At 43.6% G+C, this 144179-nt stretch overlaps 3 protein-coding genes across 3 annotated transcripts in view; 1 reads left to right on the top strand and 2 right to left on the bottom strand.

The window, feature by feature from the left end:
* LOC310795352 (cytochrome P450 2K1-like) overlaps positions 1–19182 on the bottom strand; it is a gene marked incomplete at both ends in the record, with an annotated part of 22855 nt that extends 3673 nt beyond the window's left edge. Inside the window, 3 exons of the mRNA XM_083657391.1 lie at positions 15368–15517; positions 15666–15831; positions 18976–19182. Coding sequence (XP_083513517.1) covers positions 15368–15517; positions 15666–15831; positions 18976–19182 — 523 coding nt within the window. The remainder of the gene's footprint in view (positions 1–15367; positions 15518–15665; positions 15832–18975) is intronic.
* Positions 2504–8174, top strand: LOC310791396 (uncharacterized protein; the record flags this gene model as incomplete). Its single annotated transcript, XM_083653092.1, has 7 exons — positions 2504–2519; positions 3377–3412; positions 4117–4138; positions 5307–5386; positions 5884–5967; positions 6372–6468; positions 7226–8174. 7 exons carry the CDS (start codon positions 2504–2506, stop codon positions 7263–7265), a joined length of 375 nt encoding a protein of 124 aa, XP_083509218.1. The 3' UTR covers positions 7266–8174.
* Positions 19183–23404: 4222 nt separating the features above from the next.
* ift74 (intraflagellar transport 74) lies at positions 23405–138147 on the bottom strand. Its single transcript, XM_083657613.1, has 20 exons — positions 138081–138147; positions 128655–128799; positions 123931–124072; positions 117034–117082; positions 99813–99911; positions 95430–95490; positions 93766–93825; positions 87913–87974; positions 57570–57708; positions 44665–44727; positions 42078–42221; positions 40129–40169; positions 39803–39882; positions 36423–36476; positions 36178–36275; positions 33077–33203; positions 25926–26089; positions 25305–25430; positions 24555–24615; positions 23405–24185 (listed from the first exon to the last, which is right to left on the bottom strand). Exons 2-20 carry the CDS (start codon positions 128784–128786, stop codon positions 24070–24072), a joined length of 1818 nt encoding a protein of 605 aa, XP_083513739.1. The 5' UTR covers positions 128787–128799; positions 138081–138147; the 3' UTR covers positions 23405–24069.
* Between the last annotated feature and the right edge of the window lie 6032 nt (positions 138148–144179).

Below are 144179 nucleotides of genomic sequence, written 5' to 3'. Positions count from 1 at the left end.
GGTTCAGTCTTTACTGAAGTGGCCCATTGAACATTTTCCAGTGTTTTGTCCTCTTCTGAGAGCACCGACCTCCCTATGTGGAGGGGTTGAAGCGCAAGAGACTCCCTCTACTCTGTTACTAGCTGTCATATATCTTACACTAACCTTGTGACTGAGGAAAACATCTACCCTTATGACCTCTTTCCTGCCATCTGCATTCCTCACCCTTACGAAAAAGTCACATGTAATTCACATGTGAAATCTTCCATTTCACATGTGAAAACTCACTTTCACATGTGAAACGTGCAATCTCACATGTGAAATGAAATATTCCACATGTGAAAATATAATGTGTGTCAAAGTCACATGTGAAACCTGCAATCTCACATGTGATTATGCTTTATTCACATGTGAAATAAAAACGTTCACATGTGAAAGTATAATGTGTGTCAAAGTCACATGTGAAACTTGCAATCTCACATGTGATTATGATTTATTCACATGTGAATAACATTTTCCACATGTGATAATTTTACGTGTGTCAAAGTCACATGTGAAACGTGCAATCTCACATGTGATTATGATTTATTCACATGTGAATAACATTTTCCACATGTGAGAATTGAATGTGTGTCAAAGTCACATGTGACACATGCAATCTCACGTGTGATTATGATTTATTTACATGTGAAAGACATTTTCCACATCTGATAATTTTATGTGTGTCAAAGTCACATGTGAAACATGCAATCTCACATGTGATTATGATTTATTCACATGTGAATGACATTTTCCACGTGTGAAAATGTTATGTGTGTCAATGTCACATGTGACACTTGCAATCTCACATGTGATTATGATTTATTCACATGTGAAAGACATTTTCCACATGTGATAATTTTACGTGTGTCAAAGTCACATGTGAAACGTGCAATCTGACATGTGATTATGATTTATTCACATGTGAATAACATTGTCCACATGTGAGAATTTAATGTGTGTCAAAGTCACATGTGAAACATACAATCTCACATGTGATTATGATTTATTCACATGTGAAAGACATTTTCCACATGTGATAATTTTATGTGTGTCAAAGTCACATGTGAAACATGCAATCTCACATGTGATTATGATTTATTCACATGTGAATGACATTTTCCACATGTGAAAATGTTATGTGTGTCAATGTCACATGTGAAACTTGCAATCTCACATGTGATTATGATTTATTCACATGTGAAAGACATTTTCCACATGTGACAATTTTACATGTGTCAAAGTCACATGTGAAACGTGCAATCGCACATGTGATTATGCTTTATTCACATGTGAATAACATTTTCCACATGTGAGAATTTAATGTGTGTCAAAGTCACATGTGAAACATGCAATCTCACATGTGATTATGATTTATTCACATGTGAAAGACATTTTCCACATGTGAAAATGTTATGTGTGTCAAAGTCACATGTGAAACATGCAATCTCACATGTGATTATGATTTATTCACATGTGAATGACATTTTCCACATGTGAAAATGTTATGTGTGTCAATGTCACATGTGAAACTTGCAATCTCACATGTGATTATGATTTATTCACATGTGAAAGACATTTTCCACATGTGATAATTTTACATGTGTCAAAGTCACATGTGAAACGTGCAATCGCACATGTGATTATGCTTTATTCACATGTGAATAACATTTTCCACATGTGAGAATTTAATGTGTGCACTGATAAAACAAAAGCATGCAGCTTTTCATTCAATTTTAATTGTATCCACTCCAATAGCTGAAAATTAATAATTTGATAATCTAATATAAAGTTTTTTATTCATATTTATGGTTGAACCATTTTTTATTGTCGGATACAACGTAAAGTGGCAGCGGGATATCAGTCTTTAATTTGTGGTTTTCATCAAGTCTCTAGTATTAGATCAAACATCCATGCGCATGCGCAGTGTTGACAACGGAGAATAAAAGTATCTGTTAATTTCCCTCCAATTATTTTTAACACACTCCGCAGTTGCACCCATAGATATATGGTTGCACCAGTCGCACGGCACTGCTGTCCCGTGCTGAGTGAAGGCCATTGAGGTCTGAGGTAAGGACAAAACATTTTTACATACTGGTAACGTTTTTCTTCAAAACTGGCCATTCATTTTAGGTTAAAACAACTCGGCCAGACAGACGACAGCTAACGTAATGGGCTCAGTCAGCTCAGAATAGACGACAGCTAACGTTAGCATCTAGCTAGCTAACGTAGTGTGACACCCACACAATGTATTGTCACATTTATGTAGTTGTGTATATATTTTTATTTGTACAATGTTATTTCTGTTAGGGGAAAAATCTAAAATCAGCCATAAGGGTCATCTATAGCCTGTTAGTGAAATGACAGGATTTAATTCACTTTGGAGTTTTCGGTGTTGCCAACAGGGGGCAGTGTGACTTGGTGCGCTTCTCGGACGGACCCTCTTTGTTTTTACAAGCGGACTCTCGTTGGCTTCCTCATTGTGATGAGCGGAGCTGCAAGTAAACATAGCACCTTGTCCGTGTCTCATTCCTTCTCCTGTTTTTACAGGTTGGTAAAGTATTAACACTTGTACAACTGCACATACACGTTGCTTAACATTTAAACTAAGTAGTAGATCGATTTTGCAAGTGTAATGACTGCATTTAGATGGTTTTGTGAACAAGTAGAAAAACGTTTTTGTTTGTACTGTAACGTGATGCAAAATGGCGCCGGCTGTAAACGTTTCTTTCTAAACATGGTAAAAGCCAAACAGGTCTTAGGTTTTAAGCTCCAGCACATTTCGTTTTTGGTAAAGCATTATTGTTTTGGGAACACAACTGTTTTAGTGAATATGTGGTGATGTTAGTTAGAATTTAGAAGCACTGTTAAAAGTTCGTTTTTGTAAGTCAGCTCATATGTTCTCATTGAAATGGCACAGCCATAGTAGCAATGTGTAGTTGCTAGTACTGTTAATTTCGTTTATTTCTTTGCACTATGAGAGGTTAAAACCTAGAGATTCTGCATTTCTTAGTAGCCTAATGTGGGAATGTAGTGGTAAATGAAACATTAGCTAACTTTATAGACTGAATGAGGATTTATTCATGCCTTAGTACACTGATTTAACTCAGGAAATGGAACATGGAAAATGTTTGTTTATTTTGAATGTGAATAAGATTGTGACTATAGCCTGTTTTGATGATATTTTTGGATATGATGAAAATGTGAATTGTTACAGTAACATTGAAATATGGAAACAAAATACAAAGAGAAAGAAAAAAAGATATATTTTGCACAATATAAAATAAATTGTGATGAGCGGAGCTGCAAGTAAACATAGCACCTTGTCCGTGTCTCATTCCTTCTCCTGTTTTTACAGGATGTTACCTGTTTATGGGATCTCAGCCCGAGACCTGTAACAGTAGCATATGTCAGGCCTGTCATGTATTAAAATGCAGTTTTCTTGTCTCAGCGAGCAACAACGCCTGGATGGCGACATGGCGCATGTTATATTGTCTGCATTGCGTGCCAAATGTTAAAAAACAACTGCTATGGTTTGGTTTAGGGCATCTAACGTTTACTGCATGCTAGCCCCAGCTGCACAGAATAACTTGGTTTGAAGTAGCTAGGCTATCACGTTAGCTTAACCTAGCGTTACATGGTTTGGTTGAAGGGCTTTGAAGGAAATAAGACGAGCACTCATGGTTGAGGTCATGGTATTGTTATCACAGTTCGCTAGCGTTAGTTAGCTTAATGTTAGTTGTGTGGGAATTGCTGTTAGCTAGCTGTTAGCTAACGTAAGCTATGCAGCATGTAGTAAGCCTGCCATTCATAGATACAATGCTTTATTCTTCCTCCGTGAGCAACAGTAGTCTATTAGTGCAACGTTAGCTAAGGTCTGCATTGCATGCTGCTAACAGTGCATTGTTTGACACAATTGTGCCATGAAAATGCCTCCAGCACACAGAAAATAAAACGTGAGCTAGCTGGCAGCTTCCCATGCTAAGGAAAATATGTGGAAACATAATCTGGCAAGTGCTGTTTGTTACTTTTATTGTTAAGGCCTGACTTTGTCAAAAGTTAGCTTGCTAAAGATTGAATTTTCCTTTTCTCTTGCAGTGCAACCTCTGGATACATTGTGGTAAGTTCTGTTAATATCATAAGGGTTGTGGTTCTAAATCCCCTCTAATGCAGTGTGCTGCCTATAGTGTAAGTGAATGTGTAGCTATACTTGTTTTATTCACTGTAACAGGGTTCCTTGAAGTGCTTTGATTTTGAGGGGGGGATCAAGTACTGCACCTTGAAAATAGCCTATTTCCAAACCAAGTGCTTGAAAGAGTACTTGAAAGTCTTTAAATGTAATCTTGTAATGTGATGTCTGTATGAACCCTGCTGTAGCTAGCTTTAGCTAAATAATTAGCAGTGGTGCCCATCATATCTATCCCCCTCTGTCTCTATGTGGCCATTTACACCTGGCATTAACATGTGTTTTCTGTGATCAGATGTGATCAGATTGCAATCGGGTAGTGCTTGACCACTTGAAAGTAAGGGTGTAGGCTAAACGTCCCCAAGACAGAGTGAGGATGGATACACACAAGCATCCAGTGTCTGTTCTATCATAGACTGTGCTGTACAGCAACTTTCTTCAAAAATATCTGGATCTCTAATATTTGCCCTATAGTACTTTTGGATACGAATAAGTGTGTGTGTGTGTGTGTGTGTGTGTGTGTGCGCGCATTAACATTGAAACAATCATTTATGTCCAGTGTCCAATCCGATTTGACAAAAGATAAGCATGTGTGTTTTAATTTTACATGAGTTAATTAGATTAAATAAAATAAAATGCATTTGGTTCAACCGCAAAAAAAAATTACGTAGGCTATTTTTTTGTTGCCAGATTTCACAATAACACATAAAGGTCCGCGATACCGTGAAACCGTGGTATTTTTGTCCAAGGTTATCATACCAATATCAAAAACTCATACCGTTGCATCTCTAATTGTGACCACATTGAACACAAGTGTACATGCAATGCATCCTCTCAATCCACATACAACAACAGTCACTGCAGTTTTTCTACTGCTCTATGCTATGGAGCTTACCTGATTTCAATGTGAACACTGGAGATACATTATTACCAGGTGTAAATTAAATCAGGTTAATGTGGTCAAGCACTATCCGATTGCAATCTGATCACAGAAAATACGCCAGGCGTCAATGGCCTCTATCCCTGTCTCTGCCTCTCTCTCTCCTCTGTGTCTCTCTTTCCTCTCTCTCTCTCTGCCTGTGTCTCCCGTCGTCTCCTGAAGCCACTGCCGTCTCCACCAACACCCCACCCACACACGAAGTGCCGGAGCGGACTGGGACCCTGTCCCCTCTCCCAACAACGGTAGGGTCCTTATTTAGTCCTTACAAAATCAGCACATGGTTCTCATTACATTATTTTGAAAGTTCTGCCCGGCCCTCAAATTTAAGAGAATTGGGTCTGGAAATTCCTTGCAAAGTCTTTGAATTTGATTTTTAGGAGGTATGAGAACCCTGCAAATGTGACTAAAAAACAACAACATTCAAATAGGCTCTGCAAATATAGTGCAGATGTTCTCAGCATAGTGGTATACAAAGAAGCAAGGATATTAATTTAAATACACAAATACTATATAATATTATTTAGTCAAAAAAATAGATTTGGAATAAATACATTTATCTATTTATTTTTTATATTTTTTTATATTTATTTTTTGCTACTTTGACTCTGATGCGCTGCAGTCTGATCTCAGAAAAAAAATGCATGTTAGTGTCAGGTGATAATTACCTCTATCCCTGTCTCCTTCTCTGCCTCTCTACTGTCTTTCCCTCTGCCTCTGTCTCTCCTGTCGTCTCCTGAAGCCACTGCTGCCTCCACCAGCACCACCCCACCCCTTCCCCATGAAACGGCGGAGCAGCCTGGGACCCGTGATCTCTGTAACAACGGTATGCTAATGTTTTCAAGCACACTATCGGATTGCAATCTGATCACAGACAATGCATGTTAGTACCATCATTTGATGATATAAGTTGAAAAACTTAAATGGATAGGCCACTTTTTGGGGAGTTTAGCGAATTTTCCATATCGCCCCCAATAAACATCGATATACACGTCTTCACAGCAACTGTCCGTGCAGTTTGGAGGGTCGGGGTGTGCAGTAGTTAAATGGACAGCACTAAAACAGGACCAAGCGGATCGCGGCTCAAAGTCAACAAAACACAGTGCCTAAAATATAGTGTAAAATAAATATTCTGGTCAAGAGGTCTGTCTTTTTGTTTTGTTTGTTAACTTAAGTTATTTAATTTAATTTACCTTGAAGTAAATTTGTATTTTGTTGTTGTTCCAACAGACCAAGTGCAAGCTGTGTTCCCAAACACCAGTGAGGTTCTAATCAGACAGTGCATGGCCCAGAAGTTGAAGGATGTGAGGCAGTGCGACAAAGAACAGTAAGTTTCTCTAGTTTTCTCTATCACTGAAAGTGGGTGTAAAACGTATAGAATGTAACCTGACCTTAATTCATGCTTATATTATATTGATATATCTTAATTAAAATTGGCGGTGTCTGTCACGATTGTGATGTCATCAGTGATGTGATAAACATTTTCCTGCCTGAGGCTAAACTCGTGGGCGTTCTGAGCATGAAGGGGTGGAGGGGATGTGCCACAAGGCATCATCCTCTCTGCCGAAAAGCCATTAGAAGAAGGCTAACCTTGCATCTCCAGGCTCTCTCTGAAAGGAGAAGAGCCGATCTGTGCTCAATTAGTGTTCTGGTCTGATATCTGGTGTATCTCTCTGCCTGTATCGCTCTTTTTTCCCCTGCAGTGTTAGGGTTGTATTCGTTTCATAATAGAGCTGTAATTGTAGTCGGGGCGTAGGGGCACAGATTCTGTTGTAGCATTTTCTGTTGGATTTATTGCATCTCCATCCATTATCCATGGCACATTTTACAGCATCTGTTTTAGGGCATAGGGTGTTGCCCAAAATTCTGAGAATGTTGCTCTATGCATCATAGATTTTGTGTAAGTTATGGGACCATTTGTGAATATAAAGTCCTGAATCAAATGTTTCAGTTCACAGCCGGACTACACTAGGTTTGCCTAGTTTTGGTTGTAATACCCCAGTATGTTTGTGAAATTGCCTTGATTATTCTAATGATATTAAAATTTTCACAGGGCTATTCTAATGATATTTAAATTTTCACAGGGGAACCAACAAGATCAGAAGACTTGTCAGCGGCAGATAAGGTGTTCCTGAAAGGGACATGACACCCCCAAGTTCTGAAGTCTCACAGGAAGCTGTCCCTGAAAGGGACATGACAGCCCCAAGTTCTGAAGGCTCACAAGAAGCTCACATGACACCCTAGCATAGTTATTACAAAGGGATAGGCCACTTTTTGGGGAGTTTAGCTCGATTGCCATATCCCCCCAATATACACTGTCTTTACAGTCACTCTCGATGCAGTATGGAGAGAGGGGTCATATTTAGCGATAGAACGGTACTGCCGTTCAAAGGCAACAAAACAAAGTGCCAAAAAGCTCTATGTACATCTTGTGACTCGGGTACTAATCCAAAATGCAGAAAAACAATTTTTTGAGGTAAATAAATATTTAGTAAACATCGCTGCCGGGTGTACAGCGCATGTGCAAATAACGCATGCGTGGAAGCGCTGTCCACAGACAAACAAGGAAGTGACCCGGTATGGATTTACTATGGAAATAATGTTTCATGCAACTATGGATTATTATTTCATAGCATGGTGAATAAACTAGTCACAACATGTACACATGTGCATAGAGCTTTAGGCGCTGTGTTTTGTTGCCTTTGAACGGTAGTGCCGCCTCCACTGTTGTATCGCTAAATATGACCCCTCTCTCCATACTGCATCGAGAGTGACCGTAAAGACAGTGTATATTTAGGGTAAGTGGGGACAAAATGGCAATCGAGCTAAACTCCCCAAAAAGTGGCTGTTGCCATCTTTATTTTTCATCCATCAGAGCTGCAGCTTCACCTGCAATTGTTCCATGATCACTGTACATGCAATCTGTCAATCACTCCCTTTGATTTTGGTCTCCCGTTTGGAGTTGAAGTGGTGGCTGTTGCCATCTTTATTTTTCATCCATCAGAGCTGCAGCTTCACCTGCAATTGTTCCGTGATCACATGCGATCTGTCAATCACTCCCTTTTCTAGAGATGTATGATAAATGCAGTTATCAAAAGGTGAAGTTTTGTTAATAAATAAGATAATTTTATTCTTGTACATGTGTTGTGTGTTGCAAATAACCTACTGGTATGTGTCAAATTGTATGTACCGGTAATCTGAAATTATGTGGAAAATGTGTCAAAGAAGGGATCATTCACATGTGGTTGTCTACTAATACATGTGAATGTTCCCACATGTGATCTTAGGACATGTGAATTTGTTGTTCATGTTATTCCATCCACATGGGAATATTCCCACATGTAATGTTGAAACCATGTGTGATTCTATGTTTTCCACATGTGGTTTTGGAGAAATGTGTTTTGGTTTTTCACATGTTATTCCAATTGGCATGTAACACATGTCCCAACAATCACATGTGGTTCAAGATCACATGTTGGAAGGTTCATGTGTTTCAACCACATGTGAATATTCCCACATGTGATCTTGAACCACATGTGGTTGTTGGACATGGAAATTAAACATTTCAACCACATGTTGAATCACATGTGAAAAACCAAAACGTGTGCCAAAACCACATGTGGTCCACAACATATTGAATCACATTTGGTTTTAATATCGTGGGAATATTCACATGTGGAGGGAATAACAAAACCACGTGTCCTAAAACCACATGTGGTTCAAGGTCACATGTGGATATCCACATGTGAATATTCCCACATGTGATATTAAAACCACATGTCGATCACATGTGGTCTTAATCACACGAAACATGTGTCCAAAAACCACATATATTCCAGAATCACATGTGATTTCCCACATGTGAATATCCACATGTGATATTAAAACCACATGTCAATCACATGTGGTCTGAATCACACAAAACATGTGTCCAAAAACCACATATATTCCAAAATCACATGTGATTTTCCACATGTGAGTATCCACATGTGATATTAAAACCACATGTCAATCACATGTGGTCTGAATCACACGAAACATGTGTCCAAAAACCACATATATTCCATAATCACATGTGATTTTCCACACAATTCCACACAATTAAAACCACATGTCAATCACATGTGGCATTTCAAAATCACATGTGACTTCCACATGTGGCTTGACATGTGAACATCCACATGTGATATTAAAACATGTGGTTGAGTCACACGAAACGTGTGTCCAAAAACCACATATTTCAAAATCACATGTGATTTCCACATGTGACTTTTTCGTAAGGGCAGTCTCCAGATTTGTGGCTAATGTTAGGCCATGTACACACAGAGACGAGTTTAGGTGTATCCGCTAAAGTTTTTTCTCGTATAGACATTTCGTCCAGACGGAACCAGCATTCTGTGAGTATACGTTCTGGGAGTAGGCTATAGCTAATTTTTGAAACCAGGGCCCCGTTCCAATACCCATACTTGTACTTCTTTCTTGTAGTATGTACTGCCGCTGCCCTCACAAAGTATGGATTGTAGTGTGCAGCATGCATGCAAAATGCATACTATTGGGACACACTACATCTGTCGTCACGTGAGCTTCCTGAACTCCAACCTCTTGCTCACTTCCGCCGACGTCCGCAGCGCCACATTTGAGTTTTTTTTTTTTTTAATAAACAAAGTCTGGCAGTAACAAACAGTACATTATACTAAAAATTCAGACTAAACATTTACAAAATTGGAACAGACAATCAAATAAACAAAATAAAATAAATAAAGCAAAAACATTAAGTCAGAGTTCTAAACAGGAATCAAGATATGCATGTTTTGGTACACACCATGCTTGTTTGGTTTTAACATATTTCAAGGCTTTCTTAAAGTGAATTATCTCATTCATGAACACGCAGCTCTGTCAGTGCGATGTAACTCCAGTAGGTGGCGGTAATGCACAAAAAGTTGTTTGCCAACCACCATAAAACATTAGAAGAAGAAGAAGAAGACATAACTTCCTGCTGCGCAAAGGATTGTGGGGAAGATTGGCTGGTGCAGCATGCATCGATGCATACTCCGAAATAGGAGCTGATGTAGTACAACATCCTGGTACTCTTGGCATACTGCATCTGACATACTATGTATTGGGACATACTAAATCTTTTTTTGCCTACTAAATAGTATGGAAGTATGGGTATTGGAACGGGGCCCGGGTCCCAGAGTGAATAAATCTGAAGACGCCACCCTTGCATTTCCGTGTTTACTACCCATACTTTCCTGAACCGATGACGCCGCCATAGCCCCACCTCTCTCTGCCAGCAACAATAACAATCATGGCGGACATCACTAGCGTTCGTGCTACAGCAGCTACTGAGCCTGTTAGGGCTCTTGCAGCTAAATATAATGCTCCTCGGAAAACAGCGTGTACAACATCCTCAGGGCTCCACAGCTGACTCTTCCCATCCACCCCTCCCCTCCCTTCATCGGATATTTCCCAGAAGGCTTAGCGGCCGCTAAGTTTTTACAATAACACAAACAAAATCAGGCTAAACGTGTTAGATAGAAATAATATTGATTTTTAATACAACATGCAATTCTGGAATATTTTAATATTGGACAAAATGAAATGAAATGAAATGTAAACCCACTCGGGATGGTGTATATATAGCCCTCGCAAATACAACGTGAATAGTGAAGTGAGAGTTTTGACGACCACACGGTTGCACTGTGTCATCACTGGTCGAGGGCTGCCAGTTGGTTTAGAACAGCTTAGGTAGGCGATAGATTAGCTACAGCCTAAGGCTGACCTGTTATAGTGTTCAGGCAAAGATCAGACTAGAGCAGAGTAGGATAGGCCAGATTAGGCTGTAGATTAGCTAGATACTATGTCCCAGTTAGCTCTGGTTAATGCTTAGAGTAGTCAGTTGTCTGATCTTCTCCCCCCCCCTCTCTCTTTCCCCCTTCCCCCGCTTCTTCCCTTCTTCCCCCTTCCTGTTCTCCCCTCTCCCACATTTCCCACTCCCCCCCCCACCTCCTCTCTTTCCATGCTCTTTCCTCCCCCACATCCCACCGCCCGCCCTCCCTTCTCCTGCTCTCTCCTCCTTCTCCCCCCCTCTGCTCCTTCTCCTCTTCTCCCCTATTTTCCTGAATCCCTGCCACTTCCTGCTCTCCCCTCTCTCACATTCCCCCTGCTCTCCTTCCCCTGCACCCTCCCACCTCTCCTTCTCTGCCTCTCTCCTCCTCTCTGTCCTCTCCCCTCTCTCACATTCCCCCTGCTCTCCTTCCCCTGCACCCTCCCACCTCTCCTTCTCTGTTCTCTCCTCCTCCACATTTCCCATTTTCTCCCCACCATCGCCCTAATCCGGGCCCGTATCCTACTCCCTCCCTCCACCCTAGACCCTACCTCTACCCTGGCTCTCCCTCCCCTGCACTCTCCCACCTCTCCTTCTCTGTTCCCTCCTCCTCCACATTTCCCAATTTCTCCCCACCTCCTCCCTCTCACATTCCCCCTGCTCTCCCTCCCCTGCACCCTCCCACCTCTCCTTCTCTGTTCTCTCCTCCTCTCTGTCCTCTCCCCTCTCTTACATTCCCCCTGCTCTCCTTCCCCTGCACCCTCCCACCTCTCCTTCTCTGTTCTCTCCTCCTCTCTGTCCTCTCCCCTCTCTCACATTCCCCCTGCTCTCCTTCCCCTGCACCCTCCCACCTCTCCTTCTCTGTTCTCTCCTCCTCCACATTTCCCATTTTCTCCCCACCCTCGCCCTAATCCGGGCCCGTATCCTACCCCCTCCCCTCCCCCAACCCTAGACCCTACCTCTACCCTGGCTCTCCCTCCCCTGCACCCTCCCATCTCTCCTTCTCTGTTCCCTCCTCCTCCACATTTCCCATTTCCTCCCCACCTCCTCCCTCTCACATTCCCCCTGCTCTGCCTCCCCTGTACCCTTCCACCTCTCCTTCTCTGTTCTCTCCTCCTCTCTGTCCTCTCCCCTCTCTCACATTCCCCCTGCTCTCCTTCCCCTGCACCCTCCCACCTCTCCTTCTCTGTTCTCTCCTCCTCTCTGTCCTCTCCTCCCTCTCACATTCCCCCTGCTCTCCCTCCCCTGCACCCTCCCACCTCTCCTTCTCTGTTCTCTCCTCCTCCACATTTCCCATTTCTCCCCACCCTCGCCCTAATCCGGGCCCGTATCCTACTCCCTCCCCTCCCCCAACCCTAGACCCTACCTCTACCCTGGCTCTCCCTCCCCTGCACCCTCATCTCTCCTCCTCTGTTCTCTCCTCCTCCACATTTCCTATTTTCTCCCCACCTCCCCCCTCTCCTCCCTCACATCCCCCCGCTCTCCCTCCCTCCTCCACTCTCCTGCTTTCTCCTCTTCCCGGTGTTCTTCCTCTTCCCCCCTTCCCCCACTACTCTAAAGCATAGTACACATTTTACTCCAAAGCATGGCACCCACTCTATCCCCTCCAATATTCCGCCACTATTTAAAGCATGGCATAGCATGGCAATATTCCGCCACTATTTAAAGCATGGCACCCATGCTCTTAGTATTTCGCCACTATTCAAATCATGGCACCCACTCTTCCCTAAAGCAAGGCACCCATAAGCTATATATGTGAACATGTGCTTATTTGGCAAAAGGACTCACTACTAAAGGCTTGCAGCCAATTAAATTAGGCATAGTTTGGTTGCTTAGAAATTGACATATGTCCGTTTGCAAGATGTGCGTCTATACTTCTCATTCTCTCCCCACCTCCTCCCTCCCCCTGCTCTCTTCTCCCCACACCCCCCCCCTTCCCCTCTCCTGCTCTCTCCTCTTGCTCCTTCCCCACCTCCTATACCCTCCAACATCTCCCATTCCCTCCCCACCCCATCACTCTCTCACATTCCCCCTGCTCTTCCCCCTTCTCCTGCTCTCTCCTCTGCTCTCTCTTCATTTCTATATTTTCTATATTATCAATTGTTCAAATGTTATCTTTATTCTGTATATTCTTGTTACTGTTGTGTTAGCTAGAATCAGCTAGACATACTTTCTGTGAAGCCCTCTGAGACATGCTTGTGAATTAGGGCTATATAAATAAACTTGACTTGACTTGACTGTGACGTTACAGCGCCATTTACCCCGGCCTGGCATATATACTACAGCGGTTTCAGTGGTATTCAGGGGTTTCATGTGGATACACACATTTCTTGAAACGATTCCGTGTTCATGGAAAACTTTTCTTAAACGGAAAAAAAAGATTGCTTCCGTCTCTGTGTGGACATGGCCTTAGTCTCTTCTGAGACTGTTTCCATATGACATTTCTTGTTATCGATACACACTACCGCACCTCCTCCCCCCGCCCACTGGCAGAGAGAATACGGACCATTTCCAGCTGTTTCTAAACACAGACTCCTCATGTCTAGAAAGGTAAAACCGGAAAATATCCTGCTCTGGCTAGCCGGACATGATCCAGACTTCATGTTTAGAAGAGGCTTATGGTACGCCCTGTTGACCTTGTTGACCATACACAATTGAGTGTGTGCTGGCTGCTCTGTGTGTGACTCCAGATAAAATCCAAATGTCTAACCTTTATGACCCTAGTGTGTAGTCCAACTTGTGTAGATTCTGTCTTCTATGCCTGTGGGCTCCAGGCATCCTCTAACCCTCAACTAACCTATGCTGTCTCAGCAAACTAATTCGTTTTAATAGTGAAATAGCATTTAACAATGCATTAGCAATAGCAATTGATATGACTAAAATATACCTCACCGACATTTTTTTTTGCATTTCTTTGGACGTTTGGATGATTTTTTAGCCATATTTAGAGGAATATCTCATTTTAAATTAACATAAGGATTACACTGTAGTGATGTCATTATTCAGTATTTTCCCCTTTTCTGACTCACTTGGTGACCTGCTCTCCCTTTAGGTCGTTTTACAATTACACTACAACAGATAGCAACACAGGCAGAAACACTGAACTTATTATTATTATTATTATCACTCTGAAACACAGTGCAAAACTTGTCATCTCAACACAAAAATAAAATCAAACTAAGCCTAGCCTATACTATACCATTATAGCAGCAGCGAATGACAACACATTCAAGCCATCCTAAAGTGCATTAGTGGGTGCAGTAAGGGTGTGGCATTGTAACAATGAAAAATAAATACAAAAGTTGTTGTGGAAGACGGGGGTGGTGGTGGTGGTGGTGCTGCTGCTGCTTCTTCTAACTTCCCACTTCACTATCACGCTATATTTGCGAGGGGTATTTATAGCCCCCATCACTGTATGTGTGTTTCTCTTATGGTTTACATTTCATTTCATTTTGTCCAATATTCAAATATTCCAGAATTGCATGTTGTGTTAAAAAATAAATATGATTTCTATCTAACACTTTAGCCTGATAATTTAATTGTAAAACAGAGTGTTAAAAGTTAGGCCCCTCAAAGCTTTCTGGGAAATTGAACCTGTGGAAGAGGAAAGTGGGCAGAGTTCCCAGCATGCCCTGGGGTAGTATGTTTTGTTCGTAGATTTTTTTGTCAATTGTTTGTCAATGTGTTTTGGAGGTTAAAATGACTTCTTGTTCTATATGCATGATGTTAGTTATCTGCAAAGTTATGTGTCGACATGTTAATAAAAAAAAATAATATTGGCACCATGGATAAGTCTGGTGTGCAGTTAAGTGATGTCTAAGTGAAGTCTGAGATGCTGTGTGTGGTCATTGTGTTGAATGCAAATAAACAGCATTTCCTGTAGTAGCCGGGGGACGGGGGATTGAGTTGCTCGCTGCCGATTCTCCTCTTCTTTCCCCCACTCTCTCTCAAATTCAGGGGGGGAAAATGTCCCCTTGCCCCAACCCCCCCCCCCCCCCCCCCCCTCCCGCCTCCGGCGCCCGTGTCTCGAGAACGTTCGTCCGATCAACTTCAAAACCTGGGGATTGCATTGCTGTGAACCTGCCGGAGTGCAGGGGAGGGAGGGGAAGGAGGGGAACGAGCACTGCACTAGTAGGCTAACATATATAAACACATATAAACACCTGGCAAAGTACTCAAAACAGCTTCTGTGGTAGTTGCCGCTACAATAGGTCTCCAGGATCACATTTTGCCATGACACACACACATGTACACACAAGGTGAAAACAACAACACAGCTGGCCTATGTGCTATTTGTTAAATACCATTACATGTCAAACCTCCACATAGCACACATTCGTTTCAGGATTGCTTACGGGGTCTGAAATGGCTTATTGCAAGTTTAAATTAAGAGGGTTACCTTTCAATTTCTCAAACACTTCAATGAGCTTGAGACTTTCCTCAATGATTTTCTCCTCACTTGCCTTCTTGCCCATGCCAAAGTCTCTCAGGTTAGTCAAGGCAAATCTCCTCATTTCTTTCCACGAATCCCCATTGGCAAATAAAATGCCTAAATAAAAGTATTTCAACAACAACAAAATCAATACTGTAAATAAAATGACTAAATAAAAGTATTTCAACAAAACGTGTTTTTCAATGCTGTAGATTGAGAAAATATGCAACTGACACAAAAAGTATCTGTCTTTTTTCTTCCTTACCATGTCCTCCTTTATTGTTTTCATGTATTATTGGGATTATTGCTCTTTCTCCAAACTCTTCAGCACGGTTGACCAGAGCCTCCTTGACTGTCTTGTATCCTGCCAGGACCACCACTTTCTTGGGTCCAAAATAGACTGTGAACACTGAGCCATATTTCTTGGAAAGCTAAAACCAGGGCACATTATAATGATATTATGATATATAACACCAGGGCACATTATAATGATATTATGATATATAACACCAGGGCACATTATAATATATGATCTATAACACCAGGGCACATTATGACCGCAGCGCTACGGCGGACGCTGGGTGATCGACCAATCCGGCATAGTTCGGCGCGCTGACTCAGCATTAGGAAAACCCCACAGCGGCTTACGAAATCACCGACCGGGCGTGGCCGCAGCGCTACAGCGGGCGCTGGGTGATCGACCAATCCGGTGTGTGTTAAGAAAGAAAACCCCCCTTTTAGCCAAAACCCCCCTAGCATTGAGAAAGACAACCCCGGCTTTCAGCCCTTTGCATAAACCCCCCCCAAAACTGCCAACCGGTCTGCAACGCTTGTCACCGACCGGTTGGCTTGGCGGCTGCGACTTACGAAGCCCCCCGGGCGTGGCCGCAGCGCTACAGCGGGCGCTGGGTGATCGACCAATCCGGCGAGCTTCGGCGCGCCGCCACAGCGACTTACGATAATCACCGACCGGGCGTGGCCGCAGCGCTACAGCGGGCGCTGGGTGATCGACCAATCCGGCATAATTCGGCGCGCTGATTTAGCCCGCCTTCGCGACTTACGCTTTGGAGGTGCTGGGATCTGAATTAGTGCTTTAAAATCGCCACTTACTACCGTAGGCACTAATTTAAACTGCCAACCGGTCTGCGACGCTTGTCGCCGACCGGGTGGCTTGGCGGCCGCGACTTACGAAGCCCCCCGGGCGTGGCCGCAGCGCTACAGCGGGCGCTGGGTGATCGACCAATCCGGTGAGCTTCGGCGCGACGCCACAGTGACTTACGACAATCCCCCCTAGCATTAACTCCCCTAGCATTGAGAAAGAAAACCCCCCTTTTTGCCAAAACCCCCCCCCTTTGCATAAACCCCCCGCATAAACCCAGCTTTCAGAGAATGGGATGCGATCAGCTCGGGTACAGCAGCGACCAGAAGATCAGGGAAAGAGAACGATGACCCACAGAGCATGGCTATAAATACTGCTACGTCATAGCCTCGGCACTGACGACATTATCGGCGTCATATAGGCAAGTGCGTCACTGGGATTACACTTGTGCTCGTCACACTAGGATTACATGAGGTGAGGTGAGGTCACTAGGATTGCGCGTGGTGCGAGGCAGCGTGTCTGGTCTTCATCTTGAAACTAGGTCGAGACCACCATTATGATACTGTATATAACATACACTCAAAACAGTTGAGCCTTCAACCCGCTCTCTCACTCCGACGATGTCAAATCCCGCTGCTTTGCCGCGCACCTTGTGTGTGGGATGTTGCCGAGCACAGCACACCCACACGGGTACCATGCTCGTCAACATCCAAAACACAAGGTGCACAACAAAGCAGCGGCATTTGATGCCGTCGGAGTGAGAACGGGCTGGAGCCTCATGGGACAGGGTTTCAGATTGATAATAATCTTGCTCCCAAGAAAGACGTGTTGAGAACAACCACACAACACAAAACTAAGAAGAAAACAGTGTACAGTGTAGCCATACTGTATATTATGTAGCAAGCAAACTGTAGGTGTGGTAGGTCTTACCTCCCAGAGTGTGTAGTAGGTCTTACCTCCCAGAGTGTGTGGTAGGTCTTACCTCCCAGAGTGTGTAGTAGGTCTTACCTCCCAGAGTGTGTGGTAGGTCTTACCTCCCAGAGTGTGTGGTAGTTTTCCCTCCCAGTGTGTGGTAGGTCTTACCTCCCAGAGTATGTGATAGGTCTTACCTCCCAGAGTGTGTGGTAGGTCTTACCTCCCAGAGTGTGTGGTAGGTCTTACCTCCCAGAGTGCGTGGTAGGTCTTACCTCCCAGAGTGTGTGGTAGGTCTTACCTCCCAGAGTGTGTGGTAGTTTTTACCTCCCAGGGTGTGTGGTAGGTCTTACCTCCCAGAGTGTGTAGTAGGTCTTACCTCCCAGTGTGTAGTAGGTCTTACCTCCCAGAGTGTGTGGTAGGTCTTACCTCCAAGAGTGTGTGATAGGTCTTAATTGCCTCCCAGAGTGTGTGGTAGGTCTTACCTCCAAGAGTGTGTGATAGGTCTTACCTCCCAGAGTGTGTGGTAGGTCTTACTGCCAAGAGTGTGTGATAGGTCTTAATTACCTCCCAGAGTGTGTGGTAGGTCTTACCTCCAAGAGTGTGTGATAGGGCTTACCTCCAAGAGTGTGTGATAGGTCTTAATTACCTCCCAGAGTGTGTGGTAGCAGAGTGTGGGATAGGTCTTACCTCCCAGACTGTGCGGTAGGTCTTACCTCCAGAGTGTGTGGTAGGTCTTACCTCCAAGAGTGTGTGATAGGTCTTAATTACCTCCCAGAGTGTGTGGTAGTTTTTCCCTCCCAGTGTGTGGTAGGTCTTACCTCCCAGAGTGTGTGGTAGGTCTTATTTCCCAGAGTGTGTGGTAGCAGAGTGTGTGGTAGGTCTTACCTCCAGAGTGTGTGGTAGGTCTTACTTCCCAGAGTGTGTGGTAGCAGAGTGTGTGGTAGGTCTTACCTCCAGAGTGATAGGTCTTACCTCCCAGAGTGTGTGGTAGCAGAGTGTGTGGTAGGTCTTACCTCCAGAGTGTGTGGTAGGTCTTACTTCCCAGAGTGTGTGGTAGCAGAGTGTGTGGTAGGTCTTACCTCCAGAGTGTGTGGTAGGCCTTGCCTCCCAGAGTGTGTGGTAGGCCTTACCTCCCAGAGTGTGTGGTAGGTCTTACCTCCAGAGTGTGTGGTAGGCTTTACCTCCCAGAGTGTGTGGTAGGTCTTACCTCCCAGAGTGTGTGGTAGGTCTTACCTCCCAGAGTGTGTGGTAGGTCTTACCTTCCAGAGTGTGTGGTAGGCCTTACCTGCCGGAATGTGTGGTAGGTCTTACCTCCCAGTGTGTGGTACTGGTAGGTCTTACCTCCCAGAGTGTGTGGTAGGTCTTACCTCCCAGACTGTGTGGTACTGGTAGGTCTTACCTCCCAGAGTGTGTGGTAGGTCTTACCTTCCAGAGTGTGTGGTAGGCCTTACCTGCCGGAATGTGTGGTAGGTCTTACCTCCCAGTGTGTGGTACTGGTAGGTCTTACCTCCAGAGTGTGTGCTAGGTCTTGCCTCCCAGAGTGTGTGGTAGGGTCTCTTACCTCCCAAAGTGTGTGGTAGGGTCTCTTGAGATCCAGCTGCAGCAGGTTACCAAGCATGGGAAGAGGTTTGGGTCCTGGGGGCTCCTTGCCTCTGTCCTGGGGGCTGAAGCTGGAGGAGAGGAGGTAGAGGGCCAGCAGCAACACCGCAGCACCCAAGAGGCCAGACACTGAACTGCAGGACTGGAGAAGGAGATCCAAAATGTCCATGACTTCAGCAAATCCTGTATCCTTATTTTAGCAGTGAACTGAGAAAATAACAAACCCGACAGCTCACTCGTAGCTGCCAGCAGAGATTAAGGTACAGCCCAGGGGAATGGTCTAAAGTAAACCATCCTGGAAAATTAACTTGTAACTTGTAAATCATTGCCTCTGTAAAATAATTATTGCCTCTGGAAAAGTTCCTTTCCAGCCGTCACACTAGGTCATAGGTTGTCATGATGAACTTTACACTGAACCCTCATCTTAAATGGTACATCGTGTATGTAATACATGAGATACTGTGTGAAATGTGTTCCCATTATAAAAACAAGGAATGTAATTACAAGCCATGCTTCATATGACTGTATTTATGAGTATTTGTGAACATAAATTACAACACATACAAATAGATGTAAGTCCACAGCGCAGTGGTTTGGCCTTTCAGACTTAGGGCACTATAGACAATGCAACTTGCAACTTCTGCAAGAACCGAGGAGCTGGCGATGTCACGAGTCTCTCCCCCGGCCGGAGAACCAGGGGATCTAATGAGGATGTGGCGCTGTAGAGAACTGGGACCCGACGTTATAATAATAATAATAAGTTGCGGCCGGGCCTGTGACGATGAAATAGCTGTATAAAATGTGCATGATGAAATAGCTGTATAAAATGTGTATACACATCATGTGAAATTAGACTTTTGCAGCCTAAATGCACACATTTTGAAAGCACAATACTGTGGTATTTGTATAAAATGGGGTGAGATCAAGTTGATCTATGACCCTAAGCTATGCTTTGGTATATAGGCCTATACCAAGCCTAATCAATGGGTTTAAGAGTTTGAACAAATGCAAACCTTTTAGATCATGGTGCTTTTTTTCCTCACCCCTTCCCCCCAAAACATATCCCCCCTAGGGCCTAGGCCTAGCCACTAATCCTACCCATCCTGACTCTATACCACCTTCCTATCGCGAGCTACAGCCATTTTCCCACTCAACGACCATGAGTGACTGATTGATGAGTGAGTGACTGACTGACTGTTGCATGTTCTGACTTTTCCATCTTATGACCCCTGCAGGACTGCTTGTCCAGCGCTGCAGTAAATAGAAAATTTTCCATCTACTGTACAACTCATGCCAACTCACTGCTTTAGAAATTGTATCCACTAGGGTATCGGCCACTTCGGGGCCGAAACCCTAGGCTCGCCTGCTGCATGGCCTCGCCTGCTCTATTGGCACAATTGCTCAACTTTCCATCACTGTCACTGATGATGTCACAATGCCTATAACATCATCAGTGTCTATGACATCATCAGTAAGGTCATAGATGATTTTGGTCAATAATGTCACTGATGACATCACTGATGTCATAGACATTGTGACATCATCAGTGGGACAAAAATGTAAACAGATATTGCCCATGACACAGAGCCCACTTGCTCCCTTTTATATAATAATAATATATTATTATATTATAATATAAGGATAAAAAAAAAGCATGCAATCATCTGGAGGGTTGTGTGATTAAAAATAATGCAATGTTTATTAATTAATGAATAATAAACAGGTATGTTTAATTAACGAATAAGAAACAGGTATTCATAGGAGCAAAGCAAAGTTAATCTCCAACAGAAGGGGAATGAAAGGAATGAGAAGCATCAGAATGGAGGAAGCTATTGAAATAATTTTAAATGTGAACTAGAAGAGCCCTCAGAGAGCGCAGACCTCTGCCAAGGCCGATACTCCAGTCTGCTGTGATATGCACATTTTGTGATTCGGATCAGAACCCTGAATCCCACCTCCATACCGAAACCTCGAACCCCAACTCTCTATGACCTACCTATAGTTAGGGCCCCTATTCCCTAGCCCTGCCCCCTCCCTTGACCTGAATCTGATTGGATCTGTGCCAAAATGCAATGCTACACCCTTCCACCAAGTTTCATGAAAATTGGCCAATGTAGGTTTTCTGTAATCCTGCTAACAGACAGCACCGAAAATCCTTGGCGGAGGCAATAAGTCTAAATATGACCCATCTGAACAGGAATTGATATAGTATAGTATAGTTACATTACATACATTACATACAGATATAGTATACAGGGATCGCGGAACCGCCCGGGCCACACGGGCCCGGGTACATTTCAGTTCCCCCCCCCCCCCCAAAAAAAATATATATATATATATATATTTTTACAATTAAACCTCATTTACTTATTACACTCGACTGGTTGTTTTTCAGATGTGAACAAGTCAGATCCACTATAAATGTTTTTCAGTAGATGCTGTGATGTAGCCACAAGAAAGGTGCAATATTAATGTTTTTCAGGAGATGGCGATGTTGCTAGCTATAGGTTCTAAACAAGAAATATGGTTCAAATGTTTACAGTAGTTTTCCTTTCTTGCTGCACTACAATGTTACAATGCTGTGAGACAGGCCCGGCGTTGGAGGGGGGCCTGACCGGGCCGGGCCCCCCCATTCCCTAAACTGGCCCCCCCATTCAATTTTTTTTTGTGTGTGTGTGTGCTAAAAACGTTTTTCCGTTTTTCTGTTTTAAAGTTTAAAACGGAATCTGGCTGTCATTAGGCATTGATTAACTGAATGCTATTGCTAACTGTTACTTTGAACCTCCATTTGCAATGATTCTGGCTGGATATTAACTATTGTAAATTTGTCACAATGAATGCAATTTGTGCACAATGTGTAAATACATTTAATATTAATTGTTTAGGCCTAATTATTTGTAAAGTCACTACACATTAGAGATGTGTGTAGTTCTTCATAGATTTAGCCTCTTCATTTTGCTCTCAAATGCACCAGGTTGACGAATTTTACTTTAAAATGTACAAAATCTTCTTCCGGGGGAGAATCCCCCCGGACCCCCCTTGGGTAGCTTGGCCCCCCCAAGCTAGGGGCAGGCCCCCTCTGTAATTTGGTTCTGGAGCCGGGCCTGCTGTGAGACGGAGCTAAACACAAAAGATGCAATATTAATAGTTTTTCATGAGATACTCAGTATTTAATACTAATACTAATACTAATAATAGAAAAGGAGAAGATACTGAATAATGACATCACAACAGTATAATCCTAATGTTAATTTAAAATTAAATATTCTTCTAAATATGGATAAAAGTCCAAAAAACATAAAATTTTCTTCGACGCTGCCGAGATTCCATTCCTTACAGCACCCCCTACTTAATAATAGTTCCAGCGCGGCTGCGAAAATATGGTGGCGCATTGTGTCAAGTGTACTGGCTCGGGGAACGGTCCGGCCCCCGGTCCCTTAGGTTTCTGACAATGTGGCCCCCTGAACAATTTAGTTGAATAGCCCTGCTGTAAAACCCAGTCGCACTCATATTCTGGTTTATTTCAAGAAAAACATTTTGGCTAGTTGAAATTAATTGGCTCGTAACTTTAAAATCTAGCAGCCATATTGGCTGGTGATAAAAAAAAAGTTGAATCTCCTCAAACCCTGCAGTGAGAGCAGGTGGTGACATAGGAGTGAGTGAGAAAAGGAGCAAATATATGATTGTTAAGACTGAATACTGACATCACAACCGTCTAATCCTAATGTTAATTTAAAATTAGATATTCCTATATGAATCTGGCTTCAAACGACCAAAATCTTTATATGATGATAATAATAATAATCAATGATGGTGGTTCACAGACCTGTGTGTGTGTGGGGGGGGGGGAGCCCCCCCGACCCGACACGCCCCCCGGCCCCCCCAAGTTCAGATGCGTTCCGCTATCCCTGATAGTATAGTATATAGTATATCAGTGATTATCAAGTCAAATGACTTAGCATTTACCTTTGCCACAATGAGTGTTTTGATACATTTCAAACACACACATACACAGCACAATTTGTGACTTGCTGTTCAATACTGTATGGAGTCAAAATATGTTCTCATTTACATTTGAGAGAAACTGTCTTAATATTGACACATACAGTATTAAAAGGGACTTTCAGTATCAAAAGCCCAATTGTAAATTCATTTCAGGGGCTCCTTGAAAACAGGTGAAAAGAATAAACTTTTCTTACATTCAATATGTACAGAGGTATACATACTCTGAATAACAAGCGGACTCCTAAATGAACAGCCTCACTCAAGCAGTGCTGGGTGAGAGAATAATCAAACAGCTGTTGAACATAAGCAATAGTAGTATTTCTCTTTCCAGTTATTCCACCATCTTTTTATTATTATTCAAAACATTTTACTTTATTACAGAGGAACTAGGGAGCTACATTCACACTGGCAAAGAAGCTATCTACAACTAACACAATGTAATCTTCTATATGTTTTATAGTTCAGAAATAGTCACAAACCTCTGCTAAATGAAGGTACTCAAGTGTTCAATTGACAGAACAGTGGCACTTGTCTTTCACACACTGTATCCTCTAAATTTCATATATTGAATGCTTACTGTTAACTAATTAACTAACTAACCAACTAAGGAAGGAAGGAAGGAATTTGAAATCCACAAGTAACCTTGCATGGCAGCTGGATGACGCAAGAAGATCATAAGATCACGATCACACGACAAATCGATCTGACCACGCTCCAATCTATTGGTTTGACTCTGAACCACCAGTGCTTTGCACCAATCAGCATCCTATGAGACAGCTACGGGCGGGCTTTGGTGTGACGCCAGCGAGAGCCAACCCGTGATAGACAGATGGTTCATCCAATCACCTGTCAGGTATTTGTTGAAAGTGCCTGCCCTTTGAAACGGTTTCCCGAGTGACTCGTTCCCAGATGGTTATGTGAAACAAACCATCTGGCAGTGTCAGGTTAATCCACAATGCCATGTCAGTTAGTATAAAGTAGTAAATATCATACTATATATATTATAAAAGTATAAAACACATCCGTTGCTCCTTTTTCTGTGTGAGTGCGTTCAGGTCCGGTTGTTGTGCAGGGCGTCTATGAGCATCTTGTTGTAGTCGTCCAGTTGCTGGGTGACTTTCTTGGCGACCAAGGTGTAGTCGCTCTCCTGGGATTTGGAGGCGATGACTAACAGGATGCTGGAGTTAAGGAGAGGTCACTACGATAGCCAATGGGTCGCTTTTATATGGACCACTTTTCACATCCTTGTCCTCCAGGTTTGGAGGTGATGAGTGACGAAACAGTATTGCAGAGCTATTTATTGTCAAGCATATAAATTTGATTCATTTTAATTAATAAATAATCAGAGTGGGACTCGGTATCGGCAGATACTCAATATTAAATGACTTGGATCGGGGGTAAACAAACTTGATGGGGCACAACACTTTGACCATAAATAACTTTGACCATTGTAGTTTTGTTTTTCTAACTCAACGGATGTCTTTAATAAGGCAACGACTAACAAACAGATCAAGACTATTTTATATAGAAGGATACACTCTTTCATGACAAAGTTGTTCTGCTCCAGGTGTTGCCACTTCCTCTCCAGGTTAGCCAACTGGAAAAAGAAGCACAAGCACATGCGCATGCACACACAAACACTCACTCACATGCGCACGCACGCACGCGCGCGCGCACGCACGCGCACACACACACACACACACACACACACACACACAATCAGCATGTGGAGCTGTACAAATTTGCAACTGCTGTAACATCTTAAAGTAAAACATAAAAAAATTGTAGATAAATATATACAGTGGAAGATAAATATATACAGTAGAAGAAAAGAAAAACATGAAATTCTAAAAAGAAAAAAAACATGAAATTATAAAAAATATAAAATTACTTCATTAGTTATTTTAACATTTCATGCAAAATAAGATACAACGCGCTCCACTCATGATAATATAACAACTGGGTACAGGATCCTTAAAATAGTTGATAATAAAGGGCAGCACTCCGAACTGACTTTTTTAATTTGTGTGGCAATTAAATAAGTCAATTTCGGTGTCTTTCTGTTTTATTATTTAACATTTAAAACAATAAAAGTATGTTTCAACCAAATTTAAAAACTACTGTAATATGGAAAATATATTATGAAAATGTTTTAATAATCACTAAAATACCTTTATAACAATAATGTCGGTAATGTCTATAAAATAAATACTTTCTGGAACAACAACATTTCTAAGTGTAAATATTTGTTTGAAGCTGGTCAGTAAATGGAAAGTGTTGGTGAACCTGAGCGTGTGTCTCATTTTCTTGAAGCTTGGTCTTCAGAGCTTGGTGCTTCTGGGTCATTTCCTGTAACAGCTGCCGAAACGAGTCCCGCCGCTGAGTCAGCCAAACACGCTCCGCCTGCAATCTCTGCACCACAACCGCAAACAAACACTTAGCTTAGCTTAGCTGTGTGTAACTACTAAACACAAACATGGTTTATAGTTTTATCTGTATTGAAATAATTTATTCTGAGCTCATCAGATAGCTAGCCAATTTATATACATTAACAGAAAATTGGGTTATAGTTTAATTTGCTAAAACTATGTATTTTGAGTTAATTAGCTAGTTCACTTAATGAGTGATTCATTCCAAGTCAATTACCAAGTCTTTGAGTCACTCAATGAGTGATTCACTCATTGAGTCATGAGGCATGAGTGATTCACTCATTGAGTGTCACATTCGTGTTCGAGCTTCAAGTCGCAAAACCACGGATGCTAGTATCAGCTAACAGACAGCTAACAACTAATAACAACATTAACATTTAATTGTATGGCTTTAACTATTGTATTGGTATTTTCCTAGTAGCAAGTGGCAATTTGTGACCTCCGAGTGCTAATGGAATGCAGCAAGATACTTGCTGACCTGTTTCTTGTGGTCGGCCGTGCGCCTCAGGGTGTCCAGGTCACGGTAGGTGTGGAGCTCTTGGTCCATGGTGGCCACACGCTCCTTTAGGCTGCTGAGCTCCCCGCTGATCTTCCCCTCGAGCTGCTGCACCTTGTCCAGGTCCTGCTGCAGGCGCCCAGACTCTGGAGAGGAGGACAGCACATAAGTTAGCCCTCATTCACACGACATCAGTACGCGGCGCGGCGGCAGCTTCATTTCAGCGTCCTTGTTAACAGGCGAGACCGATAACACCATCCGCAAGCCACGCCGAAGCTACGCTGCAGCGATAGTTTCAGCTTCTGTTCTATTTTCCAAACATGCACCGTGCTGCACCTGAGCAGCCAGGCATGAAGTCAATGCAAGTTGTGAGCGGGGGAAGGGCAGCGCCGAGTGAGGCGCTGAGGAAAAGAGAGTGCTTCTGGTGTGAACGGCAAGGCTCCTGCTCGAAGTTTCCGTGAAGCACTGCTTCTGAGTAGCGCCCCGTGTGAACCGAGTGTTAGCATCTTATCGTTTAGAGTTTAGCATTTTTTTGGTTAGCATCCCAGAACTTGAATGGATACAATGGCCCTTCCAGTACTTCAGACCCTCCGTAGGTATGAATCACAAGTCAGCATTTCTGGGTTTCGCCACAGGAAAAGCGGCAGCAAGCCTCTGATTGGCTGGGCTGTAACAGAAATCCGGCTCTCTGCGTACATTGGTGCATCATTCAAAATGTACCGCCCAACGAGTTGCGTCATAAGGAGGTCTGTGGTTGGCAATTCATACTGTATGTCTGTCAGGCATTTCGTTTTGTATTAGGGGCGGTCCATAAACACTTAGGGCCCTATCTTCCCAAAAGCGCTAATTTAGCATTTGCGCTCATTTAACGCTGTGCGTAATGCAAATTGGGGGCGGGCACAAGCGCATGCCTGTTATAATTGTACTGGGCATAGGCGTGCCACATGCCAAAGCAGGCGTTTCAGCGCTAAAATGTGGGGATAGATGGCATTATCCTATCGTCAGCAGTGCGCAATTACTTTGCACTAAGAGCTTTGAAAAGGACCTCTTATGCGCTAAATACCTTGCTGCGCCGTAATCGCCGTGCAGCGCAGTGCAGTGCAAAGTAAAATTCCTTTTGGATATGTCATTACGCATAGCCTTGCCACGCCAGGACATCAAATTATGCTGCTAAAATTGGGTATTAGCAGATAATTCAGTGAGGCAATCAACTATAATTCACTGAGAAACTTTTATCACATCGCAAAGAGGGAAATGAATTGAGAAAACTTGTTGGACAATGGACATAGGCTATTTACCTTTCGTTGGCACCACAGACGATCTGTCAATAAGCTCTCTCCATCTCTCTCTGTCCTCGCACGAGTACACTCTATTACGCATGGAGAGAATTACAGCATATTGCATGCCTCGCGCAAACAGCCATTGCGAGATGGGAATCTGATTGGTTTTGATTGACGTAATGCCCAGCATTGCCTGGCCACACCCGTGAATAATTCTGGTAGTTAAGACCGCCCAAATCCCGTTTGCGCAGGCATTTTGGGAGCACAGATGATTTTGGCATGGCTCTAATTTGAGCCTGTGACACGTGCCGAGAATGTTTCGGCATCCCCGCCGAGAATTGCATCCCCAACATATTTCGGGGCTGTTTTAACTTAGAAATCAGGGAGGTCACGTCTACCAGGCAATTATATCACTTTTAAACAGTTACATTTCTGTATAAATCATTACAATTAGGCTCCCCTTAGGTGGGGATGCTTTTTTTTGCTGCTGGGCGGGGGTGCAAAACTCGGCATACCACCTGGACAAATGCGCAAGGCGTACTGTTATCTTGCCTGCGTTAAGGCACGCGCAAACGGGTGCGCAATCGCTAATAGGGGATATCGCCTGTATGAAGATAGGTCCTTTAGACATTTATCTATGACGAAACTAGTGTTTGTCATGGTGACTATGGAATTTTTAGGGTTAGTTGCCATGGTGACAACACAAGTCTGGTCATTAAGGCCGTAAAGTGTGTCACCAGGATATATGCAGGGATCCTAAAGTTAAAGGCAATACCTTTTAAGACTTTTTCAATATATTATAAGACAACACCACTTTCGTCACATCAGTGTAAATCACAAGTTTCATCACGATATGATATTATATAGATTATTTTGACAACGATGCAATAATTGTTAATATCACAGTCTGTCACGATACAATAGAGATTCAATTCAGGGATCTACGATCGATATGAGATGATATCATATGCTCATTTAACACAATCTAATAAATGTAATACCAAATGGCAATTAAGACTTTTTAATACTTTTTAACAGCCTTAATTTTCCCTAAATTAGACAAAATGGATAAATGATATCAAGGGTGACCAGGGTCCAGGATACCCTGGTCACACTTGTTTGAGAACTGTACCGCTAACATGTAACCGTGCGACGTAGCTGGATTTGCAAGATCACGATCGTGCGAGAAATCCATCTTTTCGCACTCCAAGCTATTGGTTTAAATCCATCTCAGCAGTGGGCCAGACCAATCAGGAACCAGAAGCAGCTACGGGTGGGATTTTTAGGTGTGACGCCAGCGAGAGGTGTGCCCATAATAGACGGTGATAAGACAGATAGTTCATCCAATCACGTGCCAGGTATTTTTTGAACGCACCTACACTTTTCTAAAAAGTTTCCAAATACAACATCTCAGATGGTTCTGTGTAATAAACCATCTGGCAGTGTCAGGTTAGCTAACGTATGCATCCAGGCTAAAGTAGCGTTATCAAAGATGTGCTTATGTCTCTAGCTCTTTCTGTCAAGACCAGCACATTAGCATAATCAAACAGGTGCCTTTAACTTAATATGTAGCCTGTTAAAGGGATAGTTCAGTTTATTTGATGTGGGGTTGTATGAGGTACTTGCATACAGTCAGTGTACATGCAGTAGAATGCATGTTTAGAGAAATGGAGACCGGCCACGTCAAACATGTAGAGCTGTTTGCTGAGTGTGAGTGGGGGCCATGAGCAAAAATGTAAAAAACAACAGAAAAAATACATAAAATGTTTCTGTACTGCTCACCTTGCGTAATCCAAGTCTCCACATGCCCTGAGATGCCAAGTTGACTTGGAAAGACATCATTTTACACCCTGTTTTAGCTGAAATATAGCCATATGCAGCTGGAAGTTCACTCTCTTGTTTGCCTATCCCTTCTTATAGCTCGAGCACCTGGCTGCATTCTACACTGCATAGTACATGCATACGGAAAATAGTGGGCGTGCACATGGCCACGCACCGATGCATTATGGTTCTAACATGTGATCGAAACTGGAGCGGGACTGAGCGGGTGATCGGTGCCGCTCCAACTTTCGCTCCGGTACCGCTCTGGTCGCCGCTCACCGCTCAAGCCAAAATCCCCTCGCTCGCTCCGCTCACATGCTCTGGTTACTACTATTATGCTTAAGGAACATTGTGTGACTGTTCAGTTTGGTCGTGTCCTGCTCACATTAACGCCAGGCATTAGACGCTACCGGGGGAGCAGGCTCTGACTGCAGTTAGCTGCAGTGAGACTGCCCATTATTATAATGTTAGCTTGATAATAATTGTGGCTAACTAATATTGATTTATAGATTTACATTTATAGAAATTACCACCCAGCTCCACTAATAACATTACCGTCTTGTGTGGATCATGAATGTAACAGTCGTAAATATGCCCAACGTTACTGTTATGCTTTTGGAACATTGTTTGACTGTTCAGTTTGGTCAACACCAGGCATTAGATGTAGTGATGCACCGATATGAAAGTTTTGGCCGATACCGATAACCGATATTAACATTGCTGTTATGGTCGATAACCGATATTTACCGATGTCGATATGATCTCGATATAATGCATTTATTTATTTCCCAAAAATTTGGAAAAGCCCATAAATCATAGATTTACTGCATTGTTTCCTCTCGATGTGAAAATTTTGGCTCATACTTATAACCAATATTAAAATAGCAACATCGGACCGATGCCGATATGTTAAAAAATGACTAACATCTGCCGATACCGATATGATTGCCCTGATGAAGGCCGAGAGGCCAAAACGTTGGCATGTATCGACCTGACATGGCCAAATAAATGGTGAAATAGAGAATCCTTTGTCCTGAAGATCTGTGTGTGCTACCTTGTGCCTTAGGTGCAATTATCTTTATGATTGCCGATATATCGTTCCTGGTTCACGCTAACGTGAATATCCTTATCCATTTCCCCACAGCCAATGCAAGTCAAAACACGACCAAACATGGCACAATAACGTCCGATAATTCATCCAGAATCCTTCATGGGCATCTCGAGGCTGATTTGAGCGATGAATTGTCCAGGTTGCCGTTTTCAAGTTACTTTTATGAGTTAACATTACAAAGCAACCAACACAGTCTGCTGTTGCCTGTAACTTCGTGTCACAAGGCTCTCTCAAAGCTCTCAAAGGAGAGAGCCTGGTTCGCGTGCGAATATGGCGCCAGCTCATTCACACGCTGCCTGCAGTTACTCTAACGGCCACCGGTGTCAGTAATAGTTAGAACTTATGGATAGGACCTTTAATATAAACTAACATACCTACCGTTACTCGACATGAAAAGTTAGGATTCGGACATCGATGCTAACACTTCCGGGTTCTTCACTGTTTTTGCCTATGGGATTTTTGAATGGGTTTTTGGCGCGATGCTTCTAATAAGGTCTCTGGGCAACGCAAGCTTAATCAAATGCGAACCAGTGTTCAGCGGGATAATCTTCACACATGAGGACCATTTTTATGAGTTTTTAAGCTTTTACGTGCCGTTAAAAGTGCGGCTAGTTAGCAAACGGCTAAATGAGACTACACTGTTGAGTCGACGGGGATATTATACGTCAATAACGTCATCACTTCAAAGGACGAACACGGAAATTCTCTTTCCCTCACCTGGTTCAGCCCGGGGTAATCAGTGCACAGCAGCGCACACATCAGCAACACTCCAGGTTGAGTGGTGACGTGACGGGGAAGCCTATGTGACACTGTGTGTAGTTCTGGATTAGCTTAGCACAAGCTTTTTACTTCTAGGGCTCGCATTTACGCTTCAAAACTCATGAAAGTGGTCCTCACGTGTGAAGATTATCCTGCTGAACGCTGGTTCGCGTTTGATTAAGCTTGCGTTGCCCACAGACCTTATTTGAAGCATCACGCCAAAAACCCATTCAAAAATCCCATAGGCAGAAAAAGTGAAGAACCCGGAAGTCCGGGACTTCCGCGTTCCGACTACAAAAATACGTCATCCCTGGGGCTCTCTATTAGGGAAGTGTTTACTGGGGCCATAAATCTAGTGAGAAGTAAGCTCATTTTCCCATTCACTTCCATGCAATGGAAGTCTCCATCCTATAATAATCAATGGAACAGAGGTTGAGATGGTAAAAAGTATTAAATTTCTTGGTGTCACTATTTCGGATGATCTTAGCTGGCACTCAAATACCAAAGCGATTGTTAAAAAGTCTCAGCAACGTCTTTTCTTCTTAAGAAGACTTAAGGAGTTCACCCACAACAGCCAGATCCTTGTTAACTTTTATCGCTGTATTATTGAGAGCATTCTCACTAGTTCCTTCACTGTATGGTTTGGTAATCTTAAGGTGCGTTCACACCGACCTATTAAAGTTTGTCGCTGGCGTCGAGTTTACATACAAAGTCAATGCAAACGAGCGATTGAGCGTATATTCGCCTGGGAGAATAATCGCTGGGCGTCCGAGCGGCAGAGACAGAGCGACAGGGAGAAAATACGCTCGTCGCTCAAGATGAAATATTCCAACTCGAGCGAAAATACGCTGGCATCAGTCGCTCGCTGTTCAACGCTGATTGGCTGCCGTGTGAGAGCGAGTCAAGGATCACTCTGGCTTGGAACAAACCGCTGGTTTATTGTGTGGCAACAAACCGCATTGACAGGCTGACAGCTGACATGAAGTGAAGTCTGTACTACCGGTATGCAGCTCGCATTAGGAGCACGCTGATAGGCTTAGCTTGTAAACAATGACGGTGGCTCGTAGTGGACAAACAGCATGACATTGCGTAACGTTATATCCCCCACATGTCTGTCATTTCGTGTGCCTGTTGATGAGCGATTTAAACAGAGCGACAGAGCGATTCCAAAGGGTTGACTTGAGCGACAGAGCGAAAAATAAATATCTCGGTGTGAACACAGCTTTACTGTCAAGGAGCGAAAATCCTTAAATAGGGTAGTGCGCCTTGCCCGCAAGATAACTGGTGCCAACCTGCCGGCTCTAGAAGAGCTCTATAGCTCCAGACTTTTGTCCCGGGCCTCCAGTATTATCAAGGACCCTGCAGGTCACCCGGCCGCCAGTGTTTTTTAGTTACTCCCTCTGGGTAGACGCTACCGCTCCATTAAATGCTCCACCACTCGCTTTGCGAGAAGCGTTTACCCGAGTGCTGTGCGTAGTTTGAACGATCACAAATCTAAACGGTAGATCTCTGTTTTGTCTAGACCATCTAGACACCTAGACTTTTCTTTTTTTCTGTTATTTTCTTTTGTATAAGATGTCTTATACTGGTTTCTCATGCAATTTGATCCTTGCTTAGGCACTTTACTACTGTGCACTTTATGTGTGATTGTGCACTTTGTTCCTGCACTTTAATAAGTGAGCGGGATGACTCGGGCCTTTATCCACAGATGTACCTGTCTCATTTTATTCTTTTATTCTTTTATTTTATCTTATTTACCTTTTAAACCTTTTTATTGTCTGTCTTTTTATGCTATTTTATGTTGTCATGACCTGTCATATATGTGTCTATGTTTTAAGCTCTTGCACCCCAATTCCAATGTAGTTTCGACTGCAAATGGTAAATAAACTGACTCTGACTCTGACTCTGGAGTAGCCCCCTGCTGGCCAATAGAAAGAATGCAGGTTTAAGGCTCTTCCGCATTGGCTTCATTTTTCAGCTGCAGAGGTTGCCCCTTGGTCTAGAGCAGGGGTTTTCAAAGACTGAGGCTGTGGGCCTACCCTCAGACAAAGCTTGGGGCAAAAGCTTTGCTTCATTCTGTGGTTAGCATGTTAGCTAACCAAGCATAGCTTATGGGGGAGCATTTCCTGGCGGTAGTGTGTGTGTGTGTGTGTGTTACTGACCAGTGGTCAGCCCCCTGGCGGTGCTTTCTGATTGGACCACCTCTGTCTCCTTGCTGACCAGCACCTCCTGCATGCTCCTCAGCTCACTGGCTGTCACCGTGTCCACCTGACGGAGCCGCGCCATGCTCTACACACACACACACACACGCACACGCACATGCACACGCACGCACACACAAACCCACAGTCAAATCCAAACCTCTTTTACTCCCTTCCCCTCTCTATCTCTCCTTTCTTCCATTTATGTCCTATTGTATGTTGACTATCTAATATCTATATCTATATCTATATCTATATATATATATATGGTATGATGATGGTGTGTGTGCGTGCATGTGAGCAGAATTTGTCTGGCCACAGCAGCACGGAGCCGAACCCTATTTCCATCGGGGGTGAGGAGGTGGTGAGTGTGGACAGCTACAAATACCTGGGCGTTCACCTGGACAAAAAACTGGACTGGAGATGCAATACCGAGGCTGTCTACAAGAAGGGGCAGAGTAGACTATTTCCTGAGGAGGCTCAGATCCTTCAACGTGTGCAGCAAGATGTTGCATATCTTTTACCAGTCTGTGGTAGCAAGTGCAATTCTCTTTGCAGCCACCTGCTGGGGCAACTGCATCAGAGCCGGCGACTCTAACAAGCTGAACAAACTTTTTAGGAGAGCAGGCTCTGTGCTGGGGACCACTCTGGAGCCCCTGGAGGTGGTTGTGGAGGGAAGAATGCTACAAAAAATACTCAAAATCATGAATGACACGACACATTCCCTACACGACCTGCTGGCTGGACAACGGAGCGGTTTCAGTCAGAGGCTCCGTCAGCTCCCCTGCAGCAAGGACCGTTACAGGAGGTCTTTCGTGACCACCGCAATAACAATATACAATAACTCCTGGACATGCTGAGAGAGGAGGGCCCTCCTCTCCCTACCCCTCCCTCTCCCCCCCCCCCTCCACTGCCTCCCCTCCCACCCTCCTATAATGACCCTCCTGAATGTTGAATCCATACTGCACATGCACAGTGCACACTCATGCCCACGTTGCACATTGCACACTCACAATGCATAGTCATAGCTATATTACCATGTAATATAATACGCCATACAGGGTACGGCATAGTCATAGCAATTATAATATAAATAATCAAACAGTGTACAGCTTTAGTCATAGAAATAATAGTATTATTTAATATACTTACAGTTTCCGGGAAACGAAAGATGTAACGGCGGTGGAAGTAAAGTTGTAGATTGTATTTTGCATATTTTACGTATTGTATTGTTTCTTGCTTCTTTCTAGCAATATGTTGATACTGCTGTTTTTGCTCTGCACCTTACCTACGGGAATTTGTGTAACTTTTTATTGTTTAATTAGTTGTTGCTGTCATTGATTCTACTGCTGCTGGGTGCTGGTGCTGGGTGACCTGATGGAGCTGGATTTTTTAATTAGGTGATTGCCCTAATTACCTAATGATGTGATGTCATCAGTGATGATGTCATCAGTGATGTAATCTTTCCGTCTACAGTGATGATGTCATCCTTCCTGGCTGAGGCTAATTTAAGTTCAGTGATGATGTCATCAGTGATGATGTCATGTTCCAGACCGGGGGGGGGGGGGGGGGGGGCTAACTCACAGGGGGGTCCCCATGGGTCCGCTAGTATATAAATTTGGCAATGTGGACTCTGTCTCTGTTTCTCTGTTTCAAGAATTTTGGCCGGCTACAGCTATGCCGTTTTACGTGCGATCGGGCTGAAACTTTCAGGGGGTGTAAAGAGCTGACCTGACAGAGACAGATCTTTTAATTAGGGCAGATTAATTGCCCTAATTGCCCTAAGGCTGATTGCCCTAAGGCTGAGGCTATAGTTCAGTGATGATGTCATCAGTGATGATGTCATCAATCTGAGGCTCATGAGAGAGACTGAGGGTGAGGGAGAGAGACTGAGGGGAGGGAGAGAGACTGAGGGAGAGAGAGGAGAGAGAGAGAGGAGAGGGAGAGAGAGAGGAGAGGGAGATAGAGAGGGGGGAGAGACTGAGGGAGAGAGTTAGACATTGCACACGCGCCAATAGGGCAGGCAAGGCCACGCAGCAGCCGAGCTGGGGGCGAGGTCGTGCAGCGGCCGAGCTGCGTATGCAAGCTGCAGGGCGTAGCTTGCAATGTAGCTGCAGGGCCAGCTTGGCGAGCTGCAGGATGGGCGAGGCCGTGCAGCGGGCGAGCCTAGGAATCGAGTGAGCATAGCGCGCAAGATGCCTAGTTTATTAAATTCCTTGTTTTCTGTTTACTGGCAAACTGCTCAATATTAGAAGGATGCAAAACAATCTGACCAAACAGGTTATAAGACGATATAAATGACAAAAAATATGCTTTTGTTGGTGCTATTTTGCCGCAATTTAAGGTTGATAAAACAACAAAACACACGTGGAGCAGGGCTTTTATTGTGAAGTGCTCGCCTCATAGGAAGGGGAGACTGTAGATTGTCATTTAATTTACTGGCAATATTTGAAAATATGCTACAGTACAGTACAATATGCCAGGTTTGGTTGCTGCCATTTTGCCGCTATTTCATCAGCTGTGTTTCATGGCGAGAAAGAAGTATGTTGGATAAGTTTGCTTCTCTCAATTCGCGCCTCTCTCTCTCAGTCCGCCTCTCTCTCTCTCTCACGGCTCGTGCTCACCATGAAACGCTCGGCGGCCTCCTGTGAAAGCCTCTTTGACGCTGCATCTTGATAGGCTGTCTTGCTCTATTTCCGCGTCTGATTGGTCCATTTCAACCTCGCGCCCCCTGCCGCTGGAACCGCCCAGCGTTTCGCTGTCGCAGATTAGAGGCGGCTTGTCTCCGAGCGGCTTCACGCTCGCGGGGCGGGACTAGGGCGGGACCTTTCGTTAAAGCTACCCAATGACAGCTCTTCCTACACATTTCGTCCCCCCACCCTCCTGTGTACCTCAACCTGAAAACGTTTCTACAGGCTACAGCTCCAAGCTGGAAGCTGGTTTCCACGCCCACAAAATGCTGCGACGAGGCGGAAAAGCGATTTTGCCATTGTAGATGTGCACGAGCCGTTAGTCTGTGTGCCCCTCCTCTCTCCATATGTCTCCCTCCACCTCCTCCTCACCCTGCTGCTGTGCTCCAGGAGAGAGACGATGTTCTGCTGGGTCTGCGTCAGCTTCTGTCGCTCCTCAGCACGGGCCTCCTCAAATGAGTCCAGGAACCCTGAGAGAGAGAGGGAATGGAGGAGAGCAGGGAGAAAGAAAGAATAGTTTTAGAATCCCATGGTAAACACTGATATTTCAAATGAAAATTTGATATTGAGATAGATATGACGAGATTGAGATATTGATGAAAACTATCAGAACTCACGGTCGATCTCCTCCTCCCTCCTCTTCAGCTCTTTGTACTTCTGCTGACACTCCCCTTTAAGGAAAGACAAAAATCAAATAAATATTTTCTTACCGGGACATCCATATTATCTATAAAAGGTATATGTTACCTGGTAGTATTGCTACCGTACCATGTGTGTGTGTGTGTGTGTGTGTGTGTGTGTGTGTGTGTGTGTGTGTGTGTGCGTTTGTCTGTCTGTTTGTGTGTGTGTGTCTTAGGTTAGGTAGTGTGTCTGTATGATGTGTGCCAACACATCCATAAGCAGACATTGGACAAAAAGGCAAGCTAAAATCAACAACATTACAGGGTGAAGTACATTGATCACTGATGGAGAATATTTGGTGGAAGTAACTAATTACATTTACTCCCATGACAGTAACATTTGTAACAAATAACGTTTTTGTCTACTTGCACTTTGAGTACACAAAATAAATATTTGGTGTCTTGTAAACCCATGAGGGTTGGGCATACTGTATCACATCTGTAATACCTACAGGGTGACATACAGTACTGTAAGTTAAGTTAGCACATCTGTAATACCTAGAGAGTGACGTACAGTACTGTAACACATCTGTAATACCTACAGGGTGACGTACAGTACTGTAGCACATCTGTAATACCTACAGGGTGACGCACAGTACTGTAGCACATCTGTAATACCTACAGGGTGACGTACAGTCCTGTAACACATCTGTAATACCTACAGGGTGACGTACAGTACTGTAACACATCTGTAATACCTACAGGGTGACGTACAGTACTGTAACACATGTGTAATACCTACAGGGTGACGTACAGTACTGTAGCACATTTGTAATACCTACAGGGTGACGTACAATACTGTAGCACATCTGTAATACCTACAGGGTGACGCACAGTACTGTAGCACATCTGTAATACCTACAGGGTGACGCACAGTACTGTAGCACATCTGTAATACCTACAGGGTGACGTACAGTACTGTAGCACATCTGTAATACCTACAGGGTGACGTACAGTACTGTAGCACATCTGTAATACCTACAGGGTGACGTACAGTACTGTAGCACATCTGTAATACCTACAGGGTGACGCACAGTACTGTAGCACATCTGTAATACCTACAGGGTACGTACAGTACTGTAGCACATCTGTAATACCTACAGGGTGACGTACAGTACTGTAGCACATCTGTAATACAGGGTGACGTACAGTACTGTATAGCACAACACATCTGTAATACTAATGCTATATAGAGATACTGGCTGAAGGAACACTGTTGAAGTACTAATGCAGGGCAGATAGGGAGGGTGAGTGAGTGAGTGAGTGAGTGAGTGAATGAGTGACTGACTGACTGACTGAGTGAGTGAGTGAGTGAGTGGGTGGGTGAGTGGGTGGGTGGGTGGGTGAGTGGGTGGGTGGGTGGGTGGGTGGGTGAGTGAGCGAGGGAGTGAGTGAGGGAGTGACTTTCCAGATTCATGAGTTGCTTTGCATCTAAAAACCAGGTGAACTGGTTCATTAGAATAGTGTAGTTGTTGCTTGTCTTACCGCCTGATTGTTGGAAACAGGAGGGAGGGAAGCAAGAGGAAAACACAAAGAGAAGAGAAGACTTTGAAACAGGCTAGAACAGTGGTTCTCAACTGGTGTAGCCTCAGGACCCACTATTTTCCTTGTCATGAAGTCGCGACCCAAATTTCAGATTTTTTTTTAAACCACTCAAATTTATTGCACAAAAAATAGCGCATTAATTTAATAAACAATGCCTTCATGCACTGTTATAAACCTCAAATGCACAAAAAAGTGCAACAGAAGTGCAACTAGGGCTAAAAACCAATTGAAAGAAGGCAGACTTGAATTACAGGCCTATATGTTTTTAAATTTAAACAAGTCAAACTGGTCATGCTCAGAAAGTCTTTTTTGAACTGTATGAAATATGAAATAAAAGGCTTAAAATTCAAGATTTATCTTGAATTACATGCCTATATGTTTTTAAACAAGTTAATAATAATAATAAAACAAGTTAACCTGGTCATGCTAATCCAGTTTCAATAGTCTGAATTTAACTAATATGACATAAAAAGGAATCACAGGCAGGCTATATGCTTTTTAGTTAAACTGGTCATAACTTTTAATTAAACTGGGGCCATGCTAATCCAGTTTCAATCATCTGAATTGAAGTAAAATTAAATATGAAATGAAAAGGCAGACTTCTTTTGAATTACAGGCAGAGCATATGCTTCAGCTTGTTAAACAAGTAAAACTGGTCAGGCTAATCCAGTTTCAATAATCTGAATTTAACTCAAATGAAATATGTTTTGTTTTTTGTTTTTTTTGGCTAATGTCCGCGACCCAATCAAAACGGCCCCGCGACCCACCTTTGGGTCGCGACCCACCAGTTGAGAAACACTGGGCTAGAGGGTCAGTCAGCTAGTCAGTAACCAGTCAGTGAGTAAATCACATGGTCAAGCAGCAGTAAAGCAGACGGTGAGTAAATCGGATGGTCAAGCTGCAGTAAAGCAGTAAGTGAGTAAATCACATGGTCAAGCTGCAGTAAAGCAGTCAGTGAGTAAATCACATGGTCAAGCTGCAGTAAAGCAGTCAGTGAGTAAAGCACATGGTAAAGCTGCAGTAAAGCAGTCAGTGAGTAAATCACATGGTCAAGCCGCAGTAAACCAGTCAGTGAGTAAATCACATGGTCAAGCCGCTGTAAAGCAGTCAGTGAGTAAATCAGTCAGTGAGTAAATCACATGGTCAAGCTGCAGTAAATCAGTCAGTGAGTAAATCAGTCAGTGAGTAAATCAGTCAGTGAGTAAATCACATGGTCAAGCTGCAGTAAACCAGTCAGTGAGTAAATCACATGGTCAAGCCGCAGTAAAGCAGTGAGTGAGTAAATCACATGGTCAAGCCACAGTAAAGCAGTCAGTGAGTAAATAACATGGTCAAGCCGCAGTAAAGCAGTCAGTGAGTAAATCACATGGTCAAGCTGCAGTAAACCAGTCAGTGAGTAAATCACATGGTCAAGCTGCAGTAAACCAGTCAGTGAGTAAATCACATGGTCAAGCCGCAGTAAAGCAGTCAGTGAGTAAATCACATGGTCAAGCTGCAGTAAATCAGTAAGTGAGTAAATCACATGGTCAAGCCGCAGTAAATCAGTCAGTGAGTAAATCACATGGTCAAGCTGCAGTAAATCAGTCAGTGAGTAAATCACATGGTCAAGCTGCAGTAAACCAGTCAGTGAGTAAATTACATGGTCAAGCTGCAGTAAAGCAGACGGTGAGTAAATCACATGGTCAAGCTGCAGTAAACCAGTCAGTGAGTAAATTACATGGTCAAGCTGCAGTAAAGCAGACGGTGAGTGAACTGCTCATCCAGTGTGTTACCATGGGCCTCCTCTGTGTCATGCTCCATCCGTCGGATCTCCTCAGCCACCTGATGGGTCCTCTCTCTGGTCTCTATCAGCCTACACACACACACACACACACACACACACACACACACACACACACACACACACACACACACACACACACACACACACACACACACACACAGTGACAATACAGCAATACAACAAGCTTCAGTCCGTCTGCCCCCCCCACCCCACCCCCCACCAAAATAAAATTAAAAGATAAAAAACCCGGAGAAGCATCATTGCAGGTGTTGGGGCTTTGGTGGGACAGTGTGTTGTGTTTCGTCTGATACTCACTGTCTCTCCATGCTGGCAATTTCCTGGTTGTCTTCCTTTACCTGGAAAACAAAGCAGGAGCTCAAGTCAAGTGCTTAATAGAAGTTTGGTTTTAGAGCTGTTAGCCGTTAGCCTGCTGGATAGCTAGCTAGCAAACAAAACCAGAAATCTGGGCTGGGCTGACCTCAAGCTACAGCTCGTAGTGCTTTAGACAAGACAGTTGACTGTGTCACAGTACTCTACATTTGGAAACTTTTACCTTTTATCCGGTAAACTTTACGGGATTACAGGATGGCAAAAGGTAAATGTTTCCAACAGTGTGAAGCACGTTGAGTAACTGTCCTTGTACTAAAAATGCATTATCATTATCATAGTGTATTCCAGTGGTTCCCTAATGGCTCATTTCCACCACATATAACAGCACAGTACAGCTCTACTCGACCTGGTCTTACTAGTCTCTACTTGATATAGACTCTGTATCCATAGCGAGTTTACTCGCCTCCGCCCACACCTGGTCGTCATAGCGACCGCATATCTGTCCTCCGCCCACAGCCGAAGTAGGCTATAATGTATAACGTTAAAATTAAATCCATACATGGAACTTTTAAACTGGTTATGAAATACTGGTGCCTCTAAATGACCTACAGTGTACATGGGCAAATGTGACAATCGGCCCGGAGAATGGATATCACTTTGTTGTTACTCAAACTCACATGCATGCACTGCGCGGGGGACGGGAGAGGCGCTACGGGGAGAACCCCGGCGGCAACTCACCAGGCAAGACCGCGGCTTCGCTAAACCCCCGCCTCCGGCCTAGCGGAGCCAACGTTTTTATTTCACCAGAGCCGAAGGCAGCAACACAAAAGACTGATGGAAATAACAGAAGAGAAGGTAAGCCCCACTAAACTGGAATCCAGCATTCACAGTAGATACAGTAAACACGATTCTGACCAATCAGTCGTCTGCAGTGTTTTCACGTCACCGCATGGTACCGGGTCTACAGCGCTGGAACCTCAACAGAGCAGGGACCAAAAGCAGCACGACTCAACCCCGACTCAACCCGGGCTGTCCAGGTTTTTGATCGGTGGAATGAGACAAAAAAGTGAGACGAGCTAGGCGGGGCCGCGCTGATACCAGCTGTGGAAATGGGCCATTAGTGGGGTATGCATACCCCTATAGGGGTACATGGCGGTACTATAGGGGGTACTTGAGAGAAAGGGGGAAATGGAAAAATGGAAAAATAAATCATGAAAATAAATGAAACATTAAAATAAATCTGCTCAGGAAGCACTAATTGCAACTCTTTCACTCCATTTCTTATGTTGTAATGTTACTGTATATTCTTCAGTGGGTGGGTTATCATTCATTCATTGCATCATATGCTATAGTATTCACTTGGTAGTTTTCTAAGCAGAATATTGTAGTTGAGATTCATTTTATGTTCTTCTGTTCTCTGTATGATGAATTTAGACATGTGCTTTTCGAGAAAATGAGCTTGTTATATAATTATTTATTTTATTTGGATGATTACAAAAACTTGAATTATGTTTTAGAAAAGGAGCATTCCATACAGCCAATTTTATTTCTAAAGCCTGGGAAAAGAGAAAAAATATGCTGTATATTTGATTTGAGTTCTATAATGTGTATATGTTAGTGCATATGCTAGTATGTATATGGCATACATACTGTGTCTATATGTATATATATGCATACACACTGTATGTTTTTGTTGAATTGTTTACACACCATGGAAGATTGTTGTTTTTAGTGTCTTATAAGCCCATGCGGGCTGGGCACCCTGTGTGCATGACACTTGAATAAAATATCTATCTATCTATCTGTAGTCGGGTAAAGGGGGTACTTGGATTCAGAAATCAGATATTAAGGGACTACTGAAGCCAAAACAGTGTGAGAACCACTGGTCTATTCTAACCATAGTTAGCCAGCCTGTAGCTGGTTGTGAGGCCAACCTGTTTGAAGAGCTTGTCCCTCTCCTCCTGGGGGGAGCCCAGGCTCTTGTCCTCAGCCAGCATGGCATCACGCCTGGCCTCCAGCACAGACACAGCCTCATGGAGCCGCACCGCCTCCTGCTTCATCTGGGAGTGACACAGCTCCTGCACACAGCCAGGGGGCGCTATTTAAAAAAAATTATACTGTAATACTACCACCACTAGCATAATGACGGGGGGAATCACAATCATATACCAATATATTTCATCCTATACTGTTTTCACTGAGGTTTCTCATAAATTAACAATCTCCCATCTGTCTTTTTGAAAGATGAATATCGTTTTTAACTTAACTTGTAATTGATTTTCTTCCAGTCCCTGCAAATGGATGATTGTGCACCTATTTTTCAGATTCAAAATGTGTATCCACTTCCGTACACATACTTTCGTCCGTGTCGTTATATTCATATACTCAATATTAACACTCTATTAACCCTTCATGTACCTTTACAATGTTACAGATACTTGAAAGAAGTGCAGGCTATGTAGTACTCAAAGCTATTATTTTTCCATTTATCAGCCAACACCGATTCTGTACACAAAGTATTACTGTTACCCAAAGTGGGATTTAAGGCTTCCCGCTTCTAGTTCGTGACTAAGTTTGTAACTTAGTGTTTTAAATGTGTAGAGATATTTATGAAATCTGATATCTAGCTTCTGAAATGTGTATGAATTTATGTTACTTAGCTTTTGGTTGGGAATTCCGTATTAAAACGTCAGTCAACACCGGAAATTACGGAAGAGGTCGGAATTGGATTCAATTGTTACTGTTGCTACTGCTGCTGCTACCTCTACAACTACTTCTACTGCCATGACTATACGAGGGATCAGTGTTGGTAAAGCTTATAATGGGACCCTATGGAGCCATGAGTGTCTCACACTAGCAGGCTGTGCTTTTTACTAAATTCACGATGTCATATATAGTTTTTGCGATTTTAATGTTATTTTGGCACAACTCCTACTAGTTATAGCCTAGATAAAATTTACTTTTCGAACCCACAAGATTACGTTAATTTAAAACAGGTTTCTATGCAAATGTGTTCTTTATTTCCTCTTTGGTACTTGGGGAATTTCGGATCACACACACAAAACGGTTGCAATGGTATACTTTTATTTTGAAATTTGAAACGGGAAGTTTCGGTTTTATTCTTTCTGACTTAACCGTGAGCAACCGGCATACTAACGTCTTTGATGCTTCCCTCTATTATTCACGTGTGCCTTGGTATCAGAAATATTTATTGTATATGAAGACTAGCTATTTGACAGCTTTTAGCTCATTGGCTCCTAGTTTTTCCTTGGATATTGATGGTATTCCACATGCACGTGTGAGTTGAGTTGAGTCGGGTCGTTGGACCAGTTTACACTACCCGACTCAATGCGAGAAATTCAAACATGTTTGATATAATCGTTGTGGCTCCGACTAGCGTCGGGAGGCAGTTTACACTAACAGATTAGAAATCTGTACCCATAATACACTAACAGATTTTGCTGCTAATCGGCACAACAACTGCCCACAACAACTGCAGACTAGAGTCAACAAAGACAGACTGAGCCCAACTGGAAATTCTATGTAAAATCGGAGGGAAACTCTTGTAGTGTATTTTAAGCATTAGCTGCTGCAGTTCCGGGTGGCATATCCGGGTGCATCCGGCTGTCGTGATGTCACGCTGATCCCTCGTATTCCTATCCCAGACAAAGACAGGTACTTGTAACTTCCTGCTTTTCCTCCATTTAATCTCTCATTCCTTCCTCCTCTCTCCCTTCTATCCACCCTCTCTCCTCCTGCCCCTCGTCTCCTCTCCTCTCTCCTCCTGCCCTCTCTGCTCCTGTCCTCGTCTCATCTCCTCTCTCCTCCTCTCTGCTCCTGCCCTCCTCTCCTCTCTGCTCCTGCCCTCCTCTCTGCTCCTGCCCTCCTCTCCTCTCTGCTCCTGCCCTCCTCTCCTCTCTGCTCCTGCCCTCGTCTCCTCTCCTCTCTCCTCCTGCCCTCCTCTCTGCTCCTGCCCTCCTCTCCTCTCTGCTCCTGCCCTCCTCTCCTCTCTGCTCCTGCCCTCCTCTCCTCTCTGCTCCTGCCCTCCTCTCCTCTCTGCTCCTCCTCTCCTCTCTGCTCCTGCCCTCGTCTCCTCTCCTCTCTGCTCCTGCCCTCCTCTCTCCTCTCCTCCTGCCTTCGTCTCCTCTCCTCTCTCCTCCTGCCCTGTCTGCTCCTGTCCTCGTCTCCTCTCCTCTCTCCTCCTGCCCTCCTCCCTGCTCCTGCCCTCCTCTCTCCTCCTGCCTTCATCTCCTCTCCTCTCTCCTCCTGCCCTGTCTGCTCCTGTCCTCGTCTCGTCTCCTCTCTCCTCCTGCCCTCCTCGCTTCTCTCCTCTCTGCTCCTGCCCTCGTCTCCTCTCCTCTCTCCTCCTCCCCTGCTGTGTCCTCTCCTCTCTCCACCTGCCCTTGTCTCCTCTCCCCTGCCCTCCTCTCTCCTCTGCTCCTGCACTCGTCTCCTTTCCTCCTGCCCTCCTCTCTCCTCTTTCCTCATGCCCTCATCTCCTCGCCCTTTGAGTGGACTCACGGCTTCATAGGCCTCCTTCCTGGTCAGCAGCATGTCCAGCTCGTCCTGACCAACAGACAGCTCCTGGACCAGAGGAGAGGAGCAGAGAGGAAGGACCAGATGAGAGAGAGAGAGAGAGAGAGAGAGCGAGAGAGAAAGAGAGAGAGGAAGGGAGGGAGAGAGAGGCAATGTAAGCTTAGATGTATAGCACATTTCATATGCAGAGGTTAATTTAAAAGAAGAAGCAAAATGCATTACATTAAAATAATCAAATCGAGTGAAATAGAACGACATTTTTACCCCCCTAAAGGAAACATAGAATCAAGTGGTGTTACGTGGTACTCTGGTCCGTTTGCCGGCCTCACCAGGCCGAAATATGCAGAGCGCTATGACGTCACAGACAGTGAAGGCCTTTCCTTTCCTTTCCTTTCTTTCAAAAATAAATCAATTTTAAATCCTCCCTTTGTCTATGATTGGTCGTATAAACTCAATTAAGATGGTTTCACTTCCCAGGTTCCTCTATTTGTGTCAAAACCTCCCCTTTTTTCTTAGGGTGTATTCACACCTCTAGGTGGTTTGCTTTGTTCCGATTCAGGGGCTTAATTGATACAATTGATATGCATTTGTCCGCTAGTTTCACAAGTCGCCAACACAGGATCCAAAGAATGAAGATGTTTTTAAATGATAAAAATGGTTGTTCTTCAGGCCATTGACTACGGCAGCTGGTTTATCCAAAAATGCACACTGTTTCCTGCAGTTGTGTCGGATCACGCTCTCACCACAAACGAACCGCACCAGACAAAAATTCACCTGCAAAAACAAAAAAATCTGCAGGGGGGCTGGCCTTGCCAGTGTTTAGGCACTATTACTGGGCTGCCAACATTAGGGCTCTGATGTTTTGGCGACAAGGGATTCCTAGCAATTTAACTCCCGGGGCCCCTCCTGTGGCTAAAAATGGAGGCTGGCTCTATCGCTAGGTCCTCCTTGCCAGCCATGTTGTTTTCTAAGCTAGAGGAGCCTGAGACTTTGAAAGGTTTGAGTTTTGTTGTGAAAAACTCGGTCAGAATTCTGAATCAGGTTAAGAAAGTTTTGAATATACCAGATGTTTCTGTTCACACACCAATCTGTTTTAATCATTCTTTTTTGCCCTCATGGTCGGATAGAATTTGCCATGCCTGGAGTGAAAAGGGGCTGGTCTCCATCAGTGACCTGTATATTGATGGCCAATTTGCATCCTTTGATCTTCTGATGAGAGAATTTTAGTTGCCCCCAACGCATCTTTATAGATACTGTATATACAAGATAGACATTATGTCCGATCCAAGATTCACAATTTTGAAGTTCTCCCAGATGAACATGCTTTTTTTTAGGTTTTGTTAAGCCCTCCCAACTCCAGGCATCTTATTTCTAGAGCCACTTTCAGACATGAACTCCGGATCCGGTCAGGGTTGCTTCCCCTGAGGCATGTTGCTTTCATACATGTGGAGCACCCCCGGGTGTAAAGTAGAGAGGGGGCGGGGGTGGGGGTAATTGGGGCATGAGGACTGACCACACCGCTGCACTTCATGCATGGAAGACAGCAGTCTAGGCTACAACCTTAATGGCACAAAGTGAATCACATTCAACAAACTAGCACGACATGCAGAGTCTGATAACAAGTTGCTAAAAATATCTTACATAATGGGTGATAATTGCCCACTAACGTCCGCGCATATAATCGTTTGCGCATAACGCTAATGAATTAAACAACCCTAACTCACGGCCAGATGCATCGAATTCCTCAAGTCTGATGTGGCGAGAGTTCAGTCCTAAAATGCAGGAAGCTAGCCATTTTTACCTTCAAAATAAAATCAATTATTCATTACTTGGTAAATAAAAAAACAGAACAGTCGACTCACTACGGGTTAAAATGGACTTTTAGAAGGCAGCAGATATTATTCCAGTTTATCTCTGTTCTGTATCTTTAGGATCACACACACAAAAACATTACACGTGCATTTACTTTATTTAATTGCCATTGTTGCGAAGGTTGTACCCGGAAGTTTCCGTTTTATACTGACTGACTTGACATTTTGCGGTTCTGCTGCACGTATCGTTCACAAACGCTGTATATAATAAGCGTGAAATCAAAGGCATGAACGCAACCAGATCCAGATATCCTACCTAGCGATGTCCAATACTGGGAAGCAGGATGACCCTTGCGTCCAAAAATGCTATATTTCGAAGGTGGTGTGCTGCGTGAAGCTTTGCAGAAATAGATCAAACCCAGCGTTTCAATCAAGCAACATGTAGCCTGTTGGCTGACACATGCAGCAGCTCCAGCTTAATTTGGAAAAACTGAAACTGCATGATGTTTGCGCACTTGCTCATTCATATCGACTATTTATTTAATAATAATCTGTCACGCTGTCTTGTCTCTGTCTCCGCTGCCTCCCCTGCCTCCCATTCGCTTAGCTCAAGTACTTTACAGCATTCTGGAGGGGAGGGGGACCAATCCGCCCATTAGACTAGGTAGGAGCCTAGTCTCAGAGCCGGAGAGTAGGAGGGTTGCGGGAGCGCGCATAGCTCATCAAAATGTGTTAATACATACACAGCCATCCGGATCCCCTCTAGATAACTCCCGAGTTCCAAGGCATGTCTGAAAGCGGATTAGGTTTGTGTGTTTGTTCGGCGATTGCATTAATGCCCCCACTGAGAGGATCAGAGAGGCGTGGCAGGAGGAACTTGGTGTTGATCTGTAGCAAAATACAGAATAATAATAACACATTGAACAATTGATAGAGAAATATAGAAATATAGGATAGAGCGGAGGAGAGAGCAGGAGAAGGGAGGAGAGTAGGGGGAATGTGAGAGAGTGATGGGGTGGGGAGGGAATGGGAAATGTTGGGGAGTATAGGAGGTGGGGAAGGAGCAGGGGAAGGGGGAAAGAGGAGAGAGCAGGAGAGGGGAGGGGGGAGGGAGAGTGGGGGGATGTGGGGGAGAAGAGAGCAGGGAGAGGGAGGAGGTGGGGAGAGAATGGGAAATGTGGGGGAGGAGAGGACGGAGAAGGAGAGGTGGGGAAAGGAGCAGGGGAAGGGGGGAAGAAAAAGAATGGGTGCGATGGAGGGAGAGCAGGGGGAGTATGAGAGACTATATGGAGAGAACAGGCAAAGGAGGGCTAGCTGACACAACAGTAACAAATTACAGTAGTAATAATAACACATCGAACAATGACAGTATAGAGAAATATAGACCCACATTGGTAACACTTTATAATAACGTTCAGTAGTAAATCATTTATAAGCTATTAATTAATGATGAACTAATGATGAACTAATCATTTACAAAACATTTGTAAATGATTAATAAGTGCTATGTAAACATATTAAAAACGTGTTGTAAGTCATCTATAAACTTTCAGTAAATCATGAAATTATCATAAATAAAACGTTAGTAAATTGTTAATTAACCAATATTCTATCCAAAGTTTTTATATTCCAACCATTATCTCTATAAACATTTATTAATCATGAACAAATGATGAGCAAATCATTAGTAAATTATTTAAAAGTAATTAGTTGATACATTATAAATCACTTCTAAGTCAGTTTTTATATTGCAACTTCTGTTTATCAGTATCTCACCACTTACACATTTGTTAATCATGAACAAATGATGAACACATCATTTGTAAATGATCTGCATATAATTTGTGGATGTCTCATTAATTACTTGTAAGGTAGCCTGTTAACTCATTGAATGCCAATGACGACAGCTGTCGTCAATTCAAATACTGACGTAGAGTGCCAAAGACGACGATTGTCGTCAATTGCGTTTTTTGACGGTGGGACGTGGATCAATCCCTGATACATCTCTGGTACAACTATTGTAGCTATTGGAGGTCTATAACCTATTTTACAGAACCCTTAGGTGGCGACAGTGCTCTCCACATAACAGAAAGGCAAGGAAAAAACAAAGAAGAAGTCGTTATGGAAACGGAAATCGCATCGCATCCGTATGCATCGATATGCTGAAGCACGTTACTGCAGCTGTGCCTGCAGCAGCCAATCTGCTCCCACAATTGAGCCGCTCCGTGTCGGTTGCGACAGCACATCCGCACATCCACACCGTGGAGTTGTTATTATTCTCAACTGGAAGCATCGTTGCCGGTGACAAACACACGCGGAACGCTGTAAAAAAACTGGATGTTGCGCACCCTTCACTGTGCGCACAGCAAACTCAGCAGAGAGCCACCACAGACAGGAGGAGGAGTGTGCAGTTGAGGCGAGGCGGGGCGGGGCGGGGCGGGGGGGGGGGGGGGGGGGGGGGGGGGCATGCAGAGCAGCACGCAACACCCAGACAGACCCAGGCAGCAGGACAGGATTGACAAACGCAAGCCAGAATATCCGATGCCCACCAGCAGCAAATCAAGACCAGCAAGAAGCTGCAACCAGCAGCGCACGCAGGGGCCAGCGCTGCTGGTTGTAGCTAAAAATATTATTCTGCCAAACAAAATTCCCTGGCCTAAACTGTTTTATTGAAGGAAATTATTTTTGAGGTGTGACTACATTAGAAAAGATTAGCTTCAGAGTCAGTGATGTGCTTGAAATGTTTAATTTCACAAAAGGCCAATTATCTCAGCTTCTAGAAAAAAATTGCTGTTTTTGGATGAATCAAGCTATCTTCTCCGGCTCATAACTAAAGAACGGAAAATGGGATCAATAAACTTTTTTTTGCAGATGATAGAATAGAGTCTCATCGTTCTTTGTGCGTGTTCAGTGTTTACATAGTAATATCACACAATATTCTGTGGGCCTCGAGAAATCACTGAAAACGCTCTGAAACTCTGGCACTGGGAGCGTCCGTTCTCCAAAAGTGGCTGGCACTCAATGAGTTAAAAGCCTCAAAACAATGATACTGTACCGGTTATGACCTGTTAATGAAGCTTCTCCCATGCGGGTGAACAGGGACTGACTCCATGTATCCCCAGGCCGACCGAAGCAGTCAGCACTTAGAAGCACTGCAGCACAAACTACAAAGTTTTGCTCAACTGTAATAAATGATGTGTAAATAATTTACAACTCACTTATAACGCTTCCTCAACGGTTACAAATGATTTGTACATGTATACAAATCATTTATAAAGCTTTCTGTATCCCCTAATCTAAAGTGTAAACAATTCATCACTCATAAATGTGTTACATATCATCTGTAGTTCTTCCTCAACGGTTACAAATGATTTGTACATGTATACAAATCATTTATAAAACTTTCTTTATCCCCTAATCTAAAGTGTAAACAATTCATCACTCATAAATGTGTTACATATAATCTGTAGATCTTCCTCACCTGTTACAAATGATTAATGGACCCCAGGCCCCAGCAGAATACATCTATATTGTGCAGCTTTTACTAAATGTTTTTTTTTTATTGGATCATTAAAATACAGCATTCCAATTACAAAAAGGGGTAATATACCAAAAAATCGAGGTCTGGGGGGAAAGAAATACTTTTTTCAATCGAAAATGTGTAGAACCATGATTTACAAATTGAAAACACAATAATTACAACAATAAAACAGTGTCAGTGTCTCTAAACCTTAGGAGAAAGCCTACATATTCTCCATATAGCTTTGTTGTCAAATTATAGGACACCATACTGTACGGATATATTTACAGATGATGACTTATAAACTAGAAGTGCACAAATGGAAAATAAGCAAAGAAAAAGGTGTTCATTTAGTATCTCAGCAACATGTACAATACATATTGTATCGATGAAACTGGTTGTTGAAATCATCCAAAGTCCACTCCACAGGGAGGCAGATCTTGAGACGGATGTCCCTGTGTTTGTTTCCCCTGCCACCACAGCCAGCGGTTCGTCTGCCTGATAAAGAAAATTATGTTACAATGGTCATGGCAGATGGAGGAGACTACCGTCTCACTGTAGCAAGGCACACAAGCAAGCATTTATTTCTGAAACAAAATATTTTCGCGGCCACAAGATTGAGCGAAAAAAGGTGCGTTTGTGTAAAGTATTCAGATTTCTCTGAATGGCGAGGGACGCTAACTGCTGCTTTCTGCCATTTTAGCGAGTCCCATTCTAATAACTTGCTCGCAATAAATAACTAATTGGCTTTGCTCTAGACATGTTTGCAAAAACTGTTGTAATACTAGCTTGGTTAGACAGTGGTGTTTATCTACTCCTCCTGATGAGGCTAGCTCGGCTAACGCTAACCTAGCTACGCTAGCCGTGGCCAGCTATCGATCTAAGTTAGCGATTAGGACACATTTTTATTAGCAAACACCATAATCATACTAAAGTTACCATCCGGGTGTTAGCAACCCCCGTCAGAGTCAAGGAGGCAGGAGACTTACTTTGGTACAGGCTTAATAATTCACAGCTTCCCAGCAACTCTCAGCATGGACGTCAGTCATGTCTAGCACATGTCATGAAAGCAACAACAACACAGTTCCGGCTGGAAACATGCATGCACTTCAGTTCCTAGTCAGACATCAACATCACTCTAAAAACCAGAATCGCCACAGTATCGTCTCTGATTTAATTTCAGTAGGTGGCTGGAAAGTGGCACGGTTGATATTGTACTTACATTGCTGCTGTGTTTACAGTTTGCAGACCGCTGCCATGTTGGATCTGCGCTGCAGACGCAGCTTGCGTGTGCGCGTTCCCGTGAACGATGTAGGGAGGGGAGGGGGGACTCCTCCAAACGGAACATCACTGAATGCAGCTTCAATGAGACATCCACAACTTATATGCAGATCATTTACTAATGATTTGTTCATCATTTGTTCATGATTAATAAATGTTTATAGAGATAATTGTTGGAATATAAAAACTTCATAGTATATTGATTAATTATGAACAATTTACAATTTACGTTTTATTTATGATCATTTCATGATTTACTGAAAGTTTATAGATGACTTACCACACGTTTTTAATATGTTTACATAGCACTTATTAATCATCTACAAATGTTTTGTAAATGATTAGTTCATCATTAGTTCATCATTAATTAATAGCTTATAAATGATTTACTACTGAACGTTATTATAAAGTGTTACCGAATCCCTTTGCCAATAAACACATATTCACATATAGAGCTTATGGGTCCCACGCTTTAGGGTAGAATGGGTGCCATGGTCCAGCTCTGCTCAGTTAATAGGAGACATCAACTGATCCAATTTAAAGTTGCTCACCGTCTTCATTACTCCAAGCATATGTTACACAAGATATATCCTTCTGTCGCACCACTATGTGATAGGTGTCGGAGGGCACACTGTCCCATGCTTTTTGGTTTTGCCCTTCACTATCCAGATTCTGGGCTAAAATATTTGACTGGTACTCTAAGGCAGTGGTTCTCAAATGGGGGTCCGGGGACCCCCAGGGGTCCTTGAGGGGGTTCCAGGGGAAAGGGGGTTAATTTATTTTAGCTATAATTCCATTAATAAGTAACACAATTACTATTTTGGTAATGGGTTTTATACACTTTCTGTAATAAAACATCTAAAAGCATCAATCTTATTATCATATGGGGACCGTGGGACAAAATACTATCAAATGGGGTCCGTTTGATTGATTGATTGATTGATTTTATTCAATGTTTGGATGAATACATGGGACATAAAATACATGCAGCCATCAACATCAAGGATAAAAACACAATAAAGTCCGAGGACTTGTTTTCATTGTGGTCCTTGGTCTCAGACATACAGTTCAAACAACATAAAAACAGACATTTATATAAATGTTTACCTACTTAAAAACTAAAAACAGATTTATCAAAAGCAATATAAAATTAAATAAAAGAACCAATCCTAAAAATAACACGTAATTAAAGAACTTAAAACCATCAGACTGTCTAAAATAAATTAAGAATACATTTTTATTTACCCTGATGTGCAATTGGCCATAAGCCAGTTTTTTAGGGTGAACTTAAAAGTGCTCAAGGAGTTTGTCAGCTTCAGGCTATCGGGTAGGCCGTTCCACAGCAGAGCTGCTGAGTATAGAAAGGAGTTTTTAACCATGCAGCTCTTGAATTTGACGGGGACAATGTTGTGGGAGCTTCCTCTGGTGGAGTAGCTGTGAACATCACTGACCTTGGTGAAGTATTTTTGGAGGTATTTAGGGACCGCATTGTGCATGATTTTGTGGACCAAGCACAACTTTATCTGTTTAACTCTCTCCTCCACTCTGAGCCACTTGAGGCTGGAGAAGTGTCCCGGGAGAAGGTGAGTCCTGGGGTGGAGAGAGAGTAGCAGCCTTGCTAGTTTATTTTGGGATGTCTGAAGTTTATTTTTGAGGGCCTTAGTAATGCCAGTGTACCAGGAGGTACAAGCATAATCAAAGTGGCATTGGATAAGAGTGCCCGCCAGTATTAGTAGTGTGCTATTGTCTAGAAAAGAGGAAAGTCCAGCCAGAAATTTCGTTTTTTGGTTTACTTTGGAGATGGTTTTTGAAGCCATACTCTCACCAGATATTTTATTATCCAGGATGCATCCGAGATAAGTTACTTCCTCTTTGTTTTCAACAGAGATGTTGCCGACTACGATGTTCTATTTTGATGAGGCTAAAAACGATAATTGACTTTCTTTTGGACCACTTGTAGTGGATCCCTTGCACAGTATTTATAAGTAGGAATGCACGATAATTATCGGACCTGTGGGAGTTAGGAAACAGTGAGACAGTAGACGTAGGTTGGTCGAGGTAGTTCACTTCTCTCCACATAAAATGTTTACATCCACCGCGGTTAGCAACCAGACATAACAAAACTTAACCCGGAACCGGAAGTACGGTAACATTAACCCCCCGCTCTTAAAGGCACAAGCCTCCTTTGGTGAATGTCTCTCCTAGTGTCTCGATGTGGGTCACCACCAGAGTTGGGGGTAACGCGTTACAAAGTAACGCGTTACTGTAATCACATTACTTTTGTCGGTAACGAGTAGTGTAAGGCACTACTGTACCTAAGTGCAGTAATCACATTACAGTTACTAATCAAACGCTTACCTCGTTACATGCGTACTAGCAAGATAAGTATAGAGAGAATAGATCTCCGTTTTAATAGCTGATCCTGTGTCCCATCAGACGGGTCATTTAACTGCACAGCAGAATCAATCATGGTGCCAATATTTCAACTTTGTATTAGCATGCAGAACAGCACTATTAGTCTACACATAGCTTATCAGATAACTAACATCATGCATATAGAACAATAAATCATTTTAACCTCCAAAACACATTGACAAACAAACAATTGACACAATTTTGACTAAAATAAAAGCAATTCTTTCACCCGTTGACCTGGAAAGAGTAACCCATGCTTTCATCACATCACGCCTTGACTACTGCAATGCTCTCTACACCGGCATTAGTCAAGCAGCCATGTCCCGCCTCCAAATGGTCCAACACTATGCAGCTAGATTTCTTACCGGCACCAGAAAAAGAGAGCACATCACCCCAGTTCTAGCATCCCTACACTGGCTCCCAGTCCCATTTAGGATCAACTTTAAAATCCTCCTCCTGGCCTTTAAGGCTTTATCGGGTGCAGCACCCCCCTACATTACAGAGCTGCTAACCCCCCACTCAGCACCCAGGTCTCTAAGATCCTCCACCCAGGCTCGGCTGGTCCCCCCCCGCACCAGACTCAAAACGAGGGGCGATCGCTCTTTCTCGGCTGTGGCCCCCAAGCTGTGGAACCAGTTACCCCAGGAGATTAGATCTGCTCCCTCGCTGGAAACATTTAAGTCTAGATTAAAAACACACTTTTACTCCCTAGCCTTCAATAAACCCTGACTCTCCCACCCCCTAACTCACACACTCCCTTGTAATTTATCCTGTCCCTTCCCCACTGTTCTGTCCCCTCGGTCCTATGTGGTGTATTGTGTTTGTGTTGTATTGTCCTCTGTTCTGCATTGTCCTCTGTGTTGCATTATCCTGTATTTTTATGCCTTTGACTGTACAGCACTTTGGTTGGCTCTTGAGTTTTTAAATGTGCTTTATAAATAAATGACTTGACTTGACTTGACAAAAACACAGTAGCCTACCCCCAGGGCATGCTGGGAACTCCGCCCACTTTCCTCTTCCACGGGTAAAATTTCCCAGAAGGCTTTGCATAACTTTTTACACTCTGTTTTACAATTAAATCAGGCTAAAGAGTGTTAGATATAAATAATATGTATTTAACACAACATGCAATTCTGGAATATCTGAATATTGGACAAAATTAAATTAAATGTAAACGTAAACCATAAGAGAAACCCACATACAGCGATGGGGTCTGTAAATACCCCTTGTAAATACAACGTCTTCTAGTGAAGTGGGCGCAGTGCGTATGTTCCGTAATAGTCTGCCAGCAATCTGCCAAAAAGCGCCGTCTTCTACAACAAGTTTTTGTTGCGCGGAAGGACAAGAATGTGAAACTGCAAACGCCCTGGACAGAAGCAGCTAGCTACGGTAGCCTACGACATAAACCTCTCAAAGCATCTGCAGTGGAAACATGCTAACACAAAGCTGGTTGCAGACCCAAGCTGAGTCACCTGCCTCGACCCCAAGCAAGCAGCAAAAGCTTTCTTTTCACCAGGTAACATCAAAATCAGAGATGGACAGGCGTGTTGCCTCCTCCTACATGGTAGAGGAAATGTTGCCAGTTTCAACAGTAGAATGAAATTTTTCAGAAACATATTGAGCAAAATACAGATGGCAGGGAACGGACAGCCACCATCAGACAGGAAAAGTTTTGCAACCTACCTTATAGGGCTGTCACTTTTCATTCGAAATTCGAATGCAACTTCGAATCTGGGGGAGGGGTTCGTGTTCGATATGTAAATTGACTGTTCGATTTTTTTTTTTTTTTTTTTTTATGAACCAAAATGAACGAACTGCTGCTTGCTGGTAATGTTAATCCCATGTCAGAAAAAGTCTCCAGATTTGTCGCGTTAGTCTCTTCTGAGAAAGATTGTCTCCAGGGTCTGAAAAGTTGTCTCGAGTTGGATGCAGCCAAGTTTGTGAGGCATTGTTGTGACTGTGAGCGTCCAAGCTAAAGGGGGAATTATGCTCACACTGCCATGAAGGGCGCGTGGGTGGAGCGAGGGGCGGGCGCGTCAAATGACGTAAATTTGTTGGGCGTGGTTATTCGCTAGCTCCGTCGGGCACTCGCGCGGTGCGTAATTTTTTTCCTCACAGCGCGAGCAGCGCACGGCTTCTCTCCAAACATGTCCGCTTTCGAGCCACTGAGCCCTGAACACTGAGCTGTGTTTTCGCCACATTTCTTGACCCATGTGGTAGGCTATAAACTTAGATTTGCAACTGTTCGTTTTTAGTCATTTCACCAAGTAAATGTGTTGTGTTGAGAGCATTATTGAGAGAGATTAAAAGCAGCACAGAGTAGTAGGCTATCAGGGCTGAGAAGTAAAAACGGCTTTCAGTAAAAACAAGTTTGGTGAGTCCTTCATGTGCTGATGTGCGGTCGTTTGAGAGTGAAAGCACACTCAGTACTGCACAGAGTTTCATTGCGACTTTTCACGGGCTGTTCTCACCATTGTACAATACATGCTGATCACAGCTCGAGTATAAGAGCACCTTAACACGTCGGGCTGATGCCCGGTGGCCTGGACTGATTTTTTTTTTTTTTTTTTTTTAATTAACCAAAAAACTTTGAATATATTCGAACGAATTTCGGGCAATTAAAGTTCGTTCGAACTTTATTTTGGGAAAAAGTGACAGCCCTACTACCTTATTACAATAGAGATTTGTGCTAATATATGGGCATATATGTAAGGATTAATGTTGTATTGTTAACTGGCAAATTACGTGACAATGCATCTCAGGCGATGTTACGGAGTAACGCAAAAGTAATGTAACGAGTTTTGTAACAAATTACTTTCTCCAGGGAGTAATCAAGTAAAGTAAGGCATTACTTTTTTTGAAAGTAATGTGTAATGTGTAATATATTACTTTTTTGAGTAACGGACCCCAACTCTGGTCACCACAGACCGATAATTTATCGGCCGATATGGCCATTTTGCGTTATTATTTATTATTCCGATAATGGCCTTTTTCCGATAAATTAACAGCCGATAATCAGGCTTTGTTTTTGCCTTGGACCGGAGCTATTGTTGTCGCACGCTCATGACATCACAGCTGCGACGGCCAAACATGGCTGCTGCCATGCAGTATATTGCCGTTTTTCACAGTTTAGATGATCACAGCTATTGTAATTTGCAAACCAGGGCAAACGTCTATTACATTCAACCAAAGCTGGCGATGATGCAGCGGATTTGTTTGTTGTTTATGTTAGCTTAGCGAGTGTTAGCGTTAGCTCATAGCACGGCCTACACTTCAGGCTCGCCCGCTTGGCAGACACACTGACACTGCTTGTGATCAAACAGCCCCGCAAAAGCACTTCATACTCATAGAGCTGGTGTAAACATATAGAAACGAATGGAAACCCCTTTACCCGAAATGAAACATCCAGGGATTGTGTATTTAACTCCAAAAAACGACACGCTAACGTTAAGCTAACCGCGCTAGCCGGGAGTCCCACTATAACATCGGTTCAACCGATATCGTATCGGTTGAAAAAATCCATATCGTGCATCCCTATTTATACAATTTTACATGACTGGTAGCCCTACTTTGTAACATTGTAATGTTGAATTTACGTATGTATATATGTATTTTTTTCTTCTTTTTTTCCTGTTCTTGTTTTTTATGTTCTGAAAACGTAAAAAAAGAAAAAAAAAGAAAAAGAAAAAAGGAAATCCATTTTGATGAGATCATGAAGGATTCTTAGGAGCATTAACTTCAAGCAATCCTTCAATTCTCAATAGAGACACAGAGAGATACATGTATGTATTGTACACGGTGCAGCACCATAAGAATATGACACTAACACAACAGTAAACTACACTAACAAACTACAGTAATACCTGTAGTAGTTGCTCATTGGCTGTTGTCATGGCGATGTACTTCTCCCGCTTGGCGGCCGGCATCGCCTTGACAACCTCGTCAGCAACCCTCCTCTCTCTCCTGATGTCCTCCTCGATCGCCCTGATGGCCTCCTCTCTCCTGCACGCAGGCACACGCACGCACGCGTGCGCACACGCACGCACACACACACACACACACACAAGCAAGCATTCAAATTAGCAACCGCCCATCTGCCAAATGCAGGTAGAAGCTATGCTGACGGTTAAGATGCAGTTCCGGGGCAATGGCAAAGAACTAGCGGCAGTGAAGGCAGACTGCTAAGTCGCCTCACGTCGCCTTTTTCTGAGCCAAAAAGTTGCACTTGAACACACCGCAGTCGACGGTCAAATACTTTACTTTATTTCATTTAGCAGACACTTTTATCCAAAGCGACTTACAGCATACATTACAAGCAATAAAAGTGAAATGCAAACAATACAACAATAAAAGACAATAGGCGACATGAATAAGAACAATAAAACGTAAAAATTAGAACAAGTCTACTGTCAGTGCGTAACCTCATTCATACATACATACAGTACCTACCCATCTGTAATCATACAATTTAATCATTCATTCATTAATCACCAATCATCAACAATGGGAAGTGTTCATAAAACAGTTTGAAAGTATTCATAAATCAATTGGGTCTTGAGTCTTTTCTTAAAAACAGAGAGAGATTCGGCAGATCGCACGGAGCTAGGCAGAGCATTCCACCAGCGCGGGACAGCACAGGAGAAAAGTCTGCCTCGCGAACTGCAGTCCTGTGGTGGCGGAAGTACCAGGAGCCTTTCCTTAGTAGAACGAAGTGGACGTACGTTCTTGCACCTGCGTGAGACCTAGGATGAAACAACGCAATGTTTGCCTACCGTTTGTCACAACTTAAACAGTTTCGTAATATAGCTACTTACCGTAACTCATTCATGGCCAGTTTAGGACTGCCAATATTTAGCACAGGCCAAAGATTTTCATAATTGTTGGTCATCTTTCAAGACCCACAGTAAATTATCTATTAGCACCAAAGTGATTTGCAATACCTCAAAATGAAGATGTACGTCTCTGGGTTCACCAGGAAAAAAAAAGTGAGCTTTTAGCATGTTCTGTACTCTACTTATAGCCATTTATATACACCCTGTTTTCACCCAAAAGGTCTCCCTGAGAAAATAAACAGGAGAAAAGGCAATTTTTGTAAAAGGGCACAATCTCAGGCAGAACTCACTCTCAATTCTTTTATTTTGAACTGTATTGACATCAGACATGTAAATATTATTCGTTAGGACACAAATGACAAAAAAAAAAAAAATGTATATATATATATACACATGAAGTGCTTTTTTTTTTACATTCAACAATACAGTTTACTCGGTGTGAGTGAGTGTGCAGACAGACACACAGACAGACAGACAGACACACCGACAGACAGACACACCGACAGACAGACAGACAGACAGACAGACACACACACACACACACACACACACACACACACGATCCCCCTTTTAGATTTCTAACCCCACATAGGATAAGCAATAACCACGCCCTGTGGCGCTGGGATTGGCCAGGAGCAACACTGGAGGGCACGCAGCCCAGCGATTTCATGAACCAACTGAATAGCTCTTGAGAACGGACAGCGGGCTGCTGTGACTGCCGCTTCTGCCTTGTTAGCTGTTTGTGTGTTTATTTTGTTTTGTTCTGGTCCACCCGTCCTCGTCCATGTCTCCCTGTCATATCCTCCCTGCTATTTGATCGTTCCCGTTTTCCCCTCGGCTATTCAACACGTCCTCACCGCCCTCGCAAACTGATCGATCATTTCCTCATTCCTCCGATGATCAAACACATCTCTCTGGATTACTTTCTCCCGTTTTCTCCCGGCTGGCACAGAGGAAGGCGACTCCAGCTCGTGCAGCGCGCCGAGGCGTTTCAATGGCGTTTCTCCTGTCTGCACAAGGAAGCGTTACCCGTTTTCTGCTTTTCCTCTTGCTCAATTTCAAAACAACAGCTGCGGTATGTGTTTGTTCACGTGTTGTCTTAGATGCTAGGGACCTGATACTATGTCAGAGGCTGGGGAAGTGTTTGAACTACGCGCTGCAGTAATAAAAACAAAACACGTCAAACACGTCATTGGCCCTCTGGGCTATTCCTGATAACACGTCAAAGACGTCTTTGGCCCTGAATGAGTTAATTGAGAATATGTCTGATAAAAAGTTGCAAATGGCACTGTCATTGACAGCAAATGTAGTCCATTTACCATTTACCATTTTTGTGTGTGCTCTCTGCTCCTGCACTGCTTCACTTAACCAGCTGACCAGTCAGAGTTATTTCTCTCACCGACGACCCAACGATATTTTATTCGGCTGGAAAAGCCACCGACAAGGCTGACTAGAGCCAATGGTGCGAGACACACCGCAAAGACTAGGACCACAGACGCTCACCGACGGCCCAGACACACTGCAAAGACTAGGACCACAGACGCTCACCGACGGGCCAGACACACCGCAAAGACTAGGACCACAGACGCTCACCGACGGCCCAGACACACTGCAAAGACTAGGACCACAGACACTCACCGACGGGCCAGACACACTGCAAAGACTAGGACCACAGGCGCTCACCGACGGGCCAGACACACCGCAAAGACTAGGACCACAGATGCTCACCGACGGCCCAGACACACTGCAAGAACTAGGACCACAGACGCTTACCGACGGGCCAGACACACCGCAAAGACTAGGACCACAGACACTCACAGACGGCCTAGACACACTGCAAAGACTAGGACCACAGACGCTCACCGACGGGCCAGACACACCGCAAAGACTAGGACCACAGATGCTCACCGACGGCCCAGACACACTGCAAAGACTAGGACCCCAGACGCTCACCGACAGCCCAGACACACTGCAAGGACTAGGACCACATACGCTCACCGACAGCCCAGACACACTGCAAGGACTAGGACCACAGATGCTCACCGACAGCCCAGACACACTGCAAGAACTAGGACCACAGACGCTTACCGACGGGCCAGACACACCGCAAAGACTAGGACCACAGACACTCACAGACGGCCTAGACACACTGCAAAGATTAGGACCACAGATGCTCACAGACGGCCTAGACACACTGCAAAGACTAGGACCACAGATGCTCACCGACGGCCCAGACACACTGCAAAGACTAGGACCACAGATGCTCACCAACAGCCCAGACACACTGCAAAGACTAGGACCACAGATGCTCACCGACAGCCCAGACACACTGCAAGAACTAGGACCACATACGCTTACCGACGGGCCAGACACACCGCAAAGACTAGGACCACAGACACTCACAGACGGCCTAGACACACTGCAAAGACTAGGACCACAGATGCTCACAGACGGCCTAGACACACTGCAAAGACTAGGACCACAGATGCTCACCGACGGCCCAGACACACTGCAAAGACTAGGACCACAGATGCTCACCGACAGCCCAGACACTAGGGATGTTCATTTTGAAAATTTTCCAAAATCGATAATCGGTGAAAATTAACGATCAATTATCGATTATCGATCATATTAATACTTAGATTTTTTTTTTTTTTTTTTTTACAAAATGAATGCCTATGGCAGAAAATACGAAAGACAACGTGTTCTCCTCAATGAACTCTTTATTTCAATGTGTCTCCTCTCCAACACTGCTGTCCCCGGCGCATGCCGGTGTGAATTTCCCATGTTTAAAACAGTTTTGTTGGCACAAAGGCCCGTGCCCAGCCAGAAAACTAGAGACTATATGAAGCTCCACCTCACGTTAGTCGGCTGTGCAATGGAATGGGGCGAGGAGGAACGAATTCCACCCAAACCTAGTCCAAAAAAAAAAAAAAAAATTTTTTTTTTTTTTTAATAATTAAAAAATCGATCCAAATGCCACAGGATCGATTCCAATCCTTAACGATCAATTATCGATTTTCGATAATTGATGAACATCCCTACCAGACACACTGCAAGGACTAGGACCACAGATGCTCACCGACGGCCCAGACACACCGCAAAGACTAGGACCACAGATGCTCACCGACGGCCCAGACACACTGCAAAGACTAGGACCACAGACGCTCACCGACAGCCCAGACACACTGCAAGGACTAGGACCACATACGCTCACCGACAGCCCAGACACACTGCAAGGACTAGAACCACAGACGCTCACCGACAGCCCAGACATACTGCAAGAACTAGGACCACAGACGTTTACCGAAGGGCCAGACACACCGCAAAGACTAGGACCACAGACACTCACAGATGGCCTAGACACACTGCAAAGATTAGGACCACATATGCTCACAGACGGCCTAGACACACTGCAAAGACTAGGACCACAGATGCTCACCGACGGCCCAGACACACTGCAAAGACTAGGACCACAGATGCTCACCAACAGCCCAGACACACTGCAAAGACTAGGACCACAGATGCTCACCGACAGCCCAGACACACTGCAAGAACTAGGACCACAGACGCTTACCGACGGGCCAGACACACCGCAAAGACTAGGACCACAGACACTCACAGACGGCCTAGACACACTGCAAAGACTAGGACCACAGATGCTCACAGACGGCCTAGACACACTGCAAAGACTAGGACCACAGATGCTCACCGACGGCCCAGACACACTGCAAAGACTAGGACCACAGATGCTCACCAACAGCGCAGACACACTGCAAAGACTAGGACCACAGATGCTCACCGACGGCCCAGACACACTGCAAAGACTAGGACCACAGACACTGATGGGCCAGACACACTGCAAAGACTAGGACCTCAGACACTCACCGACGGCCCAGACACACTGCAAAGACTAGGACCACATACGCTCACCGACAGCCCAGATACACTGCAAAGATGAGGACCACAGACACTCACCAACAGCCCAGACACACCACAAAGACTAGGACCACAGACACTCACCGATGGGCCAGACACACCACAAAGACTAGGACCACAGACACTCACCGATGGGCCAGACACACCACAAAGACTAGGACCACAGACACTCACCGATGGGCCAGACACACCACAAAGACTAGGACCACAGACACTCACCGATGGGCCAGACACACCACAAAGACTAGGACCACAGACACTCACCGATGGGCCAGACACACCACAAAGACTAGGACCACAGACACTCACCGATGGGCCAGACATGGCCATCACCGATTAATGGGCTCTGTGTCAGGGCTCTTACACTTTACTGATACACTTTATTATCTCTCTCTCTCTCAGACCCACAGCTGCAACAGTACCAAGATGAGCTTTTTCATTTGTTTTAAAATGTGTTTATTCCTTCCAGCATTCCAACGCCATTTCTTTCCTTCTATCATCTTCTCTCCCTCAGCCCTGCTGTTTACTCTCTGCATTCCCTCTTTTTTCCTTCCTTCTTATGTCCTCATGAGGACAGATTATACTGTACCAGTCAAAGCCAGCTGTTTAAATAACTCATATAACATATTATTCTGGTATTAAATTAAATGTATTTAGAGACAAAAGCTGTAATATTTCCAAGCAAGCAAGCAAGGAAGGAAGGAAGGAAGGAAGAGTGACTTGCATAAAACATACTAGGTCAGCCGTTACTTTTTACAACAAGGAACAAAGGTCTCCTGTGCTGTCTGCTTCGAGGTGACAGCCAGGGTTTCAGCTTAGCAGTCGTAGAGCTACAGGTAAGATTTTTTTAAAGGATTTTTTGTTGTCATTATTTGATAATCCTGATAAGTAACAGAACATGGTTCAAATCAGAGATCACACACATTACAAGCAAACAACAGTAAGGACATTTACATTCGACATTATAGGCATGCAGTTAGTGCTCGTATCCAAAGTGACTTACAATGACAGCAGGTTAAGAGTTTGATAGGGGGACATAAGACCTTCTCACTAACCACTTCTGAAACAATTCTACATGTTCTTCAGTAGCCTGTAGGGTCTCTAGGCCATCTTCTCAATAACACCGTCTGAAACAATTCTACATGTTCTTCAGTAGCCTGTAGGGCCCTAAGCCATCTTCTCTCTAACCACTTCCAAAACAATTCTACATGTTCTTCAGTAGCCTGTAGGGCGTAGGCCATCTTGGGCCGATAGACTGATAAAAGGACTGGAACTGGAAGTTTAAAATGGTTCAGCTTAGTGCTGTGCAAGAATTCAATATTAGCATTTATTGTTTCAATAGAATCATATGATGATGGAATAGTAATATTGAGTTATCGTGATACATCATTTTGTAGTCTAAATTAATAGTAAAAAGCAAATATTAACTAAAATCCCACAAAATGAGATCTGAGACAAATTACGGAATATTATTTGAAAATGAGTTTTTGTATACTTTATATTAATACTGTATGTAGTTCAATGACATGAATGACACCAACTTGACTATGTAATATGTGATTTTGTTGGTTAGCAAATATTCTTACATAACAACATTGAAATCACTTTGATGGTTATCACATTTTGTCCATATCCCCCAGCCCTCTTTCAGATTGTCTGACTGTGGGTGCATTTCACCTTACCAGTGAAATGCACTTTATTATCTCTCTCTCTCTCAGACCCACAGCTGCAACAGTACCAAGATGAGCTTTTTCATTTGTTTTAAAATGTGTTTATTCCTTCCAGCATTCCAACGCCATTTCTTTCCTTCTATCATCTTCTCTCCCTCAGCCCTGCTGTTTACTCTCTGCATTCCCTCTTTTTTCCTTCCTTCTTATGTCCTCATGAGGACAGATTATACTGTACCAGTCAAAGCCAGCTGTTTAAATAACTCATATAACATATTATTCTGGTATTAAATTAAATGTATTTAGAGACAAAAGCTGTAATATTTCCAAGCAAGCAAGCAAGGAAGGAAGGAAGGAAGGAAGAGTGACTTGCATAAAACATACTAGGTCAGCCGTTACTTTTTACAACAAGGAACAAAGGTCTCCTGTGCTGTCTGCTTCGAGGTGACAGCCAGGGTTTCAGCTTAGCAGTCGTAGAGCTACAGGTAAGATTTTTTTAAAGGATTTTTTGTTGTCATTATTTGATAATCCTGATAAGTAACAGAACATGGTTCAAATCAGAGATCACACACATTACAAGCAAACAACAGTAAGGACATTTACATTCGACATTATAGGCATGCAGTTAGTGCTCGTATCCAAAGTGACTTACAATGACAGCAGGTTAAGAGTTTGATAGGGGGACATAAGACCTTCTCACTAACCACTTCTGAAACAATTCTACATGTTCTTCAGTAGCCTGTAGGGTCTCTAGGCCATCTTCTCAATAACACCGTCTGAAACAATTCTACATGTTCTTCAGTAGCCTGTAGGGCCCTAAGCCATCTTCTCTCTAACCACTTCCAAAACAATTCTACATGTTCTTCAGTAGCCTGTAGGGCGTAGGCCATCTTGGGCCGATAGACTGATAAAAGGACTGGAACTGGAAGTTTAAAATGGTTCAGCTTAGTGCTGTGCAAGAATTCAATATTAGCATTTATTGTTTCAATAGAATCATATGATGATGGAATAGTAATATTGAGTTATCGTGATACATCATTTTGTAGTCTAAATTAATAGTAAAAAGCAAATATTAACTAAAATCCCACAAAATGAGATCTGAGACAAATTACGGAATATTATTTGAAAATGAGTTTTTGTATACTTTATATTAATACTGTATGTAGTTCAATGACATGAATGACACCAACTTGACTATGTAATATGTGATTTTGTTGGTTAGCAAATATTCTTACATAACAACATTGAAATCACTTTGATGGTTATCACATTTTGTCCATATCCCCCAGCCCTCTTTCAGATTGTCTGACTGTGGGTGCATTTCACCTTACCAGTGATAGTGCTTTGCTCTAGCCATTGAGCTACACAGGTAATGGAAGACAGGCTTGATGTTCACATAGATAGTTTCAATAAGATTCCTAACTCCCAATGATTCCCAACTACAATATATAAATGGCATAAGATGGCAATGTGCCTGGTTAAGTATGATTACAAAAGTGGTATACAAATGTTTCATTAATATATCATACACTAATGTAATTTAGTAAACTGTAGGTTCTGAACCATGGAACATTACAGACGTATTTGAAAAAGAATGGGCATGTGATCCCTCGTCTTCACGTGTGTTCCCTTTTAGGACAGAAGGATCAGAGTGATGTGGTGGCGACTGCTCTTACTACCATGGCTGACTGGAATGGCAGTCGTCAGTACTGTGGAATATAATATATCCACAAAGGCTGCAGCAGAGGATACGTCGGTGAGAAATTATTTATTACAGCACATAAATAATAACAATATGAAAGCAACATATAATAATAACAGCACAGCAACACCACAGGACCTCCCGATGGTGCCCAGCACGTATCCAAGGCTCGTCCTATTTACTGGAGCACGGAAAATCGTTTACATTGCATTCACAATGGAATGTAAACGATGTTCATTACGCCTCGGGTGGTTCTTCTCCTCCTTGCCATGCATTAAAATCGTTGTACGGATTTGATTATATTTCCACACATACAGTACATATTTACACTTTGGGTATTTAGCACTCGTGAATGACATACATTGACATACACTGAAATTATTTGGACTGAATTGTTCTGGACTGTAAATTACCTTGCTGTCATATATGCAGTTGTCTTGAATGGAAAGAACACATCACGCTAAACTCAATACAAAAACATGTATCTATCAATCTACAGAGATGGAAAGTAACGAAGTACAAATACTTAATTACTGTACTTAAGTACTTTGAGTGTGTGTGGGGAGGGGGGTGTGGGTGGAGGGATGGGGAGGGGTATTTTATACTGATGAAATTCTGATGAGAATGCCACACCTAAGTCCCTGGAGGGTTTTTAGGCAATTCTCCTGCACATTCAATGCTGATTACGGTATATATTGTATTTTTTGTAATTGTTTTTATATGTGTAAATAAACAACAACAACAACAACAACAAGTAGATGTTTCGGTTATCTGTACTTTACTGAGTATTTATTTTTCTGATGACTTTTTACTTTTACTCCCTACATTTTAACACAAGTATCTGTACTTTCTACTCCTTACATTTCCAAAACAAGCTTGTTACTTTAGTTTTAATGCATGACAACAACGATTAAACCGAGAAGAAACGGGGCAGAATTAATAGAGATAGCTCATTCCCCTAAATGTCAGCTTGTGATTGGCTCTCTGTCTCCCCTCCCCCGCCCAGAGCAGCTCACCAGACCAGAGACCTCCGACTCTGCAGTCTGCTGTGCTGGGTAACTTTCGGTTTAGCCCTCGACTTACTCTGAGTCTGCTAACTTGAATGGGCTAAAACAATTTAATCATGCGGCACTTCTAGACTTTCTAAATGTTATTGGACCAAATGGATCAGATTCTGATTCTGATTTGCATATTCATATATCCTGGAAATATGAATGAGGGAGGAATAGGTGTCATTTAAGGATTTTAATGGGATAATTTGACTGTTTTTGTGGAAAAACCACAGCACACATTATTAATCAAAGTAGAGTTTTAAGATGTATAAAAGCATGTTTGTAGGGGATATTTTAAGTTCAATAGTCTTCAAATTATATTATTAATATGACGTGAGGTTCAGTTAGCTTTGCACAGAAACATCCGGTAAAAATACTTTTTACTTTTACTCTTGAGTTGAGTACATTTCATAGCCTGTACTTTTTTACTTTTACTTGAGTAAATAGTTGAATCGGTACTTCTACTTTTACCAGAGTTGTTTTTTACACAAGTAACTGTACTTCTACTTAAGTACAGAATGTGGGTACTTTTCCCCTCGATCGATTGATCGATCAATCAATCAATCAATCAATCAATCAATCAATCAATCAATCAATCTATCTATCTATCTATCTATCGATCGTATCTATCGATCTATCTACTGTATCTATCGATCTATCTACTGTATCTATCTATCTATCTATCTATCTATCTATCTATCTATCTATCTATCTATCTATCTATCTATCCACTCTTCCGCAGGTAGTGAACTTGACCAACAGGGCACTGCGAGTGATCCCTCAGGGTGGCCAGTGGAATGGGGCATGTGTTAAGCTGGTGATGGAGGGGAACCTGATTGTTCTGAATGAGAGCGACCGGCTAGCCCTGGCTACCTATCCCAGGCTGGCCCAGCTCCACCTGGAACGGAACCAGGTGACCGTCATACCAGCCAAGTACTTCTCTGTACTACCTGCCCTCAGAATACTGCGTCTCTCCACAAACAACATCAGCAGGTACATAAGACAAGGAAAAGGGAGTGTGTGATTCAAGCTACAGTTCGTGGTTACAACAAAATCCAGCAGTGGAGTTTGATTAAAGACCCTGGCAAACCAAAATCCACCAAAACTTTCCAACTATGTAATTTAGGGTCTTATCTGACTAATTGTAAGCCTAAAAAAGTATGAGACATTAGTTTCAACCCAAATCCTAAATATAGCAAATTTTCCTGTTTTCACTGTTTGCTGAGGCAGGGTTTGACGTGGTTGGTGCTCATTGCTCCATAATGACTACCATCCGACATCACTTTGGGATATCAATCATATAGTAGCTTGCAGTTGTCCGTTCTTACAAAACCTTCGTGCCCCCGCAGCTCGCTCAGTCTGCCTCTATTGAATGGAGCGCATGGGGGGCCACTGTGTCTCATTGGACTCTGTCTGAATGTGGCCGGCCATGGCAGAGTGCTCATGATTCGGCCCGCATTTGAGGAAGCGGGTCAGGGGAGACCTCAGCTCCAGGCAGACACACATCGCGTTTCTTCTTTAAATGCGTGTTTCAAAAGTCTGATCGCAGCAGTTCTTTCTATGTAGATTAAACACATATTATGCTCATGTTTTCGCACTAGCACTATTTTCAATGATTTTACGACATTTATAGTTTGGCGGAAAACCGAGTCAGAGCGATCCCGCTCCGCTTTCACACACTCACACACACACTCACACACACACACACACACACACACACACACACTGCAGCTCCTAATCATCATCATCATCATCATAACTAAAAGGGAGCAAGTCGGCTCTGCGATTTTTGTCCCGGAAGTGATGATGTTACTTGAGCAATTGTGCCATATAGAAGAGTCGCGACATCTCCATTCACGCCAATGGACCAGTTTTTTACTCTGAAGAGGTCCAGGAAGTAAGGTCCTGGATTAAGCAGCACTGTCGAGTTGCAGCAAAATGGACAGTTTGTGTTGTACTTTGAAAGTTTTTTTGTTTTTTTTTATCAAATTGTACAATATCAGCTTTATTTTAGCATTCGAAAGTAGCGCGAGACCCCTTGCTGGCTGTTCATTGTCTAATGAGTCGTGCATTTTGGTCCTCCGCTGACGCCAATTGTGCATTGTGACATCACTGATGATGTCATAGTCAGTGATGCAAAGTTGTGACATCATCGGTGATGTCATAAGAGCAGGGGAGCCCGCGCAGTGCCCGAGCTGCGTGTGCAAGCTGCAGGAATCGAGTTCAATTCAGTTTAAATTTGACTGGATGGTTAATAACAAATTTTCCTGGGGTGTGACAAACTCAAAACATTTATTTTTGGTTTCGAGGGACTTTAAAGGAAAAAAAACTCAATATTGTTCAACCTGGACCCTATTTTCCTAACTTTTCATGTCTACGTTTCTAATATGAACAATTTCTGAATTTGGTCCAGCTCCGCTCCACCCCGTTGTGCCGCTGCTGGCTGAAGCGATCTCGGTCAATACTGGAACAAATTCAGAGATTAGTCAGTTTGACACAAACAGTTAGGAAAATAGGATCCAGGTTGAAAAATACAGAAATTCTTTAATTTTGGGGAATCACTGTTCACTGTTATCACTGTTCCAAAATTGGATGAATCTGGTCCAAGGAGGCAACTGCAGTTACAAGTCAGAACAAGAGGGCATATTCTGCATCATTGTTGGAGGATGACATCCTTTCTGTTGCTTTATTATTATACGATTTCTAACTGGACGTGATGTGAACGAGCTAACGATTGAACATCAGAGTTTCATTTTTTCCAAATGCGAATGTCCTAACCTGCTCTGTGCATCAGCCGTGTCGCTTTATTGAGGAATCACTCGCCCTGGTTCGATTCTTGCGAAGCTTCGCACACAACTGCACGTTCAACCTAGGGGTGTTTTTGGATGCAATGGGTCAGTCTTGCACATCGCTCTTAATATATCTGGACAATTTTTTGTGCTCCATCCACCAGAGTTTGCTGGCTCGCTGTATGTTAGGAAGAGGTGTTATATTGCTACTCCTACTACTGTTGTTCCAATGTTAACACTGCTGCTACTCTGTGTTGTGGCTGCAGTCTGGACCCTGAGGCTTTCTCTGGCCTGGAGGAGCTGGCAGAGCTGGACCTCTCCCACAACCTGCTGATGACTCTCCCTACACATATATTCACACAGCTCAACAACTTAAAGGTAAAACGGAGGTTTTCAGTGCTGGTACAGTAGAGTCTGCTAGCAATATTAATGTTTAACCGACAATGGATTAATCACCATTAAGAATTTTAAGCACATCAAGCACATATCAGTTAATTAATCAACAATGTAGGCTATGTGCTGCTATTTCAGATTTTTTTGCTGAAATTATTTACCAGCACAAGGGTGCAAATTTAACTTTCACCGCTCAAAGAAAGCCAAGCAAGTGAGTGAAGTCCAGTGTAGGAGAATTACACCCAAAAAGACAAAACATTGTAATACAATGTTGAAATACAGCACGCCTACAAGCACAATGACAGAGAATGCAGGAATAGCTTTTGGATTTAGGCTTGTTGAATAGGCTTAAAGACATGTGTAAAAACAAATTTTGAAATTTATTTTCTATGTTTTTAACATCTTACTGCTAGGCGGCCCGGTTCCACAGTTCAGCAGATTGCTCGATTGCTCGAGTGACATCACTGATGACCTCAAAATTGCACGAGTGACATCACTGGTGACATCACAATTGCTCAGAGTGACATCCCCATCAGCGGGACTTCCCGCATGGTCAGACATTCCTACAGACACAATTGGCCGTGTCTGCGCGTGGGAAGTCAGTGGGGTATGGGAGGCGATAATGCAACATAAAGGATGCCAACTGCCGTAAAACACTACAGAAGAAGAAGACGACAAATCGCTCGGGGAGATTGACAGAATGTAGGGAAACAGTGGATGGATAAATCCAGAAGGAGGCGGTATTACGGTAATGCAACATAAATGATGCCAACTTCCATAAAACACCACAGAAGAAGAAGAAGGAGAAATCAAGAAGAGACAGGAGAGGAATGAGACAGTGGAGACACAAGGAAGGCCGGTTCGACGATGAAGAGATACACCAATTGGAAACAGATGGCTGACTACAGTAACGAGAGAGAATAAGGAGCGGATGGAGTGGAAATGGAAGTTGAGAGATTTGAATGTAGTAGCAAAAGAGAAAGAGGGAAATCGAGAAAGAGACTGAAACCTTCAGATTCACTGAGAGTGAGAGTGAAGTTGAGAGAGAGAGAGAAACATACATGAGATTAGATTACATTCGATTATTTTATTTGGTCTCCCTTAGGAGAAACTTGTCTTGGAGGACAAGCCCATGCTGCAACGGACCAAACAACAATACAAAGATAGTGCACATAGTGTGAACATAATGAACAACACCAGCCCAACACCATGGGCAGCAGCACATCTACTATTTCATATACAGTACAAAGTATGCCTTACACATGCTTACAACCCACACTCACTCCCACTCATACTCCAATTTGAGTTGCATTTCACTCTGCGTCTGGGAGACTGTTGCTAACGTTGGTTGATGATGGACAGTATTTACCGTGTTTTTCAAAGTGCTGTGATCATCACGGTCACAGTTTTAATGATCATTCAAATTTGAAGCAGGAATACTACCATCAGGAATTTTATCACAGTTTATCATTAAACTGGTAATCGTTTAACCCCTAAAGGTGACTGTTGGTCGATTAAGGAAATTGACAGTTCTATTCTATACCTTGCGTTCATGGTTCTTTTCAAGCACTAGATGCTGGTTTAGTCCCATCTTGTAGACTGCTGAGACTGGGCCTTAGTGGTTACAGTGGTTGTGGTCCCGTCAGGTGCTGGACCTGAGGGCTAACCGTCTGAAGGGTCTGGACAGCAACACCTCAGATGCTCTGGGTCATCTGAGGTCACTGGACCTGCAGGAAAACCCCTGGAACTGCTCCTGTCCGCTGCTGCACAGCATCACACAGCTCAACGTCTCAGGGGTCGCCATCGGTAATATTATGCACTCCCCCCCCAATCACACAGTAGGGCTGTCAAACTTCCTCTATAATCCAATTCGATTTACTGTGCGTTATTATTTTACTATTACAATTTAATTTAATTTTTAATTAATTTTTAATGCTCAAATTTAACCTATTTCCCTGTACGCCACAAATGGGCAAAATACGGCCCCAGGGCCAGCCCCAGCCCCTGGACCATCTCAATCCGGCCCCCAACGTCCTGAAAGGAAAACAGAACAACCCCCAAAAACTCAATAGAAGGCAGAATTATGTTAGTAAATCCCATCTGCTACAGTAATTTGATTTGTATCACTATTATATCGGGAGATTAACGAGAAATTACCAATAACAGTGGGAGAGAGGGTTAAAAATAGGTTCAAGGTTCGCTTTATTTGTCTCCCATGGGAGAAATGTGTCTTGGAGTAGAAGAATAAAATGCTGCAGTAACTACAGACATAGACAGTACATTAAAAAACACTGTAAACGGCGACACGTGCAAACACTTAACAAGTTGAGATAGTCACAGTCATTCATCACAGTCATTTATTTATACTTGTCATCACCTTTCAGGCATAATTTCCCTGCTCTCTCCTCCCCCACATCCCCCCACTCTCCCTCCGCCTGCTCTTTCTTTCCCCCTTGCCCACCTCCTCCCCTTCCCTGCTCTCTCCTCCCCCCACATTCCCTCCCCACCTCATCACTTTCCTGTTCTCTGATCTCTCACATTCCCCCTGCTCCCTCCCCACCTCCTCCCTTTCCTGTTCTCCTCCCCCACTATTCTAAAGCATGGCACCCATTCTATTCTATATTTCTATATTTTCTATATTTCTCTATCATATGATTGTTCAATGTATTATTATTACTACTGTAATTGCTACTGTTGTGTCAGCTAGAGCTAGACATATTTTCTGTGAAGTCCTCTGAGACATGCTTGTGAATTAGGGCTATACAAATAAACTTGACTTGACTTGACTTAAGTCAATGTTAAATGTGATGTTGTTCTGTGTGGCTGTACAGCGGGGCCCGGTGCCCTCTGTGCCTCTCCAGAGCAGCAGGCTGGTGGCGGTCTTCTGGAGGCTACAGCTATACTATGCTACCCATCACCACCACCCTCCTCCACTGCTAAACCACCACTACTAACATCAGCACCACCCTCCTCCACTGCTAAACCACCAGTACTAACATCAGCAGGGCCGCCCAGCACCCAGCAACCTCAGGGCCTCCCCAGCAGACCAAGGACCACGCTGTCGCCAGGCCACAACCACAGCATCTCCAAGAAAGGTAGAGGAGGAGTGTTAACTATGTTGTCTTTTGTTTAAACAAACACACTGCCGCTGTATCTGGGGTAACTTGCAATTGTGATATGAGCTATATTAGAGGGAATTCACATACATCATTATTCTCATTGTCATTGAAAAACTAAATCATGGTGTGTGTGGATTTTTGCGGGGATCTGTACCAAACAAATATGTTTTCTTAAGTCTGTAGAATATAATGTGTAGGCCAGGACATCTCTGCAGCACAACAATATTTAATTTACATTGGTATTTTGACACAAATTTGGCATTTCTCCTTCGCAGCTCTTGCAATGTGAAACTTGCTGTAGGCCATATTGTGATTTTGATTAATTGTTCAGCCCTACTTCTTCTGCAACCTTTTTGACACATACGCAATATTGAAAAAATTAATGAAATCAGACAGAGATCTCACTGTTAGCATGGTCAGATAAGTGGAAAGACTTTTCAAAGAGAGAAAAGAGTATTTTCAACCGGGTCATGCTTACACCAATTATGACTAGAGACGGAGCACATTTCACTCGCTCCTTTGTAGCGCCCCTTGCCATGCCCGTTGAACTGGCAGTGTTCATTTCTCCCGTGCCTCGTCCTTGTCCTCATTTCTCCCGTGCCTCGTCCTCCTCCTTGCTCATTTCTCCTGTGCCTCCTGCTCCTCCTCATTGCTAATTTCTCCCGTGCCTCCTCCTCCTCCTCATTGCTCATTTCTACCTTGCCTCCTCCTCCTCCTCATTGCTCATTTCTACCGTGCCTCCTCCTCCTCCTCATTGCTAATTTCTCCTGTGCCGCCTCCTCCTCCTCATTGCTAATTTCTCCCATGCCTCCTCCTCCTCCTCCTGATTGCTAATTTCTACCTTGCCTCCTCCTCCTCCTCATTGCTCATTTCTGCCGTGCCTCATCCTCCTCCTCATTTCTCATTTCTACTGTACCTCATTGGTTTGCCCGCTTTACGCTTGCAGACCTCATGACCTCGCCTGTGTGCCGGGCCATCAGCCGCCCAATTATAGTAGTAGAGATAATCAGACTAAGGCATTTACACAATATTTGGTGTTGTGTTTCTGACTTGGATTGTGGTTGTTTTGATTCATCAAAATGTTCAAAATCCTTACTACTGTACTGTACAGTCAACCTGAGCAGTGTCCTAGTTGGCGAAAAGCTGAAATGTTCATCCTTCTAGCAAATCTGGGTAAACTTCAGACTTGAAAGCAGTGTCCTGTCTTGTCTGAGGTGAAATGCAAATTAACTAAAGTCATATGATCACATGTCATGTCCTCTTTAAAACTACAAAACTGTGCATGTAATCATGGCCAATATCGTATCCATCCTCCTGATCTCCACCCTCCCATCCCCAGGAAATCAGACCCCGGTGTTGGCCAACAGCTGGAAGTTCACACTGTGTGTGGCAGCCATTGCGCTGAGCACCTCCATGGTCATCGTGTGTGCAATCAAGTTGCCCACCTGGCACAAGCTGCTCTCCAGCTACCGCCACCAGCCCCTTCATGAAGAGGACACTGAGGAGGAGGAGGATGTGCCAGGGATGTTCTTGGCAGCCAGGAGATATGCTCAGCACAGCCTGGACAAGCAGCAGCCCGAGACGGTCACTTACATCCAGGAGAACAGGAGGGTAGAGACAGAGGAGGAGGAGGAAGACGGCTACATTGAGGACCTGTACATCGAGAGGGCAGACTATCATGCTGGAGGAGGGAAGGGCTACAGCACTACTGCTACGCAGGAGGAAGCATAGAGCACTGGGGCTGGTCAAACAAGGAAAAGACGATTGGGGGGAAAAAATCACGAGGACATTTGCCACAGGTGCATTCTTTGAGGGTCCAAACAAAGCCAATATTGACATTAGAAGATTCTAGCCAATAATAAGATTAAACGTCATCAACAAAGATGCTTAATCTTACAAATATGTCTAAGCAGGGTCCAAAATTAACACATTAATCGAACCAAATCAAAGCAGCGACTATTTTGCCCTTCTGCACCATGTCTAGAAACATCTACGTTGTTACCAGTGTTGCCAACTCTTTTCCAAGCAAAGTCACTTTGCTTGGAACTGCTCAGAAAGCAGCTAGAAGTCGCTAGATGACATCACACGCTAATTTGCATATCAATATATGCAAAAAGAAGAAACAAAAAAGTATGCCTCGGCATAGCCGTTGTAATCTGACTGTATGGTTATAATATTAAGTGCTGACTCCGCCCGCGTGGGCCAGATTCAAACCCAACAAACCCTATCCTGCTGCTGTCAGCGGAGGAGAGAAGGGAGTGGAGGGGCTGCACTGAAACACTGTGTGTGTCAGAAAGGCAGAGAGGAGAGAGAGAGAAACCCCTGCAGCACCCGCACCAGTTTATAGGCAAAATCAGTTGGGATTCAACACATTAACATTGCTTCCCATGGTCAGAAAAAGTCGCCAGATTTGTCGCTAGTCGCTTTTGAGAAATGAAGTTGCCACGGGGGTCTGAAAAGTAGCTAAATATAGCGACAAAGTCGCCAAGTTGGCAACACTGGTTGTTACATGTTAGAAATGTGGCCACACATTCCGCCCGGTGTTAACAACAAGAAAACATGAAGACGAAGAGAAACGTCATGGAGGCGTTTGCATACTAAAAACTTGGGGGAAATATTTTCTGTCAAATAATGCATGATGCAATTTTATGGCTGGCAAAAATATTTTTGGCCAATAAGTTTTCTCAGGTTACCTGCCATTGGCAGATTAGCCAAAAAGTTAATTTTGGCTGTGTTTAAGTCTTTCAAAGCTGACAAAAGTCACCTTTAAAAAGGAGGACAGTCTCTCCGGACAGGATGAGTGTGTGACGTAGTGCTTTACAACGATGTGTGCTGTCTGTTGAATTGAAAACAACCTAAACCTAATTGAGAATAAACGTACTCGCACTGCTACTGAACGTCCCCGCTGCATTTACACTACAGCGGCCCTATCTTGGCAAAAGCGGTAATCTAGCGCTTGCGTATGTTTAACGCCGGGCAAATTGTAGGTGTGCCCCGCAAAATGCCACTTTCACAGCCACAGGTGTGGCCTGGCAATGCATGGGCGTTACATCAATCAAACCAATCAGATTCCCTTCTCGCATTCCCTTTAGTACAGTTTGTGCGGTGCATGCTGTAATTCTCTCCATGCGAAATTTGGACATCTCACAACAACACCATCACATCATATACCTGTTGAAAACATCTGTGATTTGCAGCTTTTAATTGATGCAATTCTGGTTCTTTGGTTGACTGAAAAATAGGGACATTTGATTGGCAATAATATTGCAAGTAGGCTACAATGTCCAAGTTTTCTCAATTCATTTCCCATTAACCCCTCTTTGTATTTGTTCCTGTTTATTTGTCCACAGAAAACCTGACAGCTCTGGTTGGATAATGCCTTTCAGTAGAATTTATTTATTTTCTTTATCACTGAGAGGGAGGGCGAGTGAGTGACATAGCCGAGAGGGGGGGTTTGGAGAGAGAGGGAGATGTCAGCTGACAGATGAATGTAGGCTACTCAAAGGGGGAAATAATTGTAGACTAATATTATAGTATTAATTATAGCATTGGTGATTAATTAATCTGGGCAATGCAGTATGGTGTGTCTGCGTGCGTGAGGTTTCGGAGAGAGAGAGGGAGAGGGGGGAGAGGAACAATATCAGCATGTTTGTGGCTCTTTACATGTGATAAAGGTTTTCCATTGAATAATAGTTTGATTGCCTCACTGAATAATCTGCTGTTCCGCAATTTTAGCAGCAGAATGTGATGTCCTGACGTTTGTATTTTAATGGGAAACCCGTGCGTAACGACATATCCAAGGATTTCCCGGGTGTGCGATTGCGGTAAGAGGTGCTTTCAGCTTGTCTAAGCGCGCCTACAGATGATATCATAACATGAGGATTTAGCGCAGCCACGCCTGCTTTAGCATAAGGCACACCTACAGCTGCGCCGACGCAGGAAACTGGCACAAAACTGGCTGCTATCGTGGCCCACACGCAGAATTGCCAGCTGCGCTCATCCGACAATAGCATAGACATGCGTTTACGGCGTGCAAACTGGCCCGCAAGCGCAAAAAGCAAATAGTGCTTGTACGACGATAGGGCCCCAGGTCTTGATGCTCAGTCAGATCCAACTTTGTGCCTATATCCGATTTTTTTTAACCTTCTGCTTACATCTACTTTTTAAAGTGACCCATATCTGATACCTGCGTAGCACATGCAACAGAGTAGCAGATGCCGGCATTAGAACAAGGAAAAACAAATTGATAAACAGCAAAACAAAACAGCAGAGAGCAGGGCAGTGGTGGCCCAGTGGTGGCCCAATGGTTAGAAGAAACAGGACCGGCAGGATAAATCTGGTTGGGGAAAGTGAAAAAGGCAGCGCTTGCCCCTCCCTCATTACCACCACTGAGGTGCCCTTGAGCAAAGCCCTTAACCCCAACTGCTCCAGTGGAGCTGATCAGTGGCCAGCAGATCAGACTGTGGTTGTACTGGTCAGCTTCCAGGTGTGAATGTGTGCGTGAAGGACAAGCTACCAACGGAGGCGGTCGCATTTCTCCTCGTCTCCCTCTCCTACTCCCTTCCCCTCTCCCCCTCATCCCTCTGCTTCTGCTACCCGGAGCCAATCTTGCATTTGTCTCTTCGAAACTACAAATATGGATTATATGGCTGGTCTCTCAACGAAATCGACAAAATTATTGTGGGGTCCGGGGAACCCCCCCTCTGCCCAGACGGGACCTTCGCCGCGGGATACGGGAAGACAGCAGTCATTGACCCTAGGCTGCACGTCACGATAAACGAGATGAGCGGGGCAGTGAGTACTTGGACTATTGCGATTTCTGATCTGATTCGTAAAAATGGATTACTTCTTGGAGATATCACTGCCGCTGCGCCGAAGTGTTTAAAACCGAGGATCAGGACTGACTCGTGTGAGGAATGTTGTTGATCGCTACACCCACCGGGGAAAACCAAAACAATGGATTTAATCTGGCCCCCCCCCGCCACCTGCTATAGCCGTCAAGGACACTAGCAGCAAAACCCTCCTGAAGCCTTGAGTGCAACCTGCGTCTCCAACATTCACCCCCCCGCCCTGACATCTGACGCCTGAACTTTGGACTAAATAGACTGAGGCCATCTCCACAGCAACGCTGTGTTTAGCTGGAGGAGGCTCAGACCTACACACACACACACTCATGGACCCTAAGGACCCATAGGCCAACACACGGTCACGCACGCACTCCACCCAACCCCTAAACCCCACCCCCCGCCTTCAGCAACTTCCCCCTGCTTTGCAGTCCCCCCCACCCCCCTTCCCTCCCACGACGAACCAAACCGGCGCTGTAATGGCAGCCTCCTTGGTGTCGTGGTGTGGGTTGTCTTTGCTGGTAATCCTGTACATTTACAACAAATGTATCTGTATTGTATAATATTGAAGTGTGCCTTTATTACTTTTCTAATTAGTAATAATGTGATTTCTGAGTTATTTCATTTATATGCTTTGTCCAATCCAAATTGCTGGCGCTGTTCAATGGCGACCCGGTTTTGCTCTCCGACTCTGAGAGCGAACCAAGCAGAATTTCGCTCGTGATACTTGTACCATGAAGTGACAATAAAGTACTGTTATGTTATGTTATGTTATGAATGTGAACAGGGCACTCCTGAAAAAGAGAGCATTGCTCTCAGTGAGACTCCCCCTGTATAAATAAAGGTTTAAAAAAAAAGGGGGGGATATCAGAGGGTTGAAAAGCAGTTGCATGACTCAGTAAGAGTGTCCACAATCAAGCGTTTAAAGGCTGATTTAGTGATGAGATTAACTAGTTTAAGTGCTTTTTGTAGATTGTTCCAGTTGCTGGCAGCGGTGGCACAGAAAGCCAACAGACCGAGAGCAGTATTAGTTTTGGGAGCTTTCAACAGAAAAAGGTGCGCAGAGCGGGTGTTGTAGATAGCAGAGGCTTTTTGCAGCAAGTGACACAGGTAGGGGGGGGACAGACCAAGGAGGGTTTTGTAAAGTAACATGAACCAGTGAATAGTACGACGGATGTGCAGAGAAGGCCAGTTGACAGAGGAATATAAAGTGCAGTGGTGTGTACTGAAAGGAGCATTTGTAGCAAACCGGATAGCAGAGTGATAAAGAACATCAAGCTTCTGAAGTAAGCCCTTGCATGCCGACCTATAGATGACATCACCATAATCAAACATGGGCACAATGGTCATTTGGACAAGAGTTAATTTCGCCGAGAGAGTGAAAGAGGAGCGCATTCTAAACAAGAAACCAATTTTAGATTTGACTTTAGACTGTAGCTTGCTGATGTGGTGTGAAAACAAGAGCTATCTAGCCAGATACCCAGGTACTTGTACACACTGACTTGCTGGAGGATAATCCTGTCAAGGGTGGTGATGTCATGGGTGGGAGAGGGCAGAGAGCCCTTTCTACCAAACCACATAACCTTGGCCTTGGAAGTGTTTAGCAAAAGGTTAAGGGAGGAGAAGGCATTTTGAACCTTAAAGGGATACACCAATTTTTGGGAAGTTTAGCTCATTTGCCACATCCCCCCCACATAACCAAGATACAACATGCCTTACCGGCACTGTCCGCTCAGTTTACAGTGAGCTACAGTCGTGAAGTTAGTAATTATCGCCATAGAATGGAGGCTAATGGTACAGCTATTAAAAATCTGCCAAAACACACATCTCACTGCGCCAAAATACATGTTGTGCTTCGAGTACTCACCACACGATGAAATATGAATCCAAAATGCACATAATTGGTATTTTTGGAAGGAAAAGAGGTACTGTAGCCGGCACTACTTTCCAAACATGGCCGCCGCCGTCTTTTCCTTCCAAAAAGACAGATGCGGATATTATTTTACCGTATTTCTCTCATTGTTGATTTGTCCTGCACCTGGCTTATTGAGCTGACGTGCGCGCCCTACTTTCTTCTTCATGAAACTGTCTGTTTCTATAAACCCAAACTGCCTTTCTGCGGGAATATTTTGCACAAGCGGGTTCCTTGTGAAGCATGAAAGCTAAATAAATAGCCTATCAAATAAACGGGCTGCATCTCAAGAGTTTTTTTTTCTAAAATGAACCTCCAACATTTAAGAAATTGACACAGAATGACTAAGCAAAAGTAAAAGAGATTATTAATTTAATATGTGTTATTTGGAGACAATTGGAGTTTTAAAATAGCATTGTGTTTGGATACAGAATCATCTGTGCATTGGGAGATGACTGTAGCCTGATATTCAGACTGAATCGTCAACTCATAAACTCATTTCCTCTTCTAGTCTGAGATTGCAGTCACTTCAGAGCATTTCTATGAGGGGGCGGGCTTCGGTCTTCCCTAACCAATCACTAAAGACCAAGGTGTCCACGGCAACTGGCCGGCAGGGCAGCTACAGCAGTCTTGCTAGATCGCTGCCTGCTGGAGCTAAATCTCTATGGGCCCCCCCTCGCCTCCCTGCCTAACACACCAGTCTCATGGAATAATGGATTCGGGACCGCAATAAAAGATTAGATGACTTGGAAGTGAGCGAGGATGTAGGACTGAAGTGGTAAGTTCTGAAAATATCTGTCTCATTCCAGCATCGGTTGTACTGCAGTTGTAAAGCGCTAATGTTAGCGCTCACTAATGCTAACTGTTCAAAAGCACACTTATATGATTTGCGAGACCGCGCATGGCATGCGTGTGATCAGGCAGTGATGGGATCTGCACCAATCATACCTGTGCGTGTCGTACCTGGATGAATCGGAACCCATCAATCATCTCATCACCGTCAGTCGTCTGGAATGTTTGGTCTGCACGGATGGTATCAGCATCGCTCCGCTGCTTTGCGACATTGAAATCATACTGTTTAACTTATGATTAAGTTAAATATATCACTCAAAGTTATAGCCTAGTTTCTGGACTCTTTCGTCACTCTTTTTGTTACTGTGTGCGTCCATGAGAACGTGAGTAATAACTTATCATTCTGTTGCTGACTACTGAAGTTGCGGTGGTGGGTTCTATTTTAGCATTGTATTGTATTGTATCGTATTGTGCATGTTGGTTCATTATTTCTCTGTTATATTTTATCTTTATTCATTGATGTCATTCTATTAATGCATAATCCCTGACGATGTTATTTGGGTTTGTTGGCTTTGTGGGTTATTGCTGTGCCGTCGGGTTGTTACAGTAGCCTGTATCATTCATGTTATAACAGCGTGGTGGGCGCGCTGGTGCGGCCATTTAGGGGCCGTCACTCAATTCTTTAGTTCACCCTCTGCCTGCATTATCACAATAGGATGCAGATGAGACTTTCTCAGCTTAGGGGCATGGCCTTTGTTGATAGTCCCTTAAACACATACTAATGCTACTCATCTTGTAGGTTACTGTTTATGGTTATATTGCATTACTATTCCATTGTGCTATTATACTACAGTATAATTGTACATTTATTAGTATATTATTATATTATTATATAATATTGTTTAATGTTTATTCTCACTGCAGATTTAATGTAGCCTATGCATTTCTATGTTCTTTCATTATAGCAAACCACACAAGTGAAACTAACAAGAGAGACCAGTAATAAATGAGTGGCATGTCAATGAGTGTGTGTGTTGACTTGGGTAACTGTTTCATCGACGCCAATGTTCTGATCGGACAACCTGGGGAGAGAGCAGAACCACTATAGAACCAGCAACTGAGGGTTCATTCAAGAGCATTCACTCATCATCAATAGGTCCCAAGTTAGGCATCAGTAAACCTACACCTATTTTATACTAAAGTAGCACAGCTGCCTTTCATAGACAATATGAACAAACAATACCGTTTAGCTGGAATAAGGCACACATTTTCAGAACTTGTAACATTAGTCCAACTTGCTGACTTCTCAAAGTCCTCGTTTTTGTTTGGTCCGTGTAGCCTTTGCTAGGAGACGTGTTTCATACAACTCCTCTGACCCACCTACTAGTCTGAACATTGAGAACTGCGTAATTACTCCAAACTCAAAGGTGAAAAACCTAGGTGTTACCTTTGATCCTACTCTGTCATTCGATGCTCACATTAAGGATATCACTAAAATAGCTTTCTTTCATCTCCGCAATATTTCAAAGATCCGTCCCTTGCTAAATGCAACGGATGCCGAAACCTTAATACACGCCTTTGTTTCATCTAGACTCGACTACTGTAACGTCTTATTCTCTGGCCTTCCACTCTGTAGCACAAATAAATTACAACTCGTGCAAAACGCCGCTGCTAGAATTCTAACTAGAACTAAGAAGTTTGATCATATAACTCCGGTCTTAATCTCCCTCCACTGGCTCCCAATTCAGGCCAGATCAGACTTTAAGGTGCTTCTGTTAACCTATAAATCTTTGCATGGGCTCGCACCTCCGTACTTATCTGAGCTAATTATTCCCTATGTTCCCACGCGCACTCTCCGCTCACAGGACGGTAATTATCTTACCGTCCCTAAAATTAAGAAAAAATCAGCAGGTAGCAGAGCATTTTCTTACCGTGCTCCACATCTCTGGAACCAGCTTCCTCTGTCAGTTAGGGAAGCTGGCTCCATTGAAATCTTCAAAACTAGACTCAAAACCCATTTATTCTCCCAATCATTTGGTTGTGCTTGATAGTTGTGTTTGATGATGTCATTCTCCAGAAATATTTATTAGCTCTTGAGTACATACAATCCTGAATTGCTGAGCGGGCTGTCTCAAGCCAGCAATATCATTATAAACTTATACTTGACCTAATTTAATAATATGGCATCAGTCGACCCAGTAGCTTAGATACAAAATCTAATAGCTGGTGAATAAACCTAGTCCTGAATTGCTGAGCGGGCAATCACAAGCCAGCAGTATCAGTATAAACTTAGACTTGACCTAATTTAGTTTTGTTTGTTGTAGGTCATGATTAACGGTCCGCATCAACAGGGCTGAATCATTGACAGTGGTGTTAGGTGGTACTTAGACCTGAATTAGCAGTATAGTATTAGTCATCCTAAAAAATAAAAATAAATATTTTTCCTAATAAATTTTGTTGTAGGTCATGATTTACGGTCCGCATCAACAGGGCTGAATCATTGACAGTGGTGTTAGGTGGTACTTAGACCTGAATTAGCAGTATAGTATTAGTCATCCTAAAAAAATAATAAAAAAAAAAAAATAAAAAAAAAATCCTAATAAATTTTGTTGTAGGTCATGATTTACGGTCCGCATCAACAGGGCTGAATCATTGACAGTGGTGTTAGGTGGTACTTAGACCTGAATTAGCAGTATAGTATTAGTCATCCTAAAAAATAAAAATAAAAATCCTAATAAATTTTGTTTTGACCTAATTTTATTGTTGTCTATAGAGTTAGTTCCACCTCTGCGCAGATTCCCCCGCTCTCTTCTCTCTCTCCCCCTCAGGTGTCCTTCACTGGCCTGACGTACACCCCCGCCGCTGCAGCCCTAGGTCCGGCCGTCATCGCCCTAGCCACCTGCCGCTACTCCTTCTACTGTCTGACACCCCGGGCTCTTCACCACCACCGACCCCTATCCTCATCATCCTGGTCACCTGCCTGCCTAAGGGAAGGGGGGGGCGCCCCCCCAGCCCCCCTCCCGCCGCCTCATCATCACCTCCAACTCCTATCCTCCCCTCCTCTTAATCATCACCTCCGACTCCTATCCTCCCCTCCCCTCCTCTTAATCCATGTCACCAACGCGGACTCATGGATTCCTCAGATCATCCTCATGGAACTCCCAATCTTGTTACCCTTTTTGTCACCTAGTTAATTAACTAGTATTCTCTAAACCTACGAACACTTAAAGACTGCATTTTCTATTTCTTTTTGGACTCTATTTTTTAGATTTTCAACTCCCTTCCCTGATCTTAGGATAATTTAAAAATTACATTTTTATATCCCTTCTGTTGGACTCTTTTTACATTTTCAATTTTCTGTTCTCTTGTACATTTTATTTCCATATTAAACCATTCACAGAGTTTCATTATCGGAAACTCTGTGCATGGTTTAGCCCGGCATCTCTCGGCCTGTCTCGGAGGGGAGTCCCCAGACGGGGGTCCGCTGCTGTGGCCTGGTGGGTGGGCCCGTCCCCCGCGTGGCCTGCTCTCACGCTCTCAGTCACTATGCTGGTGGCTGGGGGCTGGGGGGGCGGGTCGCGTGGGGGCTGGGTCCGCCTGGGCCGCAGCAATTGGCCCCTAGCACAACGACCTCACAAGGTTCCTCCTCAGCCAAGTCACTGGGGCAATCCATGCGGCGATCCATATGGTGGAAAGGTTTTCTTGCGTTCACTGGAGGTGAGGGGGTGCCGCTGTGTCCCGGCCTGGCCTTCCCTCCCACGCCATATGTGGGCGGGGGCCGGGTCGGGGGGCATCGGTGCTCTTCATCACTGGTCGAGGGCTGCCGGTTGGTTTAGAACAGCTTAGGTAGGCGATAGATTAGCTACAGCCTAAGGCTGACCTGTTAGTGTTCAGGCTAAAATCAGACTAGAGCAGGGTAGGATAGGCCAGATTAGGCTGTAGATTAGCTAGATACTATGTCCCAGTTAGCTCTGGTTAATGCTTAGAGTAGTCAGTTGTCCCCCCTCTCTTTCCCCCTTTCCCCGCTTCTTCCCTTCTTCCCCCTTCTTGTTCTCCTCTCTTTCCATGCTCTTTCCTCCCCCACATCCCACCGCCCCCCCCTCCCTTCTCCTGCTCTCTCCTCATTCTCCCCCCCTCTGCTCCTTCCTCTTCCTCCTCTTCTCCCCTATTTTCCTGAATCCCTGCCACTTCCTGCTCTCCCTTCTCTCACATTCCCCCTGCTCTCCTTCCCCTGCACCCTCCCACCCCTCCTTCTCTGCCTCTCTGTCCTCCCCCCTCTCTCACATTCCCCCTGCTCTCCTCCCCCTGCACCCTCCCACCTCTCCTTCTCTGTCCTCTCCTCCTCCACATTTCCCATTTTCCCCCCACCCTCGCCCTAATCCGGGCCCGTATCCTACTCCCTCCCTCCACCCTAGACCCTACCTCTACTCTCTGTTCTCCCCCCTCTCTCACATTCCCCCTGCTCTTCTTCCCCTGCTCTCCTTCCCCTGCACCTCTACTCTCTGTCCTCCCCCCTCTCTCACATTCCCCCTGCTCTCCTTCCCCTGCACCCTCCCACCTCTCCTTCTCTGTTCTTTCCTCCTCCACATTTCCCATTTTCTCCCCACCCTCGCCCTAATCCGGGCCCGTATCCTACTCCCTCCCTCCACCCTAGACCCTACCTCTACTCTACCTCCCCTGTACCCTCACATTCCCACTGCTCTCCTTCCCCTGCGCCCCCCCACCTCTCCTTCTCTGTTCTCTCCTCCTCTCTGCCCTCTCCTCCCTCTCACATTCCCCCTGCTCTCCCTCCCCTGCACCCTCTCCTTCTCTGTTCTCTCCTCCTCCACATTTCCCATTTCTCCCCACCCTCGCCCTAATCCGGGCCCGTATCCTATTCCCTCCCCTCCCTCAACCCTAGACCCTATCCCTACCCTGGTTCTCCCTCCCCTGCACCCTCATCTCTCCTCCCCTGTTCTCTCCTCCTCCACATTTCCTATTTTCTCCATTTCCTATTTTCTCCTCCCTCCCTCCCTCCACCCTAGACCCTACCTCTACTCTACCTCCCCTGTACCCTTCCACCTCTCCTTCTCTGTTCTCTCCTCCTCTCTGTCCTCTCCCCTCTCTCACATTCCCACTGCTCTCCTTCCCCTGCGCCCTCCCACCTCCCCACATTTCCTATTTTCTCCCCACCTCCCCCCTCTCCTCCCTCCTCCCTCTCCCTCCCTCCTCCACTCTCCTGTTTTCTTCAAATGTTCAAATGTTATCTTTATTCTGTATATTCTTGTTATTGTGTGTTAGCTAGAATCAGCTAGACATACTTTCTGTGAAGCCCTCTGAGACATGCTTGTGAATTAGGGCTATATAAATAAACTTGACTTGACTTGACTACTAGTCACAAGCACAAGCTAACGTAGCTAGCAGTTAGAGCTAGTGCTAGCTACGTTAGCTGTTTGTCACCAACACTTACTGTATGATGGTTTTTGTTGGGTTTGTTTTTGTAACCTTGTTGGGGGGAAAACAGCGACATGTTTTTAAACAGCTAAACAGCCTAATGGCTTCAGGCAATCTCTACTTTGGCCACAGATGTGTCTGTTTCTGTTGTGCATGACTGACAACAGTGTTAACCAATCAGCGCCCGTGATTGGATTTTCAACCGGAGAAAAAACTTTTGCACATGACGATGCCAGACCAAGAACAGCCAAATCCAAAACTGTGGAGTGGGCGTGGCTTCAAAGGTCTGGAGCCAGGCTAAGATGACTGGTGAATTTTGAACAAAATTCGACTTGCGGTGTTTTGAATAAAGCCTTCATATGGTACGGGTGCGTACGGGGTACGGTGGTACGGTGGTGCAGTGGTAAGCGCTGTCGCCTCACAGCTCGAAGGTCCTGGGTTCGATTCCCACCTGGGACGCTGTGGGCGCTGGAGTTGTGACCCCCCCATATCTTCAGTGCCTACTGCCCAGGTGGGCTATCTCGTCGAAAGGGCCTTTCTGTGTGGAGTTTGCATGTTTTCCCCGTACCCCCCAGGGGGTTCCTCCGTACATAACCCCCCACTAAAAAAACATGCAGAAGATCGTCATCCGACCAGTGACGACAACATCTGAAGTTGGTCCAATGATGGTCCAATGAAGGTTTCCCGGGCGCTGGAAAGAAATAGCGACCACTGCTCCTGGCTTGCCCCCTGGAGGAAAGGACAAGCCTGGATAGGTAAAATGCAGAGGACATATTTCACCGGCCCCCGTCAGCATGAGTGTGTGTTGTGGCCGCATGCATGTGTTGTAGTGTGCTGTGTGACAATAAAGACGGGCTGCCGTCTGAATCGTGTCGTGTCGTGGTCAGAACGGGAGCGAGACGCACGCAGTCAGCTAAACATCGGATTACAGCCTCTGGAAATGCGCGAGGATGCACACACATTTTCAATCACGTGCGACTGAGTGAGAGGCAATAACCGATATGTCCGCTTAGATGACAGTTTGGAAGGAAATGTCTGATTCATATCTGATCTATTTCCACATATGAGTAAGGCCTGATCAGACCTGACAATATCCCGATATACGGTATGTGCTTTTTTCCTGCTTACACATATTGGATATGTGCCACATGGGAGCAAAAAATCTGAATTGGGTCACTTGTATCAGGCAGTGTAAATGCGGTCTTTGTGACTGGGGCTCATTAACATTAGCGCTCTCAAACAAAGCATTGCTGATCAACAACTGGAAAAATTGTTTTTGTGTGTCTTGTTTGTCCTGTATCATTCTGTATGCTTGATTGAAATAGTGTTTTTGTGTGTCTTGTTTGTCCTGTATCATTCTGTATGCTTGATTGAAATAGTGTTTTTGTGTGTCTTGTTTGTCCTGTATCATTCTGTATGCTTGATTGAAATAGTGTTTTTGTGTGTCGTGTTTGTCCTGTATCATTCTGTATGGTTGATTGTTGATGAGTTGCACCTATAGCAGCTTAGGATCCTTCTCTGTAAATAAACCCTGTTGTTCACATAAATAAAAAGATAATAATAATAAGGAAAAAAAAGGGCTGATTGCCTGTTTATTGGATGAATGTTGCCACTCATACCAAGTTCTTATCAATTGTGAAATTGTGCATTTTCTAAATTATCGGTAGCCTGTGAATAAAAAGGTTGACAAAGCAAAAAGAAATGTGCAATGGCTTTCCCACTCGGTACTTACTCCCTCCTCTCAGTGAAGATGACATCAATGCTGTCTGCCTCCCTGTCATTCTGGGCTTTCAACTGGGAGGAGAGAGAGGAGAGAGGCTGCTTTCATTATGTGTGGATGGAAAAACTGCAGGAACAGAGTCGATGTGAAGACCATCTCCCTCCCCATCTCCTACAGCTTCTCTGAGGTGCTGGAAGTGGACTGGAACATTGAAAGTTTAGCGTGTCTTTAGCGCTCAGAGTGGCAAGCATTAGAACCTGCTTTCTCTCTATTTGGCACATTTCTTACACGTAATATTTAAAAACAGACGCTCATTCTGTAAAACAGCTTAAATTCCAATTGCAAAATAAAGCATTGTTTACTTTTCTTTACTGTAGTAGAGCGGATAAGCACAATAATCGTGCACTTTTTGAGAAAAGCGTGAAATTTCACACATAGCTAGGGAATAACATAAGATTTATTTTAAGATTGGGAGGGAAGTCAGATTTGACCAAAATTACAAGATGGCTGCCATTTTCCTGCATCTAATGTACTAATGTGCTTATAACAATTGTGCACTTCTTCAAAAAAGCATGAAATTTCTCACATAGTGAGTGAATACCATAAGGTTTATTTTAAGATTGGGAGGGAAGTCAGACTTTCTCAAAAAGTGCACAATTCCTCTATTTTTGGGAGCTAATGCGCTCTACTGCTGTTAAGATTTGTTGTTAGAAGGAGAGCTCCGCACATCTCTTTTTCGGGCAGGTGTTTACTGTCGCTTTTAACTGCTGACAGATAGAAAATTTGTTTTATTCCTCTGTAAGTTTTTAACTATTTTTGCAACTACTCTGTTGTGATGCTTTTAAATGTCTATTTTATCCTCTTCTTTTATTCTCTTATTTTCTTGTGTCGACCATCTTATGTGAAGCACTTTGAATTGCCTCTATCTGATTTTATGCAAACCCAATGCTGTGGCATGTATGGGCAACAGAAGACGCAAGGTACCAGTAGAGGGTATGCTTGGCGTCCAAACTACAGTATAAAGACAAAGCTGTTATGAAATGTCTATTTTATCATCTTTTTTTATTTTCTTATGTCATCCATTTTATGAGAAGCACTTTGAACTGCATCTGTGTATGAAATGTGCTATACAAATAAACTTGACTTGACTATCTTCTATCTATCTATATATATACTGTATGTATGTATGTATGATATATACGGTATATGATTAGGGGTGTCACAATATATCGTCCCACGAAATTTCGCGATAGTAAAACGTCACGATATGTATCGTTGAGATGAAATCTCATATCGCAAAAAAAAAAAAAAAAAAAAAAAAAAAAAATTTTTTTTTTTTTTTTAAATAGACTAAGAAACGTCTTTGTTTGTTGAAGTTCAATGTGTGGAAAGTAGTTCAGTTGAACAAGTCTCTGAAGAGACACATGAGAAGTTATACAGGAGAGAAACCATTCAATTGAGTTTCTGGCAAAACTGTTTACTTGACAGGAAAAACTGAAGATGCATAAAAAATAGATTAAGAAAAGTCTTGTTGTTTGAGTTTGAAGAAAAACTGAAGATGCATAATGAGAATTTATACTGCTGAGAAACCTTTTAGTTCAAAGTAAATCTAAGTGACGGTGTAACTCATTCTATTTCAAGATAAGCCTTATCTCCAATCTCATGATTTTTCTAGTTGTTATTGTAACAACAATTTCCCACAACAGCATGTTTTGTATTTGTGCATTTCAAATTAAATACTACTTTTCCAGTCATATATTGTCATTATTCAAGTTTAAAAAAATATTGTTAAAATCGTATCGTATCGTATCGTTATCGTGAACCCAGTATCGTGATACGTATCGTATCGTGAACTGAGTGTATCGTGACACCCCTATATATGATATATATGATATACCGTATATACTATATATATACATATATATATATATATACATATATATATATATATATATATGTGTGTGTATATAAGGGAGGCAGGGCTCTGTCTGTTTGTTTGTCTGTCCCACTGATGAGTGATGTCAGCCAGGGCGAAGCTGCGCAGCGGGCGAGCAGTGTTTGCTGCGTATGCAGCGTATGCTGTGCAGTGTATGCGAGCTGCAGGGCCGGCGGGCTAAGTCAAATTAAAAGGTAAATGGACTGTATTTATAGAGCGCATTTGATATAGTCTATCGACTATCCAAAGCGCTTTTACATGAATACCTCACATTCACCCATTCACACACCGACGGCGTCTACAGCCATGCAAGGCACTAACTGCTCGTCGGGAGCAGTTGGGGGTTCAGTGTCTTGCTCAAGGACACTTCGACACACTACCGGGAGGAGCCAGTTGCCAGATGCAACGATAGAGCCCATAGACTACATTATGTAAAGTCATTGCAGAAATGTGTTTTTATTGTAAAACTAAATGTGAAGTAGGGCCAATTTATTGGAGCGGACATCACAGTATAGGACATGACAGTAGAACCGCGTTACGCTGTCACTTATCTAAATCACGTTAAATCTGCGAGGGATATATATAGGCCCTGGATGACATATATGTTTCACATAGGGTTGTGTTTTGATTTCGCGATTTTATTTTGTCCAATATTGAAATGTTCCACAATAGAGAGCCGCAGGGATGACGTATTTTTGTAGTCAGAACGCGGAAGTCCCGGACTTCCTGGTTCACTGTTTCTGTCTATGGGATTTTTGAATGGGTTTTTGCCGCGATGCTTCAAATAAGGTCTCTGGGCAAGGCAAGCCTAATCAAACGCGAACCAGAGTTCAGTCGGATAATCTTCACACATGAGGACCACTTTCATGAGTTTTGTAGCGTAAATGCGAGCCCTAGAAGTAAAAAGCTCGAGCTAAGCTAATCCAGAACTACACACTGTCGCATAGGCTTCCACGTCACGTCAGCACTCAACCTGGACTGTTGTTGATGTGTCCACTGATTACCCCGGGCTGAACGGGCTGAACCAGGTGAGGGAAAGAGAATTTCCGTGTTCGTCCTTTGAAGTGATGACGTTATTGACGTATATATCCCCATCGACTCAACAGTGTAGTCTCAGTTAGCCGTTTGCTAGCTAGCCACCCTTTAACGGCACGTAAAAGTTTCAAAAACTCATAAAAGTGGTCCTCGTGTGTGAAGATGATATTACTAAACACTGGTTCGCGTTTGATTAAGCCAGCGTTGCCCAGAGAGATTATTAGAAGCATCGCGCCAAAAACCCATTCAAAACTCCCATAGGCGAAAACAGTGAAGAACCAGGAACGTTAGCATCGATGATTTCCGGACTCGTTCCTGCGGCTCTCTATTGCAATTGTGTTAAGAGAAACATTATTTGGATCTACCACTTACCCTATTTAAGCTGATTTGGTTGCTATTTCTTCTCAAACGGATTCGCCTCAATGCGCCTCAATGCATACTGGGAGATTTCACATCTGTGGCTTTGTTTAGTTTAGTTTAGTTTATTAGGATCCCCATTAGCCATTGCACAAGGCAACAGCTACTCTTCCTGGGGTCCACAGTCAAAACAAACAATACAGATACATTACAAATATGCAAAGTAAAAGACAAAACACATTTTAAAATCATAAATTTAAGACAAACAAGAGAAAACAAACAAAAACTCACTCAACCTGGTTCTCAATACAGCATATGTCCATCCAAATAACCATGTAACCTCCATCACAATATTCCTAAAATACTATACAATATATACAGGCATATAATACTATAATATAATACATCTACCTATAGCCTAACTAATACATTACTATCCGTTTAACAATCATTATCTATTATCTGTCCACCCATAGTACATCCTTATGTTATATAACGTCTAACTATATTACTACATTAATTACTATCACCTCTATACGATATCTAGGTGTATAATCACTATTTCTAATACCAGTTCCATTCATTGCGTATAATTAACTAGTTATGAAATTATAAAATGTACTTTTAGCTTCTTTTTAAGTCTATATCTACTTTCTATATTTATAATTGTAGGAGGTAGAGCATTCCATTCAGACATGGCTCGGTACATGACAGATTTTTTCATTGCATTTGTTCTAGGCCTAGGTAACGTGAAATGCTCCCTCGCAACCTGTCTGGTAGTGCGGGTATGTCTGTCACATGTATATTGAATATGATTATATAAACATTCTGGTTCCTTGCTACCACAGATCTTTCTGAAAAACAAAATTAGACTCACAAGCAGTCTTTGTTCCACCATCAGCCATGCTAGTTTTTTATGCATTAGCACTGCACTTGACCTGTAATTACATTTAAGTGCAATACGAGCTGCTTTGTTTTGACCAATTTGTAGTTTCCTTAGATCCTTTTTTGATGCACTGGACCATACAGCAGGACAGTAGTCAAGATGACACAAGACCAGTGCTTGTATAACCTGGACCACTGAATCAGATGTTAAATACTCAGCAGATCTTCTGATTAATGCTAACCCCTTCCCCATTTTCTTAGTTATGTGATCAATATGTGATGACCATGAAAGATGACTGTCCAATGTTACTCCCAGTAGCTTTGTTTCACTGACCTGTTCAATTTCTGTTCCATTCAGTATTAGATTTAACTTTGGATTAGATTGCAGCACACTCTGCGAACCAAATATTATGCATTTTGTCTTTGAACTATTTAACACCATTCTATTATCAGTTATCCATTTTAAGACCAACAGAATCTCTTTGTTGAGAGCCTCTGACAGATCCTCCACTGACTCAGATGCCCAGTACATCGTAGTGTCATCCGCGTACATCGTCACATTGGCCTTTTCTAAGACCAATGGCAGATCGTTCGTGAATATAGTATATAGGAGAGGCCCAAGGCAACTCCCTTGAGGAATACCAAACTGTAAGTTTTTCATGTCTGACAATGAACCATTAAAAAACACTCTCTGTGTCCTACTGGACAAATAACTTTTTATCCAGGTAACAGCAGAGTCTTCAAAACCATATGCAATAAGTTTTTCCAATAGCAAACTATGGTCAATCACATCGAATGCTGCACTAAAATCCAATAGAACCGTACCCATCATTTTTTTCCCATCAATGTTTATAAAACAGTCATCTACTAATTGTGTTAATGCTGTGCAGGTAGAGTAGTCTTCCCTGTATGCGTGCTGAAAGTGTGTATTCAACTTGTTCTTAGTGAAGTAGCTCTGTATTTGTTTGAAAACAATTTTTTCCATGATTTTTGCTAGAACAGGCAGAATGCTTACTGGTCGACTATTTGCACCAGTGAGGTTAGCTTTTGCATTTTTAATTAGCGGAATAACTTTAGCTTCCTTCCAACTCTGAGGGCATATGCCCCAGCTTATACTTTGATTGAAGATGTGGGTGATTGCTCCGGCCACCAAATGTGCAGATATTTTGTGCCTGTCTGCTGTCTGATGCGCGAGGGAGTGAGAGAGATCGAGAGGGGGGACAGAGTGAGATGGCAGAGGAGAGTCCGCGCAATTATGCACAATAATAAAACCGGTGAACTTTTTTCCATCAGTCATTGTGCCTGTCTGATGAGCAAGAGAGAGGGAGTGACACAGAGAGAGGGGGGACAGAGATGGCAGAGGAGAGCTTCGCGCAACCGGCGCACTGAATAAGGCCTGGTTTTCAAAAGCGCAAAGCGCTAAATTAACGCCAGGGGGGAAGATATCGTTAGGCCAGTATTTAAGGCCGAAACGCCCATTCTGGCACTGCACCATGCCTGTTTGGCCTAAAGCGCACTTCGGGGCCTAAAGCCATGTTGCTATCTTCCCAAGGCAGGCGCAAGGCACGTTTTTTTGCGTTTAAGGCCAGTTTTTGCGCCTAAGGCCTGTGGGAGAATAGGGCCCAATGTTTCTGTCTACAAGCAGTACTCACAATGTTGAAGTCATTGATCATTTCCTCCATCTCGGTGCTGGTGTTGAGCTTGTCCACCAGCTACAAACACAAGAACCAAACAATTAGATACATTCATAAACGTCACCAATGTAACTTATTCCTCCAGCTTTGCTTACAGTAGACTCCTACACATCCTTCTTACACATTTTCCATTTCAAAATTCCATATTTTTCCATAGTCAAATTTCCAGACTTCTCTGCAGATTTTTCAGACCATATTTGACATCAGAATACAGCTATTTATTACGTAAATAAATGGTTTTAAAATCCAACTGTTAACATGTATGATACTTACATTCGGACTTTATGTTGCTAAATAAGTGGCAGATTGTAGCTAGGTACTGTAGTTCAGTGGTTCTCTCAAATGGTGGGTCATGACCCAAAGTGGGCCCCGGGGCCGTTTTGAGTGGGTCGCAGAAAAGAAAAAGTTTTATGACTCCTTGAGCATGCCGGCGTCCATGGCCGACATAGGCCATTTTTCACAGCAACCCTTTTGAGGTGGTAAAGCAGGAAGCAAAGCAGGTATAACCAGTAACATTAATGAGGGCCCTGACATTGGAACATGGAAATTATTATTACATTATTTTAGCTATTTCTATTGCTTGTATGAGTTGTTGGGTCGTTTTTATCATTTTATCGTGGGTTGTTTTATCGTCTTTTATCGTTTATTTATTTTCTATACCACTGAAAGGAGTTAAAATTTCGTTGTACAGCTGTTCAATGACAATAAAGGCATTTGATTTGATGGCGATGATTTTTTTTTTGCACTCATTAATTCACTCTGAATATCATGTCATCAGCTAAATGCATGAAGTGTTCTTACTATTAGTCCAGTGGTTCTCAAACTTTTTACCTTGAAGGACCCCTAAACTGACAAAAATTGGACTACAGAAAGCTTTTTGCTTTTAGATCTTTTTTTTTATAGAAAGTATGAAACCCATGACCAAATTAACCATTGTGTATGGCATTATATTGTAAATAATAATGATGACAACGATGACGACAATAATAATACTAATACTAATAATAATAAGTATTATTATTATTATTATTATTATCTATACTATAATTCCAGCAGTGTCTGTGTGTCTGTTTGTTTGTCTGTCAGTATGTCAGTATGTCTGGCAAGTGTTTGTGTGTCACAATGTGCCATTCCAGGAGTGTCTGTATGTCTGTGTCATGCCCATGACATCATCAGTGATGTCATAAGATGATTTTGGTCAATAATGATTTCACTGATCACATCACTGATGCTGTATGGATGGGGGGTGAATGAGGAGAGCATGATGGGAAGGCGAACAGGTAGATGTACCCATGTGGGGGGGGGGGGGGGGGGTGCAGAATCTTCAGCTGGGTAGATGTACCCATGGGGGGGGGGGGGGGGGGGGTGAGTGGGAAGAAAGGGAGGGAGGGAACGGGCACGACGGGTATTGCACTAGTAATAATAATAATAATAATAATAATAATAATAATAATAATAATAATAATAATAATAATAATAATACCATTTTGCTGGAGAGCCCCTCAAGAGAGTGAACCACTGTATTAGTGGACCTGAACCTTATTGTACAGTGGCTACTTGTTGTTGTTAGAAACTCTAAATGAGAGCATCAGTTAGAAATGACACATGAGAAAGCTGTTTACCATGTTATAGTCGGCAAGCTGGCCTTGCAGAGCCTTAATCTGCCCAGCCAGGCCCTCCGCTCTGCAGGGGACACAAGACAACGAAGGCTGGGTCATTTCATCAGTTATTCTGCACAACATGTCAGTGCATCAACCACCTTTCTAAAGCCAATTTGGAGATACCCTGTCTGCACTGGTGACCTGTGACATGCTATTAATGCTAAGCCTCAATCAATCGGGTGGTGTGATGATCATATCTTAGTGCAGATTGGTTTCCGACAAGTGGTTTTGAATCTCTACTATGTTTCTTGTTGGCAAAAGACGGCGATGAACAGAGCAAACAGTGTTTCTCTTGTTGAGCTATGAATCTCATTTCTCACAGTTCTCAACAATCTAATTCCTTCACTGTTTGCGAAAGAGAGGTGAATAACTTAAAGCAGTGGTTCCCAACCTTTTTACACCAAGTACCACCTGAGAAAGTAGTTGGCTCTCCAAGTACCACCATATGACCGACGTTAAAATACAGTCTATTCAGCCAGGCCCGTAGCCAGAGTTTGAGAAATACCGAGGTCATTTTAGCGCGGCGTGGGGGGACCAGGGGGGGCTGTGCACCCCCGGATAGAAAATTTTGTCCATTTTAAAGTAAAATGCTTCAATCTGGTGCACTTTGAGAGCAAAATGAAGAGGCTAGATCTATAAAGAACTACATACATCATGTTAGATTAATATCCTCTTTACTGTGCTGTTGCTTTAAAATGATACAAAAAATAAATGTCTCCCCATATGATATAATTTATATTCTGCATACAGGTCACATGGCAGAATACTGCTCAATTAAATACAATGGCCCATCTACACAAACATCACTTACAGGGGAGTTACTTACCCATTCACTTCAATAGAACTGTCCCCAAAGTCTAGCCCCAATCTAGCCTCAATGCAAAATCTGAATGTTGTGAGTTATCTCTCTTCTATAGCACACAGAGAGGAAGCAAATTGTTGCATTTCCGATCAACTGTCGCATTAAAACATCAATGACAGATTAATAGATCTGGGGACCAGGGCTATTTAAAAAAAAAAAAAAAAAAAGAATTTGGTGTGGAAAATACCGAGGTCATGACCTCGGTGTCCTCAATGGTAGCTACGGGCCTGTATTCAGCTATGCACAGTTCACGCAGGAGGCAAATTTATTCCAACCTGCAGCCTATGTGCAACCTGCAGCAGCTGCACTTGTGCTGGGTTGACTGCTGCCTTCACCTCCTTGTGCTTCATCGTTGCTGCTCTCCTCTACTACAGCTCTTTTACGATTCCCTCCCGTTTTGATCCACTTCATAATTTAAACATTGGGATTCCAGGGATCAAGTACCACCAGCAGGGGGGGCGCAAGTACCACCTACCTTGAGAAACACTGCCAATAATATTAATAATTATTATTATTATTTCACTTTCACATGTTTGAAAACTACTACTAATGACCACCATGGATTTTGCACAAAAACTAAAAAAAAAAAAAAAAAAAAAAAAAAATTTTTTTTTTTTTTTTTGAATTTTCACAGAGCCTTCCAAGTACCACCAGCAGGGGTCGCAAGTACCACCTACGGTACGCGTACCACCGGTTGGGAACCACTGACTTAAAGGATAATTCTGCTTTTTTACAACCTGGACCTTACTTTCAGCTTGGTTTATTTTGTGCTGGTCACCCAGAAAATACATTTCTGAAAATGATTCAGTTTAGAGCTACAACGCGCCACGCAGCGGCCGGGAGCAGAGGCCGATATGGCATGTGCTATCTGTGCATTTATGTCCTGTAAATAGCTTATTTTCTGCCACGCAGTGGCTCATATTGTTATTATATGATATTGGCATAAATGTGACCCACCCTATTTACCTCTCTCATCCAGCTGTTTGCTAGTTTCCACATCCAAGTGTAACCAAGTCCCATGAGAGTCTCACATCAGTTTAGAGATGAGAGTTCATCTGCAGTGGATCAAGCTGCCATGTTTGGCGTGGAATAAACAGCGTAGGATGGCTGGATATTTATCTGATTTTGAGAATGTGGATGATGCATTTGGATTCGATGGCTGCCCGTATTTATTTGAGCAGGTCTAACGTTATATTGATTACAAACTGAAGAGCGGGTGCAACAGGAGCTTCTATCTCTGTCAATGTGACGGACAGCAGACAGAGACAGGGTGAACACTAGGGATGTTCATCAATTATCGAAAATCGATAATTGATCGTTAAGGAATTGAATCGATCATGTGGAATTTTTATCGATTATTGTTATTATAAAAAAAAAGAAAAAGAAAAAAAAAGAAATTGTGGACTAGGTTTGGGTGGAATTCGTTCCTCCTCGCCCCACTCCATTGCACAGCCGACTAACGTGAGGTGGAGCTTCATATAGTCTCTAGTTTTCTGGCTGGGCACGGGCCTTTGTGCCAACAAAACTGTTTTAAACATGGGGAATTCACACCGGCATGCGCCGGGGACAGCAGAGTGTTGGAGAGGAGACACATTGAAATAAAGAGTTAATAACGTTGTCTTTCGTATTTTCTGCCATAGGCATTCATTTTGTTTAAAATATATATATATATATATATATAATTATTATTATTAATATGATCGATAATCGATAATTGATCGTTAATTTTCCCGATTTTCGATTATGGAAACTTTTCAAAATGAACATCCCTAGTGAACACGCTGCAGCAGGGTAAATACAGTGTTCATTTTCTCATTGCCTCTATGATATAATAAGGATATGAGCCGGTGCGTGGCAGAAAATGAGCTTTTTATAGGACGTAAATGCACGGATAACACATGCCCTATCGACCACTGCTCCAGGCCGTTGCGCGACTCATTCTAGCTCTAATCTAATAAATAAGGTCCAGGTTGTGAAAAAAAAAACTCCTTTAACTCATTGAGTGCCAGCCACTTTTGGAGAACGGACGCTCCCAGTGCCAGAGTTTCAGAGCGTTTTCAGTGATTTCTCGAGGCCCACAGAATATTGTGTGATATTACTATGTAAACACTGAACACGCACAAAGAACGATGAGACTCTATTCTATCATCTGCAAAAAAAAGTTTATTGATCCCATTTTCCGTTCTTTAGTTATGAGCCGGAGAAGATAGCTTGATTCATCCAAAAAAAGCAATTTTTTTCTAGAAGCTGAGATAATTGGCCTTTTGTGAAATTAATCATTTCAAGCACATCACTGACTCTGAAGCTAATCTTTTCTAATGTAGTCACACCTCAAAAATAATTTCCTTCAATAAAACAGTTTAGGCCAGGGAATTTTGTTTGGCAGAATAATATTTTTAGCTACAACCAGCAGCGCTGGCCCCTGCGTGCGCTGCTGGTTGCAGCTTCTTGCTGGTTTTGATTTGCTGCTGGTGGGTATCGGATATTCTGGCTTGCGTTTGTCAATCCTGTCCTGCTGCCTGGGTCTGTCTGGGTGTTGCGTGCTGCTCTGCGTGCCCCCCCCCCCCCCCCCCCCGCCCCGCCCCGCCCCGCCTCGCCTCAACTGCACACTCCTCCTCCTGTCTGTGGTGGCTCTCTGCTGAGTTTGCTGTGCGCACAGTAAAGGGTGCGGAACAGCCAGGCTTTTTTACAGCGTTCCGCGTGTGTTTGTCACCGGCAACGATGCTTCCAGTTGAGAATAATAACAACTCCACGGTGTGGATGTGCAGATGTGCTGTCGCAACCGACACGGAGCGGCTCAATTGTGGGAGCAGATTGGCTGCTGCAGGCACAGCTGCAGTAACGTGCTTCAGCATATCGATGCATACGGATGCGATGCGATTTCCGTTTCCATAACGACTTCTTCTTTGTTTTTTCCTTGCCTTTCTGTTATGTGGAGAGCACTGTCGCCACCTAAGGGTTCTGTAAAATAGGTTAGACACATCCAATAGCTATAATATTTGTACATCAGAGGCAGAAGGCTTTGATCGACGCCCCACCGTCAAAAAACGCAATTGACGAACATGTCCGTCCTTGGCACTCTACGTTACTATTTGAAATGACGAACATGTCCGTCCTTGGCATTCAATGAGTTAAACTCATTGGTTCATTTGCTCTACCTATGTGATTCCAAATAGAATGCCATAAGTCTCGCCCTCTTCCGTGTTCGCCATGGGGCCTAGGGAGTGAAATTCACCATTCATTTTTCAATTGACATTTCTTAAAGTATTGAGAGTTTTAGTTGGACAAACCAAACGATTCAGCTACAAGATGAATCACGAGAGACCATCGAACATTTGACTCGGACCAAAACAACAAAAATTGTCAGAGTGAAATGTTCTCCACTTTACTTCCCAACTCTGCTTCACCTAAATATGCGTAACTCTATATATGTAAAAAATAAACCTTTATGGCAAAAAATGGCAGTTGTTCCTATTCCTCACCTCTTTTCATAGGACAGATAGACAGAGTTCTCCTGGTTGAAGTTGTCGATCTCTTTGTGCATTTTGCTGTTTTCTGTGGTCAACTCGTTGATTTTACTCCTAACAACAAAAACAGCAAGAAGATTCACTTTTAAACAGTGAGAGGGGCCTGCATGGAAGAGGTATGACCGGGGGAACAAAGTGTCAAATAGGCATACTGTATACTGTATAACCCAACTGCAAGTCAAACTTTGAAAGAGCATTATGTGTGATATATATATATATATATATATATATATATATATATATATATATATATATATATATATATATTAGGGCTGTCAGCGTTAACACGTTAATCGCGCGTTAATGCGGGCCCATCATAACGCGTTTCTTTTTTTTTATCGCGTTAATCGCATACCGCTATTTTGTCCCTTCGTCGCACCCGTACTTGTAGTCAAGCCGTTCGGTTTCCTGTCTCCTGCTTATGCAGGCAGGCATGGAAAAGAACGACAGCAATACGCTTCTAAATGGCTCGTTTTACTTTTAAAAACTCCCCAAATGGCACAGTGGACAAGTCGAGAGCCGTAGTTTGCACCTTGTGTAAAACAGAATTAAAATATCACCGAAGTACATCGAGTTTGAGGCATTTTGGGTTTTGACTGCTCAACAGCACCACCGCCGGAAGTATCGGTTCTAGATATATTTTGTAGATATTGTTACCTCCTGTTCTATCTACACGGCTCTGCTGTCTACATTCCACTTCTATTGAACTGAAAATAAATCTAAAATTCAAGATCACAAAGTAGATGTATTTGCATTAATTTGATTCCCAATCACGACACACTGGTAAGAATGATTAATATCTAATTAAAAATGCTTTGAAATGGTGGTCTCGACCTAGTTTCAAGATGAAGACCAGACATGCTGGCGCGCACCACGCGTAATCCTAGTGTGACGAGCACAAGTGTAATCCCAGCGTGATGTCCGCGTGACGCACTTGCCTATATGACGCCGATAATGTCGTCAGTGCCGAGGCTATGACGTAGCAGTATTTATAGCCATGCTCGGTGGGTCATCGTTCTCTTTCCCTGATCTTCTGGTCGCTGTACCCGAGCTGATCGCATCCCATTCTCTGAAAGCTGTGTTTCGAATAGTCGCCATGCTGCCATGCCATCAGAATTAGTTGCCATACCGTCCCATGCCATATATATATGAATATCTGTTCTGATTACGGGGTCCAATTTGATGTGAAATACAATGCTAAGAAGAGTGTTGTTATGATCTGTAGAACGAAAGAGGACCGGGATCTTGCTTTTCCTGTTTTTCTTTTGTCTGAGCATGCTCTATGTGTCTGTGTCAAAACCAAATATCTGGGCCACTTCATCACTGACCATATGGGTGATGATGATGATATGTATAGACAGCAACGTGTGTTATACATTCAGGCTAACATGTTGGTCAGGAAATTCCACTCCTGTTCTGATGATGTTAAGATCACACTCTTTAGGGCTTACTATACCCCTATCTATACTGCCCCCTTGTGGGTAAAGTTTAAGAAGGCGAGCATGCATAAACTTCAGGTTGCCTATTGTAGAACATTTCAATATTGGACAAAATTAAATCGCGAAATCAAAACACAACCCTATGTGAAACATATATGTCATCCTGGGGCTATATATATCCCTCGCAGATTTAACATGATTTAGATAAGTGACAGCGTAACGTGGTTCTACTGTCATGTCCTATACTGTGATGTCCGCGCCAATAAATTGGCCCTACTTCACATTTAGTTTTACAATAAAAACACATTTCTGCAATGACTTTACAGAATGTAGGCTATATTTATGTGCATCATCCTACCTGTGCGGCAGGGGAGAGAAAACGATATCATTCTGGACAAACTTTCACCAATCTAATCTCATCATGACATAGGGATAGGCTATTTTTTTCTAGCCAATGCGTTTAGAACAGTGGTTCTCAACTGGTGTAGCCTCAGGACCCACTATTTTCCTTGTCATGAAGTCGTGACCCAAATTTCAGATTTTTTTTTAAACCACTCAAATTTATTGCACAAAAAATAGCGCATTAATTTAATACACAATGCCTTCATGCACGGTCAAATGAACAAAAAAGTGCAACAGAAGTGCAACTAGGGCTAAAAACCAATTGAAATAAGGCAGACTTGAATTACAGGCCTATATGTTTTTAAATTTAAACAAGTCAAACTGGTCATGCTCAGAAAGTCTTATTTGAACTGTATGAAATATGAAATAAAAGGCAGACTTATCTTGAATTACATGCCTATATGTTTTTAAACAAGTTAATAATAATAATAATAATAATAATAATAATAATAATAATAATAATAATAATAATAATAATAATAATAATAATAATAATAATAAAACAAGTTAACCTGGTCATGCTAATCCAGTTTCAATAGTCTGAATTTAACTAATATTAAATAAAAAGGCAGACTTTTCTTGAATCACAGGCAGGCTATATGCTTTTTAGTTAAACTGGTCGTAACTTTTAATTAAACTGGGGCCATGCTAATCCAGTTTCAATCATCTGAATTGAACTAAAATTAAATATGAAATGAAAAGGCAGACTTCTCTTGAATTACAGGCAGAGCATATGCTTCAGCTTGTTAAACAAGTAAAACTGGTCAGGCTAATCCAGTTTCAATAATATGAATTTAACGAAATATGAAAAAAAAAAAAAAAAAAAAAAAAATTGGTCAATGTCCACGACCCAATCAAAACGGCCCCGCGACCCACCTTTGGGTCGCGACCCACCAGTTGAGAAACGCTGGTTTAGAACATTCTTTTCACTTTGATCTTGCTATAGTGTAGCGTATTTACATGCTTGCAGTATTTAAAGTGCAGTTAGATTGGTTTGAGAAGCATAATAATATGGAATAATAGCCTATATATGGAGACAAACGGGATGAAAGGGAGGGGGGGAGCAGAGCGCTTGGCTTTTCTGGCTTTACTGGATTAGCTCCGTGGAATTGGAGCTTAAACGGGACGCTTGTGATTCGTTTACTGCACTTCTCCAATGACCAGATTGTGCATAATTTTACGCTTAAAAGGCGTGGTTATAATGCTTAAGGCCGCCTGTAGCGCCGATACCAAAATATTGAGTGCGCTGGTCCACGGCCACTACTCTGGGCTGCGTCTGGTGTTGGGCGCAGTTCATAGGCCGATGCAACGATAGAGCCCTGCATGTGCATCTTGCTGAAAAAGCCCAGGTGGAGCAGTGCTAGTGACTTGTTCTGTAAGGCGGGGGTGGCCACTTTCCAGGCACTCCTGAGAAATCGGAGGTACAGGTTCATCTGTAGATTGAACGTGTCTCAGAATGCCATTATTAAGTTGCTCACTGATCCTGGGCTAAGCACTGTGAGATACCAGTCACATATCGTCGCTGTCGTTCCAGGACCTCGAATCTCCAAAACAGCAACTTTTCAGGAAGTTAAAAAAAACCTGTTTGCTCTTAAAATACTGAACCAAACGTCGTCAAAGTTGGCACATGTCTTAATTATAGTTAGTTTCCCGCTGAATGTGTCATTACTTTATTAATATCTTACCTGGATAAGCTCAAATGATGTTGTTTATATTATCAGTCCGACTTGGAAGCACTCTCTCCCGGCCAGTCAGGCGGGAGAGAGTCGTATGCTCATGCACGAGCCCCAAGCTCCGGGCCGCGGGGGCGCACGCAGCAGCAGTGCTCTGAGCCTCTCATGGCCGAGGCGGGGGCTTGGGCATGGGGTGAGAACAGTCTGACATAACATAGCGTTAACATTACTTTATTCTCTTCAGAAACCACTCCGATTTGCATGTTAAAACAAGTTTGCAGCCTAGGAATAACTGGAAAACATTTTATTGATCTATTAACGTCAGAGGAAGCCAGGATTGGTCAAAACGATATGAGAAATACACAGCACGTCTGCCGTGTGACTTTTCCGGGTTTATTGTCCTGCATGGGGGGGTACAGACGGAGGTAGGGGACGAATTTCGAGGTTTGACTGACAGATTGAGGGCGAATGGCGTTACGAGATTTACTCACAAGCTCGTTTGAATGCTTTTCCATTGGTTGCATTTGGTAAAAACCACACAGAGACGTGAAGGGTGACCAATGGCACTGATTTATGACAAAAAGTAAAAAAGTGAAAAAAGGGAGATTCGAGGTCCTGGCACAACAGCGACGATATGTGGAAATTCTGGTATGATTCTCTTTTATAATGTTTTTTGTTCTTTTATTGTGCTCTTACGTGCTTTTTGTACTGTAATTGTGTATGTGACATCTATGGACCAAGTGTCTGTCAATAAAGGTTTGATTGATTGATTGATTGATTGATTGATTGATTGATATATATATATATATATATATATATATATATATGTATATATATATATATATATATATGTATACAGTATATATGTATATCGCATATATATGTGTATGTTATATGATTATATGATATATGATTAACTATAGTTAATCGCGATTAATCACATCTTTGTATCGCATGTTTAAAATGCCATTATTTTGCATTTCAAAGCATTTTTAATTCGATATTAATAATTCTTACCAGTGTGTCGTGATTGGGAATCAAATGAATGCAAATAAATACTACTTTGTACTTTGTGATCTTGAGACGCGCGTGGGACAGAGTGCAGGGGACAGAGCACGTCGTGTTGTTATTGACCAGCTCCTGGAGAGCACGGACTTTCTTTGTTTACAAGAGACTTTCTTAGCCAAACAAGACTTGGATAAACCTAATTCTGTCCACAATGATTTTCATGGGGCAGGAGAGTCCACAACGGACCTAAGTACGGGAGTAGTGCATGGCAGAATACCCGGCGGTGTGGCCATCCTGTGGCGCAAAAACTATGACCCACTGATCACTGTTATCCGGCTTGAGGTGGACTGGTGTATAGCAATTAAAGTCGTACATAACATGAATGTTTTTATTATCTTAAATGTATACACCCCATACGATTGTCACAGAAATGAGGAGGAATACCTAGATAGATTAGCGTTTATAGGCTCATTCATTGAGGAAAGTGCATATACAAACATATACGTAATGGGTGACATGAACGCTGATATTTCAGATGAAAAGTCTTTCAACAAAACTCTTTTTGGTCAGCACTTAATACAGTTTTGTCAAGATAGCAAGCTGGCTCTCTCCAGCAAAATACTCTTGCCTGTAGACAGTTACACGTACATTAGCGAAGCATGGCACACGACGTCCTGGCTTGATCACATTATGTGTACCGCATACCGCATGTACCATGTAGTTAATCCAGGAACCTACTCGAGTCTGTAACACAGCTAGCAGCACAATTGACTTGGTATTGGTTTCGGACAGAGAGACAATATCCCAGAGTGGAGTTTTGGTGTATGGCATCAGTGATCATTTTATGACCTACTGCACTAGAAGGCTGCAAAAAATAACTTTCAATTGTCACAAATCAATTAAAGCCAGATCCCTTAAGCATTATTCTGCAGCCAAACTCAGGGAGAAAGTTTTAATGTTTGACTGGTCCCCTGTTTTAGACTCTATTGATATTAACCTGGCCTGGGGCAACTTTAAACGGTTGTTTCTTTCTGTAATTGACTCGGTTGCTCCAGCAAGGTCAGTTAGAATTAAACAAAGGTCGAATCCTTGGTTCAACCAAGACATATTTGATGCAATCAGTGCAAGGGATAAAGCCCTGTCTAGATTTAAACAATCAGGTGACCAGGCTGACTTCTTGCAATTTAAGTCATGTAGGAATGAGGCCCAACATAAAGTTAGGGAGGCCAAAAAAAATCACTTCTCTGACAAAATAAATGAAAATAGGGATAATCCTCAAATGCTGTGGAAAGCCCTGAAAAATCTGGGCTGCACGACAAAGCCCGATAGAGATTCGAAGCCATCTATTACTCTATCAATCGATGGTAAAAATGTGAATAATAAGGATACGATTGCCAACCATTTTAATTCATATTTTTCTTCGATTGCCCATAAGCTTGTGGAGAGTCTGCCTCCTTGTCTAGGAACCTATGGACAGACTTATATTCAAGATTTTTATAAACAATTAGGTGTTTCTCCAAATAGTTCTCTTTTAATCTAGTGTCAGTGGAAAAAATAAAAAACATGTTGGAGGCTCTTAACTCATTGAGTGCCAGCCACTTTTGGAAAACGGATGCTCCCAGTGCCAGCCCTTTCAGAGCATTTTCAGTGATTTCTCGAGGCCCACAGAATATTGTGTGATATTACTGTGTAAACACCGAACACGCCCAAAGAACGATGAGACTCTATTGTATCATCAGCAAAAAAAAGTTTATTGATATCATTTTCCGTTCTTTAGTTATCAGCCGGAGAAGATAGGTTGTTTTCACCAAAAACAGACGTTTCAAACTAGAAGCTGAGATAATTAGCCTTTTGTGAAATGAAGCATTTCAAGCACATCACTGACTCTGAAGCTAATATTTTCTGATGTAGTGACACCTCAAAAATAATTTCCTTCAATAAAACAGCGAAAACAAAGGAATTTTGTTTGGCAAAATAATATTTTTTAGCTGCAACCAGCAGCGCTGGCCCCTGCGTGCGCAGACCCTACACCTTCTTGCTGGTCTTGATTTACTGCTGGTGGGAATCAGATATTCTAGCTTGTGTTTGGCAATCTGTCCATCGAGCCTGCTGTCACAAGACCAACACTGTTGTATGCTGCCCTGCGTGCCCCACCCCCCTCAACTGCACACCCCTCCTCCGTGGGAGTGTCTCTGGTGGCTCTCTGCTGCGTTTGCTCTGCACTGAAAAGTGCGCTACACCCAGCTTTTTCACAGCGTTCCGCCATTTTTGTCGCCGGCTTCCAGCTGAGAATAATGTAACTTTTCAGAAAGACGCTGGTGTCGGCAACTAATCATGTGGAGGGGCTATCGCAGCGGAGATGGGGGGGCTCAATTGTGGCAGCAGCTTGGCTGCTGTTCACAGGCACAGCTAACGTTATGCTTCATGCATATCGATGCATACCGATGCGGTTTCCGTTTCCCCATGACTTCTTCTCTGTTTTTTCCTCATCTTTCTCTAATCTGGAGAGCACTGTCGCCACCTAATGGGTCCGTAAAATAGCTTATACATATTCGACATCTCCCATATTTTTACAGGAGATGCATCAGGCTTTGATCCACGTCCCACCGTCAAAAAACGCAATTGATGACTTTAGTCGTCATTGGCACTCTACGTTACTATTTGAATTGACGACGATAGTCGTCATTGGCACTCAATGAGTTAACACATTCACTGCCAGCCGTTTTTTCAATACTGTAGGTAGGTTCTGCCAAGGTTTTTCTTTGAGGATTCTGGCTCATCTTTCAAGAGCCGAGGATTCTTTTCTGCTAAGATTTTGTGAACACAAATGATCTCAAAAGAACTAATAGAATGTGTGCTTTCTCTGTCTAAAAGAGTTAGTTTGTAGAGTTAGTAGTTATGTAGGCATTAGCAGTAGAATACAGCATGGTTTCAGCGTCTGAAAATTTATTCTGAGATAAATGGCTTTTTGTGAAATTCGATAGAACAGTCACTTTAACCATTTATTTTTGGCGTAAGACGTCAGACATCTAAACAATAGTTTTGAACAGTAATTTCCTCCATAGCAGCAGGAAACCCCCCTCTCCTTCAAACTCCTCCCTCCGTGGGTGTGTCTCTTGTGGCTTTGCAGCGTTTGTCACAAGCGAGGCTCTGCCTGTCTGTGCTGCCTGGCTGCTGGCGGCTGCTCTTTGGGTGAGACTGCATGAGTCGTTTCGGTTGTTGAGCTCAGCTGCAATGAAGCTGCGTGCGATTGTGGGCTTTCTGCGCGTGTTTCAAAGTGTGTTGCACGCATAATCTATTATGCAAATTTGCAATCCCCCACCGCCAGCTCCCAGCGCGATAATGCGCGAAAGCGAAAGCGTTTTCGCCAATCCATTTTACAGTATGAGAGAATGGTTTCCTCGCGCGTTCCCCTGCAGTTTTGGCTCAGCTTTTTCTAGTCTGGAGAGCACTGTCGCCACTTAGTGGGTCGGTGGAATGGGTTGTACACGTTCGGTGGCTCCAATATTTTTATAGGAGACGTGGGGGGCGTTGATCCACGTCCCACCGTCAAAAAATAATAAAAAAAATTTAAGACGAGATATCTCGTCATTGGCAGTCAACCGTTGGATTTTTTAAGACGAGATATCTCGTCAATGGCAGTGAACGTGTTAACTGTTCAAAATCCACTGGCCTAGACAATGGGCCCTATTCTCCCACAGGCCTTCGGCGCTAAAACGGGCCTTAACCGCAAAAAAACGTGCCTTGCGCCTGTTTTGGGACGATATCAATATGGCTTTACGCTGCCAAATGCGCTTTAGGCCGAATGGGCGTGGCGCAGTCCCAGAATGGGCCAAAGTGGGCGTGTCGGCCTTAAATCTCGGCGTACTGATATCTTCGCACCTGGCGTAAATTTAGCACTTTGCGCCTTTGAAAACCAGGCCTATTCAGTGCGCCAGTGCTCTTCTGCCTCTCCCCTGTCACCCTTCTCTGTCTCTCTCTGAAACCAGGCCTATTCAGTGCGCCAGTGCTCTTCTGCCTCTTCTCTGTCACCCTTCTCTCTCTCTCTCTGACTCCCTCGCTTAGACAGGCACAACACACTTCCCATATAGGAAAAATAAGTTGTAAGTTGTCTGGCCTGTCCCAGCATGCATTGTGCTTCTCCATTTCGCTACTAAATAGCAACCAAATGAGGCGAAATAGATATAAAAGGTCGATCTAAATTAATGTGTAATGGTAACACAACCTGCAATTGTACACATTTCAATATTGGACCAAATGAAACATCGAAATGAATACACCACCCTATGTGAAACATATATGTCCTCCTGGGCCTATATATATCTCTTGTCGATTTAACGTGATTTAGATAAGTGACAGCGGAACGCGCTGTGGAACGCTTTGTACTGTCATGTGCTATACTGTGATGTCCGCTCCAATAACTTGGCCCTACTTCACATTTAGTTTTACAATAAAAACACATTTATGCAATGACTTTACATAATGTAGGGTATATTTATGTGCATCATTCTACCTGCAGCAGGGGAGAGAAAACGATATCGTTCTGGACAAACTTTCACCAATATAAAATTAATCTCATCATATAGGGATAGGCTATATTTTTCTAGCTGATGCCTTTAGAACATTCTTTTCACTTTGATCTTGCTATAGTGTAGCGTATTTACATGCTTGCAGTATTTAAACTGCAGTTAGATTGGTTTGAGAAGCATAATAATATGGAATAATAGCCTATAATGGAGACAGACAGACTGGATGAAGGGAGGGGGGGGGGGGCAGAGCGCTTGGCTTTCGTCAGGTTTTGCGGGACCACTGGAATTGGAGCTAAAAAGGCAAGCGTGCGATTCGTTTATTGCACTTATCCAATGAGCATGACGGTGCATAATTTTACGCTTAAAAGGCGTGGTTGTAATGCTTTAGGCTGCGTTTAGCGCCAGCACGACGATATCAAGTGCGCTGGTCCACGCCCACTGATTTGCGCTGCGCCAGGCGCTCGGCCTAGAAACAACGCAGATGCAACGATAGGGGCCAATATCTCTGCCAGGTTTCTTAAGGATGCAGCTGGAGCGATAGCACCATCTGTTGCCCATGTCAAGGTATTGTCCCTAATGACATGAAGCACTCCAAAGTCATCCCACTTTATAAGAAAGGCTCCAGGTCAGACCCTGGGAACTATAGGCCCGTCTCCATTCTTAGTGTCACGTCCAAAATCTTAGAGAAAGTCATCCATGAACAGCTATTCGAGTACATCAATGAGACAAATCTGCTATATAAATTCCAATCTGGATTCAGGAAGTCTCATTCTACTGACTCATGTTTACTGTTCTTAACAGACTTCATAAGAACTGAAATGGATGCAGGTAAGCTATGCGGCATGATCTTAATAGATCTGCAAAAGGCGTTCGACACAGTCGACCATAGCTTACTATTTAATAAGCTATCTGCACTAGGCATTAGTCCTCTAGGCCTGAAATGGTTTGTGTCCTATCTGTCTGATAGAGATCAGAAGACCGAAATTCAAGGTCATCTATCCAGGGAACTTCCTGTATCATGTGGAGTACCTCAAGGGAGTGTCTTGGGGCCATTATTATTTCTGATTTTCATTAATGACATGAAGTCAGCATGTAATGTTAATTTGTTCTTGTATGCTGACGATTCAGCCATTCTTGCCTCCCACAAGGTAGAGAATATGCTTCAGGCTATCTTGAGCGACGAATTTGACAAGGTCAGGACCTGGCTCATAGACAACAAGTTGTCTCTTCACATGGGTAAGACCGAATTTATTTTATTTGGCTCACAGCCCAGGCTGCGGAAGCTGGCATCGCCCAATATTGACCTTGGAGGCCAGAATTTCCCTGCCAAGTCCTCGATTAGCTACCTAGGTTGCTCATTAGATAGCAGCCTGAGAGGCGAGAACATGGCCTTAAAGGTCATAGGCAAGGTGAATGGTAGGACAAGGTTTCTAGCCAGAAAAGCCCAGCTCTTAGATGTAGCAAGTCTTAGGCTGCTGGCTAATTCTTTAGTTTCTTGTTGTTTTGATTATGCTCTATGTTCCTGGTACGGAGGCCTGACTAAAGTCCTAAAAGACAAGTTGCAGGTCTCCCAGAACAGGTTGGTCAGAGTTGTGCTGGGATTAGGGACCATGTAGGCCAAGTACAGTTCCAGCAGCTAGGCTGGCTCCCCTTGGAGGCCAGGGCAGTTCAACTGCAGCTAAGGGTGGTGCACAATGTACTCAACAACAGAGCTCCCGAGTACCTCAAGGACCACTTCCTGAGGAGCGGTGACGCTCATACTCACCACACCAGAGCCAGCATGGCTGACCTGTGCCTGCCGAGGTTCAAAACGAATATGGGCATGAATTCCTTTAAATATGGCGGAGCGGTTCACTGGAACAAACTTCCATTGCACTTAAAAAATACGGTGAACCGTCATTCCTTCAAAAAGAAGGTCAAAACCTGGCTTTTGGCCAACGTAAATGCCTAAGCAAAGTAGCCTACTGTTGTTGTTATTGTTGTTGTTGTTATTGCAGCCGAGTTGTCGCTGTCATTGTTGCTGAATTTCCTTGCTTTTTACTAGTGTTTTTCATCGAAATATGTGCATATTTATCGTTTGTAATTGTAATTATTAATTATTGACCAGTTTTTACTGTCTGTGATGGCCTAGCCATTCAGACTGCCGCCATCTTCTTCTTCTTCTCTGCCACAAGATCAAGGACCACAATGGAAATAAGTCTGAGACTTTATTGTGCTTATCCTTGTCAATTTTTAAAGCTATGATGTATTTTGTATTGCTTTTCAATTGCCGAATAAAATCAAATAAAATCAAATCATACCGCCGATGCTCATGACAGTTTGGAAAATGTTGCAATACTGTATGGATTTGCTACAACAGATCATATTCCTGTTTCCATGATGTTATATGTTGGTAGTCTACCTGAATGTAACAGTATTAATAATCTTGAGCCGAGTAGGAAATTAGACTGGATGAGCCTTACTGGTGATGGATGACCTTAGACATTACAGGTCTCTGACTGATTATAGTCTTAGTAACATTGGTTTACCAATTGAGGCTCTAATATGTAGTAACATTAACTGTAAGAACCAAAAACATAATAAGGATCTGTGTACCATGTATGTGAATGTGAATGACAGTAAATCATTCTGTCAAAAAAGGGTTAAACATAATATAAGGCCTGGGTGGAATGAATATGTGCGTGAATTACATGCGGAAGCTAAAGAAGCCTTCATTAACTGGGCGACATCAGGAAAGGCTAGGCATGGCCCAGAGTGAGAAAGGAAGAAACTAGCGAATGCTAGGTTTAAGTATGCCGTACGATTTATAAAAAGAAATGAGGATGCAATGCGGTCTAATTCAATGGCCAAAAAGCTTCAGCAGAATAACTCTTATGAATTCTGGAAAGAAGTTAAAGTTATTAATAACAGCAAGATGCCTTTACCATCTAGCATCTCTGGTATATCTGGATCTGAGAATGTTGCTGAGTTATGGAGGAAACATTACTGTGATATTTTTAATTGTGTTAGTGGTGATGCATTTTTTGTTGAAGATGTTCCTCACCATGATGGTGTGGTTATTAGACCTGATGAGGTAGGTTATGCTGTTGAGAAATTATCACTGAACAAAGCATGTGGCCCTGATCAAATAGCAGCAGAGCATCTAAAATATGCTAGCAGCAGAGTCTCAGTGTTGATTGCTTTATGTTTTACTGGATTTTTAATGCATGGAGTATTGCCAGACTCTATGCTTGCTGTAGTCTTGGTACCTGTTGTCAAAGACAAAACTGGTAAGATATCTAGCATAGACAACTATAGACCCATTGCTTTGGCAAGTGTTCGTCGACTTAGCCAATCTAAGAATGGAGTTATTATGGCCCTAGCGGTGCCTGCACAAAGTGACACAAAATTTATGTCACACTTCTGGAAGCACTGGAATAGCTGCCTGTATGTGTTTTAAACCTATTTGTTGTGTGGTTTTATTTTATTTTATATTCTCTTATTGTACTGTTTGTGTTTTTGTACGTATTTTATATGGACCTGAGTCTGGAATAAAGTTTATATATATATATATAGGCTATAGTGAATGCGGCTATTAACTTTACTGTGTTTACTTTTGCTACTAAAACAACATCAGGACATCCAAGCAAGTTCTGACAGAGAGCAATGCCATTGGACTGCATTGGACAAAGACATTTGCATATTTCGCCCAGCATGCATTGTTCCTTCCAAACTTTTGACAAGAAAGTAACCACATTAAATAAGTGGTGGCTGGAAATAATCATTAGCCTATTCTTAGTTAAACATGAAGTTTAGGAACATTCAATAAAGACAAATAAAAAATAGACTATGGCCCAATCCCAATTCCTATCTTAACCCTCAATCTTAACCCTCAATCTCAAAAATGCGCACTCCCGCGAAGTGCTAGTGCTGTCCCGATTCTCACTTTGTTAAGTTAAGAGTCGAGTTTGAGGGCTCTACGGCCCTCAGTTTTGAGATTTTCCACGACCACACTTGGCGGTGAGTGCGATCCCAGAATCCCTTGCGTGTCATCAGCTAGATCCATTCAGATGGAAGATGGAGGCGAAAGGAGGAAAAAAGTAGCCCTACAAAGTTAAGTATTTCCTTGTTAATAGAGATGTAAAAATTACGATAACCATTGTATTAGCTTAGTTTAATGTCATTTTATGGATTTCCGTTTTGGAATCCTAACAACAATTGTTGTTGCTAACGAGTGGGGGCTAGAATGACCATGCTTTCCGACGTGAGTGCTGGCTTGACTGCAGTGTTTAACTGCAGTCAAGCCAGCCCTCACGTCGGAAAGCACGGTCATTCTAGCCCCCACTTGTTTTGTGGTGCGTTGCATTACACGTAGGCTGTATCTTGATCAAAACAACTCAACAACGACATTACCACCGAGAATTATGGCATTTCGTAACAACGTTAACAATGTTATAATATAATAATAATAATATGGCTTGACCAGCACGGCTACTGACTATCGATAGTTAGCAACAACAAATGTGTTAGGCTCCAAAACAGAAATCCATAAAATGACATTTAAACTAAGATAATACAATGGTTATCGTAATTTCTACATCTATATTATCAAGGAAATATTTGTAAGGATGCTTTTTTCGTCTCCTTTTGAATTGACAGACTGGACGGAGCTTTGGCATATTGCTGCCCCCCACAGTCTGAAGACGTATCTGCCAGCAATATGCCAAAGCTCCATCCAGTCTGTCAATTCAAAAGGAGACGAAAAAAGCATCCTTACAAATATTTCCTTGATAATATAGATGTAGAAATTACGATAACCATTGTATTATCTTAGTTTAAATGTAATTTTATGGATTTCCGTTTTGGAGCCTAACACATTTGTTGTTGCTAACTATCGATAGTCAGTAGCCGTGCTGGTCAAGCCATATTATTATTATTATATTATAACATTGTTAACGTTGTTACGAAATGCCATAATTCTCGGTGGTAATGTCGTTGTTGAGTTGTTTTTATCAAGATACAGCCTACGTGTAATGCTACGCACCACAAAACAAGTGGGGGCTAGAATGACCGTGCTTTCCGACGTGAGGGCTGGCTTGACTGCAGTTAAACACTGTAGTCAAGCCAGCCCTCACGTCGGAAAGCACGGTCATTCTAGCCCCCACTCGTTAGCAACAACAATGTTGTTAGGATTCCAAAACGGAAATCCATAAAGTGACATTAAACTAAGCTAATACAATGGTTATCGTAATTTTTACATCGCTATTAACACATTCACTGCCAGCCGTTTTTTTTTTAACTGTAGGTAGGTTCTGCCAGAGGTTTTTTTTGAGGATTCTGGCTCATCTTTCAAGACCCGAGGATTCTTTTCTGCTAAGATTTTGTGAACACACAATATCTCAAAAGAACTAATAGAATGTGTGCTTTCTCTGTCTAAAAGAGTTAGTTTGTAGAGTTAGTAGTTATGTAAGCATCAGCAGTTGAATACAGCATGGTTTCAGCGTCTGAAAAATTATTTTGAGATAAACTGCTTTTTGTGAAATTCGATAGAACAGTCACTTTAACCATTCATTTTTGGCATCAGTAAGACGTCAGACATCTAAACAATAGTTTTGAACAGTAATTTCCTCCATAACAGCAGGAAACACCCCTCTCATTCAAACTCCTCCCTCCGTGTGTGTTCTTCTTGGCTGCAGCGGGCATGTCACAAGCTCGTTTCTGTTGCTGCTGTAACCTCGCGTCACCAGGCTCACTGCTTCTGCTGCTGCTGCCTGTCTGCTGGCGGCCGCTGTGCAAGTCTGGATCGGCTCGCTCGTTTCTTGTGGTTTGTGTTGAGAGCTTTGATGAAGCTTTTGCGATTCTGGTCTTATTTATGCTGCGTGTTTCAAAGTGTGTTCCACCCGTAATCTATTATGCAAATTTGCAATCCCGCACCGCCAGCAATCAGCGCGAAAACGAAAGCGTTTTCGCCATCCATTTTCATGAGAATGGCTTCCTCACACATGCTTTTTGCTTGCCTTCCTCTAGTCTGGGAGAGCACTGTCGCCACTTAGTGGGTCGGTGGAATGGGTTGTACATGTTCGGTGGCTCCAATAATTATATAAGAGATGTAAAAGGGTTAGATGCACATCCCACGGTCAAAAAAAAAAAAAAAAAAAAAATTGACGTAAAAACACGTCATTGGCAGTCAACCGTTGGATTTAGTTTGACGTAAAAACACGTCATTGGCAGTGAACGTGTTAACAAGGAAATACTTAACTTTGTAGGGCTCCTTTTTTCCTCCTTCGCCGCCATCCTCCATCTGAATGGATCTAGCTGATGACACGCAAGGGATTCTGGGATCGCACTCACCGCCAAGTGTGGTCGTGGAAAATCTCAAAACTGAGGGCCGTAGACCCCTCAAACTCGACCCTTAACTTAACAAAGTGAGAATCGGGACAGCACTAGCACTTCGCGGGAGTGCGCATTTTTGAGACTGAGGGTTAAGATTGAGGGTTAAGATAGGAATTGGGATTGGGCCATATCGACACCCTAAGTGATACACACATGTTATGAGAGTCAGTGGTGTAGTCTACCTTTTTTCAGAGGGTATACTGACTCTGACCCCCCCCCCCCCCTCTCTTCCCCCGGGTTTAACCGGAAGTGGGCGTGGTTTCAGCCGGAAGTGGGCGGATATTCGACCCATTTTTATTTTTTTTGTTCCTCCCCAAATTTACAGAATAGCTTCAGCTATCAGCTTCATCTTGCTTCTTCGGTCGCTATTCTCTCTCCTGAAGATTTGTTTACAGACGGGGAGAAAGCCCCACGTGATAGCCAGCCACCCGTCTCTCTCTCTCTCTCTCTACGGTGTAACACCATATTATTTTGAAATTCAGTTGACTGCCATTTCCCACGGATATTGTCGCGTTTTTCCTTCATGGCTTGATAGAAAAAGTCTGCCTTCACGCGCCTAGTCGGTTTGAAAATAGAACTCACGCCAGCGAGGCGTGGGTACACGCAAGGTTCACGTTGAGGCACCCTGTGTACACAGCCTCATTGACAAAAGGACGCCTATTTAAAAGTGTGGGTAAAGGCAAGGCGTAGGCAAGGCTTGGGTGCTGTGTGTGAACGTAGGGTACACAGAGCGCACAGGGTGAATTTTATGAATGGAAAGTGAAAACGATACGTATCATAGCGCATTTCCCAGTGCGCATACGCAAATCTGAGTCATTTCGCAGTGTGTATATGCCATATACCTGCGTATCACGTAGACTACACCACTGATGAGAGTGGTATATATACCCATTACACCAATATCCGTTTCAGTGTAGAATGGTTAGTTCCTTGCTCTGCTCTCCCCTAAGACATGTTTTATACTCGCCGTGCCGTGAAGGGCGCAGGGGAGGAGCGAGGGGCGCGAGCGTCATCAATGTCTGAAGATTTTTCCTTGCAGCGCGACCTCGGCACGGCTTCTCTCCAAACATGGACGCTTTCGAGCCACTGAGCCCTGAACACTGAGCTGTGTTTTCACCACATTTCTTGACCCGTGTGCTAGGCTAAACTTTGATTTGCAACTGTTCATTTTTAGTAATTTCTCCAAGTAAATGTGTTGTGTTGAGAGCATGGTTGAGAGAGATTAAAAGCAGCACAGAGTAGGCTATCAGTGCTGAGCACTGAAACGGCTATTCAGTAAAAACAAGTTTGGTGATTCATTCATGATGTATGGTCGTTTGAGAGTGAAAGCGCACTCAGTTCTGCACATAATAGCGTTTCATTGCGACTTTTCACGGGCTGTTCTCACTATTACCATTGTACAATGATCACTTCTGAGTATAAAAGCATCTGCCCCAGTGCGAGGTCCGCACGTGACTCACGGAGCTCCACCTCGCGGAGCCTAGCTCGAGTATAATGAGCCCTTAAGAGTGCAACGGACAAACAACAATGTCCAACCCTGTATCACCCCATATGGTGCTGTGAATCTGTGTTTTCCAAGTACGGGTGCTCGAAGGGACAAAATAGCAAATAGCGGCATGCGAAATAACACGGCATGCGAAATAACGCGTTATGGTAATGCGCTAATGCTGACAGCCCTAATATATATATATAGCAAGTAGGCCTAATAGTCCTAGCATTAGTATCAGGAGCAGAATGATTAGGTGCGTGTTACCTAAGGAGTCCCAGGTAGTAGGATTTATCCAGAATCTGTCTCTGAGGGCCTGGTAGGGGAAAGAGAGAGAGAGAGAGAGAACTTAGAGTTACAACTGAAATGTTGAGATGTGCTATGTATATGTGCATATGCTAGAGCGACTAACACTGATATACCAGATCCTATGTAATATCTATGTGAGTCTGTGGTAGGGCTGGGCAATATATTAATATTATATTGATATCATTAGCTGAGGCTAGATACTGTATCATCCCGCTTTTAAAGGCTGCATTACAGTAAATTGATGACATTTCTGACCTTACCGGACTGTTCTAGTTGTTCTATAAGCCTTTTTCACAGCAACCATTTTGATGTGGTACAGCAGGAAGTAAAGCAGGTGTGACCAATAACATTAATGAGGGCCCTAGCACTTGAAAACCTGAATGGAACCATCATTATATGTGACAAAGGAATTACCTGCAAAGAATCAATAATGGTAGCCTATTAGTTGCACCTGTTTTACCACCTCAAAACGGTTGTTGTGAAAAGGGTCTATGTCTTTACCCACTTTGTCATTATATCCACATTATTGATGATCATTTATCAAAAATCTCATTGTTTAAATATTTTGTGAAAGCACCAATAGTTGTCCCTACAATATTGTGGCAATATTGATATTGAGGTATTTGGTCAAAACTATTGTGATATTTGATTTTGTCCATATCGCCCAGCCCTACTCACATGTGGCTTTGACTTACTTACAACTGAACATTTAGCCCATCTTTGTAGAAAATACCAAGATATACATTGTGTATCACCATTCAGCCTAAAAATGGAGATATGATTTTTGGTCCATATCGCCCAGGCCTACAGTAGTCTGTCGTAGCATTTCCATATGGGTGGAAGTGAGGGTGATTATGCTTCAGATGTACCCTTCATATGGGTGGAAGTGAGAGTGATTATGCTTCGGATGTAATAATAATATAATAACTTTATTTATATAGCATTTCAAAACAACCGTTACAAAGTGCTGCACAGACAGGCAATTACAGTGGTTATCACAATGTCACAATTCAGTGCATAGGATAACGAATAAAAACCATCCAATAAAAACAGATAAAAGATAAAAACACACATAAAAGAACTGGTAAAAGAAACAAAAACCATAATCAAGGAAATGCCAAGCGATAAAAGTATGTTTTAAGAGATGACTTAAAGGAGGACAGTGGGTTAGCAAGTCTGAGATCTAATCCAGTACCTGGCCTGTAGACCTGCTCGCAATTTGGTGTTGGGGGAATTTCTCACTTGAACTCAGTCAATGGGTCCCTAAACATGAAAAATCACAGAGGTGCTTGTCCGCCACAGTGCCACGAATTTTGCTATGGCCAAATCAAATATGGCTGCCATCGGCCAGGATGAAAATCTAACTTTTTTGTTCTTGAGAGTATATACACATGTAATACCTCTATTTCGACTGATTGTGGTGAGTGGAATTTATTTCTGATATTGTTATGACCCTTGGGGGTCATTTTGACCTTTAAAGGTCATGGTCAAGGTCATTTTGCTATGCTGAAGCCCTTGGCCATAACTCGTCCGTTTGTAGCAGTAGAATCAGGAGTAAGAAGTCTAATTCAACTAATTCTCACATTTAGAATTAATTTCTGATATTTTTTTTACCATTAGGGGTCATCTTGTCCTTGAAATATCAAAGCCAATGTCACTTTTCAATAACTCAATTGTCTTCTGAACAATCATGTTTATTTTAATGGGTGAATAAATTTCTCTCGTGTATAACATTCAGAGTGGAATGAAGAAAACACCGTTGCATATGATGCTTGGCCATGCCCTTTATGCAGGAGATCGCAGCAGGAGTCTTCTGACAGCCTTCAACAGGATTGGTTCATGTCCGAGCTACCAGACCATCAGATCTGCCCGCAGTCTTCTCGCTGGCTATGCTGTGAAATGCTCAGAAGACGGAGAGACACCCATACCAAGTACTTTGACAAGGGAGGATTATACTATGTCAGGCATGGACAACTCAGATTATGCAGATAAATCATCACTCTCTGGTACAGAGGGTTCACACTATGCAGCTTTAGTACTGTTCCAAGACGCCACAGTGAACAGGCCCCTTCATAAACCTCCAGTGTCAAGTACAGGATTAAGCCATGCTGATCCAATCCTTCGGACAAAGTTGCCATGTCAAGAGGTACGTCCCCATGCCAAACCAGTAGTTCGACCTACCCTGCCACCAGACATGCTGCTGCATCCTGGAAACAAGCAAGCTACATTACTCGACATGCCGACTGCCCGAAGTGTATCTGCAAAGCGAGAATTCTTGATCAGTTTGATCTGCCATGGTGCATCAGCAGGAGACCCTCAGATATGGGCCGCCGTGCACACACTTGTCTCATCTGCTGAGGTGCCAATGATGCGTGTTGGCTTCCTCCCCGTCATACCAAGACCTATCACCGAGCGTGCTACCGTCAGGCATTGCCTCACTAACTTTCAGAGTGTGCGCAGACAGATGAATCAAGCATCGATGGCGGTATGGTGCGATGAAGGCGTCTTCGCCCTGGCTGCAGATATTTACCTGCACGAGACAGAACAGTTTAGGGATCTGTTCCTCTGCTTGGGCCCTTTCCATTGGACCCGTGTTCTGCTCAGATGCCAGGGCAAACTGCTCCGAGGTTCTGGCCCGGATGACGCACTGATCGAGTGTGCCGTGTTTGGACCTGGTGTGATAGAGTCAGTGTTAAACGGGAGCCATTATGTCCGAGCTCTCACTGGAATGCTGATTGTGGAGGACGTGATCAGGTCACTCCAGTGGCAGATGTTCTGGCATCACAAGGACAAAGCTGCATATCCAGTGCTAGTGCAGGTTGAGACACTGCAAACTACGCTGGCTGCAAATGAATGTTGCCCAGAGCAGTTCGAGGCCCTAAATGAACAAGTGGAGAAGATACATCAGGACTTTCTGGAGTTTGAGAAGGAGTGCAAGGCCAAGTCAGAGCTCTGCCAATTCTTTGGAGTTTGGCTGCAGTTGGTGGCTGTCATCAAGAATGCTGTAGTCTCTGAGAGAGAAGGAAACTGGAATCTTCTCGTGGCTACTGTCGAGGATTCTATGCCGATCTTTGCAGAATGTGACTGCATAAACTACCTGCGTCATGGCTCATGGTACCTTGAACAAATCAAGGTGCTGGAGTTCACACATCCTGAGCTCTACCGGCGCTTCTCTATGGGCCAGTGGGTTGTTCAGGATCGCCCAGGCTGGTTCTGCGCTGTAGGAGGCGACATGAAGGTCGAGCAGACCATCCAGCGAGTGTCAAAGGGTCCTGGAGGTCACTATGTGGTAGGAGCCACACGCCAAGCCAATGCTGTAGCAGAGTTCGAGCTCTTGTTCCATGAGATTGGGTCAATTACCAATGTCCTCAACCTTCTCACCACCAACCACGCCATGAAACACACAGAATGCCATCTCCAGCATGCACTGAGCACCACTCGCCTTCTCAGATTCAATCAGAATGTGGCAAAGCTGCTGGACTTTGTGCTCGAGCGGCAGAACCCATACTCGGTGACAGTCAATGTGCCTGTGCCACTGCACAATCTGCTCACAAAGCAGGCTGTTGACCGAGAGGTTACTGCTCGCCTGCTCAACTGTCTCAAGAATGGTGAGCATGTCTACCGCTCATACAGGCGGGAGAGCTTAGTCGAGAAGACCAAGAAAATGAGCACAACCATACCAAAGAGGAAGCTGCATCAGTTCAACGAGCAACCACAGAAGACACCAGCAACCATTCTGAAGGAGCAGAAGGAACTCACATCCAAGGAAATGGCAGAGGCACATAGGAGCATGGATATTGCTAAGGAGAGGGGCATGAACCTCAGGCAGATACTTACTCACGATGTGCTCTCAGCGTCTCCACTGTTTGATGGTGACCTTCCAGCTCCTGTCAACAAGTCAAAACTCATTGGTGAGATTGAGCCTGGACTTGACCTCACCAAATGGAGTCAGAAGTCTACTCTTGCCACTCATGTTGTGGTAGACTTCATGTCTAAGATGCGGCAGATGCCACTAGCACGATTCCCTACTCTAGGTGCTGTCATCAATGCCATCATCGCCTCAGCATTATGCCTCTGCCAAGAGTCAGAGTTCATCCATCTCGTACTTGATTCCTACATTGAGATGTCTCTAAAGGAAGGGGAGCGCATGCGGCGTGCAGACTCAACAACAGGCATCGACATCATTGGCATGAACCGAGACACACCCATCCCTCAGCAACTTGACAAGTTCTGGGCGTCTGAGGAGAACAAGCGGAATCTCCAGCTGCTAGTTTGGGATATGGTGTGCAATCGAGCCTGTGGCAATGCTACCATCATCGTCAGCTCTGTTGTCTCTGATGATGAGGTGCTTCCAGCAAAAGGGGCTGGTGGTCAAGAGTTCCCGGACCTGTTGAACTGGATCGAGGAGGCTGATGCCAGGCTGGTGGTGCATGTGGAGTGGGCTGTTCGTGTGAAACAGTGCAAGAGAGTTGACATAGTCTCCAATGATACAGACACCTTTGCATTACTGCTACACTACACCCCATACTTCCATGCACTGGGGATGAAGGAGATCTGGCAGCAGTATGGCACTGGTGAGAAACGGCGCATGCTTCCACTGCATCAAGCGGTTTCTCAACTTGGAGCACAACTAGCCAAGACAGTGATCAAGGCACACATATTGTATGAGCAAGGTGGGGACCAAACACGCAGCTATGGCCTCTGACCCAGTACAATATCTGACCAACTTTGGAGAGGCAGACACCTTGTCGGAGCAAGATATAGCACTAGCAGAGAAGTACTTGGTACGTGTCTGGGCAGGAGCCAGGTCAACTACAACTGCTGACACGTTTGACCACCTCAGGGTAGAAATCTATAACAGTGGCAGTGCTGGAATAGATGCTCTCCCTCCTACAAGCAGTGTGATCAGAGGCCATCAAACGAGGAGCCTTTCTGGTCCATAGTGCATGCCAACTGCTTGCGACAGCCGCCGAACGTGAGGCAAGACTAAAACCAAAGGAACATGGCTGGGAGGAGCACTTTGGTACACTACTGCCGTCAAAATGTCTGAAGCCCTTACCACTGAGTCTGCTCACAACATGCAAGTGTGCAGGCAAGTGTGACATTCGACGCTGTGGCTGCTGTTCTGCTGGAGTTCTGTGCAGCATATTCTGCCATGGAAAAAAGGATAATTCATCCTGTAAAAACATATCTCAATAACTTGCATGCACACAATCATAAGGGTGCCCTTTGAGTAAAATTGTTATTTGATTTTGTGTTATGATTTCATTTGCATATCACATTTATTCACTAATTAAAATAAACATGATTGTTCAGAAGACAATTGAGTTATTGAAAAGTGACATTGGCTTTGATATTTCAAGGACAAGATGACCCCTAATGGTCAAAACAATATCAGAAATGAATTATAAATGTGAGAATTAGTTGAATTAGACTTCTTACTCCTGATTCTACTGCTACAAACGGCCGAGTTATGGCCAAGGGCTTCAGCATAGCAAAATGACCTTGACCATGACCTTTAAAGGTCAAAATGACCCCCAAGGGTCATAACAATATCAGAAATGAATTCCACTCACCACAATCAGTCGAAATAGAGGTATTACATGTGTATATACTCTCAAAAACAAAAAAGTTAGATTTTCATCCTGGCCGATGGCAGCCATATTTGATTTGGCCATAGCAAAATTCGTGGCACTGTGGCGGACAAGCACCTCTGTGATTTTTCATGTTTAGGGACCCATTGACTGAGTTCAAGTGAGAAATTCCCCCAACACCAAATTGCGAGCAGGTCTACAGGCCAGGTACTGTATTAATCCTCGGGTAGGCTATTCCAAAGGGTTGGGGCCCTCACAGAGAAGGCTTTGTTACCCTTTGTTTTAAGCCTGGTCTGGGGAATAACGGTAGATAAAAGCATTTTACCCGAGGATCTCAGGCCACGGGCAGGTATATAGTAGCTTAAAAGTTCAGACAGGTAGCTCGGTGCCAAATCATGGAGGGCCTTAAAAGTCAAGACTAAAATGTTAAAATCAATTCTAAAACGGAGCCAATGAAGGGAAGCTAAAATAGAGGAGATGTGTTCAAATTTCCGAGATTTGGTTAAAAGTCTGGCGACTGCATTCTGAACACACTGGAGTTGGAAGATCCTGTTTTGGTTCAGGCAAGTAAACAGGGCATTACAGTAATCCAGACGAGAGGTGATAAGCATGAATAACTCTATGAAGATCATTAAAAGAAATAAAATGTCTAATTCTAGAGATATTTCTCAGCTGGAGGAAACAAGACAACGTGGGATTCGAGTGTGAGGTTCTGGTCTAAAGTTAGCCTGGGTAAACCCAGCCTCCACGTGACCTGCTCTCAGACCTGCTCTCAGTCTGTGACTGTGCTCTCAGTCTGTGAGCATGCATTATCATTATCAGCGTAGCAATGAAAGGAAATATTATGCTGTTTGATAATGAGGCCCAGGGGCAGTAAATAAAGAAGAAATAAAATTGGACCCAGTATGGAACCCTGCGGGACCCCATACTTCGACAGTGTTTGGACAGCAAACCTTCTGTTGAAAAGGTATGAGGAGAACCACAGGAGGGCTGTCCCTGAAATACCCACCCAAGTCCTCAACCTTTCCAACAGTACCCTTCATATGGGTGGACGTGAGGGTGATTATGCTTCAGATGTACCCTTCATATGGGTGGAAGTGAGGGTGATTATGCTTCAGATGTACCCTTCATATGGTGATTATGCTTCAGATGTACCCTTCATATGGTGATTATGCTTCAGATGTACCCTTCATATGGTGATTATGCTTCAGATGTACCTTTCATATGGGTGGAAGTGAGGGTGATTATGCTTCAGACGTACCCTTCATGCCAGTCTTCATGCCGCTGAGGCCCTGCTGAGTAACGGGCCTGTCCGTAACTTTGATCTGGGCCGACAGGACTCCAGGCATGGTGATGGGTCCGCCCCCCCTCGTCCCAGGATGACCCCCCGTAGCTGGAACCATCTGCAAGGAAGAGACCATGACCAGAAGACAGGGCTCCTCCTCATACTACTATTCTTTCTGTCTTTCTTTGTCTCTGCTAAAAGTGTCTGAGCTCAGAAACCAGAAGTCCTACAGCAGCCATATGGGGCAGGTGGGCTCCTACGCCACTACGGTTCGGTACCTAAACCCGGTACCGCTATGGCACCGGTTCCTTTGGTATTTCCTTTGCTGTTATTTATTAGTACTAGGCTCGGCCGCTGCATGGCCTCGCCCGCAGCTCGGCCTCGCCCGCAGCTCGGCCTCGCCTATTGCCTATTGGTGCGCACGTGTGTGTGTTGCTCACAAAATGTTAGTGCATCAGTGATGTCACAATGCCTCCTTGTGTGTCTCTGTGTGGCCCCATTATGATATCACTGATGACATCATCAGTGTGTGTGTGTGCGTGCCCCCCTATGACATCACTGATCAGTCTTGTCACAATGCCTCATTGTGTGTGTGACATCACTGATCCGTCTTGTCCCAATGCCTCCTTGTGTGTGTGTGTGTGTGTGTGTGTGTGTGTGTGTGTGTGTGTGTGTGTGTGACATCACTGATCAGTCTTGTCACTATGGATGGGCATTTTAAGCAATTTAAATACTCGAGTACTCTCCTTCTATTATGAACGAGTGCTTGAGCACTCGCGCGGGGGGCGCGGGCTGTGTGATTACTATGGTAATGACTGAGCAGGGGTAATTTCTTTGCTGTGTATGGGGCTGTTCACACATAACGTTCGCATTTTTTCATGGAAAAAGCGCTACCTGGAGCATTTTTTGTCAGGAGAGGGACTGACTGTGATATTAGGTGATGCTAAGCTAACATCTAAAGCCTACCTTTAGACAGTATCTCCGATGGTTGGATTAGCGCTTTGGAGCAGACAAGTTGTGAAACAAGCGAAGGCATTTGATTTCCAAAACATGTCCATTGTTGCTGAATAGTGATCACCATGATGCGATTGTCTCCCAAAAAGTGATTATTTCTCCACATTTCTTGTGACTAACGTTATGGGAAACGACACTGTAGTCAGTAAACTAGTGCAACGTTTTGAATGAGTTTTATCGGGCGTGCGCTATGAAGAAGAGTGCTTCTCATTCGGGAGAATATCTCCAGGCACCATTTTCGGGAAGAGCTGGAAAACTTCCGGTTAAAACTTTCAAAATAATGTTACTTAAACAAAAGTAAATAGCTTATTGATGCACGTTGGAGGAGAAAAGGTATTTCAATGAATGAAGCAGCATCCTTGTATCAAAATACTCGTTGTGATGTTATATGGCGTGAAACTGTGGCTGTAACGCATTACTCAAAATAAATAAGGTTACAATAAGCGTTTTATTTTGAAAGCAACAAAGCGGATGACGTACTTGTACATTCTGGCTGACTTGACGCCCGGCCGTGCAGTTGCTGCTGGTTGCTGCCGCGTGATTTCTATTCGCACATAGGATACGCAATAACCACGCCCTGTGGCGCCGGGATTGGCCAGGAGCATTGAAGCTTGGGACTAAAGCACCTGGGGTTTTTCATCTTTTAAAATAAAGATTTTTAAAAAACTATTGCTTGTTACATTTTCAGTGCTGTACCTTTTCTCTGGGTAAGAATTGAGCTTGAAATTAACGATATGATACATTATATTATATGAGCTATGAACATGAACACAACACCGTTTATATTGTTGCATGTTTTTGTAGATTGTGTACATTGTGTAGATTACAATTATTATGCTTATTATTATTATTACTATGCTAAGGAAGGTAGGTGACCATAATTCATTTGATTTCAATGTCCGCTCTCAATGTCCGCTCTCGAAATCGCTGTCCGTTCTCAAGAGCTATTCAGTTGGTTCATGAAATCGCTGGGCTGCGTGCCCTCCAGTGTTGCTCCTGGCCAATCCCGGCGCCACAGGGCGTGGTTATTGCTTATCCTATGTGCGAATAGAAATCACGCGTTGCTGCCAGATCCACATGACGATGCGTGCGACGTGCGTAGATCTTCTATACCATTTTTAAAGGGGTGGGGAGTGGGGCGAGTACCCGAACAGCAGAAACGTTACTCGAATACTGACGTTATGAACGAGTGCTCGAGTACCCGAGTACTCGCGCCCATCCCTACTTGTCACAATGCCTCCTTGTGTGTGTGTGTGTGTGTGTGTGTGTGTGTGTGTGTGTGTGTGTGTGTGTGTGCACTTATGACATCACTTTTGACATCGTCGCTCATGGCATCACTGATGACATCACATCATTAACTAATTAGCCTAATTAAAAAATCCAGCTCTGTCAGGTCACCCGCACCGGTGCCCTTTACACACCCTGAAAGTTTCAGCCCGATCGCACGTAAAACGGCATAGCTGTGGCCGGACACAGAACTTGAAACAAACAAACATCGCCCACATACACAATTTTATACAGATTGTAACTGTTATTTACTGTTAAATTATTATAGTTTACTTAGGCTTTACTTATTTATTTATTTATGTTGTTAAATTTCTTTGCATTTGGGGAAAAAAATCACTTCAGTCAATCAGTTTCAGTTCAGGGACCATTTAGGCACCAGTACCGGTTCAAGAGTATCCTTTTAGCACTGGTATCGGAAAAATACGAAACGATACCCATCCCTATAATGCCACCCATTATTCTCTGATTCTGGTTCTTGTTTTGCTGAACCACTGGTCACTGGGATCTGCACCAATAAACTCTTTGACACAGAGGTCCAACAGGGTTATTCCCAGGTCCATGTTATGTCTGAAAGGGTCAATCCAGTTTGGCCGACTCGGCTTGGCAACCCACCTCGAGGTTGGCCGGACCAGGGTCGGACATGGGTTGATTTCAGGGTGAATGGCACCACCTGGGTTGATATTTGTTATACTAATGTTGTAAAAGTGGAACTGAAATTAAAAAAGTTTTAACTATTTTAGATCAGATCCCTGGTCATAGAGTGCACCTATTTAACAATGTATGCCAAAATTTCACAGAAATCCAAACAAGTTGGATTTCTGGATTTTTACATCAAACTTTAACCATGTTTTCTTCGTTCAAAACTAAATCTACAGTGTGCTTACGTCAGCATGTACTACCCAATTTCAACCAAGAATATCATGACAGTTGACAGCTGTCAATCAATCTCTGGCAATTGTCCTGTGTGGTGCTGACACAGAGAGAATGTTAACCAGCTGATGTTTCTGGGGGGAAGGGGGGGAGAGAGCTCAAACATGTACAGCCTCACTCCCAGTCCCAGGACCAAATAGTCATCCTCTCCCTCATCTTCCTCCACCCCCGGCAGCTCGAGGTTTGACATTATGCCTGCCTGCTCCAGTAACGAGGGAGATATGGGGGAGTGGGGGTGGATAACGTTAGTCCTCCACAACTGGAGGCTAGTGTTACCGAGGCTAGCATCCAACTCATCGCTGTCACACTCCATATTGTTTGGGTTTGTTCTGATTAACTTTTCAGTGGTCCAAACTCACCAAATTTTATGTCCTACCTCTCTAGCGGCCTGTTGTCCAATCAAATTCCTCCCAGTCTCTCGTTCCGCCTACAGCCAACGTTTCACTCGTAAATACATCAGGAAGTTAATACTCTGTAAATGCCATTTTCAGCTCGACTTTAATTGTTATGCATCTCTCCTGGGTTGTGACCCAGTCTATCTGAATTGTCATGACCAGGGATTAACCCCGTGTTGACTGACTTGTGTGAATTGACACACAAAGGGTTAAACATGGGTCAAGTAACCCTGGTCCGACCCAAGCTGTTGGTCTGAAAGGGGTGTGCTTCGGTGGCTTTTTCCGGCGTTGGGTCGTTGGTGAGAGAAATCACTCTGATTGGCTGGTCAGGGGTAGAGAAATCACTCTGATTGGCTGGTCAGGAGTAGAGAAACAGCACAGGAGAAGAGAGGGCACACAAAACACTCTGCTCATTTTCCAACTTCATCTCATCTATCTGATCATTCCAAAACAGATGTTTTCACGACGACGTGCCTTCAGGAAAGCCCCTCGAGCCTCTCGCTGCATGATATCACCCATTTAGTGCTGTTTCTCCTTATTTTTCCACCTCTGCCTCTTCCTTTCTTCTTCCACAAGCAAAAGACCAGACCAGGGCTGACAACACCAGTGCCATTTCAACTTTTTATCAGACATTCTCGATTAGAAGTAGCTATATTATGAAACCGTTTAAGTGAGCGAAATAGTAGGCAAACACTGTTTTGTTTTATGAATCAGGTCTCACGCAGGCACAGGACGTACATGCTAGTTGCCCGTCGGGTGACGTGTTTGCGGTGTGTTCAAATCAGTTCAAATGTAACTTTTTGGCCCTGACACAGCAGACGTGAGGTGACACAGCAGACGTGAGGTGACACAGCAGACGTGAGGTGACACAGCAGACGTGAGGTGACACAGCAGATGTGAGGTGACACAGCAGACGTGAGGTGACACAGCAGACGTGAGGTGACACAGCAGATGTGAGGTGATACAGCAGACGTGAGGTGACACAGCAGACGTGAGGTGACACAGCAGACGTGAGGTGGCGTATCGTTCGGCGTCTACAGTAGAAGACATGTATCAGAGCTGTAGCTGACTCACCCCAGTTGCAACACGTGGGACAGCTGTGAGAGGAGGTCTTGCAGCCGTCGGGGGTCTTCCAGCCCCTGGAACCAGAGATCCAGCACGGCTCGCTGGTCTGCCCAGACCAGAGGGGGGCCGCTGGCTCGCCATGATGCAAAGACCCCTGGACACAAAGTAACACATTCTCCTGAAGAAGTCTTTATTTGCAGGGTAAAGCAAATATGAAATACCCCCTTGTAGGGTTGTCACGATACTAGAATGTTTAACTTCAATACCAATTATACCCAGGAAAGTATCGATACGGGGGGGGGGGGGGGTGGTTAAAACTGCATCAAGAGGCATACAAATAAAGGTAGACAGATGGACGGACAGACACGCTTCTCCATAATCTAGGACTGAAAAAACTTGGACCTTACACAGCAGATTACTCCTGCTCTTGTCATCAGTCTACCAGGACACTTCAAGCTTGTTGAAGCAACACAGATACCCAAACCCAACAATGACAGGGAGGCAAAATCAGAAGTTTCATTAAGAGAAAGCACTGCAGATATCAATACTGTTACAATTGAATATTGGGTAACACTTCATAATACTGTAACACAAAAAATGGGTAGTTACTGAGGAACGAGTAAGGAACGAACCATTAGTTCATGAATAGTTAATGATTAGTTAATGAGTAGTTGATAGGTAGTTCCTTAATGGTAGTTACTTAAGAACTGACCATTAGTTACCATGTTAACGAACCAGTAAGTAATGATTACTTCCCTAATTTTTTTTTTTTTTATATGTTTTCATTCACTAGTTCATTAATAGTTAATGGGTAGTTCCTTAAAGATCCTTAATGGTAGTTACTTAACACTTTCAGTGCCACGGCCCTTGGGCAAAAGGTTGCTTGCTGTGCCACATAGGCCGCAATGCATTTTAAAACAGTCATATAATTTCTTTAATAATTACTATGTAAACACTGAACACGCACAAATAACGATGAGACTCTCTTCTATCACCTGCAAAAAAAAGTTTATTGATCCCATTTTCCGTTCTTTAGTTATGAGCCGGAGAAGATAGGCTGTTTCGAGCAAAAAGACACTTTTCAAATTAGAAGCTGAGTTATTCCGCCTTTTGTGAAATGCAGCATTTCAAGCACATTCACTGAGTCTGAAGCTAATTTTCTGATGTAGTCACACCTCAAAAATAATTTCCTTCAATAAAACAGTGAAGGCAAGGGAATTTTGTTTGGAAGAATAATATTTTTAGCTGAAACCAGCAGCGCTGGCGCCTGCATGCGCTGCTGGTTGCAGCTTCTTGCTGATCTTTTGCTGCTGGTGGGCATCGGATATTCTGGCTTGCGTTTGCCAACCCTGTCCTGCTGTCTGGGTCTGTGTTGTGTACTTGGCTCTGCGTGCCCACCTCCCCCCCCCCCCCGTTGTGGGAGGAGTGTCTCTCTGCTCTGCTGTTTTCCCTGCCTGTGCTCAGCACTGAAAAAGTCTGCTAGATCCTGCTTTTTTACAGCCGCGTGTACCAGCTCCCATGCTTCGAGTTGAGAATAATAACAAATCCACGGCTGATCATGCAAATGGGTGTTGCAGGGGACACGGAGGCTGTTGCAGCGGACACCGAGGTGCGCAATTGTGATAGCAGATTGGCTGCTGCAGGGGCACAGCTAAACGTTGCTTCAATGAAGCCGCTGCATACGGACGGATGCGATGCGATTTCCTTCCCCCCAATGACTTCTTCTGTGTGTTTCACTCCACGTTCTCTCATCTGGAGAGCGCTGTCGCCACCTAAGGGTTCTGTAAAATAGGTTAGACACATTCAATACCTCTGATACTGTAAGAGGCGATGTAAGAGGCATAGATCGACACCCCCCCGTCAAAAAAAAAAAATCGAGTTATTGACGCCATTTGGCGTCGCTGGCACTCTACGGTAAATTTCTAATGACGCCATATGGCGTCGCTGGCACTGAATGTGTTAAGAACTGACCATTAGTTCCCATGGTAGTTACTAAAGAACTGACCATTAGTTACCATGTTAACGAACCAGTAAGTAATGATTACTTCCCTAAAAATTTTTTTTTTTAATATTTCACTAGTTCATGAACAGGTAGTTCCTTAAGAACTGACTATTAGTTACCATGTTCGTGAGCATGACTCCACCAAATACTTACCAGTTGTTCATGAGTACTCATCGTTACTTCATGATTACCTTACCATTACTTACCATGTTAGTGCATCATTACTTCCTGCTTACTTTACCATTAGTTCCCATGTTTGTGCCCCCTCAAGTGAAGCAGTACATCTTACTGAGTAGTTACTAAGGAATACACCATTACTTCCTGCTTACTTTACCATTACTTAACATGTTTGTGCCCCCTCAAGTAAAGCAGTACATCTTCCTGAGTTGTTACTAAGGGATACACCATTACTTCCTGCTTACTTTACCATTAGTTCCCATGTTTGTGCCCCCTCAAGTGAAGCAGTACATCTTACTGAGTAGTTACTAAGGGATACACCATTACTTCCTGCTTACTTTACCATTAGTTCCCATGTTTGTGCCCCCTCAAGTGAAGCAGTACATCTTACTGAGTAGTTACTAAGGAATACACCATTACTTCCTGCTTACTTTACCATTAGTTCCCATGTTTGTGCCCCCTCAAGTGAAGCAGTACATCTTCCTGAGTTGTTCCTAAGGAATATACCATTACTTCCTGCTTACTTTACTAGTGAAGACGAATTTATTCAAGTATGCAAATTAAAAAAGTGTAGCTCCTCCCACTTTAGTAAAGTACCCTACCCCACTTAGGAGATCGAGGTACCCCACTAAAACCACGCCCCCGAGGCTCTACGACCTTCAGGGGCGGAGTTACCTTTTTTGGCTCCACCCACCCCCGCCGGAAGCCAGGGAAAGGGGGCGGAGCCTATTTTTTCACATTCGAACTCCTTGGGGGCGTGGCTACAGTTCTAGCCTACTTTGGTTAGGCCACGCCCACCGGAAGTGCGATATGTAAACCCCATAGACATATATAAGGCTAGATGGCTTACCCGCGCTGCCGGTCAATGGAGAGCGACGTCGTCGCATGGTGGCCATCTTGCTACGGCACCACAGCTTTATATATATCTATGGGTTAAAAAAACGCTAACATTTTATTATTATTTTTGGCTCCAAATTACACCAAACTTAAACTGAAGCATCATCATCATGAGATGAATTCACGCACCTAGTTTCATGCAGTTTCATCCATTTTGCTAGGAGCTATGAGCATCTGTTGTTGGGTTAGTATTATCACATCAGATGATCATAACTCCTAGGGAAATGGATGAAACTGCATGAAACTTTGTGCCTGAATCCCTCTCATGGCATAGATGCTTCGGTATAATTTTGGTGTAATTTGGAGCCCATCAAAAATATAGTGTTTTTTGTGTTTTTTGTTTTGTTGTTGCCATATCTCGGGAACGGAATATGCTTGTAATAAACCAAACCGTTTGTAAATCCGTCAAGATTTCAGCAAGTTATGAGTATTTTTGTCTGTGCACCCTCCAACAGCTACCAGAGAACGTACCAGAAAGCCTGCCGTAGCAAGATGGCGGCGCTTCAACGACGCTGGTGACTCCGCCTTAAGCCATCTAGCCTTATATATGTCTATGGTAAACCCTACCAAAAAAAGTGTTTTTTTTACTAAGTGTTTGAGCCAAGAACTAGTGAAATATTAAAAAAAAAAAATTTTAGGGAAGTAATCATTACTTACTGGTTCGTTAACATGGTAACTAATGGTCAGTTCTTAAGTAACTACCATTAAGGAACTACCTATCAACTACTCATTAACTAATCATTAACTATTCATGAACTAATGGTTCGTTCCTTACTCGTTCCTCAGTAACTACCCATTTTACTACCCTAAAAATTTTTTTTTTTAATATTTCACTAGTTCTTGGCTCAAACACTTAGTAAAAAAAACACTTTTTTTGGTAGGGTTTACATATCGCACTTCCGGTGGGCGTGGCCTAACCAAAGTAGGCTAGAACTGTAGCCACGCCCCCAAGGAGTTCGAATGTGAAAAAATAGGCTCCGCCCCCTTTCCCTGGCTTCCGGCGGGGGTGGGTGGAGCCAAAAAAGGTAACTCCGCCCCTGAAGGTCGTAGAGCCTCGGGGGCGTGGTTTTAGTGGGGTACCTCGATCTCCTAAGTGGGGTAGGGTACTTTACTAAAGTGGGAGGAGCTACACTTTCTTAATTTGCATACTTGAATAAATTCGTCTTCACTAGTAAAGTAAGCAGGAAGTAATGGTATATTCCTTAGGAACAACTCAGGAAGATGTACTGCTTCACTTGAGGGGGCACAAACATGGGAACTAATGGTAAAGTAAGCAGGAAGTAATGGTGTATTCCTTAGTAACTACTCAGTAAGATGTACTGCTTCACTTGAGGGGGCACAAACATGGGAACTAATGGTAAAGTAAGCAGGAAGTAATGGTGTATCCCTTAGTAACTACTCAGTAAGATGTACTGCTTCACTTGAGGGGGCACAAACATGGGAACTAATGGTAAAGTAAGCAGGAAGTAATGGTGTATCCCTTAGTAACAACTCAGGAAGATGTACTGCTTTACTTGAGGGGGCACAAACATGTTAAGTAATGGTAAAGTAAGCAGGAAGTAATGGTGTATTCCTTAGTAACTACTCAGTAAGATGTACTGCTTCACTTGAGGGGGCACAAACATGGGAACTAATGGTAAAGTAAGCAGGAAGTAATGATGCACTAACATGGTAAGTAATGGTAAGGTAATCATGAAGTAACGATGAGTACTCATGAACAACTGGTAAGTATTTGGTGGAGTCATGCTCACGAACATGGTAACTAATAGTCAGTTCTTAAGGAACTACCTGTTCATGAACTAGTGAAATATTTAAAAAAAAAAATTTAGGGAAGTAATCATTACTTACTGGTTCGTTAACACTTTCAGTGCCACGGCCCTTGGGCAAAAGGTTGCTTGCTGTGCCACATAGGCCGCAATGCATTTTAAAACAGTCATATAATTTCTTTAATAATTACTATGTAAACACTGAACACGCACAAATAACGATGAGACTCTCTTCTATCACCTGCAAAAAAAAGTTTATTGATCCCATTTTCCGTTCTTTAGTTATGAGCCGGAGAAGATAGCTTGATTGAACGAAAAACAGAGCTTTTTTTCTACGAGCTGAGATAATGAGCCTTTTGTGAAATTAAACATTTCAAGCACATCACTGACTCTGAAGCTAATTTTCTGATGTAGTCACACCTCAAAAATAATTTCCTTCAATAAAACAGTGAAGGCAAGGGAATTTTGTTTGGAAGAATAATATTTTTAGCTGAAACCAGCAGCGCTGGCGCCTGCATGCGCTGCTGGTTGCAGCTTCTTGCTGATCTTTTGCTGCTGGTGGGCATCGGATATTCTGGCTTGCGTTTGCCAACCCTGTCCTGCTGTCTGGGTCTGTGTTGTGTACTTGGCTCTGCGTGCCCACCTCCCCCCCTCCTCCTCCCCCCCCCCCCCCCCCCCCCCCCCCCGTTGTGGGAGGAGTGTCTCTCTGCTCTGCTGTTTTCTCGTTTTCTCTGCCTGTGCTCAGCACTGAAAAAGTCCGCTAGATCCTGCTTTTTTACAGCCGCGTGTACCAGCTCCCATGCTTCAAGTTGAGAATAATAACAAATCCACGGCTGATCATGCAAATGGGTGTTGCAGCGGACACCGAGGCTGTTGCAGCGGACATCGAGGTGCTCAATTGTGATAGCAGATTGGCTGCTGCAGGGGCACAGCTAAACGTTGCTTCAATGAAGCCGCTTCATACGGACGGATGCGATGCGATTTCCTTCCCCCCAATGACTTCTTCTGTGTGTTTCACTCCACGTTCTCTCATCTGGAGAGCGCTGTCGCCACCTAAGGGTTCTGTAAAATAGGTTAGACACATTCAATACCTCTGATATTGTAAGAGGCGATGTAAGAGGCATAGATCGACACCCCCCCGTCAAAAAATTTTTTTTGAGTTATTGACGCCATTTGGCGTCGCTGGCACTCTACGGTAAATTTCTAATGACGCCATATGGCGTCGCTGGCACTGAATGTGTTAACATGGTAACTAATGGTCAGTTCTTTAGTAACTACCATGGGAACTAATGGTCAGTTCTTAAGTAACTACCATTAAGGATCTTTAAGGAACTACCCATTAACTATTAATGAACTAGTGAATGAAAACATATAAAAAAAAAAAAAATTAGGGAAGTAATCATTACTTACTGGTTCGTTAACATGGTAACTAATGGTCAGTTCTTAAGTAACTACCATTAAGGAACTACCTATCAACTACTCATTAACTAATCATTAACTATTCATGAACTAATGGTTCGTTCCTTACTCGTTCCTCAGTAACTACCCATTTTTTGTGTTACAGTATTATGAAGTGTTACCGAATATTGTATCTACTCTGTTTCCAATTTAGTATTGATACTTATTGATACTATCAATACCTTTGACAACCTTACCCATTGGCAGGCAGTGTTGGGCAGTAACGTGTTACTTAAGCCACTTCTTAACATGCAGTGGAATCCGTATTATAACCTGCTCCTAGCCGGTTGGCCTGCATGTTAAACAACAATTAGCCGGCCTACGCGCACTCCCGCGAGTCCGTATCTTATTCACCTCGGCCGCCGGTGTAAGATCCGCTTCCACGCAAGCGCAGCTGCTGTTAAACAGTGGCAGGTCATTATCCGCAGATCCGTCTGTGGCTCTTTGTGACTCACTTCACTTCACTTCACGTTCACTAGTTTATTAATTAATGAATCATTCGGGCAATCGCTTATATCAACAAATTAAACGAGCAAACTCACGGTTTCCTCAAGTGCTGCAAACGGCTTTGAATTGTTTGGTCGAGCTAGGGATCCCAACGCGCTTCGGCTATGCAGGCAGGCAGGTCCGTGCATCACACCGAGGAGAGGAGACAGCTTACTGCTGCGCTGCTGATCCATGTCAGAAAAAGTGAGACATAGGCCTAGTGATCAATCAATCAAATCAATCGCGCTCATTTTTGGCACATTGCCACCCCTCGTTGTCGGAATGGACTCCGTTAAAACGGCATGTTTTTGAAGTCTCCAGATTTGTCACTAACGTGTGAGGCAGCCATTTGAGGCAGGCAGTGTTGTGTGACTGTGCGTCCACACTGCAGAGAGGATAGGAGCTGACTGACTGATAGCCTATATCGAGACATATAGGCTAGGCCTAGCCTAACTTTTGTGGGGAGAAATAAATTTAAAACTAGTCAGATATGACTTGAATGCCACTTGTAAAATAAATCACCCACAGTGATTGATGACGGTGCGACCACTATTTTGACTGCCTCATTTTTGGCACAATGCCAGGAATTGACCCTCTGTTAAAACGGCATGTTTTTGAATGGAGTTTGGTTACAAATTCGCTAAAGCTGTTTCCTATCACATTTCTTGTCATCGATACATGCTACCGCCACCCCCCCCACCCCCCCCCCCCCCCCCGCCCACTGGCAGAAAAAACGGCTCATATCCAGTTGTTTCTAAACAAAGACCCCTCATGTTTAAAAAGGTAAAACCTGAAAATATCCTGCTCTCTCTAGCCTGACATGATCCAGACTTCATGTTTAAAAGGCACTCTAGTAATCTGATTACTGGGCAGTAACGCATTACTTAGTAATCTGATTACTGATCTTTTCTGTAACTAAGTAATGTAAGGCGTTACAATTCCAAAACAGTAATCAGATTACAGTTACTAATCCAAGTAACGCTGAGTTACTTTTTTTTGGGGGGGGGGGAGTATATATATATATATATATATATATATATATATATATATATATATATATATATATTCCAATAAAGTGGACTCAGTTGTCAGGGTTCCCACACCTAACCTGACATTGCCGGATGGGGGCGGTATTGTTTCACAAGATTCTCCCACACCTTCCTCAACATCAAATTCAAGGACCTTTCGAGGACCTTTTCCCCAAATTCAAGGGCCCAACACAGCATAGATTGAGACATGGATCTAGGTTAATTACTGTTACAAGTTAACAACAATAAGAATGTTTATGATGAGAACTAGCAGAAGCTTGCAGACAATTAAAAAGAGAGGCTTAGTGAGGCAGATTATGTGATCTACTGCCTTCTCTAACACAGCACAGCAAAAAACATACTGTGGAGATATGCTACCCTAAATTCAAGCGCTTTCAAGGACCCATGTCTATTTTCACAAACGTTTAACGCCTTGTAGCCTAAAGGCCTTGATTTATTTATTTTTCAAATTCACAAACTTTCAAGGATTTCAATGACCCGTGGGAACCCTGATTTGAAAAAGGAGCTAGCTTGGTTGTATGTCACTTTTTCTGGGGTAAAAAAAAGAGAGAGAAAAAGTAACTAGTAACGCAACTAGTAACTAATGTAACCAATCACTTTTGAGAAAAGTAATTGGTAAAGTAACTTTTATTATTACTTTTTAAGGAGTAATCAGTACTAATTACATTTCCCAAGTAACTTGCCCCAACACTGTTGGCAGGATGTAAGTTCCAGTTTGTTAACATTATGTAGGCCTATAGCCCCTCAAGCCCCTTGCAAAGGTCTTGACAGACGGAAGTTGGAACAATAGAACGAATCAGCGTGACGTCAGAGTTGTGCCAAACAAACATTAATATCTCTAAAGGTATACACCACATCACTTATATTTTGACATTATGGGTGCAGAGCAGAATTAGCTCAAGAGTTCGATGTATAATATATGCATGTCGTGTTAAAGTTGTGTGAACTCAACTGTCAGTTTTTAAATTGTAAACACGGTCAGCCGGCTAGAGTCAGACCCTCAAACTCAGGCTCCATAGGGTTCTATTGCCGTTGCCACCCAGTGACGCGGTTTGTTTACCAAAATGCTGCTCGGCTGATCCCTTGTATAGGACAAACATCAGGAAAAGCACAAAATCTAGACTACAAAAGCAGCTGCTGGCTTGATACTGTCCCCAAGAGATTGCCTGACAGAATTATCATATTTAACAGGGTGGAAACGTTATTACATTTTGATGGTGATTGTGATTCACTGTCTGCGATTCCGTTTGTATTGCATCCCTGCTACATGGCTGGCTAGCTTGTTGCAATGCTGACGTTGATTCCAATGAGGTAAGCTAACAATGTTAGCAAGCCGTTTGAAGGGCTCATTTCCAGTAGCTTGGTGAAGATAGATCATGTTTTCCAGAGGGTTCAAGAGGCTTACCGTGACGTCTGGCTAATGTAACGTTAGCGTGATGTCAACGCGTAGATATCGTTGACGTTAGTTTGTAGCTAGCTCTCCACTGTTAGATAGTGAGCTAGCAGAACGTTGTAAATGAACGTAAACAAAACACATGTTCAGTGACGTCATAATGCCCCATAAGCTCGAGTCACGTGGAGGTTTGTTCGGTTATGTTACCTGAGGAGAAGATCTGAAACAACTTGTCAGCAAACCCAGCTAATTGTTATCTGAAGAAGCGTTGCCCCAGCAACCGTCTGCGATATTTTTTCCCCGGGATGCAGGATGGCGAAGGCATGACCCGCCCATCTCTGCCTCTGAATGGCGCAGGAGAGACCAATGGGTGAGACACAGGATAGCCAAGCGAATGTGATTGGATGAACAACGTTTGACGCTAGGCCAATCAGATGCAGAGATGGGCGGCATTTCCCTCTGATTGGCGCAGGACAGACGCAGGATAGCCAAGCGAATGTGATTGGATGAACAACTCTGTGCTAGGCCAATGAGAGGCCAAAGTGGAACGTCACTTCCTGCTTCAGCACTGTATCAGAGCAGAGCTGTGTAGATACAAGAGTCCCGACATCTCCATTCACTCCAATGGACCAGTTTTTTACTCTCAAGAGTTCCAGGAAGTAAGGTCCTGGATTAAGCAGCACTGTCGAGTTGCAGCAAAATAGACAGTTTGTGTTGTACTCTGAAAGGGGTTTTCCCCCCTTGAATCAAATTGTACATTATCAGCTTTATTTTAGCATGCAAAAGTAGTGCGAGACCCATTCCTGGCTGTTCATTGGCTAATGAGTCTCGCATTTTGGTCCTCCGCTGACGCCACTCTCTCTCTAGACTCTAGAGGACAATATATCAGAGTAGCCTGGATAGCAGAGCCGTGTAGAACCTGTGGATTTTATATGGTAAATTTCATATAACCTACATAAAGCCAGAGTGTTAAAATCTTCCCCCAATTTCATAAGGTTTCTTTGTGAGTTTAATGATTACATTAGGACTCTTAAACGTATAGATAGTAATAAAAGTAATAAAACTGTCAAATTATATTGTGAACTATTTAAAGAGGAATAATTTGTTTTTGTTTTCTCTCTTGTCATTGCTACTTGATTCTCGACTGTAATTTGTACCATCATACTTTCTTTTCTTTTTTTTCTGTTATGAGCACATGTCTGTTCTAATGTAGGCTACACTTGTCTGAAGGAAAAAAAAGTAGCCTGGATAGGTTGAGGCATCTGTCTCATCTAGGTCTAGACCATTGACTGTAAATATAATGGACAGAACGATCGCATTGAATTTCTCCTCTCTGGAGGAGTTCAAGCCAAGCCCCCAGGCAGGCGCGGACTGCATAATCGGGCACGTCGGGCAAATGCCCGGTGGCCTGGCCTGGCCTGCAAAAAAAAAAAAAAAAAAAAAAAAAGTTTTTGGGTGCCCGCAGTCAGGCCACTCACTGAACAGCAGGCCAGGCACCGCCTACTGGTTTACTAGTGGTTTTATTACGTTATTCAGGGTTAAAGTGGGTGCATCTCATTGTAAAATTGGACTTGGCCCAAATTGGGCTTCAAACGGCCCAAATCATGCTTCAAACGACCCAAATTGGGCTTCAAACGGCCCAAATCTGGCTTCAAACGGCCCAAATCTGGCTTCAAACGGCCAAAATTGGGCTTCAAACGACCCAAATTGGGCTTCAAACGGCCCAAATCTGGCTTCAAACGGCCCAAATCTGGCTTCAAACGGCCAAAATTGGGCTTCAAACGGCCCAAATTTTTTGCCGCCGCCCTTCGGACGCCGGCACGTGCGTCGGCCCGTATCGGCCTGGCCTGCTTGGTATCTAATGCCCGGCCTGAATTATTTTCCCAGTCCGCCCCTGCCCCCAGGAATAGCGCTGGGCTGTGAAGCCATTTGAACATGGTGGCGAAGCTCTGTATTGCAAGTCACGTGACGCCATGCAGCCCAGAAAGGAAAATTCCCATCCACTGGCATGGGGACCCCGGCAGCTGTTAAACCCAGGGGAATTTTTTCCGGGTGTCACTCAAAGTATAAAACGACTCTTTTAATGATCAACAAATTTTTTATGGGGCATTTTTTCTTCAGAAGCCACTAAGAGCTGTATACGGGTGTATTTTCTTCTTGTAATACAATCCATGGGTGGGAGGGGTGGGAGATAGTCTCTTAGAACAGACGAGTTGGCTTCCGCAATTTTCAATTGCTTCCGCCATAGGCTACCATCTGTAATTCATGGGGGAGAATCATGCACCAACCGGAATGGGAAGCAGAAAGGCGGGTCTTCCGCTCATTAGTCCAATCAGAATTTTTTTAAGGCGGGTCTTCCGCTCATTAGTCCAATCAGAATTTTTTTCCGTGGACACACGTGCCGTGATTGGTCGGATTTTGTCGAACTTCCTTCCAGTCTGAAGTTTTTTTTCCCAACTTCCTTGTGCATGTTCTGGGGGTGTAATGTACAGACTGTATAGCTGCATTCGCCGGATGTAGATGAGACAGTCTGTTTTAAGAGACTAGGTGGGAGACGTCATGCCATGGAACACATCATGGCACACATGCGCACTTCGCCTTGGGCCGCATGGTCAGGAAGTAAAACCAGGAAGAAAAAACCCCCCATGATGCTTCATGCGCCAGTGAGCAACCTCCGTCCGAATGCATGGGTGGGCGCGGCACGTCCCTTATCCAGTTCTTTTAATAGAGAGCTCCAGGGATGACGTATTTTTGTAGGCTGAATGCGGAAGTCCCGAACTTCCTGGTTCTTCACTGTTTCTGTCTATGGGATTTTTGAATGGGTTTTCGGCGCGATGCTTCAAATAAGGTCTGTGGGCAACGCAAGTTTAATCAAACGCGAACCAAGGTTCAGCGGGATAATCTTCACACATGAGGACCACTTTCATGAGTTTTGTAGCGTAAATGCGAGCCCTAGAAGTAAAAAGCTCGTGCTAAGCTAATCCAGAACTACACACAGTGTCGCATAGGAGTCCACGCGAAGGCGCGAGAGAAAGAATTTCCGCGTTCACTCGTGATGACGTATAATATCCGCGTCGACATTGTAGTCTCATTTAGCCGTTTGCTAGCTAGCCACCCTTTTAACGGCACATAAAAGCTTCAAAACTCATAAAAGTGGTCTTCATGTGTGAAGATGATGTTACTAAACACTGGTTCGCGTTTGATTAAGCCAGCGTTGCCCAGAGAGATTATTAGAAGCATCACGCCAAAAACCCATTCAAAACTCCCATAGGCGAAAACTGTGAAGAACCAGGGCTGTTAGCATCGATGATTTCCGGACTCGTTACTGGACCTCTCTATACATCCATGGCTCAAGCCATAAATTAATTGGACGTTGCCATCTTGGTTTTAGTGCGAAGGTGGGGGTTGAGAGGGTGGAGCTTGGAGGGGCGTGAGATGAGCACCGATCAGCATAACCTATAGGTTGAGGCCACGTCTCGTCATAGACGCTGGTTTAGCTGGCTCAGCCTGGCTGGGGGCGTGGTCAGGGTGGGGTAAAAACCCCCATTCGATCCATTCAGCAAAGTTAGAATTTAGCTGATAGCCCAGCCCAGGCAGGCACGATTGGGGATTTAACCACCGCAGTAAACGCACATCTGAGCAGACGTATTGTGTTCTGCTCTAGAACCCCCAAACCTGTAGTTTAGAGCCGCAGCACCGTCTTTTGGTGAGTCAGCCCATGAGATATATGGGCGGTTTTACCCCACTCATGCGCCAGCCGTTTAACATTTTGTGGGCGTTCCCAGACATGCAGACTGTCTGTATGGGGTGAACCTACGTGCTGACAAACACGCCCACCTTGTTTCCTACGTGCTGACAAACACGCCCACCTTGCTTCCCAAACTAGCGGCCTGAGGCTAGCTAGCAGACAACCTGCTAACATCAAGCTAGCTAACACGGCTACTGTACATCCAGGCCACCCAGTCACATGAGGCTACCCACCTTTTCTGCCGTTGCGCCGGGACCTTGAGGCAGTGGTCATCCCACATAACGTTACATTGAGGTAGGCTAAATTTACACGAAATTACAATAAAAACGCTGAACCAAAGATCATTACCATCATGACTCCTTTTGTACTGATTTTTCTAGTACTGATAATTATGTAAATAATATAATTAATGTTTTAAACCCCTGTGCACGACTTCCTCGTCATGCATCAAGACCGAGGGGAGCTGTGAAAGGGAATCTTTTACCGATACAAACCGCTCCTGTCCCTCAGGATAGCATTAATTCTAGCTCTGCTGACCTGAGGTCCCCTCAGGAGCTTCAAGCCGCTGGCGGGTTGAAATTCCTTCACTTGAATGTTAGGAGTTTGCTGCCCAAATTAGATTTTATTTATGTGTTGATTAATGATGCTGATCCTGACGTCCTCATCATCTCTGAGACATGGCTCTCCAGCAGAGTCCCTGATTCAGATTTAAAAAAAAAAACGCGATTTCAGACGGACAAGCCCGTCTTTATTGTCACACGGTTACACATCAACACATGCACGGAGGGCCACAAACACACACATGCTGACGGTGGCCGGTGAAATTTGTCCTCTGCATTTAACCCATCCTGGCTTTGTCCTTTCCTCCGGGGGGCAGGCCAGGAGCAGTGGTCGCTTTCTCGTACAGCGCCCGGGGACCGACTTCGGATGTTGTCGTCACTGGTCGGATGACGATGACGATCTGATCTTCTGCATGTTTTTAATGGGGGGGGGGGGGGGGTTATATACGGAGGAACCCCCCTGGGGGAGCACGGGGAGAACATGCAAACTCCACACAGACAGAAAGGCCCTTGCGACGAGATACCCCACCTGGGCAGTAGGCACTGAAGATATGGGGGGAACACAACCACAGCGCCCGCAGTGTCCCAGGCGAGAATCGAACTCAGGACCTTCTGACTGCGAGGCGACAGCTCTACCACTGAGCCACCGTGCCCCCAGATGTAACCATAAATGGTTACAACCTATTTAGAATAGACAGGAGAGCTAAAGGAGGAGGTGTTGTAATCTATGTAAAAAACCACCTTGTTGCTCACGTCTTAACAACATCCTCCATTCCCAAATGCTTTGAATGTATTGTTTTGGACATCTGTGTAGGAGGCGATATTCACATTGCAGTATCAGGTGTCTATCGCCCCCCCTCTGCGCCAGGCTCGGCCCTTGAAGAGCTGGGGAGGATTCTATCACATTTTGTTTCTTCTGAACTGGTTCTTCTAGGTGATTTGAACCAGGACTGGATCTCTGAGACCTCCTCCTCTCTGAAGCAGCTTTGCCTACAATTAGATTTATCACAGCTTATCCAACACCCGACAAGACCAAACAAGAAAACCCCCTCAAAGTCCACTTTAATTGATATTATTTTAACTAATAGACCACTGAAATATCCCCAGAGTGGGGTTTTTGCACAAGGCATCAGTGACCATTGCCCAATAGCATGTGTCAGACTGACTAAAGCCTCTAAATCTAAAGGTAATTTTATAAGACGACGCAATTTTAAACACTTTATAGAGCAGGGCTTTTTGCACGACCTCTTTCACTCCGATCTGGGGAGGCTGTGTTTAGTTCCTGACCCGGAATTAGCCTCAGAACATTTTTCTCTTGTATTTAACTCTCTTGCTGATAAGCATGCCCCCTATAAAACTTTTAGAATAAAAAATCGTTCTAGCCCTTGGTTCAATAGCTGCGTTAAATCAGCCCTACGTCTTAGAGATTCGGCCTGGTCCAAGGCGAGATCCTCTGGTGCCCCTGCAGACTGGTTACAGTTCAGGAAGTCTAGAAATAAGTGTATCAGTTCAATCAGAAAGGCCAAGTCTGACTTCTACTTAACTTCACTTAGCAATGCACAAGGAAATTCAGCTAGTTTCTGGAAAACAGTTAAATCGCTAAAACCCACAACTAACTCCGCCCTCCCTCCTCAGATCATTGGTGAACATGGCATAATCTCAGAAAAACTGCAAATGTGTGACGCCTTTAACCGTCACTTTATCTCTGCTGGTTATTTGTTTGACAGATCTTTTAACACCACGGTCCCCCCGGTCCAAGCGCTGGCTCCACCAGCAGAGGATCCTCTGACCACCTCCCCATTTGCAGACCGCTTCTCATTCCGGCCGGTAAACACAAACGAAGTCTACAGGGCTCTATCAAAATTAAACATAAAGAAATCAAAGGGTGAGGACGATATTGCCCCTTTCTTTTTGCACCTCGGTGCACAATTGATCGCCCCCCCGATTGCTCATATCATTAATTTAACGTTTATCTCGGGTGAAATTCCCGCAAAATAG

This window comes from Poromitra crassiceps (genome assembly GCF_964638095.1).
Source record: "Poromitra crassiceps genome assembly, chromosome: 2".
NCBI lineage: Eukaryota > Metazoa > Chordata > Actinopteri > Beryciformes > Melamphaidae > Poromitra > Poromitra crassiceps.
This window is presented reverse-complemented; position numbering and strand designations above follow the sequence as displayed.

Bases quoted from the DNA above. Each gene is read 5' to 3' on its own strand.
- ift74 (XM_083657613.1), bottom strand. From the start codon at position 128,786: ATGGCGAGCCAGCGGCCCCCCTCTGGTCTGGGCAGACCAGCGAGCCGT. The intron at 57,709-87,912 runs GTAAGTACCGAG...GCCTGCGTGCAG, and splicing joins ATCTTCACTGAGAGGAGGGA to GAGAGAGGAGGCCATCAGGG. The intron at 24,616-25,304 runs GTTCACCAACAC...TTCTTTTTCCAG, and splicing joins AAAATGAGACACACGCTCAG to TTGGCTAACCTGGAGAGGAA.